Source organism: Silurus aristotelis (genome assembly GCF_946808225.1).
Source record: "Silurus aristotelis genome assembly, chromosome: 28".
Classification (NCBI taxonomy): domain Eukaryota; kingdom Metazoa; phylum Chordata; class Actinopteri; order Siluriformes; family Siluridae; genus Silurus; species Silurus aristotelis.
Window position 1 is genome coordinate 8478712 of NC_139601.1, and position 136712 is coordinate 8615423.

The 136712-nt window shown below is 38.7% G+C and overlaps 4 protein-coding genes and 2 long non-coding RNA genes across 13 annotated transcripts; 3 read left to right on the forward strand and 3 right to left on the reverse strand.

The window, feature by feature from the left end:
• The first annotated feature begins 17817 nt into the window (after positions 1-17817).
• rabif (RAB interacting factor) lies at positions 17818-19127 on the forward strand. Its single transcript, XM_083534785.1, has 3 exons — positions 17818-17975; positions 18186-18363; positions 18577-19127. Exons 2-3 carry the CDS (start codon positions 18211-18213, stop codon positions 18823-18825), a joined length of 402 nt encoding a protein of 133 aa, XP_083390911.1. The 5' UTR covers positions 17818-17975; positions 18186-18210; the 3' UTR covers positions 18826-19127.
• A 117-nt stretch (positions 19128-19244) lies between these two features.
• Positions 19245-48394, forward strand: kdm5ba (lysine demethylase 5Ba). 7 transcript variants are annotated; one of them, XM_083534780.1, is made up of 28 exons: positions 19245-19266; positions 20616-20814; positions 22062-22139; positions 23270-23392; positions 23492-23662; positions 27416-27556; positions 27763-27856; positions 27946-28022; positions 28337-28495; positions 32782-32901; positions 32996-33154; positions 33886-34067; positions 34358-34520; positions 37625-37744; positions 38341-38535; positions 39328-39509; positions 39661-39785; positions 39880-40030; positions 41744-41858; positions 41940-42295; positions 43430-43568; positions 43668-43847; positions 43982-44134; positions 44319-44729; positions 44808-44895; positions 44988-45190; positions 45287-45553; positions 47656-48394. In XM_083534780.1, the coding sequence occupies exons 2-28, from the start codon at positions 20647-20649 to the stop codon at positions 47788-47790; spliced, it is 4455 nt and encodes a 1484-aa protein (XP_083390906.1). In that variant the 5' UTR covers positions 19245-19266; positions 20616-20646; the 3' UTR covers positions 47791-48394. The 7 variants fall into 7 exon arrangements, with proteins under 7 accessions (XP_083390906.1, XP_083390910.1, XP_083390905.1 ...); XM_083534784.1 differs by lacking the exon at positions 19245-19266 and adding an exon at positions 19274-19580 and having other exon boundaries at positions 20642-20814; positions 44319-44696; XM_083534779.1 differs by lacking the exon at positions 19245-19266 and adding an exon at positions 19309-19580.
• A 739-nt stretch (positions 48395-49133) lies between these two features.
• Positions 49134-90495, forward strand: ipo9 (importin 9). 2 transcript variants are annotated; one of them, XM_083534074.1, is made up of 24 exons: positions 49134-49390; positions 56926-56987; positions 62205-62291; positions 62387-62588; positions 62839-62927; positions 63021-63107; positions 63196-63315; positions 63394-63494; positions 63709-63767; positions 63864-64015; positions 64130-64228; positions 65333-65439; positions 70257-70396; positions 70570-70732; positions 70883-71109; positions 72306-72454; positions 72537-72665; positions 78501-78776; positions 81541-81707; positions 81971-82104; positions 82186-82305; positions 84270-84374; positions 88788-88864; positions 89750-90495. In XM_083534074.1, the coding sequence occupies exons 1-24, from the start codon at positions 49189-49191 to the stop codon at positions 89858-89860; spliced, it is 3165 nt and encodes a 1054-aa protein (XP_083390200.1). In that variant the 5' UTR covers positions 49134-49188; the 3' UTR covers positions 89861-90495. The 2 variants fall into 2 exon arrangements, with proteins under 2 accessions (XP_083390200.1, XP_083390199.1); XM_083534073.1 differs by having other exon boundaries at positions 49135-49390; positions 70573-70732.
• On the reverse strand, positions 90013-92768 carry LOC310722031. The gene is made up of 2 exons (XR_014532255.1): positions 92455-92768; positions 90013-90807 (listed from the first exon to the last, which is right to left on the reverse strand). It is a non-coding gene; the product is annotated as an uncharacterized lncRNA (long non-coding RNA).
• Positions 92769-96743: 3975 nt separating this feature from the next.
• Positions 96744-98955, reverse strand: LOC310722054. Its single transcript, XR_014532282.1, has 2 exons — positions 98288-98955; positions 96744-98250 (listed from the first exon to the last, which is right to left on the reverse strand). It is a non-coding gene; the product is annotated as an uncharacterized lncRNA (long non-coding RNA).
• Positions 98956-99564: 609 nt separating this feature from the next.
• cyb5r1 (cytochrome b5 reductase 1) lies at positions 99565-114060 on the reverse strand. The gene is made up of 9 exons (XM_083534272.1): positions 113713-114060; positions 110651-110797; positions 110314-110386; positions 108356-108462; positions 108114-108243; positions 107929-108012; positions 107729-107814; positions 100398-100497; positions 99565-100243 (listed from the first exon to the last, which is right to left on the reverse strand). The coding sequence occupies exons 1-9, from the start codon at positions 113725-113727 to the stop codon at positions 100071-100073; spliced, it is 915 nt and encodes a 304-aa protein (XP_083390398.1). The 5' UTR covers positions 113728-114060; the 3' UTR covers positions 99565-100070.
• Positions 114061-136712: the final 22652 nt, after the last annotated feature.

Here is a 136712-nt window from a genome sequence, read left to right on the forward strand (position 1 = left end):
TAGAGAAATGATTTTATAAACAATAAAATTATCAATAAACAATCTGTAATTAAAATTTCTATAAAAATCTTGATCATTGAACAGATGATATTGGTCCGAATAACATTCTATACTGAACTTCTTAGAGAAATAATAACAATAAAAAGAGTTTTAGTAGTCCTTTCTGAGTCAATCCACCTCTTAATAGAATCACGATAAAACCTGATTGATCGTATATAGACACACCATCAAATGAAATGCTATGAAATGAAGAAAATAGACTATTGGGAATAATTTAATAAATATTCATGCACAAAAATAAATTAAAAACATAAGTCAGTGATTCTGATAGTTTACCACCACTGGGTTAGATTAGGTTAGTTTTGGATTAGAAAGAAATCTAATAGTGAAGAATCTTAATATTTAGTAGAATATAATTTGCAATTAATTAATATAATTAATATAACCTAATAAAGACTAATATTAGTTGAATTATCTTATTTTCTAATAATTTTTTTCTTAATATGCATTTTTTGCATTGTACATTGTGTAGGAATGTAAATATAAAATTTATATTAAACAAACAAGCGAACAATTACAGCGATAGCAAAAAGATTTTCTTATAGCACCTTAATAATGACCACTCCACTTTTAGGCTGGTGAGCATGGTGAAAGTTTTGAAATAATTTCTTCATTGGTTGTGACTGTCTGAGTTTGCTTTTAGTTCTGAAAAAAAAAAATATATATATATATGTGATTGATGTATCGACCTTCTGAGCATTATTTGAATAAGAAGAAAACAATTTGATGTGATTGTTTAAAATCTAGATGCAAATATCACCATGCTAATTATGTAATTCTGATCAATTGCAAATTCTTATTTTGTTTGCAAACCCAAATGTATTCAGTGTAAAGAAAAAACATAAGAAGTGGCCTAGCTGTTCCAATACTTTTGGAGAACACTATAATTGTAGCATGCTTGGTTGTTGTATATGGACAAGCTTGTTTTTGAAGGGTTTTTTTTGTGTGTGTGGCTTTTAGATCTTCAATTCAATTTCAATTCATTTTTATTTGTATAGCGCTTTCAACAATGAACATTGTCTCAAAGGAGCTTTACACAGATAATGTGGTGATTAAGAGTGAATATGTTCTTTATGAGTAAGTTTGTCCCTGATGAGCAAGCTGGTGGCGACTGTGGCAAAGAAAAACTCCCCGAGATGGCATAAGGAAGAAACCTTGAGAGGAACCAGACTCAAGAGGGGACCCATCCTCATCTGGGTTGCACCGAATGTCCATTTATAGCAGATATACATAGTCAGTGTAGGAGACTGTTGGCATTAACTACGGTCCAATCCATCCTCAAAGCGCCCGTTCTTACTCCGGATTTTCATGGAACCACCCAAGGCGTTGATGAGAAACCGTTCCAAGCTGCACAGATGGCCTTTTTTTGATCTGTATTGTTTCTTTAATATTAATACTTAATACTTAATAGCTTTTATTATTGTTTGAGCACAAAAAACAGAAATCCTTCCATATTTTTTTGATTAAACAGCCTAAGACTGTCATTTTCATTGGTCTAAATAATGCACTGTGCACAAGCTGTGAGAAGGCTATTAGGTTAACCACATATTCTTATTTTATTTTATAATATAACATTTTTGAAACAATTATACAAAAAGTATTATACATTTACTAACAGATGGAAATATCATGTCTACCTGAATGTCTGTTTTAGATCATTTTTAATGAATGCATGTGTGGTTCTGTGAAAATTATTTTTGAAGTTGCCTTTCAATCTATATAATGGAGTGATGGTTCTTTCTTGATATTTTAGCTTTAGCTTTTCTTGGAGTGTATCTGGAACATTCTATATGTTTAATCATGATGCCTTTTCTTGTTTCCAACACCATCCATATTATCTTCCTAAGATGATTATTTTGTCACCAGTCAAAAGCTTGCTTGTACTTGTCATCATGATGTGGTGCTTCCTAGATGTGTCTCCATAAGCCATTATTGCTCAGCTGCAGTTTCATGATAATTTCCTTGACTGTTTTAAGAGTGAAACACTTACTACACAGTTGTTCTTAAGATATTCCTATTAATACTATTTTACTATCAGCATAGTTTAGATTATTCGGTTTAATTCATTGTTATTATTTATCATTTTGAGAGTTATATCAAGCATGAAGAGTGGCACCTTGCAACACCCACATATTCCCTGGGACAACACCCAATAACTAAAAATATTTTTTTAGCATGGAAGGATTATGACATTATAAAGTTTAAACTGTAAATTGTGTTTATATGTCTTATAATTATTATAAATGTCTTAAAATATTAAAGTATAATTTCCATGACTAAATGGCACCCAATGTGAGGGCTGGACATGGGATCTGGACATTAGCAGAGGCCATTATAGATAAAGAATCCCTTTGGGTGAGAATATGACATGAGGAGGATCCGATCACAGATCCAAAGCTCACCAATCCAGTCCTGGAGCAATCAATACCGCCAATAAGCACAGTGAGAATAAAAATTTACACAAGATGTTGCAGAGTAGAAATAGAATGTTATAAAGTTCAGGATATGTGAATTGCAATTAAATCTCCCTAGAAAGTGACTCCCTATGTAGCAGAAGTGCCTTGATTTAATCTGTAGTGTTTATAGACTTTAGCTGTGTCCACCTATGATGTGTATCTGTTTGCCTGCTTAAGCACAAGGTGACAGAATAATTGGATTATTCTTTATTAAACTAGTTCCAAAAGTGGATCTTAAATCTTTTTAAAAAAAGGGAAGCGTTTGGAACAATTAAAGCTTAAAAATGCTTAGGAGACGAGGAAAGACAAAGTGCAGAAGGGCATGCATCTTTGTTAAAATACAGATAAAAGCAGCACAAACCATTTATTGCTGACTGTGATAGGTTAGAAAAGAAGCAAAAGTAAAAAAAAAAATTAATAAATAAATAAATAAATGAAGTTGTGTAAATATGGCAGAATATGCTAAAGAAAATAAATCATAAATAAGATAGACCAAGACACAGTAAGTGTTACGCCGGTGTAAGCATAGGCGGAAGCCGTGAATGCATGCACGAGTGAAAAGGGAGAGTAAAGGGAGGGATAAGTAAATATAGTTCTGAGAAACTGGCAGCCAATGACAGGGAAAGAATATCCGTGGTACACCCAAGGAAGGCAAGGCCCACACAGTCAGAAAGGGAAGCAGAGGCCCAAAGGGAATATCCGTGGTACGCCAGGGAGAGGCGAGGTCCACTAAGTCCGAGTGAGTCCTGTAGCATATAACCTGTTTAGAAGTGACGATGGGTATGAGGGAGTGAGAGCCTTGAGTAGGCCCGTTGCTAATGAGCATCAGGTGTCGGTAGTTAGTATGACGGAGATTGGCTCCGTGCGGGTGGGGTGTGCAGGAGAGGCAAAGCCAGTGTTTCCCTGACAGTAAGTGAGTGAGAATGAACAAACAAACTCTCATTTGCCTATTATGAAGGCCCCAGGAATAAAGAGTACTGTGCTGGTTTTTAGACAAACGACAGATCAAGATGTCACTTATACTATGAGTCACGTGAGTAACACTGTGGCCAATCTGACTTTGTTTAAGACACAGTTTGCTTGAAAATATACACAATGACTGAACTAAGATCCATCATAAGAAAAATGCTGAAGCACAATTTTCAAGGTCTGTGAACCATGGTCTGCCCGGTCCCCTTAAGGCCACCAGGAGTAGACAGACTCCATCCTGGCAAACTCTCTCCAGAACTCCTGGAAGCAGCACAACGGAGGAAAGGCATACTCGGCCATAGGGGACAGTGCGACATCTCGAGACAGGTCCACCTGGGCTTCGCCAAATTTCTCCCAGATTTGCTCCACCACATGAGGTGGACCATTCCCTGGGTCTCAACCCGTTTCGACAGGATATCTGCCGCTTCGTTTTACTGGCCCGGGATATATGCTGCTCTCAAGCAGAGGAGCTTCCCTTGGGCCCACAGGAGGATTTGGCGTGCCAGCCTGTACGGCTTGAACGCAGACCCCCCTGGTGGTTGATGTACAAGATCACTGAGGTGTTTAAACGGATCAGCAGATAGTGACCTCTGAGGTCCAGGAGAAAATGCATGGCCAGCATCTCGCTGAGGCAGAGCGGCACTCCAGTTCCTTAAATAGAACACACACTTTTACAGATATTGTGAAATTGACAAATATACATTTTAGGAAGATCCAATTTCCAGGGCCGCAGTCTTACAAAGATCATATTAAGAATCTTGATGACGGTTTGACCCAGTATGGAGGCATCAAGTTTTACTCCTTGTTTAATTAGTCAAGTCAAGTTTATTTCTATTGCACTTTCCACAACGGACATTGTCTTAAAGCAACTTTACAGAATTTAATAGTTGTGATGAGCAAGCCATGGCAACTGTGGCAAGGAAAATTCCCTTAGTTGTTATGAGGAAGAAACCTTGAGAGAAACCAGACTCAAAAGGGAACCCATCCTCATTTGGGTGATATCAAGAGTGTGATTATAAATCTTAAAAACAATACAAAACACTAGAGAGTAAGAACTAACATGAGCACCAGAATGTAAGATTATGAGTAATGTTCTTTCTACAGTCTTATACAGTCATTTCAGGTTTTGGAGCTACTAAGCAACTCATAAAATAGCTCAACATTTGATATAATCATAGATTCAACACCAGCTTCTCCAGAGCCTTTAAACATTTAAAGAGGTCCAATGTTAAAAATCTACATGAAGTGAAAACCAAATGTCACTGGTATGTCGCTAGTTGGTTAGGGATGTTTGTGAGGTCGGCATCTACTTCCTTAAAGGTACACAATCTTCATGACAATCTTCATTCTTGGGACACGACTGGAGAAATGACTCGGGATGGGTAGTAAAAGAGTAGCAGTGGAGAGGAATTAGCGTAGCTGCTGTTCATAATATTAACAAGGACAAGTTGATAGGTAAGTAACAAAAGTTTGTAGATGATTTGAAACTTAACAGGTAGCCAGTGTAGGGATGATAAGATTGGGGTTTTATGGTCATATTTTCTTATGAGACCTTATAAGAACTCTGGCTGCTGCATTCTGGACTAACTGTAGCTTGTTTATTAATGATGCAGGACATCCACCTAGTAATGCATTACAATAATCCAGTCTGGAGGTCATGAATGCATGGACGAGCTTCTCTGCATCAGATATAGAAAACATGTTTCTTAGCTTAGCAATATTTTTAAGGTGGAAGAAGGCGGTTTTTGTAATATGGTTGATATGATTTTAAAAGACAAGTTGCTGTCTAAAATAAATCCAATGTATTTTACTGTTGAACTAGTAGTTACAGTACATCCTTTTAAATGCAGGTTGAAATGCTGGAGCTTCTGTTTACTCGTTTTTGGGCCGATGAGCGAAATCTCTGTCTTATTAAATCAAGTCAAGAAGCTTTTATTGTCTCTTCAACCATATATAGTTGACGCAGTACACAGCGAAATGAGACAACGTTCCTCCAGAACCCTGGTGCTACATTTAACAAGATAATGCTACATAACAGAAAACACAGAGCTAAGGACTAGTAATTGTCCTCACCACATAAAGTGCATCATGTGCAAACGGTACAAGACAGACAGTGTAAGACAAATACACAAAATAGCACCACTTGTAAACCTACTATAGAAGAAAAATAAAAAATAAAAAATAGTAACTAGTTACAGTTACTCGTTACTTCATTCAAAAAGTAACTCCGTTACTTTGTTGATTACTTACACCAAAAAGTAATGCGTTACTGTTAAAAGTAACTTTTTAGTTACTTTTTTAAAGAACCTTCTTTAATGTTCCCATTAATGCCCTTTTATGCGTTATGGTCTATACAAACCCAAAACTGACTTAAACACAAAGTAATTTTTAAACACTATTTTATTTAAGTCAGACCAGCACAAGCTGAATATATCACAAGGATTTCTGAAATAAATAACAAAACAAGCTGAATTATATATTCACAATCAAAAACTGAACTGGCTTCTTGCATCATAAAAGCTGTTGTGTTGAGCTCTTAAAAATGTTCCTTTCACAGCTTAAGTATGAAAACTATCAACAATGTACAACATAACACCAGGTTAGCTTCTAGCTTCGTCGAGGCATGGAGGTCCTGGAGGTGTTTAAACAGATTGGAGTTGCTGTTTATCGCAGTAGATACGAGCTTCGAACCAGAAAGACACAACTTACATTTAGCTAAAAAGTTTTTGTCTTTATGCTCAACTAAAGTAAAATAATGAGCATATTTCCACTTCGAGAAACTCTTCTTGCTCTCGCCTCGACTCGCCATTACTGCCGCACAGACCTGAATAAACGGAGACACGCCCACAATGCGTCTTCTTCGTGTTAACAGTGGTTCATCCACCAATCCCACAGTGCGTCGTCTTCGTGTTTACAGTGGTTCATCCTCCAATCCTACAATGCGTCTTCTTCGTGTTTACAGTGGTTCATCCACCAATCCTATAATGCGACGCTGCTGTAAGCAAGTTAGGCTGTAGTCTACACTTCAGCCGAAATTAATTCATTTAAAAAAGTAACGGGTAACGGAGTTACTTTATTTTTTAAAAGTAACGCGTTACAGTATTAATTACTGTAAAAAGTAACGCGTTACTGCCCAACACTGCCGTATATTATACAGTGGCTGCAGCTGGTGAATGAGGAAAATGAGAGAGAGAAAAGGTTGGATGGTGTGGAGATTGTGAAGCAGGAAGTGGATAGGATTAGTAAGGAGGAAGTGAGAGCAGCGATTAAGAGGATGAAGAGTGGAAAGTCGGTAGGAACCAATGACATACCGGTAGAAGCATGGAAATGTTTAGGAGAGATTGCAGTGAAGTTTTTAACAAAATTGTTTAACAGGATTTTGGAAGGTGAGAGGATGCCTGAGGAATGGAGTGTGCTGGTACGGATCTATAAGAATAAGGGAGATTGTGCAGACCTGCAGTAACTACAGGGGAATAAAGTTGATCAGTCACACCATGAAGTTATGGGAAAGAGTAGGGGAAGCCAGGCTGAGAGAAGAGGTGACAATCTGTGAGCAGCAGTATGGTTTCATACCGAGGAAGAGCACCACAGATGCATTATTTGCTTTGAGAATGTTGATGGAAAAATATAGAGAAGGTCAGAAGGAGTTGCATTGTTTGTTTGTGGATTTAGAGAAAGCGTGCAACAGCAGGAACGACAGACTGGTTTAAGGTGGAGGTTGGATTGCATCAAGGATCGCCTCTGAGCCCTTTCCTGTTTGCAGTGGTGATGGACAGGTTGACGGACGAGGTCAGACAGGAGTCTCTGTGGACCATGATGTTTGCGGATGATATTGTTATTTGTGGTGAGAGTAGGGAGCATTGAGAAGAGCATAGGGAGGTGGAGGTACGTGCTGGAGAGAAAGGGGAATGAAAGTCAGTAGGAGTAAGACAGAGTACATGTGTGTGAATGAGAGGGAGGGCAGTGAAGTGGTGCGGTTGCAGGGAGAAGAGGTGTAGAAGGTGGAGGAGTTCAGGTACCTGGGGTCAACAGTGCAAAGTAATGGAAAGTTTGTTACAGAAGTGTAGAAAAGAGTGCAGACAGGGTGGGGATGGTTTCTCATCAACGCCTTGGGTGGTTCCATGAAATTCCAGAGTAAGCACAGGAGTTTTGAGGATGGATCTGGACTGTAGTCAATGTCATCTCAGGGAGTTTTTTTTTACCACAGTCACCACCGGCTTGCTCATCAGGGATAAACATACAGTTATAAAGAACATCTTATTCATTCTTATCAACACATTATCTGTGTAAAGCTGCTTTTTGAGACAATGTTCATTGTTAGAAGTGGTATACAAATAAAAATGAATTGAATTAAATGAATTGAATCAACCTGGGCCTCGATCGATCCGGTATGCATTTCTGATTCATGATCCCTATATTTGATTTGGCACATGTTTTATGCTAGATGCCTTTCCTAACGCAACCCTCCCCATTTATCTGAGGTTGGGACCGGCACTAAGAGTGCACAGGTTTGTGCAACCCTGATAGCAACTTATGACATACCCAAACAAAAAACAGAAACACTTTTCTTTTTTTTAAGTGAGCCAACATTTTTTCGGGGGGCCAGGGGTAGCTGGCTAGCATCACCTGTCGCAGACAGACGAAGATACGCGCGACCAATAATACGTCATGGTTTTTCAAAATAAAAGCAACACAGTTGTATTGCATGCACAGCATAAATACTAGTTCATTTGTGTTTATGACTGACATACCCAGGCCGGACAGGGATGTACAAAGGGCCGTATGTAAAATAAAATGCCCAGGTCTGGTGTACAGGGATGCACCAGGCTGAAATATAACAACATGCTTTAGGACATACACATTTGTGCACATACACAGAATCATGATGAGTCACTAAACTATGATAACATTTAATAATTCCTTGAGAAAAGTGGCAGAAAAGGAAAAAATAAAACAAATACTTATACATGGTCAGAAGGAATGTGTGTGTGGGATCGCCTGATGTTCAATAAACATGGCAAGAAAGCTAAAGTAATAAGATGGTTCTTAATTTTTTTAAGTCCAACCCTACATAGGCTAAAGTGGGAATGAGAATTAGAATGATCAAACAACCCCCTAAATTTAATGTTAATCAAGGGATGTTCAATGTGTGTACATGAAGATTTTGCCACTGAATGTCAGACCATGTCTCAAATATGCTCTTGGTTCTGATTGTGGTTTTACTGCAATAAACACTAAATTGCTTATTCGTTTTTATTCTTATACGTTTTTGAAGTCTTTTTTGAGAAGGATAATTTTTAAGATATTATTGGTACCAGAAGGCCGAGCTGAACCTGATTAAATGAAGAACGGAAATAGATGAATAGCATTGTGACATATGTGTTGCTTTTATCTAGGTGATTCAGGGCAATATAAAGAGCTGAAGCAACGGCGTCCTCAGTTGACCTGTTTGGTTTTTAGCAGTGTTACTAGTAACGCGTTACTGTAACGCAGTTACTTTTGACAGTAACTAATACTGTAACGCATTACTTTTTAACTAAAATAACTCTGTTACCATTACCGTATGGTGCGTTGTCCGTTACTTTTATAAAATGAATGAATTTTGGCTGAAGTGTAGCCTACAGTCTAACCTGTTTACAGCAGCGACGCATTGTAGGATTGGTGGATGAACCACTGTAAACACGCACTGTGGGCGTGTTTCTGTTTATTTAAGTATGTGCGGTAGTAATGGCGAGTCGAGGCGAGAGCAAGACGAGTTTCTCAAAGTGGAAATATGCTCATTATTTCACTTTAGTTGAGCATAAAGACAAAAACTTTTTAGTCAAATGTAAGTTGTGTCTTTCTGGTTCGAAGGTCGTATCTACTGCGATAGCAGCAACTTCAATCGGTCGAAGCTTCTCCAGAAACTCCATGCCTCGATTATGCTAGAAGCTAACCTGGTGTTATGTTGTACATTGTTGATAGTTTTCATACTTAAGCTGTGAAAGGAACATTTTTAAGAGCTCAACACAACAGCTTTTATGATGCAAGAAGCCAGTTCAGTTTCTGACAGTAACGCATTACTTTTTGGTGTAAGTAATCAACAAAGTAATTTAGTTACTTTTTGAATGAAGTAACTAGTAACTGTAATTAGTTACTATTTCTTAGTAACTAGCACAACACTGGTTTTTAGATTACCTAAAATGGGTGTAGTGTTGGGGACAGGTACATTTTTAGATGGGAGAGGACCAGTATTTCAAAACACTTGATTGACAATGATTGACATGGGATCAACAGGGAAGAAGTCATTAAGGGCCATTGTGATTCAATTCAATTCAATTAATTTTTATTCGTATATCATTTTTAAAATAGGAGATTGTCTCAAAGTAGATTTACACAGATAATGTGGTAATAAAGAATGAAAAAAATTGTTATTCATAAGTGCAGTTTGTCCCTAATGAGCAAGCTGGTGATGACTGTGGCAAGAAAAAACTGCCTGAGAAGGCATAAGGAAGAAACCTTGTGAGGAACCAGGCTTTAGAGGGAACCCATCCTCATCAAAATCATCAACCTGCATTCTCGATCCCTTGCCTACAAGTTTCTTTAAACAGATAATTCCAGAGGTAATTGTTTTAAAAATAATAAACTCTTCCATTAGCACTGGTTTTGTACCAAAATCCTTCAAACTGGCAGTTATCCACCCCCTAATTAAGAAACCTGACCTTGACTCATGTCAGCTGTCCAACTACAGACCAATATCAAATCTTCCCCTTATATCCAAAATTTTTGAAAAGGTTGTAGCACAGCAGTTATGCTCACACCTACTTATGAATAACATTTTTGAAATGTATCAGTCAGGATTTCAGCCTCATCATAGCACAGAGACGGCGCTAGTTAAGGTGGTAAATGACCTGTTATTGGCCTCTGATCAGGGTTTTGTCTCCTTACTTGTTTTGCTCGACCTTAGTGCAGCTTTTGACACCATTGATCACTCTATACTACTTGCTAGACTTGAGAACGTTGTTGGAATAAAGGGAACAGCTCTCTCTTGGCTCAGGTCTTATTTGACTGATCGCTATCAGTTTGTTGATGTAAATGGTGAGTTCTCCACACTCTCTGAGGTAAAGTTTGGTGTTCCTCAAGGATCTGTCTTAGGCCCTCTGCTTTTCTCTTTATATATGCTGCCTCTTGGAGAAATTATTCATAAACATGGTATTAGATTCCATTGCTATGCTGATGATACACAGCTGTATATTTCAGCAAAGCCAGATGAGAGAGATCAGCTTAACAATGTTGAAAAATGTGTAAAGGACATCAGACAGTGGATGCTCGATAACTTTCTTCTGCTAAACTCAGATAAGACGGAAGTACTTTTACTAGGACCACATGCAGCTAGAAGCAAACTTTCCAATTACGTAGCATCTCTGGATGGTGTTTCTGTTTCAGGGTGTATGGCTGTCAAAGACCTTGGTGTGATTATTGACCCGAGTCTTTCCTTTGAGGCTCACGTGAATAATATTACCAGGATCGCCTTCTTTCACCTTAGAAATATTGCTAAAATTAGAAATATGCTGTCGTTACAGGATGCAGAAAAACTAGTTCATGCTTTTGTTACTTCTAGATTAGACTACTGCAACGCTTTACTGTCTGGGTGTGCGAGTAAGTGCATAAATAAGCTTCAGTTAGTTCAGAATGCAGCAGCAAGAGTCCTCACTAGATCTAGGAAATATGACCACATTACCCCAGTCTACACTGGCTCCCAATCAAATCTCACATTGATTATAAAATACTACTACTGACGTATAAAGCACTTAACGGTCTCGCACCGCAGTATCTGAGTGAACTTCTGTACCAGTATGATCCTCCACGGCTACTTAGATCAAAAGGTGCTGGCTATCTGTTGGTTCCTTCAATAATTAAGATTACAGCAGGGGGCAGATCTTTCTCTTATAAAGCCCCGCAGTTATGGAACAGCCTTCCTATCAGTGTTCGGGACTCAGACACAGTCTCAGTGTTCAAGTCGAGGTTGAAAACATATTTATTCAGTCAAGCCTTTAATCAGTAGATTTTTTCTCAGGTAAAGGCTCAGATCTGGAGGGAACATTGATATAGAGTGTTTGGTGAACTGGGATATTTGTATGCTGTCGTCCCCTTACATTCACTCGTTCACTCAGGTTTGTTGATGGTGGTGTGGTGGGTCGTCTCTTATCCCAGAGATCCCTCATGTCTGTGTTGCCTTCTGGTTCTCCCTTTTAGTTATGCTGCCATAGCGAGTCTTGCCGGAGTCCAAACTGCACAGTGACTTTACTCTCATGCAACAATAGGTACACTTAATAATCCATATCCTTCTCTTTCTGTCACCCTCTTCTCTCTCTCTCTCTCTCTCTCTCTCTCTCTCTCTCTCTCTCTCTCTCTCTCTCTCTCTTTCTCGGTCGAGTTAAACCTGAGGCTCCAGTGACCACTGATCTTCCCACTTCGTCCAGGCCTGCCTCTGGATAGTGTTCTCTTTGACTGGAGGCCACTCTGTGCAGCTGGGGAAGGTTTGTCATCAACGCCTTGGGTGGTTCCATGAAATTCCGTAGTAAGAAGGGGAGCTTTGAGGATGGATTGGACTGTAGTTGATGTCAACAGTCTCCTACTCTGACTCAGGAATACAGTTCGCTTTTGATCATCATCACTGTACCCCGCAACATTGTATACCTGCCACAAATGGACATTCGGTGTAACCCAGATGAGGATGGGTTCCCTCTTGAGTCTGGTTCCTCTCAAGGTTTCTTCCTTATGCCATCTCGGGGAGTTTTTCCTTGCCACAGTCGCCACCGGCTTGCTTATCAGGGACAAACTTACTCATAAAGAACATATTCATTTTTAATCACCGCATTATCTGTGTAAAGCTGCTTTGAGACAATGTTTATTGTTAAAAGCGCTATACAATTAAAAATGAATTGAATTGAATTAAATCTGGGTGGCACTAAATGTCAGTTTATTACAGCTAAACATTGAGGAGTGCAGTGATAGGTGATCAAATGCAATCGGTAGTCCTGAGTCATTGTAGCAGACTGTTGACATTAAGTACAGTCCAAATCCATCTTTAAAGCTCCTGTGAAGAACAGGAGAACATGAAGAACACCAACCAGAGGCAGATCGGAGAAGAGGGGCAGAAACACTTGAAACTGGTACCTCAGGAGCATGTTTAATTCAACTGAGAGAGAGAGAGAGAGAGAGAGAGAGAGAGAGAGAGAGAGAGAGAGGAGGGGTGACAAGGAGAGAAGGATATGGATTATTAAGTATTCTTATTGTTGTATAAAAGTTAAAGACACTGTGCAGCTGAAGACTCTGGCAAGACTCGCTATGGCAGCATAATTAAAAGGGAGATCAACAAGTTAACACAGACTTAAGGGATCTCTGGGATAGAAAAACAACCTACCACGCACGGGCTTTGCATTTGGTACATGGGCCTTCAGTGAGGATTTACCCAACTTAATCCAACTCTCAATACCACCACTATCACTTCACAATTATAGAAAACATCAGTACTATACAAAAACGCAATATAACGCATGGCATTCCAGAGAGAGAGGCATTTCGCATATGGAGGGTGAATGCTCCAAGTTCCAAACCTCTACACCTACATCATCTGGAGCAGTTCAGACCCAATATTTGTCTAATAACATGACAAAAACATAAAAATGTAAATAAAATACACCCTACTCACCAGAGATGAGCCACTGGGCCAGCTAGGCGATTTTGAAATCTGATTGGTTAAAGAAACGGAGCTTATTCTTATAGAGACTATGGTAAAAACGCCAGCAGTATTGACTTTGAAGGCCCTGGGCAGATTAGATTGACATGGCAGCACATAGAGGCTGAAATCTGATTGGATAAAAAATCCAACATCTACATACACGTACTAGAAGCAGTGCAGCCAAGAGAAACGCTACGAGAGAATAAACTGTTGGGAATAAATTAATACAATTTCATGGAACAAATAATAGATTGTAGGATGTAAATGTAGGTCAGTGCTTCTGATATTGGTTAGGCCAGCAGACTGCCATCACACCATCATCAACAAACCTGAGTGAAGGTGTGAAAGCAAGGGGACAACAGCATACAATTATCCCAGTTCACCCAACACTTTATATCCAAGCTCCTTACAGAACTGCTCCTTTACCTAACAAAAACATACTGATAAAAGGCTTGACTAAATAAATACACTTTTAGCCTCGACTTGAACACTAAAACTGTGTCTGTGTCCCAAACACTTATTGGAAGGCTGTTCCATACCTGTGGGGCACTGTAACGGAAAGCTCTGCCCCCAGATGTAGTCTTCTTTATTTGAGGTACCAACACTGCTTTTACATCAGTAGTATTATTTAATAATCAATGCAAGAATTAATGGGGAGCCAGTGTAGACAGATTAAAAAATAGGGTAATGTGGTTATATTTTCTAGCTCTGCTATGGACTCTTGCTGCTGCATTCTGGACTAACTGCAGCTTATTTATCCACCTACTCGAACATCCAGACAGTAAGGCATTAAAGGAGTCTAATCCCGATATTAAAAAAACATGAACTAGTTGTTCTGCATACTGTAACATTATCATATGTCTAATTCTAGCAATATTTTTAAGGTGAAAGAAGGCGATCCACTATCTAATGTCCTTTACACACTACATTGGTCTCTCTCATCTGGTTTTGCTGAAACATACTGTACAACTGTGAATCATCAGCATAGCAACGGGGGCTAATACCATGCTTACATATAATTTCACCCAGGGGTAACATATATAAGCAAAAAAGCAGTGGGCCTAAGACAGAACCTTGAGAAACACCAAACTTTACCTCAAAGAGTGTGGAGAACTCACCATTTGCATCAACAAACTGATAATGATCAGTCAAATAAGACTGAGCCAGGAGAGAGCTGTTCCCACCAACATTTTCTAGCCTAGCAAGGAGGATATTATGATCAGTGGTGTCAAAAGCTGCACAAAGATTAAGTAACACAAGTAAGGAGACACAGTTCTGATCAGAGGCCAGTCACAGGTCATTTACCACTTTAACCAGCACTGTTTTTGCTATGATGAGGCCTAAATCCTGACTGACAATTTTCAAAAATTTTGTTTTGAAGTAGGTCTGAGCATAACTGCTGTGCTATATCCTTTTCTAGCATCTTAGAGTTAAAGGGCAGGTTTGATATTGACCTATAGTTGACAGGGGTGAAGGTCAAGTTTCGTATTTGGGGGTTTGATAACTGCCAGTTTGAAAGATTTTGATACATAAACAGTACTAATGGAAGAGTTTATTATTTTTATAACAGGTAAAGTATTTCTGGAATTATCTGTTTAAAGAAATTGAGAATACAAGTTGATGATTTTGATCAGGAAATAAATAAAATAAAAGTCATTTTCCTCAATACTTTGAATTTATATTAATAGTCTGTATTTTTGCCTGATATGTTTAATTTTATTGTTGAAAATGTTAATGAAATCATCACAACCTATTGATTTTGTGCATGTTAGTGCGTCGCTTTTGTTCCCTGTAATTTTGCTGCAGTTCTTTATTAAAATTTAGGTTTATGCTTGTTATTTTCTATAAATGTAGAGAAATATGCTAAACTAGCAGCACTAAAAGCTTTTGTATAATTTAGGAGGCTCTTCTTCCATGCTATTGAAATAGTGTAAATTTAGTTTGACGCCATTTACATTCTAATTTCCTAGTGGTCTGTTTTAAGGTGCACGTGTGATTATTCATCATCAACACCACGGTACTAATTTTTTTTTCCAGCTCATTTGAGTTTTAAGGGGAGCTACATCCAGGGCCGCTGGAAGTAATTTTGAACAGGAGGTGCTGTGAATTTTTTATTTTTTATTTTTTTTGACAAAAAAACCTATGAGCCTATGGGCCTATTTAGAATATATTTTAAAAAATAACATAGGGCTGTGACGATGGCACTTTTTTTTTTTTTTACCACTGCGGTGGTAGTGGACCAAATACCGGCGGTGTTGCGGTGGTTGGGGGTTGTTTTGAAATAAAAAAAAAACAAAAAAACAAAGAAATAACACACTAAAGCCTGTAAAGCATTGAAATAAATATCAGTAAATACTGGTAACTTACATAATATAATAAAGTTGAATCCATTTAAAAAAAAAAAAAAAACAGTTTTATATTTCCACACAAAGACGCGTTAAAGCCTACCGCTCTGCGCTTTGAGAGGGATGTGGAACACGAGCAGGAAAGAGACCACCGATCTCTTTTTCTGATATCTTCATGTTGTTGTAAAAGGAACGAAGAGCTAATTTTATCTTCCACAAGGGCAAGGCATTTAGGCTATGTTGCCAGAGAAAGCCAAACTAAAATCACCCGCGTGTGTGAAACGCGCTTTACAAATGAACTTGAAAAATCAATATAATTAAAATAATCAAAATAATTTTATTAAAATCCAAAATACACTTAATAGCCTACGTGTGTCAAAATCATTTCCTAAAATATTCATAAGGAATTTATAAATTGTGCAAAATATTTTTAATAGGCCTACATTTTTTTAAAATCTCTCTCTCGCCAATAGGGGGTGCTGCAGCACTCCCAGCACCCCCACTTCCTGCGGCCATGGCTACATCATCTAGATTTTAAAGGAGATTAAGGTAATGATCAGAAATAGCTTTATACTGTGGAATTATGACTATAATTTTTATAGAATTAAAATGTTAGTATTAAATCTTGTGGGTCTTGACTGGGTCCTGTAACATTCTGAAAATTAATATTAAAGTCACCAACAATTAATTATTTGTCTAAAAAGTAGCTAGGTTTAAGATGAAATCTGCAAATTCACGAGAAAATCAGAATAGGGCCCTGGGAGTCTGTAAATAATAATTAATGGAATTGACTGACTAGACATGTTTTTTGAAGGCTAAATATTTTATTTTGGTGTAAAGAACTTTGAATGTGTTACATTTGTGTTTAGTTTTTTGTGTGATGCTCAGGGTATTATTATAAATACCTCCTCATCTGTTATTTAGATGCTGGTGTATATAACTGAGGAGGACTAGCTCCATTTAATGCTAGATATGCGCTCGGTTTAATCCACGTTTCTGTGAAACACAGTACTCCTGATCGGTAATAATTTCATTTATGGTCAGCACTTTTAACATGAGAGATCTAATACTTAACAATCCTATCTTTAGATCAGAGGTGCTGGCTGTGCATTCAGTCTTATTTAATTTAATGTTAATCAAGTTACTTAAACAGACTTTCGGAGAATTTCTACATTTTGGTTTTGCTCAGGAGACAGACACAGTCTCATTTTGGTGAACCCTGACGACAGCTAGCAGAAGGTTGGTTTAGCCTGTTTGTCTACTTCCTGGCCTTGGCTCTGTAGTCACTGGTAAACTATTTCGTTTCTGAGACTATGACCTATACTACAAGAAATGAGAGCAGCCCCTTCCCAAGTGGCAAAAATTGCTCCAATTATCTATGTAGCCCACATTGTTTTTGGAGCACCACTCAGACATGCAGCAGTTCAGTGACCATAACCTGCTGCTACATCACCACACCACAGTGGGATGGGGCCAGAGCATATTACGACATCGGACATTGCCTTCGCTAATTTACACACATTTATAATTTTACTCTTAGAAATCTCTGACTGTCCACAGCGTATATCATTAGCTCCTGTGTGAAAAACTAGCTTAGAGAACCTATGCTTTCCTAAAAACCTAAGCTGATCTGCTATGTCCAGTATACACCTAACCTGCTGGTGCCCCTAAAGGCCTAGCTAATGTCATGTTGCAGCACCATGTTTTGCTACTGGCACAATCTTGGTTGTTTTGAAACAGTTAGAAAATGTTGGTAAAGACATCAGCCAGTTGTTCTGCAAAGGCCCTGAGCACTTAGCCAGGTATGCCATCAGGGCCATCAGCTAAAGGTACTTGAATAAGTTTTCATACAGAGGAAAAAATTATTATTTGATCCCCAGCTGATTTTGTAAGTTATAAAATCAGTAACAACAAAGAAATGAACAGTCTAGAATTTTTATGGTAGGTTTGTTTTAACAGAGAGAGACTATTTTCACCAAGAGTCTGGTGTTTTCCCTAATGCACATCAACATGTACAACGCATTGATTACCATATTAATATGGGGCTGTGCTTAATTTTCTTGTTGCTTTGCAGTAGCAGTCCATGCATTAACAAGTCCAGGCAAAGCCTGATTTTTTTTGGCAGGTAAATCACAAAACGGGCTCCGTACGACCACTGTAAGGAGTCAGGGATGTTTTACTTGCTGCTTCTAACTCCAGCAGTTAGTGGCGATATTGCACCGTCATGATGGATTTACAAACACTCCGAGGCTACAGAAGAAGCAAGCAGGACCCTTGCATTCATGTTATATTTTCTACCCGGTATGATTTACCGACGGACTGTTACTAGCGGGCGGTTGTAGCAAAGAAAACTAAAGAGAAAATAGCTATGAAGTTTTCGTCCTGGTTTTAGGAATTTACCAAATTTCAGTCTTCTTTATGGTGCGTCTTATGTGATCCGTTTCCTTTTCATTGTATATAAGAAGCCGGACTTTGCACTACCTGACTATATGTTATATATTGATGATAGCTCTACCACAAGAGCTTTGATGAAAATATCGCTGCTTACCTCAACTCTAGATAATTAAAGTACCACGTGTTTAGTTATATTGTAAATATTGCTGTACTAATGAAATGCTTATTTTCTTGTAGCCTGGTTGCAGGAGTTGGTTTAAAAATGGAGAAGAGTAATCCAAGCTTTTGCAGTGAAGGATGTGTTGATCCATGCAACCTTGTTGCAGAAGATGGAAAAAATACGAAATCGGTAGTGTGTCAGCGTTGCGGATCAAAAGTGCTCTGCCCGGGCATGGCTATATTCACGGAAAAGCAGGTAATGTTATATTTGACCAACACATGTTCCGAATATTTAAATATGGACCGAATGCATTGTTTATCTGCATGTAAGATGTAAGAATTAATAGTTTGTTTATTCGGATTATACTTTTTAGTTATCTTTAAAGCTCTCTATACAACTAATTTAATACACGTGTGCTTTCTTTTTTTTTTTTTTTTTTGCTTAATACCTGTCCCACACGACGACCAGCTCTTTCTACCTTCAATGAAAAAGAAAAACAGCATTGATCAGTCTGACGGAAGTTTAGACGGAGACACATTAACAGCTCACTGGCTGGTGGATGACATGTACACCTTTGAGAATGTAGGTTTCACCAAAGATGTAGGCAGAATAAAATATCTTGTGTGTGCCGATTGTGAGATTGGACCCATTGGCTGGCACAGCCTTGATGAAAAGAAATGTTTCTACATATCACTGGATCGAGTAAAACATGTATAGAGTGCTTAAGTTTGTAAGGCACAAGGTGATGTTACATAGTTTGCTTTCACTTGTTACCTATTTTTATTTTAAGCATGCCTTCCTAATCACTACATTGTGAGTAGTGTGTGAAATTGTAACACGTTTCGTCACATTTTTGGATGTATTTCTTTTTTCAATCTTCCTATTCTGCTCACTTACTTTCTTTTTAATATGCTTGAATAATTCGTTGTTTGTCAATGACTCTTGAATGCTAATGTACAATAATTCAGTAAAGTACTTTTAACGATTGTTATTAAAGGAAGTCAAGCATGGCGTTTCAAGCGGAAGTGGTGTTTTAATATTTCCAAGCGGGAAGTATTTTTTGTGCTTGTTTTGTGGTGCTGGGACCAGATCTTACACGAGCACGCAGTATGAACATTGCGAAAAGAAAGTGTTTGTGTTCTTGAAAGTTTCTTGAAGGTGGGTGGAGGAGCATTTCTTTCGACTTTTAAGTCCACGGATTTACAAAATATACCGCACGAAACAGGAATATAAAATAAATTTTAATCGTTATTAATGACAACAGACAGTCTTGTTTAATTGCGATGTTTGCACGGGAGTGTTTCCTCCTGTAGGCTGGGTGTGCAGCTGGGCGGCACCGTTTCCGTGTTGACGTGCGCTACGTGCAAACAGATGCGGTGTGAATGGAAAGACGCGGCGATGGCCATTTCATCGCTAGAAATACGTTCAAACAACCTATTTCTAGTTTAGATCAGAACTGATGCAACACTTTGGTAAGCTTTTATCCATACCGCGTTCCTGGGTAATTTTCTTTTTCCAGTAGTTCTTAATCTTGTTCTCAAAATCCCGTATAACTGACGTTGCAAATCCTGGCTGTATTCAGACCAGGCCTAAATTCTCGAGATCAAATCTAATCATTTATTTTAAAATTCACATTGACCTGATCTGTCATGTCGGTGTACAATTGTCAATTGTGGGTATTTTATATATTTATTTTTAATTGTATGGATTGGATCCGTCCTGGGGATGACGTTAAACAACAACATCCGTGGGGAACTTCACATAGTCCATTTAAAGTAGTAGTTCCGGTCGACATGCACTTCTCAGCTGTTGTACATTAATCCGCGCTACTTGCTTCTTGTTTTAGTTCTGTAATAGACTTCACGTGGTGTTTAGTGAAGCCGTTCATTTACACCTTTTACTTTTAAACGGTAACCAGGTAAAGACTAAATTTACTTAGCTTTTAAATACTCAAGGATTTAGAAATGTTAGCGTAAGTCCAGGTCTTATTTAACAGGAGAATCATGACGCTAATTTAAAAGGATAAAATGCGTGCTTGCGTATGTTTATGTTGCGTATTAAAAGTTTCAGTTAAATGGCACTCTTATTATCGGTAATGCATCGTGAATTATTTAAAATTTCCAAAACTCATTCGTCATGTAATACACTCTGAATGTTATGCTAGATATGTAACTTTTGAAGACCGAGCTCGTAGGTTTTAATCCCTTACTCAGTATTAGTGTTAGTATTTGTGTGCTGATCTTTGCAGTTATTGAAATATTAGCAAATTATTTAAACATTTGAAATCTGTAAACGTACCTATATTTGATATTTAATTAACACTAAAGAATTGGTTAGTGGCGATGGGGGTTCTACTTTTTTAAGCGGAACACGATACGGTACTCAAACATCAACCCTTGGTTAGTCCGTTCTAAAGTGGACGAGGATGTAAATTGTCAGATTTTGTGTAATCATTCTTTATATTGCAATAGTTACGTAAATACATAATATAGTATTATTTCGAACAGTTCCTTACAGTTATCACATGCCAAAGGTTGGATGCAGTTGCCCAGAATGACCCAACCTCGACCCAACGAGTTTATACCACCGCCGGAATGTCCTGTGTTTGAGCCTAGTTGGGAAGAATTCGACGACCCGTTTGCGTTCATCAACAAAATACGTCCAATTGCAGAAAAGACTGGTATTTGTAAGATCAGACCACCGCAGGTAAGTTTTCCGCTACTGAAACGTAAAATAAAGACACCGTTTTGTTGCTCTTAACCATTGATGTTTTCGGTCAAAACAGCAAGATCACTTTTTTCGGATAGGCTTTCAATATGGCGGATTGCGGCTTTGGTATAAAGGAACAGTTAGCTGTGGGGAAGGATTATAATAATATTTTCTACGTTGTTGGTTTAAGAAGGGTAAAAAGCTCGCATTTTGTAAAGAAATCGTGTTTGGATGATGATTTCTGTGGGTGAATGTGTGGCCTACTGACTACTGTAAAACTGTACTGTATTGTTTAGCGATACCATTGACTACGTAAGGCATCCACCCAAACTGGGTTGAGCAAATCAGTCAAAGCATACACACACACACACACGCGCGCGCGTATATATATATATATATATATATATATATATATATATATATATATATATATATCTCAATAGATTGGATCACTACATTTGTCAGTAGATTAGATGACATTGAATAAGCTACAATATTATACTATTAATACAATATTATACTATTAATACAATATTATACGAATATCAACCTTAAACCCATTATATATTCAAACCATTTATTAAAATATTTAACTATGAATCTGTGTTTAAAGGCTGCATTATGTACTGTATATTTAATACGTATAAAGATAGATAGATAACTTTATAGTGTGTTCTTTTTGGCTACATGGTTAACCATAAACATCTCAAGCGCGTCCTGTGTATGTTGCTTTGTAAGCAAAACGAATGCTTTTTTACGTTTGTATTACACACACACACATATATATTTTATAAAACAGAACTATTGTAGCTGTTTAAGAGCACAGATGAGGAGCAATTTTAAAACTGGATGTTATAAAATGTGTTAATGTTTTGTATCTTTGCATAAGGCTAATTCGTTACCAGTAAATGAAACTGAAATGGGGAAAAAATAAAAAATGCAAATTTGAGATTTTCATTTTGTGGCACAGCACTAGCAATAAGTGACACAATTTAGTGCATTTCTTCAAGTTTACTTACATAGGCTTTATATGTGGTGGATTAATAAGAATGTAAATAGCATTTTAGATCATCTTAAAAAACCTTATATGATGTGGCAAAAGTGTTTTTATAAAAATAAAAAAAAAAAGTCAAATAAAACCTGTAGTATAAAATTTGGAGGCCTGAAGTGTTGATGGCAAATTCAGGCTGTTTGTGGCAAATTGCATGTTATTAGGCTCAGCATGGCTTGATATGATTCCCTAGGGGTGGCAACCACCATTTGCCTGTGATGTGGACCGATTGCATTTCACCCCACGTGTACAGAGGCTCAATGAATTGGAGGTAAGTGTCAGGCCCCTGCTTTAAAGTTTTTTTTTGTTTTTTCTATTGGGGCTGTAGAAAATTATAAAATCTAATGTTTACATCTTTATAGACATAAATTTCCATCAAGCTTCACCATTAGGCTTCTAGCTTCTAGTTAGTCTTGGTAGCAAAAAATGGTTCATGTTAGGCCATCACATTAATATGAAAATACTTTCATTTCAGGGTTTCACAAAAGTTCTCCATAATTGAACAAAAATTAACACATTCCTGTTTTATAAAACAATTACACAGATATGTGCCATATTTTGTAAATATCCCATTTAAGCTTCTAAGAAATGTTTCTCCCCAGATTCCGACCAATTTATTAGACATCGATTTAGATTTGTGTCATGATAGAGCTCTCGTCCAAATAATAAAAAAAAAACAAATACACTTACTGTCTACTTTACTGAGGTAACACCTGTACACCACTTCATTCTTGCAGTTCTCCAGTCCACCAATTATGTGGCAGCAGCACAATGCATATGCTGATTCTGAAATCAAGCTGCTGCTGGTGTAATAATGTGGGTCAATATATTCTGAGCATTGTTTTTGGCATGTATCCATTTATGGCAACAATTTACCCATTTATAGTGGATAAATCCAGCACAATAATGCACCAGGTCACAAAGCACAAATCATTAGTTCAGGTCTCTTTGTTAACTGATCAGAATACAAAATGGCACTTTAGCACTTTGGGGATGTGGTAAAACGGGGAATTCACAGCATGAATGTGCAGTTGATAATGCTATGACCATTGTTTAATCTTTAGATACCAGAATAGACCAGATTATAAATAGTGACTCAGAAACCCCTTTGAAATAATAGTAGAAAAATTGAGGCTGTTCAGGGAGCCCAAAAGAGCATCTTACTTACTATTTGTATGATGTTTCTAATAATGTTGCCAGTGAGAGTATAACAACTATTACAGCTGAAAAGGTTTTCGATTGGGACTAACTACCATGTTAGTAACTACCATTTAAAGCTCACTGGCTAGAGGAAAGGGAAAACTTAAAAAATAAAAAAAATCACGGTGGCATGTATGGGAATGTAATTGAATTTAACTGAAATAATTTTGATTATTCTGATGTGTCTCTCATGTTTGTCAGGCTCAAACTAGAGTCAAACTAAATTTTCTGGACCAGATAGCCAAGTTTTGGGAGTTACAAGGCTGCACTTTGAAAATCCCTCATGTGGAGCGCAAATCTCTTGACTTGTATCAGCTCTACACGGTACAGTATCGCAATATAACCTGTGCTTTACTTTTGTATGGCCTTGGCTCAGCTTGCTGAACAATAGTCTGAATATGGTTGTCTTTGTGCTTTTTGCAGTTAGTGATTGAGGAGGGATGTTTTGACACAGTCTGCAGGGAGCGGAAATGGACCCAGATTGCTCTGAAGATGGGTTTTGCCCCTGGCAAGGCTGTTGGATCTCACTTGCGTTCCCACTATGAGAGGATTCTCTACCCTTACTACCTTTTCCAGACAGGGGCCAACCTTGTGGTGAAGCATTTTAGCCTTCTTTCTCACATACGGTTTTCTTTTTCTTTTCCGATTTCTGTGTTCCGCCTATATTCACAGAGACATATTGTGCATAGTTTTTTTTATTTTTTTATTTTTATTTTTTTAATCATACAGTATATTCTCTTATGCACCATTTGATTAGAAACATCTTTACACATGGTCATTTGTTTAATATTTGAAATTATTTATCAGCACAGTGAAAAAAATCAGGCATATATGATCTTTTAAAGACATCTAGTAAGGGGAAGTTCTTTTGGTAGAAATACCTTGTTGATGAGAGGGCAGAAAAAAATGGCCAGACTTGTTTGAGATGATAGGAAGGTAGATTTGACTCTAATAACCATTTTTGCAACCACACTGATGTGCATTCTGTAATTCTTTTCATAAATATTGTGGCAGTTAACATAAAACGGCTAAAAGAATCTGACACTACAGTTTACTAAAACTGGACAGTTGGAAGGGTGGAAAATAAACAGCTGTGTTGGAACTAGTGGTTTCCACTGGCTGTGAGTTGACTTGCCCCTGTTGAACATTTCTAGCCTCAACTCAATGCTGTTGCTAATTAATCAGTGTTCATCACATCTCACTTCTGGCATGGATTGTTATTTGTTTAGTTGTTCTGAAGATTTCACATGCCCCAACATCTTTAGCCACTACAAATCAGTCAGTGGTTATTTTTTACTATAATGATTAAACAATTTTCCCCTTACTGAACTGTGTGCTAGTTTGTTGGACTGGTTAACTTGGTGTGCATTTAGCATTTCTAGCATTTGCCACATGCCCTTATACAGAGCGACCAAAAAAGATCTTATTTACACTAGGGCTGAAACGAACGATTATTTCGATATTAGATTGATCGGACAATTTGTTTTCTCGATTAATCGGATAAAAACAAGTTATATTCAGCTTATTATAACTATATAAAACCCTAATTCATGCTATTTATGTATAAACGTATACTTAAAAAAAAAATGCAAAAGCCACATAGTTAAACTCTATCTTTAATTTGTCATTTTAAAACTTAGTTTTAGTGACACTTAGGGCAGGGCGATAAATCGATTAACTCGAATGTGTAGTTCACATCGATCTGTTTTAATAAAATTCGGTTTTCTCTTTAATGTCTGCCGACGCTCCCCTCTGGGTTTCCATAGTTTCGAACGAACTCAGCCCTCCCCCCGCGTGTTTGCCATAGAGATACACAAACAACATGGCAGCGAGCAGAGAAGAGCTCGTTCCCAAGAAAGGCACAGTCATCTGTATTATGGAATTGGTCCGGTTTTGCTGCATCAAACGCAGCACAAACAACACCCCGCTGCAAAGTGTGTTTGAAGGCTGTTGCAAGCAAAGTTAGCAGTACCACCAATTTACTGCAGCACCTCAAACAGAGGCATGCTGTCGAGTGGGAGAGATGTAGAGCCCTACGAAATGAACAAGACAGCGGCAGCACAAGACTGAGGTTAAGCCAGCCGCATCTTGAAAATACACCGTTAAGCAGCCGCACTTTAGTGCACTTAGTGTTGCGCGTCTAATCCTACACTTACGGTATGGGTGGTGGGAGCGGTCAAAATACATGTAAAGACGCTTTAGAACGGCGTTTCTGTTAAGAAACAAAAATCAGAGCATTTGAATCACCATATTCAAACAGTCATAAAACATTTTTTGAGGTTTACTCAATCTTTCAAATAATTCTTATTTAGAATCTCCCTGTCTGTTTTATTTTTATTTACAATTTCAACTAATTTTACTGTGGAGTTTTTAAGAAAAGTAAAGGCAAAATTACTCCAAGCATCACTGCATTTTTAACCATGTTCCACATTCAAACACATTTATAAAACATTTTCCTTTGTAGGTTTGCTCAATCTTTCAAATACTTCTTATAAACTGTGTCCCTGTCTATTACTCTGTTAAATTTTTATCTTATTTTACTGTGGAGTTTTGGAGAAAAGTAAAATCACTCAAAACCTCAGGTGCATTTTCAATCATGTTCGACATTTAAACACTCATAAAACATTTTTCTTTGTAGGTTTGCTTATTTTAATGTTATGTTACGTTCTTTTTTTACAATTTACAATTTTTGGCTTGTTGTTTCTGATTGCACTTTAACCCAAAGTGGGTTATAATCCCAGAAGGGTAAATAAACTTTATTTAATAAAGTTAAAACTTTTTTTGAACATTTTCTTTGTCATATTCAGATTGATTTTAAGCAGGGGGGAAAAAAATCGATTTAAATCGGATTTTTTGTGAAAAAAATTTTTTGCCCATATCGCCCAGCCCTAGTGACACTATAACTTTAGTTATAGTAGCTGCTTGTCGAGGAGTGCATAGGGCATTTCTCCTTTGAACAAATTCACTCGTGCTGGGTTGTTTCTTTCGTTAAAAAAAAATAATAATTTAATTAATTTCAGTATAAAAGATGATGCAATTAGTGTTAATCAACATTTGTATTCTATTTTGCAAAAGGCAAGTTGACAACCATTCTAAAAATACATTGTTTTCACAATTTGTTTTAAAAATATACACAGATATTTTGTTAATTTGTTAAGATATAAGCATCTAGATATATAATTAATACATTTTTGTATAATAATTAAATAAACTTTGCATACATTAAATATACAAACATTGAAAACAAGCATTTGAACTTAGTAAAGCCACAGTAAATCACACCTAAAAACAGATAAGTTACTGTTGTAGAAAACAAATGCTATAAAAAGAGAAATAAATGGAGAAACGCAGCAAGCTAAAAGGCCTGATTAATAAAAACAGAAAAGTATATGCATTGGAGTACAATTACATAAGAATTCACTGAAAATCACAACATTGACAAAAATTTTTATAATTTACTGCTGCTGTTATTTGCCGTTTTTAGATTTAATGTTTGTTTGCACCGGTTTAAACGAATCCATCACTCTGTTGTGAGCGAGGTGATTGCTCAAGTTGATGCTTGCGAGTCTCGACAGAACAAATCAAGTGAGACTGTTCAGAAGTTAGCAAACAGTTTACACAATAGCACTTCATTAAACTACCATTTTCACATGATGAGGATTATACAGTTTCTGCATACTGTGCTCATGTTTCACGTTTATCCATGACTCCAGTGTGTTTTCTTTTCACGTGCATCACTGTGGTACTTCCATTTCACACAAGCTCATCTTTGCATAACTTCCAGGTACTGTTTCCTTTGTTGCATTTAATATAAAATTAGCAGATACTACAACACACCTGTAGAGGGTTTGTGTAGTCCATGCATCTATGGGTCAGATTTTTGCAGTCATTTGAGATCCATATTAGAACAGTCATGCCAATGGCAGAATGATTTAAAGAGAAACAAAACTTTTAACATTTAGTTTTTATATGCCTAAATTCACACATGTTTACACTTGATTGCTTTTAATCTTCTAAATATAAATAATAAATAAAAGGCTATGTGAATAGTGCAGCTTGCATTTGACATAGTTGTTTTTTGCTGACCAGATGTGTCCTGTTAGATTATGTAAATGGATGGTTTCAGTTTGAACCCAAATGTCTTCATCCTAAATAGAAAAAAGTTATTTTACAAAAGAAACTTTTACATCCTGTCACTTGTATTGTCATTATAAAGTTGGGAAAATGTATTTGATTTAAAAAATATGGGTTTGTTTGGTTTCTGTTTGTTGTTGGAATGACGATTTGTCTTTTTGTCAAATATATGAATATTTGTCTGTTTTGTTTATTTTTCTTTTTCTTTACCAGAACTCACAGAAACCCACTCTTACAAATGATACCAAAGATAAGATATATAAATCTCATGACTTGCCTCAGCGACAGTCTGTGCAGCCTGTGGAAACCTCTACCATTGCTCGTAGAGCCAAGCGGTCTAAAATCTCTTTAAAGGTATTTTTAATCTTCTGTTGTTTTGTTTTGCTAAATGGTCTTTATATGATTAGTTCTTCAACTACCCTACAAATTTATGTTACCTAATGGCTAAAATTGAATCTGAGTTTAAAAAAGAACAATACAAATTAGTAACATTAGGTATTTTTAGGAATTTCAGTAAAATTAACAACATTTTAAACAGAAAATAATTTCCTTTTTTTTAGGGTCGCTGTTTCAAAAATGAGCAAGAGGAAGAGTGCAAGAACAGACCCAACCTGAGAAGGAGAATGGGCTCTTATGTGGCAAAACCAGATGAAGGTGATTTACCTAAAAATGTACAGTTGATCTTCAAATAAGTTGCTGAAAAAAGATTAATTAAAGTGGATGTTATGGATGATTTGTTTTAGTGAAAAGCTTTCCAGTCCAGGTAAAACAGGAACCTATGGAACAAGTTGAATCGATGCCTAATGGAGAAAAATCAAAGGTAAAGAACGACGTTAAAGTTCTTAAGTTTAAATGGTGAGTTGCAGACTCTAAAAATTGAAAAGACCACACTACACGTCTTCATCAAGCAGATTATTATTGCATAAAAGATTCTTCCAATCGATATCCAGATGTTTTTTCCATTATCCATTAGCACTTTCCAAGTTTGCTTTGTAGAATTCAAGAGTTATATTTATATTAAGTTTGTAATCTCGCGTACCAGTGTAGATTTATTCATTGCTAGAGACTCAAAGCACTTTTGTACGTCGCTCTGGATAAATGTAAATGTTCCTTGTTTTGTGTGTGCCTTCGAAGGTGGAACAATACATGTGTTTGGTTTGTGGAGGAGGCGGCGATGAGGACAAGCTGTTGCTGTGTGATGGCTGTGATGATAGCTACCACACATTCTGTCTTATCCCACCACTCCATGATGTCCCCAAAGGAGACTGGAGATGTCCCAAGTGCCTGGCACAGGTAGCCATAGATCTCACAGCAATTCAGTGAAGCAAATATATTTTTCTCTGATTAAAAAAAAAATTCTTATAACATAAATAGCTTACAGTTATATAAAATGTAAATAAGAAAATTCACATTTTTTAAATTTATTAGGGAATAAATAATAATTGTGGTCCTCACTAACTTCTGGGGAAAAAAAAAAAAAGTATAAGCCTAAGATGACCGCATAGTGTAACAGATATTAATATGTAGTAAGTTTTCTCAAAAAAAAAGTAAATCAACCTTCTAAAACTAGGTGAGAAAAGATACAGTAATTATATTTACTTTATATTTCCACAAACCTTCAAAGAGGCCCTAGTATCCAAACCTTAATTAAATTGTCCTTATTTTTGTTCAGTCATCAATTGTATCAGTTGTGACTACTTCTGTAAAAGCCTTTGGTAGTTTGGTGTTATGTTGGGGGCACAGTTGTTTACGTCTACATCATGCCAAGAAGAAAGGACACCAACATTGACCTTAGAGATGAAATATTGCTGCTCATCTATCTAGGAAGGTTAAACTATCAGTTCCATGTACAGTGGTACCTCGACATACGAGTTTAATTTGTTCTGTAACCTTGCTCGTATGTCAATTTGCTTGTATTTTAAAGCAAATTTCCCCATTGAAATTAATTGAAATGCCATTAATCCGTTCCAGCCCCCAAAATGCCACCCCAGTTGGTTTTGTGTTTTTGAATAAGAATTTTTTTTTTTATAAATGACAAATATTGTATAAAAACATAATAAAAGAGAATGTAAAGATATAATAAGGTTTAATTCAGTGTATTTTGCTCGGAGATGAGACGACTTGAGCTAACGAAAACTCTGGTTGTTTTTTACTATCACTACTGTACACTACGTATCCCTAAACTTTAAAATTTTTACTTTTTCTTCTTTGCTTATCTTAATTTTTGTCACAGTCTTCGCTTTCTGGCTTTGATTCGCCATCTACCAGCGGCGTCTCGAGCTCGTAACTCAAGTTTTTGCTCGCGTATTAAAGCAAAAAATCGACCGAGTGACCGCTCGTATCTCGGAAAACTCTTAGGTCAAGGCACTGTATTTGAAATTTTTCAGAAATGAGAAGTGTGTGTCTCAGCAAACTAAGTTCAGGATTAGTCTTGCTAATGTTCAGAGAGAAAGAAAAATCTCCACAAACTGTTCAATTTATTTTATTTTTTACAATGGTCCCTTACGAGGGAAATATCAAGGTCCGTGACGTGGGGCCGCCTTCCCGTGGGCTCACCACCCCGGTGCTGTAAGGATTGGGCAGCAGTCGAAGGCGGGGGCCTGCTTAGACTGCTGCCCCCGCGACCCGAATTACGGATAAGCAGGAGAAAATTAATGGATGAATGAACAATGAATATTTTTTCAATGTAGCTTTACAGAGAGTTTTATAAGACAGAGGTTGAAAAGTTGTGTAAAAGAATGTATAGGTATAGTGTCTAATAGTTTGTTCCTTAGAATTGAAAGTGTATTTTTTTTATTAGCAAGCCAGTCATGACTGTTTCAAGGAAAAACTTCCTGAGATCACATAAGGAAGAAATGTTCACTTACTGCAGTTCCATCACTGCTTTATGATAGATGTAGAACTGCTCTTGCAAACCACTGCAGCAGAATATTGACACTAATCACAGTCCAGATCTATCCCCAAAGCTCTTGAGTTGCTCAGTAAACCCACAGATCCCAAGGTTGCTGATGTGAAACCATCCTCAGCCTCACAGAATGGTCCCCAACCAATGAAAACCCCATCCAGAGGCAGGGCGTTGGGATGAATTGGGCAGATACAAAGAGAAGAAAGACAGAAACACGGGTCACTGGTACTGCAGGAGAATGTTTACCTTGACAGAAAGGGAGACAGAAATAAGGATCAAGTATTATTGTTTCATAACTGTTTAAGGACACTAGAGTGTGATCTAAATGCGGGTAAAGATTTCTAGTTATGGCAGTGTAACTAAAATGGAGAGCCAAAAGGTACAGTGTACCCGTAAAGCATATTCACAGCGTTTCACTTTTTCCACATTTTGTTGTTGCAGCCTTATTCCAAAATCGAGTTAGATTAATTTTTTTCCCCTCAAAATCCTACAAACAATACCCCATAATGACAACATGAAGGAAGATTGTTTAAAATCTTTGCTAATTTATTTCAAATAAAAAACGAGAAAAAAGACATGTAGATAAGTATTTACAGTCTTTGCCATGACATTCAAAATTTAGCTCAGTTGCATCCTGTTTCCACTGATCATCCTTGAGATGTTTCTACAACTTAATTGGAGTCATTCAGTCCAATCAGTCAATTCAGTTGATTAGACGTCATTTGGAAAGGCACACACCTGTCTTTTATAAAGTCCCACAGTAACAGTGCATGTCAGAGCACAAACCATGAGCCATGGATTCCAAGAAATTGTCTGAAGACCTCAGAGACAGGATTGTATCGAGGCACAGATCTGGTGAAGGGTACAGAAAAGTTCTGCAGCATATAAACACAGTGGCCTTCATCATCCATAAATAGAAGATGTTTGGAAGCAACGGGACTCTTCCTAGAGCAGTCCGCCCGGCCAAACTGAGTGATCAGGGAGAAGGCCCTCAGTCAGGGAGGTGACCAGGAACATGATTGTCACTCTAATAGAGCTACAACATTTCTCTGTAGAGAGAGAAGAAGCTCCAGACCAACAACCATGTTCTGCAGCACTCTTCCAATCAGGCCTGTATGGTAGAGTGGCCAGAAGGAAGCCACTCCTCACTAAAAGGCACATTACAGTCTGGAGTTTGCCGAAAGGCACCTGAAGGACTCTCAGACCATAAGAAAAAAAATATTGAACTCTTTGGTTTGTTTGGCAAGCCTCATGTCTGGAGGAAACCAGGCACCGCTCATCACCTGGCCAATACCATCCCTACATTGGGGCATGGTGGTGGCAAAATCATGCTGTGGGGATGTTTTTCAGCAGCAGGAACTGGAAGACTAGTCAGAATCGGGGGAAAGATTAATGCAGCAATGTACAGAGACATCTTCGATGGAAACCTGTTCCAGAGCACTCTGGACCTCAGACTGGGGAGACGAGTCATCATTGAACAGGATAACCACCCTAAGCACACAGCCAAGGAATGGATATTGGACGGCTCTGTGAATGTCCAGCCCAGTGTGGCCCAGCCAGGGACCCGACTAAACATCTCTGGAGAGATCTGAAAATTGCTGTGCATCGATGCTCCCCATCCAACCTGATTGAGCTTGAGAGGTTCTGCAAAGAAAAATGGGAGAAACTGCCCAAAAATAGGTGTGCCCAGCTTGTAGCATCAACTTAAAAAGAATCAAGGCCGTAATTGGTGGCTTAACTAAGTACTGAGCAAAGGTGGTCAATAATTATGAATACTTTTTACTTATGAATATTTTTTTTTTTAAATACATTTGCAGAGATTTCAAACACTTCTTTCTTGTTGTTCTTATGGGTTATTGTTTGTAGAATTTTGAGGAAAATAATGAATTTAATTAATTTTGTGCTTTGTGAATTATTTCTGGATGCACTATAACACAGACATGAGGACTCTCTGTGATAATAGACAGCTCACCACACTTTTGTCAACAAACCTGACAAGTGAATGTGTGATGTGATGACAGCATCCAAATATCCCAGTTCACAAAAACACTATATCCATGATCCCTTCTTTACCTAAGAAAGACCTACTGACAAAAGACCTGACTAAATAAATGTGTTTTTAGCCTAGACTTGAACACCGTGACTGTGTCTAAGTCCTGTACACTAATTAGAAGGCTGTTCCATAACTGTGGGGTTTTGTAACAGAAAGCTCTACTCCCTGCTGTGGACATTCATTATTTGAGTTACCAATAAATAACCTGCACCTTTTAATCGAAGTAGGCGTGGAATAAAATGTCTCAAACGTTTCAATCAATACTTTCATGAAATGCATCAGTCAGGATAGCCTTCTTTTTTCTTAAATGTTATTTCCAAGCAGTATGAGCATAAGTAAATTAAAGCATAAAGCGCATATTAAAGCGTTTGCTTGATATTGGCCTATAGTTAGACAGCTGATGGGTTAAGATTTTTTAACTTGATCAGCTGGGAGTCATCTTAGAGGATTTAGAAAAGAATGTATTATTTTTAGTAGTGTAGTAGCAGTAGTAGTAGTTATTTTAAATAGTTTTGAGTTTTGTTCCCAAAACTTCATAAGAATTTACCAGCGTAGTTTGTAATTATTGTAACTATTTGTAATTATTTGTATATTCTTACATCTTGTTCTTTTTTTCCACAGGAGTGTGGTAAGCCTCAGGTAGCGTTTGGTTTCGAGCAGGCATCCAGAGACTACACACTCCGCTCCTTTGGAGATATGGCAGACTCTTTCAAGTCAGACTACTTCAACATGCCTGTGCATGTATGTATTATTTAAAGATTCTACATATTAGATGTATAAGTGATCTCTGTGGTTAGTAACCAGACACTCACATGCTTTGATGTTTTCTTTCCAGATGGTCCCCACTGAGCTGGTTGAGAAGGAATTTTGGCGTTTGGTTAACACAATCGAGGAAGATGTCACAGTGGAGTATGGGGCAGATATTGCCTCAAAGGACTATGGCAGTGGCTTTCCTGTCAGGAATGGCTCTTTTAAAGTCACGTCTGATGATGAGGCATGTTGTACTCCCTCCAATAATACTGCACAATTTCATATTTATTTATGGATGTCCAAAAAGACAATGTTTGTTTTTTTCTTAGTGTTAGAAGATAAAAGAAGATACACATTTTTTTTAAGATCAGACACTTTTTTGTTTGTTTTAAGGCAAAATACATTTGTGTCCATGCATACTATACAACAGGGAGCACCCTAACAGAAAAAAGCTGGTGTAGTACCTCCTTATGTTGGTCAGTTTTATACTGTTTCCAATTTAGCTATGCCACTTGAAATGTCAACTTGGAGATCTGTAGCTATACTGTATGTTTATTGTAGTAAACCTGAGTGAGTGGTGCGTTTCATTGGCAGTCAGTTTGAGAAACTTCTATCTTAATGGATGGCTGGATATACCTTAATGGTTGATAAGTTAAAAATTCCAGGAAAAAGCACAGGAATAAAACTTATTGCCTTAGACCTGTATGGTCAGAACTATACCACCTTTTGCTAGGGCACTACCTGATGTGCAGTATGTATTCCTAATAATGAATTTATCATGACACTTTAAGAAACAAGTTGTGATCTTATTACAAAAAAAAACATTTGTGATATTTAGACTGTCATGCTTATCTTATCATGGTATGCAACTGGATTGTTGTCTTCTCTGCATTCTTTCTTAAATAAAATGTAAATAATCTAATCTATGATTTGTATTAATGTTTTTCATACTTGCACTCCTTTCTGTCTATGCAGCATTACCTCAACTGTGGCTGGAACCTAAACAACATGCCAGTGCTGGATGCATCTGTGCTTACTCACATCACTGCTGATATATGTGGAATGAAGCTGCCCTGGCTCTATGTGGGCATGTGTTTCTCATCTTTCTGTTGGCATATTGAGGATCATTGGAGCTATTCTGTAAACTATTTGCACTGGTATGCCCTTTTAGACTATTCAACATGAATGATTAAAGAAATACACAAAAAATTCAATGCTATAAGGTGATGGTGACTGAGCTTAATGTGACAATATTTGCTTTCCTATATTCAATAAAAGCAAAAATGCCTATTCAAACGTTATTAGTTAAACTTAATCACCACCCAGAAAAAATGGTGTTAAATTAAGTGTTTTAACATACTCTGCTGTACTTAATAGACATATTGCCAAAAAACCACCCTCGATCACTTTCCACTCTTATTGAGGTTGATCTCTGTTTGTTTGGTAGGGGAGAACCAAAGACATGGTATGGTGCTCCTGGATTTGCTGCAGAGCAGTTGGAAGCAGTGATGAAGAAGCTTGCCCCTGAGCTCTTTGAGTCCCAGCCAGATTTGCTCCATCAGTTGGTCACAATCATGAACCCCAATTTACTAATGGAGCATAGAGTCCCGGTAAGTACACACAAGTGTACAGGTAATATAATGTGGTGTACATTTGAGTACACTGTTTTTGATTACATTATAGAGTAAAAACATGGTTCCACTGCACATGATTTGGTTTTTGCAAACTTCTTCACACAGTAGAGACGAGAACTTGTATTAACTTAATGCCCGGTGTTAGCGCCAGAGAATACAGAATGAGGGGGCCTCATGTTTAACTGGGGGGGCCTATCTCGTTCACATACTATTACTATTATTATAATCATTATACTTCAATAAACATAAAATATTAAACGAGTCAGTCACTGTAAACCATAATTAATCATAACTCTAAAGTGCAAGACTCACGAAAACACACAGGCATCTTACCTTTAGAAGAGCTGCAGACGATGAGGGGAGGAGGAATTAAAATTTTGAACAACAAGACGAACCATTTTCTTATATCCATTGTTAAAGATTTTTTAATTAAAACAGTGTTTTGGTAAATGTTCGAGACGAACTTAGAAAAAACGATTTCACTGACCATTTAGCCTACTGATTTACGTTACTGACGTAGTGGCAGTGTGTATGTAATTGGCTGACTGTTAGCACTGCATTATGGGGTAATTTAAATTTTTTTATTTACTTATATTCTTATTTTGAGAAGTAAGGTCACTGTCTGTGACCTGGCCACGCCCCCCCCAGGGCCCACTCGTGGTGCCGACACTGTTAATGCCTATATATTTGATGGACAGACTCCCCATCAATATGATTTTAACTTGCGTATGAGAGCATGATCAAGCCAGTTGAACTAGAAACCATAGTGCAGGTTGTTCAGAACGATTTCCCTTCACATGTATATGTATATGTATGTAATTGGCTGACTATGTTAGCACTGCATTATGGGGTAATTTGAATTTTTTTATTTACTTATACTCTTCATTCTTTAACCAGTATTCATGGTATGATTAAATCAATTTGTAAAACAATTTTAAAAAATTAAGTTCATTATTATTTTGAGAAGTAAGGTCACTGTCTGTATTTCTGCCTCTTTGTGGTCAGAGCATGCTTGCTATTTTTTGTTAAAGTAGCTACAGTTGTGTTATAAGTGTTCCTTTTTACTAGTAGGCATATTTGTAGATTCAAGTCAGTGGTATATGTATAGAATTCTGTAAATTTTCAAAGTCAGCTGCCTCTAAAACCTTAAGTCTGACTGTGGTTTTTGGGCTATATCTAGACTTAGTCTTGCTTTCATTTTGACTCACATTGTGCAAGACATTGTAGTATGCCCTTTTCTAAAATGAAACCAAGACCACAATAGTGATGCTTCAGTAAATTGTAAAAAAAAAAAAAAAAAAAAAAAAAAGATACATGTAGATAAACAGACATACAGTGAGGAAAATAAGTATTTGAACACCCTGGTATTTTGCAAGTTCTCCCACTTAGAAATCATGGAGGGGTCTGAAATTGTCATCGTATGTGCATGTCCACTGTGAGAGACATCTAAAAAAAAAAAAAAATCCAGACATCACAATGTATGATTTAAAAAAAAAAAACTATTTATTTGTATGATACAGCTGCAAATAATTATTTGAACACCTGAGAAAGTCAATGTTAATATTTGGTACAGTAGCCTTTGTTTGCAATTACAGAGGTCAAATGTTTCCTGTCGTTTTTCACCAGGTTTGCACACACTGCAGGAGGGATTTTGGCCCACTCCTCCACACAGATCTTCTCTAGATCAGTCAGGTTTCTGGCCTGTCGCTGAGAAACACGGAGATTGAGCTCTCTCCAAAAATTCTCTATTGGGTTTAGGTCTGGAGACTGGCTAGACCACGCCAGAACCTTGATATGCTTCTTACAGAGCCACTCCTTGGTTATCTGGAAGCTGTGTGCTTCAGGTCATTGTCATGTTGGAAGACCCAGCCTCGACCCATCTTCAGTGCTCTAACTGAGGGAAGGAGGTTGTTCCACAAAATCTCGCAATACATGGCCCCGGTCATCCTCTGGTTAATACAGTGCAGTCGCCCTGTCCCACGTGCAGAAAAACACCCCCATGCTTCACAGTAGGGATGGTGTTCTTGGGATGGTACTCATCATTCTTCTTCCTCAGAACACATTTAGTGAAATTATGACCCAAAAGTTCTATTTTGGTCTCATCTGACCACATGACTTTCTCCCATGACTCCTCTGGATCATCCAAATGGTCGTTGGCAAACTTAAGACTTGCCTGAACATGTGCTGGTTTAAGCAGGGGAACCTTCCGTGCCATGCATGATTTCAAACCATGACGTCTTGGTGTATTACCAACAGTAACCTTGGAAACGGTGGTCCCAGCTCTTTTCAGGTCATTGACCAGCTCCTCCCGTGTAGTTCTGGGCTAATTTCTCACCTTCCTTAGGATCATTGAGACCCCACGAGGTGAGATCTTGCATGGAGCCCCAGTCCGAGGGAGATTGACAGTCATGTTTAGCTTCTTCCATTTTCTAATGATTGCTCCAACAGTGGACCTTTTTTCACCAAGCTGCTTGGCAATTTCCCCGTAGCTCTTTCCAGCCTTGTGGAGGTGTACAATTTTGTCTCTAGTGTCTTTGGACAGCTCTTTGGTCTTGGCCATGTTAGTAGTTGGATTCTTACTGATTGTATGGGGTGGACAGGTGTCTTTATGCAGCTAACGACCTCAAACAGGTGCATCTAATTTAGGATAATAAATGTAGTGGAGGTGGACATTTTAAAGGCAGACTAACAGGTCTTTGAGGGTCAGAATTCTAGCTGATAGACAGGTGTTCAAATACTTATTTGCAGCTGTATCATACAAATAAATAGTTTAAAAATCATATATTGTGATTTCTGGATTTTTTTTGTAGATTATGTCTTTCACAGTGGACATGCACCTACGATGACAGTTTCAGACCCCTCCATGATTTCTAAGTGGGAGAACTTGCAAAATAGCAGGGTGTTCAAATACTTATTTTCCTCACTGTATATGTTACAAACTTATTTCATTTCACTTTGATGTTGTTGTTCAACACTGTCTAACTATGCTGTCTAATATGTATATAGTGAATTTGAGACTTTGTTGCTTAATAAATTTGTAATGTAGTGATTTCTGTTTTGATTTTCTTTTCTTATTTTAGATTTACCGCACAAACCAGTGTGCTGGTGAATTTGTTATAACCTTCCCCAGAGCGTATCACAGTGGATTTAATCAGGGCTTTAACTTTGCTGAGGCTGTTAACTTCTGCACGGTGGACTGGGTAAAAATACCACTCAGTAAACATTGTTTTTTATTATTATTATTTGAGGTCGCCTGATAGTGGCTTTTACCGATAGTTTGGTTGGATCGTACTTGCCAATTATTCAACCGATAGTTTTTAAAATGGATACTGGAAAAAACAAACATGACACTCTGTAAAATAGTATTAAACTTTTATTACAAAAATAATAATACGGTACTGAATCACGAAAATGTGCTAAATGAGATAAAAATGAATATATTCATTATATAAATAAATATTTAGGAAAATAAGACATGCATTAAACTGAAACAAAAAGTGACACTTCCAATAAATAAAAACGGCTACATCCAAAATTAACTAAGACACTTCAAATAAACAGCGCGTGGCAGTGATTCACTTCTGGAGGCCGCTCGCATACTATATAATGCAACCTGGAAAAAGTATAGGTATGGATTTATGCCAATAGTTCCATCAATCAACTATCGGTGCTGATTAATTGGCAAAATGGATAAATTGGTCGACCTCTAATTATTATTAAATACAAGTAACATTGCTGCCTGTCGATGCATTTTATATATATATATATAGCCTGATGTTGAAATTTTTTTTTGCAGATGCCACTTGGTCGACAGTGTGTAGAGCATTATCGCTCATTAAACAGATACTGTGTTTTCTCCCATGATGAGATGGTTTGTAATATTGCAGCCAAGGCAGACAGCCTGGACCTGGAACTGGCCTCTGCTATACAAAAGGACATGCGTGTTATGATTCAAGAAGAGAAAAAACTGCGAGAAAAAGCCTACAAGCTGGTGAGCCCAAAGTTATACTCTTTTGGTTGAATTTTATTAGCTATTTTGCCACATCTTTAAAAATGTTAAATGATACAGTTTGTTTGTAGTGCATGATAACATGAACATTTAGCTATATGTGTTTTGTTATGCTGGTTTATCAGTTACCTTTTATGTAACACACAGAATATGCAATGGCAGATGCAAGCGTGGAGCAAGAATGTTTATTATAATTTAAACAGACAAACAAATCCAAACTGACAAGCAGGATCATGAATGTAATCTTTAGGTCGGTCGGGTGATTGTCAAACAACAAAATGTGGTCAAAACATGTCGGACACATAAATGTGCGTCGTGGAAAAAAAGAACGGAATAGAAATTGAAGAACACAGTGACAGAAAAGGGATAGTTAAACACAATCAAATCGAAGGGTAAACTAAAATTAGCTGTAAACACTTAAGAAACATGAGGGGAAATAACCAATAACAAGAGATGGTGGCTAAAACATAACATGAAACACATGGCACATGTCAAGTCAAGTCAAGTTTATTTATATAGCGCTTTTCACAACAGACATTGTCTCAAAGCAGCTTTACAGAAATCAACAGTCAAGGTGAATGGTGTGCATTTATCCCTGATGAGCAAGCCATGGCGACTCATGTAAACAAAGAAATGCAGAAGTATTTAGTGATTCAAGCCTGCATACACTGTGCTATTCTGTGTATGGCCTGAATGGGGAATTTTTTTCCTCTAATTACATTCTCTTGTTACATAGATTATTTTTTTTTTTACTAAGGCTATTCGTGTTCTTAGGGTTTGTGGCATTCCCAGCAAGTGGATTATGATGAGCAGCCAGATGAAGAGAGGCAGTGTTCTAAATGCAGGACCACCTGTTACCTATCTGCAATCACCTGTCCCTGCAGTCCTGGCCAGCTGGTGTGTCTACACCACATTGAGGACTTCTGCTCCTGTACCCCCAACCATTATACACTGAAGTAGGTCTTTATATGTTTAAATGTAGTACTTTGATTTATTGCCATGTAATTATGTATATTTTGATTTAACGAAAGCTACTTTGGCTTGTTTCAATAAACAGAATTGTGCCACTAAAATGTGATGTTTATTTTTTTTTCCATGGTCATGCAGTTATAAGTATACCTTGGGCACATTGAACCAAATGTTCAAGGCTTTGGCAACACATGCTGAGTCATACAGTGACTGGGCTTCTAAAGTTAACAAAATTTTAAAGGCTGGCCAAGACAATAAAAGTGGTAAGGGTTCTAATTAATAAATTACAGCAAGCGTACAGCCCTTCCTCTTTGTATGATATTATGTTAAAGTTTTTATCATTTGTTATCCCACCAGACTTGGAGGAACTTCGTGCATTGATTGTAGAGGCAGAGAAGATGATTTATCCTGAGCTGGATTTGCTATTCCATCTAAAACAGACTGTCAATGAAGCAGAAAAGAGTGCCTTAATGGCCCAGCAGCTACTCAACGGGAAGAGACAGACCAGGTAGGTCCTCTGTATGTGCGTATAGTATTTCAAAGAGTAAAAAGAGATCATCGTTCTCACTAATCACGTAATTATATGTCGCTTATTTTGCTGCTGATATTAAAGAAAATTCGTTTAATTCTAGGTAGTAGTTTAATATTAGGTAGGTAGCTAACTAGAGTTTAGACATGAACAAGTTCAATCCATGGGGGATAAATGTAATTTTTGCATGGAAGGGACTTTTTAAGAAAACACCAAGCAGCATGATGCACCTAAAACATCAATCATAAAATTTTACAGTATTTTATGCAGAAAAGTATTTTTCTTTTTATAGAATAAATTTTAATTTAAGATAAACTTTTTTTTTATCCATAGACAACCAATAAAGGAAATGAGAAATCCTGTTTTTGCTTATACAGTAAGCATTCTGGTGTACTTTGTGGTCTAGGGCTGCTGATATTTAATATATACTTTAAATTACCTAAAATAAAATGTAAAAAAGAGAAATTACACGAATACCTTCTGAAGCAAGTGTATCTTAATTATTTATTAAAATGATTTATGCTTCTTATTCTATCACTGTATAGTACTTACAATTATATACTTGTTTACATTTTATTATTTTACATTCTATAGCTTACTTTTACAGAATTGTGGAGATTAAATATCATCTGACTTTTTATTGTCATAGCACAGTGAATACAGTATTTGTACATACATAGTACAACTGATAAAGTACATTCAGAAAATATTCAGACCCTCTTCACTTTTAAAAATTTTATATAAATTTTTTTTTGCCTGGTACTACATTTTACAATTGATTATTTTTCCCAATGATCTAAAAATAATGACAATTAAATTCTAGAAATTCTAGAATTTTTTTCACTTAGTTGAAGCACCTTTGGCAGCAGTTACAGCCTTGAGTCTTTCTGCATATGACGCAACAAGCTTTGTACACCTGGGGAATTTTCTGCCATTCTTCACTTCCAGATTGATGGAGGGCTGCAATGATGGTTGTCTATCTAGAACTTTGTCCATCAAGACACAGGATCTTCAGAGCTTAGTCCGAGTGACTAGTGGGTTCTTGGTCACCCTACTACCCCGATTACACAGTTTGACCAGGCGGCCACCTCTGGGAAAAGTCCTGATTACGCCACACTTTTTTCCATTTGAGAATTATGGAGGCCACTGTGCTTTTGGGAATCCTTCGTACAGTAGCAGTTTTTTGTAGCCAGATCTGTGCCATTCAACAATTCTCTCTCCGAGTTCTACAGGCAGTTCCTTTGACATCATGCTTTTATTTATTTATTTATTTTTGCTTTGATATGCACTGTGAGCTATAAAGCCTTCTATAGAGGGCTCATTTTCATGTATTGTTGCAAAGGGTCTGAATATTTATGTGCGTGTGATATTTCAGTGTTTATTTTAAAACATTTAAACGTTGACTTTTCTGGAATTCTGTTTTCACTTTGTCTATACTAAGTGTAGATTAATAAGGACAAAAATCGAAATTGAAACGATTGTAGTATAGGCTGCATGACCTTACTTGACCAAATTTTTTTTTATTTAAACGATTGTAGTATCAGGCTGCATGACATGACGACAAAATTGAAAAAAGTGAGGGGAACCTGAATACTTTCTGAACTCAAGGGATTCTTTTTCATATCTCTTTCAGGCTGCATTCATAAATTTATCATTGCTCGTTTTTTTTACATTTGAACTTTGTTTACGTAGGTATCGCTCGGGTGGTGGGAAATCTCAGAAACATCTCACTGTAGAGGAGTTGAGGTTATTTGTACAGCAGCTATATGACCTGCCCTGCACCATTAGACAGGCGCCTTTTCTCAAGGTACTGAACAAGGAACCCCATCTTCCGATACTCCTAAATTACTTAAGAAAAAAAAACAAAGAATGTTAATGATATCCACAGGCTCTGCTCAGCCGAGTCAGGCAGTTCCAAGAAGAGAGTTCAGATCTCCTGGCTATAGAGATGCCCAGCTCTTCAGCCCTGCAAGCTGCCCTGGATGAAGGCTCAGGCTTAGAGGTAGACTTGCCAGAGCTTGATGTGCTCAGGCAGCGACTGGAGCAAGCACGCTGGGTTGAAGCAGTACAACAGGCCAGCACCGAGCCTACCAGCCTCACCCTGGAACTTATGAGAAAATTGATAGACCAGGGAGTGGGTTTGGAGCCTCATGCCTGTGTGGAGAGGACCATGGCCCACCTACAAGAGCTGCTCACTGTGTGTGAGCAGTGCGAGGAGAAGTCACACAGAATGCTTGTGTCCAGGTTAGGTTCTATATACACCTTCTTTTAGCACAAACAAGTAGTATGAAGTTAAGCTAAAGTAAGCTTAAATTAACTAATGAAGTAGAAAAACAGACTCAACTGTGTGTGTGTGTGTGTGTGTGTGTGTGTGTGTGTGTGTGTGTGTGTGTGTGTGTGTGTGTGTGTGTGTGTGTGCTTTTTTTTGCAGTACAGAGACATCATAGAAATGCCATAAATATGTAAATGTTGAATAATGCATGAATAAAATAGTTCAAAATTATAATACTGTGTGCCATTTGTGTGCTAGGCTAAATTTATTTTATATTTCTGTATTTACTTTCTCATGTGAATGCTGTTTTTTTTTCTGTGTCTCCTCTGTTTCAATATTTACTATAGATGAGTTGTTCTTTCTTGATTCCAAAATTGGGTGTTTAATAGATAGCAGATTAATAGCAGCATACAAACTTGAGCTGCCAGGTCTGAAATGACTTGTTCCTATAATTTACTTCCTTATGTGGAGGTTCTGAATGATATTTGACCCAGTCTGTAAGTAACCCTTTGTAGCCTTGCAGTGAGAAGTGTTAGTGGTCAAATGGAATAGGCATATATGCAGACTGACTTGAGTCTGCCAGGATTGCATGTGTTAAGAGCAGAATTTCACCTACAAACCAAATGAATTGTGCATTGGCCCACCAGAGAAAATGTGCTGAGCTTGTATTTAAAAATTAAAGTTGCTTCCTGGGTAGATTCAAAGTATTAGTGCATTGTACTGGTGGGCAGTGCAGTAACTTTCCTATATTTATATTTGGAAACTGATGGTGCTTTTAGTGAAGATTTATTTTATAAATGTAAACTTATTTGTCATTTCATTTATTTTTTATATGTGTACAATACTATTTTTTATTATATTTTATATAATAAATAGTTTTGTTAGTCTGTTGTGGCTTCCATCATTTAGCCTTTTTTCTGTCTATGCCTCAGGGGGTTTCCAACCCTATTTTGAAACCCACAAATATATAGCAACTTTGCCCATATCAGAACAAGGAGAAATGCAATTTGTGAATATAAAAAGCATGTATATTATTGCACAATAGTAGATACTGCATTTTGCTGTTTATTTAGAATTTTTTTCCTTTTCTAATTTGTTTGAAATAGACCTTGCCAGAATATAGAGACATTGGAGAAAATGCTGCTGGAAGTAAGTAGTATCCAGGCTTACCTGCCAAACTGTCTCCAACTGCAAGACTCAGTCCTCAGGGCCAGAGAGTGGATCCAGGAGGCAGAAGCTTTACAGGTTAATCTCATGCCAACCCCCTTCACTATTTGTGTTGTAAAGCTTGACATTTTTTTTATAATTTATTTTTGACAATTTATGTTGTCAAATATTTTGCAGCTTGGAGGGCGTGTTCCTGGTTTTTCCTCCTTAAATGAGCTGATCTTAAAAGCTAAAGGCATCCCTGTCCTCCTGGAGCCTTTGGCACGGCTAGAAAGCCTTGTGTTTGAGGTGCAGGCCTGGAAGGAGAGTGCAGCAAAAATGTTTTTGTTGAAGTACTCCTCTCTTTCCCTTCTGGAGGTAGGCAAAACATCTTTAATATGAGCACATGCTATGTTTTTACATTAGTTCCAAAAGTATAGATGCCAATCTTTGAAAATGCAAAAGAGCATGAAAAGTATGTAAATGGTAATTACACTGTTTGTTTCCTTAAGGTACTGTGCCCCAGATGTGATTCAGGATGTCAGAAATCAAAGTCAAAAAGAGTGAAAGATGTTCATCCAGCTGTTAAAAAAACTGGCATGAAACTGAACAGTCTTGGTGATGTGGAAAGAGTGCTCTCTGAAAGCAAAGACACATCTTTAGCAGTGCGTCTTTATATATACTTTTCTCCTTTGTATCCTAAAAAGAGTGTACGGTTCCAAATAATATTATGTGCCACATGCAGCAAAAGCTTACTAAATTATTTTAATGCTTAACAAATTGTATTGTTTTAGTTTATAAAGGTTCATTTACTCAGCCTTATATAATAATTTAATTGTTATCCAACAGATGGCTACTCTTTGTGAGGTACGCTTAAAGGAAATGGAGAACCTGAATACCTTAAGGACCGTAAACAATGCAAAGTTTTTGCCCACAAACAGCTTGGCTCCTACAGTCTGCCTATGTCATACAGTGCCAGCAGGCCCCATGCTCCAGTGTGAACTCTGTCTTGATGCTTACCATAGTGGTTGTGTGCCAGGGTACCAGGATACACAGGCTGGGCATCCTTGGCTGTGCCCACTGTGCATCCGAACTGAAAAACCACCTTTGGACAAGGTGCTGCCCCTGCTTGCTTCTCTCCAACGTATTCGAGTACGACTCCCAGAGGGTGACGCGCTTCGTTTTATGATTGAGAGGACAGTGCGCTGGCAGCACAGAGTACAACAGGTCTCACCATTTAAACAGCACTTTAATGAAAAAGTGTCTTTTAGTCATGATGATTTTTGTGCTAGTTTTTTAGCATTTAATGCTTAAAATATACTGCATTTTATTTTAAAGATAAGACCTTTCTCTGGAAAACCTTCTCAATCCCTGGATGGGACAAGCGGGTATTTCTACATGCAGCATTCATGCATTCCTCTCAGTGGTGCGTAGATCTTATTTATTCATAGAAATGATTAGCAGATGAGAACAGTTCTAGTATATTTGAGTGCATGTTGTGCGTGCTGTGTGTTTCAGTTCTTAGTCCTGAAATAGAAGAGCTGCTTGTGGAAGGACTTCTTCTACAGGTAACCTTGCCTGAGCTGCAGCATTTCTACCAGGGGTTGCTCAGCAGATTGTGTCCCTCACATGCCATACAGAGCAGTGATCATGATCACCAGTACCACATTGCACAGGACAGTAGCCTGAATTACAAAAGCTCACCGCAAGGAAAGGTCCAGGTTAGACACCAATGTCTTCTCATTTATGCGTTACTATAAGGGGAAAAACATAAACCATTAAAGAGTCTTTTATATATTCTGATTATATTTTTTTAGGATTTAGCTTTAGTTGTGCAAAAGGATGATGAGAAGCTAGATAAGAACTCCAAGAGGCACTTGGAGAAAGAGACCTTGGATATGCTGGACAAAGACACTGTTAAGAAGCCCAAGAAAAAGAAGATTAGGACAAACAAGGAGAGGATACATGAGAAAAGAACAATCTCCTCATCTGGTTTAAACTCGGACTCACCTTCTTCAGAAGACTCTGAGGAGGACTGGTCCATATGCTCAGCAAAGCAATGTCAACAGCCAGAGGGAAATGAGGTCCGTTTAAAATGCTTTTTCTGTTATCATATAGCGCAACATTGTATCTTCTGGTGTGAGTGTACAATGGCATATTTGTCTGCTGCTATTTTATTTTCCATTTTCCACAGATTTGGACATTTTCTTTTTAAGTATTTGCCAATTGGATACAATGAATACTGCTTAGCACTGAAAAGATAGACCAGTCAGCCATAACATTAAAACCAATGACAGTTAACATAAATAACATCAGTAATCTTGTTACAACTGCACCTGTCAAGAGCTTAAGGATCTGAATACCTGTAACAAGGGGATAACCAGGTGCATATTCAGCATTCACTTAGGTAAGAGATGGCACAAGTCTGCAGTATGGGAACTTCCGATCCCTTCTTTTTTTGGGAATTTTTGGGACCTTGCATTCATGTGGATGCTATTTTTAAACATACCAGCATCCTGGATTTGCCAGACAAAAAAGTCCAATCTATGCAGGCCTCACTTTACTACTTACAAGATTTGAAGGAGATCCTGCAAACATCTTGGTGCCAGATAACACAGCACACCTTTAGTCCTAATAAAGTGTAAAATAATGCATACGCATACTGACCATGTACGTGTCTGCATGCTGTAGCATTAGATTCTCTTCACTAGAATTAAAGCCCCTGTATGTTTCAGCATGACAACAACCCTATGCACAATGCAAGGTCCACAAACATGTTGTATGCCAAGGTTTAAATGAAATATCTTGACTGGACTTCAAAGAGCAACACCTTTTAGGCTTGTCTAGAATGCCAACTAATGTATTCCAGTGCTCCTCATGCATTATTAGTGTCTAAGATCACTATTGCTCTTGTGGCTAAGATGGCAAAACCCATAGCCACATTACATTTAGTGGAAGGCCTTTCCTGAATTCCTATAAAGTTGGGATGCTGTGTAACATGTAAATAATAACAGAATGCAAATCTCATAAAGCCATATTTTATTCACAACATAACATAGTAAATGTTTGACCCAAGGAGTACCATTTTAAAGAAAAAATAAGGTAGTTTTTAATTTGACGACTGTAACACGTCTTTAAAAAGTTATATCAGGCCATCGTAACTACTTTTAACAACAGTCTGTATACATCTGGGAACCAAGGGTCCAGCTGCTGGAGTTTTGAGAGAGGAATATTGTCCTATTTTTTTTCTCATACAGGATTCTACCTGCTCAGCAATCCTGGGTCTTTTTTTTTTTCTTCTCAGCTTCTACCAAGCAATGCCATTGTATTAGATGCAGAATTTCATTTAGCATTGTCTTGCTAAAATATGCAAGACCTTCTGCAAAATAGATTTTGTCTATATGGTCCCTCTCTTCTTTAGTCTGGAGGATTCAGCAAAATGCAGGATTTTCAAAAACAAAGTCATTTTGATTCATCTGACTACAGAACAGTCCCCTCTGTCAATTTTAAATGAATTTGAGATATTAAAAAACAAAATTTTATGTTGAATAATATTCTGCAATGGTTTCAGAATTTGTAGACTTTTTTTTTTTTTTTTTAGATTGGTGAACCTCTGACCATCTTAACTTTACATTTACATTTGAGGCATTTAGCAGACGCCATTCTCCAGAGTGACGTACAAAAGTGGTTTAAGTCTATCAATGAATAAGTCTACACTGGTAGTTTTTTTTTTTTTTTTAAACAAAGCAATCTTGGAAAGTGTTACTTCTGAGAGAGTCTGCCTCTCTAAGATACACTTTGTATAACCAATCATGTTACTGATCTTTCCAATTAACCTTAGTAATTGCTAAATGTTTCTTAGCCCTTTTTTCATAAGCAACACATTTCCAGGCTTTACTTGCTCCATCCCAACCTTTTGAGATGTGTTGTGGCCATCAAATTTAAAATTGCCTTATTTTTTCCTTAAAATGGTACATTTCCTCAGTTAAAACATTTGATATATTTTCTGTGTTCTATTGTGAATAAAATAGGTTTCAGATTTGCAAATCATTGCATTCTGTTGTATACATTTTACACAGTGTGCCTTTTTTTGGAATTGATGTTAAACAAATTATGCTTTGCATTATTATAAACCCTGTGGATTATGGTATAAAATTGAGAATGGTTTTCATCTATTTCCTTACAGGTAAACTGGGTTCAGTGTGATGGCAACTGTAACCAGTGGTTCCACCAGATTTGTGTGGGTGTGTCTGCTGAGCAGGCAGAGAATGAAGACTATGTGTGCATCAACTGCTTGATAAAAAATCATTTGACAAATTAAGGACCAAATCTCTTTTGGATAAACAAAAGTTAGATCACCGTGTATGTACCAGATCTTTCTCCTGGCCCTCAAAAGTCCCAATCAGTCCTTATTGTTATGTTCTGCACTATAGGACTGAACCAAAACAATTATTCTATTTTTAATGGCCTTTTTCATCTTGCCTAGAGGACAGGATGCAAAGATGTACCTCAGGTGTTTCTGTTCCATAAATATACGCCAGATGGACATCCATTTCCCCAAATGGAAAGTTGGATGAGGATGTTACCTCCTAACATGCTAATAATTCTTTCCACTTGACTCCAGGGCTGTCTTTCACCAAACTAGATTAATTAGGCTAAAACGGAAAGCTATGAATTTATTTTTTAAAACCATATCTGGTAAATGTCTAGTATGCTTATTTATTTATCCCAGCAATAAATAAGCTGGTTAACTGATTTTTTTTTTTCTGCTTTGATCGCTTTTCTTCCATTAGCGATGGTTGTATAGAATCCTGATTTAGCTTGTCTAATTATAGTAGCAGACCGAAGTGTGAAAGTTTTTTGTGACCATTGCTGTTTATTTTCTTTATAAATAAACAATAACAGATGTTCATTGAAGAATAAAATGGGTTGTTCTTGCTTGCAGTTTCTATTACAATAACTGTTTTTTAAATCCTTCATTCCTCTAGTATGTTTAATATGGTTACAAAAAAAAGTTACACAAGCCATTTACCATCTAAAAGCATGTCAGCAACAGCTGCAAAATCATCTTTTCCTGATTCTTTCTTTTACTTAGTTGAGGCTTTAAATGCTGAGAATAGAATAAAAGAGTAACACAACTGCAAATGATGTGCAGCATAGAGCCAACTGCTACCTATATTGCATCATAAGGCTGCGAACGAAAGTGCTATCTACCTGCCAAATAATAAAAAATCTAAATTACACACATTTGGCTGAACTCATTGTGATCACGGTCAATATTACTTCCAGTGTCCAGATCCAGAAGACTTAAAACAACGACTTTACGATGACTAATGCTGAAGCAGTGGAATAAACCAGTTAGTCACGTGCCTATAGACCATAGATGTTGGGAACTCGGGATGTCTAAAGATTCATCAGGGGGATTTCTCAGGGAAAAGAAGCTTTGTAGCTATCTAGTGAAAACGTATCAGTCAACGTATCAATTGCTGCTTCACGTTCAACTACCCGGCCTCGATTAATGTAAATGATAATGACCCAATAACGAAGGTCGAAAGCAAGGGCCGACTCTTGTACGTCGGGTTGAAAACAATGTGTATAATGTATACCAGTAGGTGGCGGTAATGTCCCCCGAAGTCAGCTGCCAGGATCAAGAAGAAGCAGTCAAACGGCGTCATTTACAATCTCCCCCTCCTTTCTGCATGGCGGGCACTGCTCGCGGATGTTTCTCCTTCGCATAGGAGAGGTTGCTAGAAATATGGCGGGTATGGGTGCTACGACTCCCGGCACCGTTTCGGCCGCAGGTCCGGTTCAGCAGGGACTTAAGGAGGCCTTAATAGAAACGCTGACGGCGATCCTGTCACCGGTTCAAGAAGTACGCGCCGCCGCAGAGGAGCAGATTAAAGTTTTGGAGGTGACGGAAGGTAAAACCGTGCTAGTTTTAGCTAAGTTTCCTTTACTTGCCCTTAGCACGGATGCTTTAAACAGAAGGGGGAGCAGAGGCACCGGCCTGCGCCGTGACACGCGGATCGCTGCTGCATTAACCACTTAACTGTTATTATTTCTATCAGTCCATGTGGCTTCATGTTTACACAAGCATGCTTTAAAATATTTGTTTGGCTGAGTTGCTGTCAAGCGCTAGACATATCTCTCTAAGTTAGACCTAGCCTTTGTAAGCCATGTGCAGCGTGCCGGCTGTCCACACACTTTCAATTGAGGTTGAAATAAAAAAAGACACGAATAAAAGCAATGCTGTAAAGTTGATATAAAAAGTCTCTACTATAATAGTTGACAAACTGTAGAAATGGGGTGTAGTTTTTATACATACTTTGGCAGGCTCCTTTTTTTTTAACCTACGATAGCATCCTCATGATAGAGATTATAGTTCTGCCTTTAGCAGCAGATAAATATCTATTCTAGTGTAAGAATGTATTGTAGTATATGTAGCAGCAGATAAATATCTATTCTAGTGTAAGAATGTATTGTAGTATATGTAGTGAATAATGCGTATAGATCAAATCTGTTTATCGAACTCCATAAAAGTAGGTAATGTTTTTGTTTGTTTTTAAAACCTGCAACCCACATTTTTAGTTTGTTATTTAGGCGAAGCACCTTATCAGAATTGCCTGATATGACAAAGTGTAAAACTGCAATTTAAAATAGCCATCCTATAATAATGTATACACGGTACACACTGGCTGAGCATCATATAATACCTACGTATAAGAAAAGCGAGAATTTCACTAATTTGCTTACAAAAAAAAATCTTTGAAATATCTATTTCACCAATATCCTCGTAAATTCATAAAGATTGTTTATGCGTGGATATATGCAAAACACACCAGGGGTCTTATTTATAAAATTTCCTTTGCGTGGAAAATTGGCGTACGCCCGTTTCCAACCCTGTTTTGTGCGTACGCCACTTTCCAGCAAAGGTTGTGATTTCTAAAAATGTAAGAATGTGGGTACGCAGGGCGCAGTTTACTTACAGGTGCGCACATTCTCCCATTAAGATTTTTTTCTGGAGACACAGAAGGCCAGAAGGGGAATTGGCGACACATACGGCGAAGTGGTGAACTGAAGCCAGATTGTAGGAAGTAAATATGAGAAGAACGGTTGTGTTGATGCCTCACACACATTTAACTTCAATCCATATCATATATTAGATCCACGTTATCATGAAGATTAAATCCAGCTGTGCTATTTGGGCTTGTACTGAGTTATATTTCATGAACACCCTGTAAAATCCAACTCTTAAATACAAATTCATTCTAAATATTTATTCAACGCTGTCTCACCATTACAATTGTCCGCTACAGGAGCACAGGAGAAGGAGACGACCATTAGATAACTGCAGAACACAGTATAAATAACTAAATATTTTCCTTAAATACTGTGCATATATCATCAAATGCCAAATTCTGAAAAATACAGTGCTCACACAATCGTTATTATTTGTGTCCTAACTATAATTGTGTTTAACAAATAAAGTTTAACTCCAGGAAACAAAAGCCGATTTTGGAACTGAAAGATGAACTTATTAGAGACAGGATTGTCAAATATCTGGAACTGCATGCAAACTTGACATTAGAAAAAGCCTGATTATTGCCAGTCAGAGCAAAACAGCAGGCTGATCTTAGGCAGGGGGAGGATGAAGACCTAATGTTAGAAGCTGTACAAAAAGAGAAATAGTCAGAATTCATCTAAAAGGGCGAACAAGCCTGAAAAGGGAACTAATTGGACACATTTCCAGAACAGAGGTAAAGATAAATGAAAGAAATCACGCTGTATAAGATGACTCAAAGCACCATACTATGTAAAGCAGTGGTCTTCAACCCCCGATGACCCAATGTTTTATTTTGGAAAATTACCGGATTCTCTCCGCCACATCTGTCTATTAATCACTCTTGCATGTCATGATGCCTCGGTCACATGTCTTACCTAAATCCGCAACCTTCTTAAAGGAGCTGCTTCGGCCGCTAACACATAATACATTACCGCTGAGGGATCTCTGCCCAGCCAAAGATGCTGTGTGTCACCAATGCAATAGGACAGGCCACTACATGTATCAATGCCATTCAAAGACTGTGCTTCAGGAGGTTGAAGAGGACTGTGATTCAGACAAAGGGCAAGCTTTCCTCGGAGCCATAGATTAAAAATACAAGGCGGGTGGGTTCTGATATGTTCAGATCTTAGAGCGACCCGTAAAAATGAAAATGGACACTGGGGCAGACATCACAGCAATACCTGAATCAGTCTTCCCTCAGTTTAACTCAAATAAAAACAATCTCCTGAGGAATACACGGAAAACACTGATTGGACCAGGAAGACACATTCTGGATGTAAAAAGGGTGTTTTCTACCACCAGTTCTAAAAAATGACAAAAAGATACGCAAACACATCTATGCGGTCAAAAATGTCTTCACACCATTCTTGGGCAGACATGCCATTGAAATGATTAACCTCATTATAAGACTGGACAACATCACAGAAGGTTTGTGGCATGAGAAATAGGCAAGAGAAATATCCAGGACTCTTCATAGGCTTAGGTGAGCTGAAAGAGGAATACAGGATCAAGTTACAACTCAGTGCACCACTGTATTCGGTAAATGTAGCAAGACAGATCCCAGTACCTTTAATAAATGAGGTCAAGGAAGCACTTTCCAGGATGGAGAAGATCGAAATTATCAAGAAGTTTGATGGACACTGTGACTGGTGTTCTAGGATGGTTCCAGTTCTTAAGCCTGACAATACAGTGATATTGAGATCTGTGTCGATCTAAGTTTTTTTTATAGTCAGTGGCTCACACATTAGGCTAGTTAGGCAGATCTTCACAAAGCTAGATGCCAATTCGGGATTTTGGCAAATCCGTTTGGCTGAAGGGTCACAACAGTTGACTACCTTCTTTACACCATTTGGGCATTATTCTTTCAAAAGGTTTCCCTTTGGAATCTTCAGCTCTCCAATATGTTCCAGATGAGAGTGTCAGATTTTGGAGGAAGTCGTATGTTACATGGATGACATTCTTATATATTGAAGCTCTCTTGAGGAACATGACATAAGACTAGACTGCATTGAGGAAGATCCAGAGTGCTGGGTTGACACTTAACAAACAGAAATATGAATTTGCAAAGAGAAAAGTTAAGTTTTTAAGCCTCGAGCTGTCTTTGGCTGGATTACAGCCAGACCCAGACAAACTGAAGGAAGTTGAAAATATGCGTGAACCTACTAATGTGTCTGAGGTACGCAGCTTTCTGGGAATGATGAACCAACTCTGGACGTTCATTCCAGACCTAGCTGAGAAACAAAGCCGAGGGATGCTGAGGAATGAGCTTTTCACACCACCATCTTTATCACTTTTTGACTCAAGCTAGGACACTTCGGACTGGGAGGAGTGATCTTACAAAAGATTAGTGATGCATGGAAACCCCTAGTATACACATCTAGAGCGTTAACTGAGCAGAGATATGCTCAGATAGAGAAGGGGACCCTAGCTCTGGTGTGGGCATGTGAACGTTTCAGTTGTTAACTAATAGGAAAGCATTTCCTCTCGAGACAGACCGTAAACCACTCCTAAGTTTAATAAGCACAAAACATCTGGATGACTTACCGTCACAGTTACAAAGATTCAGAATGAGAAGAGATATTTCTGAGATTGAAAATGTTCCAGGTAAACAATTCGTAACACCCAATACGCTATTCAGATTGCCGTGTACAAATAATGGAACGGGTGTTGAATCAACTCTAATGGAAGACACAAATATTTACCTTATTTGCCCAAATAAGAGAAAGCTTTCGAACTTAAGTGCTGATTGGATGAAATTTGACGAGTTAAAGAAAGACCCCATATGCAGCCAAATATTGAGGTTCTAAGAACACAAATGGCCGAGAACAGTACAAGCCAACGACAAACTTAAACCTTTCTGGTTAGAAAGAAAAATCCTTGATGGACTGCTTTTACATGGAACAAGATTGATAATCCCTGATTATCAATTCTGAAAAACGATCATCCTGCACACCAAAAGGACTCAAGAAATGTCGCCAAAGAGCAAGACAGTCCGTTTGGTTGCCTGGCCTGAGTACACAATTGTGAGCATTGGTGCAGCAATGTGATGAATGTAGAAAGGCATCTACTAGCTGTAGAACCACTATAACCAACAGATTTTCCTTCTTACCCATGGCAGATAGTCGACTACTATTCAAGACACATTGATGTAGCAAAATTGTCATCAACTTCCTCAGCAGCCATAACAGTACAACCAAAAGCTGTGTTTTAAAAAAACGGTGTGCAGATACTAATATCAGATAATGGACTACAGTACATTATCTGATATTAGTATCAGATAATGGACTACAGTACAGCAGTGCTGACTTCTGTGTGTTCTCGAAGGAGTATGACTTTTAACTACATAACCAGCCCGCGACACCGTCAAGGGAACAGTGAAGCTAAAAGTGCAGGCCTACCAATGTTGCTGTTACTTCTCACACCACAACTCCCAGGCCTTAAGGTAATTCTTCGTGCAAACCCCACATGAACAAGCTTGACGCAATAGACAGGCACTTAGTAAGAATGCACAAACCTGGGAAGGAAAATGAGCAAGAAATTAACTGGGCAGATATATTACATCAGTGGTCCCCAAACTTTTTTGCGCCACGGACCGGTTTAATGTCAGACAATATTTTCGCGGATAAATACAACAAAATAAAATAATACGACCGGCATAAAAACTGTTATTTTCGAAATATAATAATAATCATGAATACTCTGTGTTGTTTTTTGTTAATTTTGCTAGATTGGTGGTTTCAATTTAGCGGTAATGTATTGTGTTACTGGCTGGAGCAGCCCCTTTAAAATGGTAGCGGATGTAGGTACGACATGTGACCGAGGGAAGCATCTTGACATACATCAAGAGTGAGCCATAGACAGTGGAGGAGAGAATCCGGTAATTTTCCAAAATAAAACATCGTTCAGAATCAGATGATAAATAAAACATATATATAATATAATTTAATATAAAATAAATATAAAGATGATAAAAAGAGAAAATGTTCTTACTCGAAGGGAAAATGTGACAGTGTTTATTTAAATATATTTAAATGTTAAGGTGAAAGGAATATTCATGAAAATAAAAAGAAAGTCGAGTATGGATACAATATCTTTTTTTTTTCCAGAAACATGAAATACTGGGGTTTTCCTAATTTTCATTTGAAAAAGGGGAGATAGTTGATTTGGGGGGTTGACAATAGGAATCTTGCCCAGGGTTCCAAAACACGAAAAACGGCCCTGTTTATGCAGAATGTCAGGTCAAGAGGATTTTGTCATTTCAACCATATATAGCTGACACAGTACACATTGAAATGAAACAATGTTTCTCCTGAATCCTGGGGCTACATAAAACAACATAGACCTACATAACAGAAAACACAGCGCTAAGGACTAGTAAGTGTCCTCCCCACATAAAGTGCATTGTGTGCAACCTGGTGCAAACAGTGCAAGACAACACGACAGTGTAAGACATACACAAAATAGCGCTGCCAGTAAATATGTTTATACCACACTGCGGTATGTAAAAGAGTACTGAGTAGAGGAGTGAACATTGTAATTAAACAAAAATGTGAACAAAATGTTGTGCTAAACAGCAGTATCAGCAGTCAAAAAAGATGTGCAAAAACAGTTTGTAGTAATGAAGTGATATTTTATGGGCCTGGATGTGTGGAGTGAGTCCAATTTGTACAGATAAGTCACACAGTTAAGTGTGTGTCTGTAAGTTTAAGTTCTGTGTTGAAAAGCCGAATGGCTTGAGGGAAGAAACTGTTATACCGTTTGGATGTGACGGCCCAAATGCTTCGGAACCGCTTCCCTGATGGCAAAAGGGTGAAGGGTGTGTGTGGGGTCGTCCACAATGCTCTTGTCTTTGCGGATGCAGCGTGTGGTGTAAATGTCCATGATAGAGGGGAGAGAGACTCCGAGGATCTTCTCAGCTGTCCTCTCTAACTTCTGTAGGGTCTTGCGATCCGAGACGGTGCAGTTCCCAAACCAGGCAGTGATGCAGCTGCTCAAGATGCTCTCAATGGTCCCTTTGTAGAATGTGGTCAGGATCGGGGGAGGGAGATGAGCTTTTCTCAGCCTTCTCAGGAAGTAGAGACGCTGCTGGGCTTTCTTGGCGATGGAGCTAGTGAGATCCACCACAATCGTGTCATCGGTTGAACTTGATGTGATTTGAGCTGTGCATTGCTACACAGTCATAAGTCAGCAGAGTGAACAGCAGTGGACTGAGCACACAGCCCTGAGGTGCTCCAGTGTTTAGTGTGGTGGTGCTGAAGATGCTGTTCCCGATCTGGACTGACTGAGGTCTCCCAGTCAGAAAGTCCAGGATCCAGTTACAGAGGGAGGTGTTTAGGCCCAGTAGGCTCAGCTTCTCAATCAGGTGCTGAGGAATGATTGTGTTGAATGCTGAGCTGAAGTCAATGAACAGCATTCGTACATATGAGTCCTTGTTGTCCAGATGGGTGACGGCCAGATGAAGGGTCATGGAGATGGCATTATCCATGGAACGGTTTGGACGAAACACGAACTGCATGGGGTCCAGTGAGGGTGGTAGCTGGGTCTTGATGTGCCTCATGAAGAGCCTCTCGAAGCACTTCATCACAATGGGTGTGAGCGCGACGGGACGATAGTCATTAAGCCAGAAGACTGTAGACTTCTTCGGTACTGGAACGATGGTTGTCGTCTTGAGGCACGTAGGAACAATGGCCCTGCTCAGGGAGATGTTGAAGATGTCGGTGAAGACATTCGCTAGCTGTTCTGCACATTTCCTAAACACTTTCCCAGGAATGTTGTCTGGTCCAGCAGACTTTCATGGGGTAACTTTGCATAGAGTTTTCCCTCACTTCAGCTGTGGTTGGACAGACACTGGGGAGGGAGGGAGGGAGGGAGTGGGAGGGAGGGAGGGAGAGAGAGAGAGAGAGAGAGAGAGAGAGAGCGAGCAGGCAGAGCTGACTGCATGTATAGGGATATGTGTGTGTGTGAAAAGCAGAGGATGTCAGGTGAAGTTGTGCCAATCCAGGTTGTGTGCGCGGGTACCACACACTGCACTGTTTTTTCAGGGCTTCCACCTTGCCTACAAATGTGTGCAGCTTAGTTTCTGAGAAGTTACATTTCTTTGCTCGTTTCTCATCTGTCACCATTATTCACCACAATGAAAAAACAATTGCATGCCAAGCTCATTAATGTGGATCAGCACATTAATGAGCTTGAAGCTCAAAACTTTAATATTAACCAGTAATATATTTGCTCTTATTCTAAATAACCTTGAAGCTTTAAATGAGTGGATTGTGACTGGGAACGCCATTAGGCTAGAGCAGAGCTTTGTTTTTTCACCAACTCATGGGAACTGTACCTGAGAGCGACATATATTTAATGAGTGGATACAAAACTTTTATCTTCTTTTGAATGTAGAGTTTGGAGTTCACCTTGCAGAGCTCACTGTCGATCCCCAGGGGGCGCTTGCGATTCGCCAGGTGAGTGATTTCTATTATTGTATGTTATACAATGATGTATATTAGACATATTGTAATATATATATATATATATATATATATATATATATATATATATATATATATATATATATATATATATACATACAATATATATTACAATATGTGTAATATATATTGTATATATATGTGTGTGTGTGTGTGTGTGTGTGTGTGTGTGTGTGTGTTTGTGTATGTATGTGTGTATAAATATATATGTATGTATGAGCTGCAAATTAGCTGAGCGTGTGTGTGTGTGTGTGTGTATGTATGTATGTGTGTATATATATATATATATATATATATATATATATACAGTGAGGAAAATAAGTATTTGAACACCCTGCTATTTTGCAAGTTCTCCCACTTAGAAATCATGGAGGGGTCTGAAATTGTCATCGTAGGTGCATGTCCACTGTGAGAGACATAATCTAAAAAAAAAAATCCAGAAATCACAATGTATGATTTTTAAACTATTTATTTGTATGATACAGCTGCAAATAAGTATTTGAACACCTGAGAAAGTCAATGTTAATATTTGGTACAGGAGCCTTTGTTTGCAATTACAGAGGTCAAACGTTTCCTGTAGTTTTTCACCAGGTTTGCACACACTGCAGGAGGGATTTTGGCCCACTCCTCCACACAGATCTTCTCTAGATCAGTCAGGTTTCTGGCCTGTCGCTGAGAAACACGGAGTTTGAGCTCCCTCCAAAGATTCTCTATTGGGTTTAGGTCTGGAGACTGGCTAGGCCACGGCAGAACCTTGATATGCTTCTTACAGAGCCACTCCTTGGTTATCCTGGCTGTGTGCTTCGGGTCATTGTCATGTTGGAAGACCCAGCCTCGACCCATCTTCAATGCTCTAACTGAGGGAAGGAGGTTGTTCCTCAAAATCTCCCAATACATGGCCCCGGTCATCCTCTCCTTAATACAGTGCAGTCGCCCTGTCCCATGTGCAGAAAAACACCCCCAAAGCATGATGCCACCACCCCCATGCTTCACAGTAGGGATGGTGTTCTTGGGATGGTACTCATCAATCTTCTTCCTCCAAACACGTTTAGTGGAATTATGACCCAAAAGTTCTATTTTGGTCTCATCTGACCACATGACTTTCTCCCATGTCTCCTCTGGATCATCCAAATGGTCATTGGCAAACTTAAGACGTGCCTGGACATGTGCTGGTTTAAGCAGGGGAACCTTCCATGCCATGCATGATTTCAGACCATGACGTCTTAGTGTATTACCAACAGTAACCTTGGAAACGGTGGTCCCAGCTCTTTTCAGGTCATTGACCAGCTCCTCCCGTGTAGTTCTGGGCTGATTTCTCACCTTCCTTAGGATCATTGAGACCCCACGAGGTAAGATCTTGCATGGAGCCCCAGTCTGAGGGCAATTGACAGTCATGTTTAGCTTCTTCCATTTTCTAATGATTGCTCCAACAGTGGACCTTTTTTTCACCAAGCTGCTTGGCAATTTCCCCGTAGCCTTTCCAGCCTTGTGGAGGTGTACAATTTTGTCTCTAGTGTCTTTGGACAGCTCTTTGGTCTTGGCCATGTTAGTAGTTGGATTCTTACTGATTGTATGGGGGGGACAGGTGTCTTTATGCAGCTAATGACCTCAAACAGGTGCATCTAATTTAGGATAATAAATGTAGTGGAGGTGGACATTTTAAAGGCAGACTAACAGGTCTTTGAGGGTCAGAATTCTAGCTGATAGACAGGTGTTCAAATACTTATTTGCAGCTGTATCATACAAATAAATAGTTTAAAAATCATACATAGTGATTTCTGGATTTATTTTTTTAGATTATGTCTCTCACAGTGGACATGCACCTACGATGACAATTTCAGACCCTCCATGATTTCTAAGTGGGAGAACTTGCAAAATAGCAGAGTGTTCAAATACTTATTTTCCTCACTGTATATATACACACACACACACACACACTAGCAAAAAGTATATATGTATGAATTACATGAATTAACAGAAGGGATAGATGGATATGTATGACAGAAGTAAGGATTAAAGGGTCTCAGTGTGAGGTAATTGTCATTAAAGTGTCCATGTGCTTGTATTGAAAAAATGGAAGTGAAAGTGACACTGTGCTGGTCCAGTGCAGTTAGAGTTCCACTAGTTCAAGTAATGCAAATTATAAATATATGTAAATATTGTAAATAGTAGTGTGTAACGAGGGAAGTGAGACGGAGAGCAAAGTCCAGGTGCTAGTTGCTGGACGTCTCCTAGTTTAAACTTGAATGGCCTGTGGGAAGAAGCTCCTTCTCATTCTCTCTGTGTTTGCTTTCAAGGAGCAAAAACGCTTCCCTGAACGCCACAAAGAAAAGAGTCTATTGTTGGAATGTATTGTTACATCATTTTTACACTGTTGAATGTAGGAAAGCCGCAGAAAATCACATTTGAAATCAAAGTTAACTGTTGAGGTAGACAAATGCTATAAAAAGAGAATAGAACAAAGAAACGCAGCAAGCTAACAGACTTTATTTAAGAAATAAAATTAAATCTTAAAAAAAGGAAAAATATACATTTGTGTACAAATGCAAGTTCAGCTTTGAATAAGTTCCAGGTGTTTTGTTTAATATAAAATGCTCCCATGCCTTGAATTTCTTGGGACGCACACTTTTTCCTGCTGCTGGTTGACAATGTGCTAGAGACCTGCATTCCAGCGGGACTCGACACACCAATCACTGCGGTGCGGGACAACATTTGATGGGTGAAAATGGGTTAAATACTCTTGTGTGTATGCGGGTTAAAATCATTCAGGGTAAAAAAAAAAAAGGTCTTGAAAATATACAAAAAATAAATTACTAAAACCAAATAAACTATGTATCTACTAAACAAAAGCAATCATAGCAACTAAAATAAAATACAACAATTTACAGGCACAAGGTCGAAAGCGAACTCTCGCATGGTTCTTGCACAATGAATCACTGAGTGCTATTGCTTCATTATTGCAACAAAACCTTGGCCTTATATCTACAGTGAGGAAAATAAGTATTTGAACACTCTGCTATTTTGCAAGTTCTCCCACTTAAAAATCATGCAGGGGTCTGAAATTGTCATCGTAGGTGCATGTCCACTGTGAGAGACATAATCTAAAAAAAAAATCCAGAAATCACAATGTATGATTTTTTTTACTATTTATTTGTATGATACAGCTGCAAATAAGTATTTGAACACCTGAGAAAGTCATTGTTAATATTTGTTTGTTTGCAATTACAGAGGTCAAACGTTTCCTGTAGTTTTTCACCAGGTTTGCACACACTGCAGGAGGGATTTTGGCCCACTCCTCCACACAGATCTTCTCCAGATCAGTCAGGTTTCTGGCCTGTCACTGAGAAACACGGAGTTTGAGCTCCCTTCAAAGATTCTCTATTGGGTTTAGGTCTGGAGACTGGCTAGGCCACACCAGAACCTTGATATGCTTCTTACAGAGCCACTCCCTGGTTATCCTGGATGTGTGCTTCGGGTCATTGTCATGTTGGAAGACCCAGCCTCGACCCATCTTCAATGCTTTAAATGAGGGAAGGAGGTTGTTCCCCAAAATCTCGCAATACATGGCCCTGGTCATCCTCTCCTTAATACAGTGCAGTCGCCCTGCCCCATGTGCAGAAAAACACCCCCAAAGCATGATGCTACCACCCCCATGCTTCACAGTAGGGATGGTGTTCTTGGAAAGGTACTCATCAGTCTTCTTACTTCAAACACGTTTAGTGGAATTATGACCCAAAAGTTCTATTTTGGTCTCATCTGACCACATGACTTTCTCCCATGACTTCTCTGGATCATCCAAATGGTCATTGGCAAACTTAAGACGTGCCTGGACATGTGCTGGTTTTAACAGGGAACCTTCCGTGCCATGCATGATTTCAAACCATGACGTCTTAGTGTATTACCAACAGTAACCTTGAAACGGTGGTCCCAGCTCTTTTCAGGTCATTGACCAGCTCCTCCCGTGTAGTTCTGGGCTGATTTCTCACTTTCCTTAGAATCATTGAGACCCCACGAGGTGAGATCTTGCATGGAGCCCCAGTCCGAGGGAGATTGACAGTCATGTTTAGCTTCTTCCATTTTCTAATGATTGCTCCAACAGTGGACCTTTTTTCACCAAGCTGCTTGGCAATTTCCCCGTAGCCCTTTCCAGCCTTGTGGAGGTGTACAATTTTGTCTCTAGTGTCTTTGGACAGCTCTTTGGTCTTGGCCATATTAGTAGTTGGATTCTTACTGATTGTATGGGGTGGACAGGTGTCTTTATGCAGCTAACAACCTCAAACAGGTGCATCTAATTTAGGATAATAAATGTAGTGGAGGTGGACATTTTAAAGGCAGACTAACAGGTCTTTGAGGGTCAGAATTCTAGCTGATAGACAGGTGTTCAAATACTTATTTGCAGCTGTATCATACAAATAAATTGTTAAAAAATCATACATTGTGATTTCTGGATTTTTTTTTTTAGATTATGTCTCTCACAGTGGACATGCACCTACGATGACAATTTCAGACCCCTCCATGATTTCTAAGTGGGAGAACTTGCAAAATAGCAGAGTGTTCAAATACTTATTTTCCTCACTGTATAAGATATCGTTTCAGTTGATGTTTTATGTCCTTAAAAGTTCCTTGTTCATGTCCATGTTCATCATTTACACAAAAAGTCAAACTCAAATAAAACGAACATGCTTGTTCCGTTTTTTTTTTTTATTCATATTCAAAAGGGAAGCAAGTGAAATAAAAAAATAAAAAAAGAGCAGAGTAGCGGGAAGAAGCAGTCTTCTGAAAATCAAACTTCTTGTACATTTTAAAAGCTTGACTAAAATTTTTTTTATCTTGCCGCCACGCTAACCATTAACTTGAGCAGCCCAACTGATTAATAACGGCATTCGTTGACAACGAATGTAATCATCGACTATTATCAATTTTAACGGTTAGCTGTATATCATCCTTCTCCATACCCCTGTGTACCCTGTGTGTGTGTGTGTGTGTGTGTGTGTGTGTGTGTGTGTGTGTGTGTGTATGTATATATATATATATATATATATATATATATATATATATATATATATATATATATATATATATATATAATTTTTATTTATAATTTTTTTTTATTTGGGTTGTCTCTGTATGGTCCTCTGTAATGCATGGGATTTCTTTTTTTTACTAATTTAGCATTCCTTTTTGGTACAGCTTGCCTCTGTCATTCTGAAGCAGTATGTTGAGACACATTGGTGTGCCCAGTCAGAGAAGTTCAGGGTGCCCGAAACAACTGAAAGGGTGAGGTGTTGTGCTATGTATTCTTAGTGTACATGTAATTTTAATTGTTTAATAGCTGTCCAGCATCTTTGCTCGTTTTGTTTCTTGTGGTCTAGGCCAAGGCAGTAATCCGTGAGTTGCTGCCAGGCGGTTTGCGAGAGTCCATCAGTAAAGTGCGCTCCAGCGTGGCCTATGCTGTGTCAGCTATTGCTCACTGGGACTGGCCAGAGGCCTGGCCACAGCTCTTCTCCCTACTAATGGAAATGTTAGTCAGTGGTGATGTCAATGCTGTGCATGGTGCCATGAGAGTTCTCACAGGTACCGAAGTTACTACTAGCTTTGTTTTAACTACAACTTGGAAAATACTTTACCAAAAATTAGCCTATTAATAATGTTATAAATGGCTATTAAATTAAATTAAAAACTTCATATTTAGCCAACATTTTATAACCAAATTGGCCTCAACTGTTTTTTATTAATATTCTCTTTTATTAAGAAAAAGAGAATGTACCACACACATACCCATGTCAAGAAAATAAATTTTTTTTACCTTTAATTCTTTCTGTAGAGTTTACCAGAGAAGTCACAGACACACAGATGCCACTGGTAGCACCTGTCATTTTGCCAGAGATGTATAAAATCTTCACAATGGCAGAGGTATTGGATTAATTTTCTGTATTAATCTCTGTAATAAGTAACTCATTTAGAGAACAAATTATAGATTAAAGATATTTGTTTATTTTTATGCAGGTTTACAGCATTCGCACACGTTCCAGAGCAGTTGAAATATTTACAACTTGTGCCAACTTAATCTCTGCTATTGAAGTATTTGAAAAGGTATGAATAAATTAAAAAATGTATTCGATTATTGGCTTCATTCTAATAATTAGGATTCTTATAAAAGTATCATCATTCTTACTTTCAGGGTTCTGCCAAAGCCTTCTTTTTTCCTGTGGTAGAACAGTTCACTGAGGCACTTGTGCAGGCTGTACAGATGCCAGATGGACCTACTTCAGACAGTGGCCTTAAAATGGAAGTCTTAAAGGTGAAAGAACTGTTCTGCAAGAAAACATGTAGAATTCAGTGTTGTATTTGTTTTCATCTTTTTTGTTGTTGTTAATAGGCAGTCACTTCTCTTGTGAAGAACTTTCCTAAACGCATGGTATCTTCCATGCAACAGATTCTTCCCATTGTATGGAACACATTGACAGAAAGCGCTTCTTTATATCCTTTTACACTTTTCTAATATTAATTTGAACTAATATTCTAGCATTACTAATTTATTCACTTTATCTGTTAGATTTTATACCATATTACTTCTCATTGTAACTTCCTTGTTTTCAGAGCAATTGTGTTAAATATTAATGCAAAATAATGTGTACAGAGACAAACACATTTACATTATTATTAATGTAGTTTTTCTTAACCAAGTACTTACTTATGTGAGAACAGAAGTCAACTACACTGAAGAAGTGGATGATCCTGTTGACTCTGATGGTATGTGACTCGAGCATAAGTTCATAACTGTAGTAATGATTATTGTTAAATATAGACTGTCATGGCAGATTCTTCATGGCAGGAATCTCTGTGCAGGAGAAGTACTTGGCTTTGAGAACCTGGTCTTCAGCATCTTTGAATTTGTACACACTTTGCTGGATAACAATAAGTTTAAAAGCACAGTAAGGAAAGCTCTCCCCGAACTCATCTATTACATTATCCTCTATATGCAGATCACAGAGGATCAGGTATGCTTGTTTTTTTTGTTGTTGTTTTTTATGTCTATGTATTTTTGTTTTTGCATAAATGATTGTTGCACTGGATTGTTGGGCTATTAGTAATCATGTTGATTTACAATACAGATTAAAGTGTGGACTGCCAATCCACAGCAGTTTGTTGAGGATGAAGATGATGACACCTTTTCATACTCTGTTCGAATATCTGCTCAAGATTTATTGCTGGTAATAATAAAAAAAAGAAGTTTGAATGGTGATTGGATGAATGCTAACAGCCTTCATTCAGCAAATGTCTCATAAAACAGAAATTTGTTAAATCATATTACATTAATAGTTAGTTATAAAAAAATGTGCTAATTGTAGAAATTTGCTTTGTGTTATACAACCATGTTTCAAAAATGTAGGGGCATTGGGTGAAATGTAAATTAAAACTGAATGCAATGATTTGCATATCTCATAAACCAATATTTTATTCACAATAGAACACAGAAAATTTATTAAATGTTTTAACAGAGGTAACATTAAAAAAAAAAAAAAAAAAAAAAAGATTTGGATGGGGCAAAAAAGGCTGGAAAAGTGATTTTTTTCACTTAAAAGAAACAGCTGGAGAAACATTTTGCAAATAATTAGGTTAATTATCATTGCCTCTGAACACAATTTGCTGTGACATCCACAAATGCAAGTTAAAGCTCTAAAAGCCATAGATACCGCATTCTTCAGACTAAAGAAAAGAGAGCCTATCTAGCTTGTTGTCAGCTCTCTGTTTAAAAGCCTTCATCTCAGATGGTATGGGGGTGCATTAGTGCCAATGGAATGGGCAGCTTGCACATCTGGAAAGGCATGAACAATGCTGAAAAGTGTATACAGATTTATAGCAGCATATGCATATCCTTTTCAGGGAAGGCCTCGCATATTTCAGCAAGACTATGATGAATCACATTCAGCATCTTTTATTAAAGCATTATCTATTACTAAAGCATTGCTTCATAGTAGATGGTCAACTGGTCCCCTCAGTTCCCAGACATACACAGACTGTTGTTTAAAGAAGAGTGACTGCTACACTTTGTTAAACACTACCCTGTCCCAATTTTTTTGAGATGTGGCGTGGCAATCAAATTCAAAATTACCAATTTATTTCTTAAAATGGTACATTTTCTCAGTTTAACCATTCAATATTTTTTCTATATTGTAAATAAAAAATGATTTTATGAGGATTGCTAATCATTGCAAATCCTAACGTTTTGTGGTTGTATTTAAATTATACACTAAGCCTGTACTTAAAATTGTCTCCTTATTAACTTTTTGCTGGTGTTGTGTTCTGTGTGTCAGGTTGTAGCAGCAGAGTTTCAAAATGAGAGTGCTGCAGCTTTAGCTGCAGCTGCAACAAGACACCTCCAGGAGGCTGAGCAGGCCAAAAATGCTGGTAATGAGCACTGGTAGGTTGAAGATCAAATTCTACTGATGTTATTTATTTATAATAGTGTTGTTCAAGATGGTGTAGCTGCAGACTTTCATTAAAGTCAAACTTTTTTGTTGACTCGAAGATAATATCAACGGAATAAGATCTAAACTGATCTCAACTGGAGGTTGAAATTAACTGAACCTCAAGCTGCACATTGACTACTTTAAAATATATTTTAAATATTTGACAAATATTTTTATTTTAAACATAAATAAGCCGCACCTGTCTACACTGAAAGTAATGAACTTTACACAGGCTTTAACGAAAGACAGTGTCTGTTACACGGTGAAAATTGTTGTGGCTCCTTTAAGAGCAGAGCGGCATTTTGGGAATAGCCTGCCGCCGCATTTTTCCGCTATTACTGCATGTGTGCAAGGCCGAGGAAAATGCCCTTAATATTTTCTGATGCTCATTTCTAAGTTTCTTTTACTAACCCGTTAAGCTGTTGCCAAGAAAAAAAAAAAAAAACACGAGTTTTGGAAACCTGTCTTTGCTTATATGATTTCTGTTGCAACTGGAGTTAGCGAGCTCTCCCATGACCCAGACTCAATGCGTTACAACGGCTTGTATCTAAACAGTAGCCTACCAAGAAAGTCATTGTTCACTGTCTTCCTCCTTCTGTGGAAGTTTTTTCTCCCGATGCTGTGTAGCTCAGAACACAGGTGAGGTGCGTTTTTTTCGTTTCCGTTCGGAAATTTCATTGGTCAAATGTTATGTCTCTCAGTTTTTTAGCTTGAAGTTTGTGAAACCGGGAAAAACCCAAGAAAAAACCATAAATTAGCCGCTTCATTGTTTAAGCCGCGGGGTTCAAAACGTGGGAAAAAAAGTAGCGGCTTGTAGTCCGAAAAATACGGTACTAAAATGGTCCCTGAAATGTGAGGGGTGTACTCACTTTTGTTAGATACTGTATGTTAGAATTTGTTGGTTTTTTTTTTCATTTTTCTATTTTTTTTTTTACTTTGCATCAAGACTTTACTGTGTGTGATTTTTCTTTTAATATACAGTTTCAAATTTACTGAAATCTTTCCATCACTGCTGATTACCATTCACATACTTTTATCCAAAGCACAATTATACTTTTACATTGGGCTCGTCTTTTCCTGACAAATCATTTGTACACTAGTGCTACTCTGTATAATTTGCTGTAGAACCAAGGAGCTTTAAAACATGTTATTCTGCTGTCAACTGCTCATTTATGATTCTGCAACATTGATGGATCTGCTCCATTCCATCATTGTTTTCAAGTCAGACCAACTGACATTTAAAAAAACAAAAAAGTATGTTTTATTCTCAGAAATGTAATCTTGTTTTGCAGGTAGGAATTATAGTTGCAGTTTAGTTTATCGGTTTTTTTGCAGTTTATAATTTAGCTTATTTGAAAAGATAGATACATAGAAACTTGCATACCTTGTGAAATCTTGGACTACATCTTATGTCTGTAACATATTTGTAAATTAAAACCAAAGTTTGGAGGAGTTAATATTTAGCAATAGATTAAATAAAAAGGGAGAAGTGTAACCATGACTAACTATACATCATTCTAAAGCTCTTAGCCTCAAGCAGCGATTTTAGATCACTGTTTTCAAATGAAAAACATATAACAAATGTATTTGCTGAATGTGTATAAGCATTGCACAACTTTCGGCTTCTCCCATTAGGGGTCGCCACAGCGGATCGTCTGTATTCATGAGCCGCATGTTCGATTTAGCACGTTTAACGCTGGATGCCCTTCCTAACGCAACCCCCATTTATCCGGGCTTGGGACCGGCACTAAGAGTGCACTGGCTTGTGCAACCCTAATAGCTGGGGTTGGTTCCCTGACCGGGAATCGAACCAGGGCCACAGCGGTGAGAGCGCTGCATCCTAACCGCCAGACCACCGGAGAATAAGCAGTACACAACAACATGCATAAAAAAATGCGCTACTTACACAATTATTGTAATAACGAGTCACAAACCTATTCACTGCTCCAAATTTCAGTTTATTAGAAAAGATAAGGGTCCACTGAACAACATGCCGTAAAGCATTTTTGCGCCGACCAAACAATATTGTTGTAATTTAGATGGTTATTCTTTTGCTTACATTACAGTACTTCGATTGGTGTATTGTTTGTTTATGTTTCAGAATAACTTTCGCATAAAAAAAAAAACGACATCTTGCTGGTAAAACACCTAATCTGGCTGGTAAAATATAGTGCTACAAAACAAATGAGCCTATGCACCAAAAAAAAAAAAAAGAAAAAGAAAAAAAATCGAAGAGGCGGACTCTCGTGCTTGATCCTTTACTCTACAGGCAGGTGCCGTGACGTTCTGCTCTGCATTACCTATCATTTCAAACCTTTTATTTCCAGCCAGTATCATTATGGAAACAAAATGATTGATAGAAATTGTAGCCAATGAGTGCAGGATTCTAACAATATATGGGAGTATTTTATTCACCATATGGGTGAGTCTTACTTTTATTACACTTTGGAAACTCTTAGTGGTCAAAGACTGCAGCACGTGCATAGTGATGCAGCAGGAAGTGGATGCAGCTCTGGGTTCTGCACAAACAGCTGTTTCCAGCTAGTGCTAACTGGGCTTTGTTTACAAAAAAGAAAAAAACAGTAAAATGTTTTATCTGAGATTTGCTCAAAGCAGTGAAATATTTTTGGGGGGTGAGGTAACAACAGGGACTTGGAGATCTGCATGGGGATAGGAAATCTGAGCCTATTTTCATAAAATTTGAAATATAAACTCATGAGACATATGGCTTTCAACCCAGTACTTTTCTGGATTGCTCCAGGACCTATTTCATGAGTTTATATATATATATATATATATATATATATATATATATATATATATATATATATATATATATATATATATATATATATATATATATATATAAATAAATGAAGAAATACAATTTTAAATTCAGGAAATGTATTTATTATAAATATATTATAAATTTAACTTTCTATAACTTATCTTTTTGAGCAATATCAACTTTAAAATGGGCAGTAAAGCTCAAAGTGTCTTCTTTTCAAAATATTTAAATTGTGTATGTAGCCCAATTTTATCAGGAGTGTGATTATAATTCATAAAAACAAAAGAAAACACCAGACATTGATCAGTATCATGAGCACTGGAGTGTGTGATCGAATAATAATGTTTCTACAGTCTTATACAGCCAGTTGAAGTTGTGGAACCAGGAGCTTCTGAATAACTCATAAAATAGCTCAACATCTGAGATAATTATAGATCCAACACCAACTCCTACATGCAACAGCCCTTAAATGTTGAAGTTGTTTATCCTCAAAGTCCAATGTCCAAACTGTACATGAAGTGGGATACAAATGGCGCTGGTACGTCTCTGGACGGTTCTGGATGTTTGCGGGGTCGGCATCTACTCTTTGTGAGCTGGAGCTAGTGCAACCTCAGAATGCCTCAGAATGGGCAGAGAAAGAGAAGCAGTGGAGAAGAATTAGCATAGCTGCTGTTCACAATATTAACAAGCACAAAACAACAATGTGCGCTTGTACTGGATGTAAAAATGTATATGTGATGTGTTGTGTGTTATGTGTAGGCCTAAATAAATACATCTTTAATCTACGCTTAAACTGGGAGAGTGTGTTTAGCCTTAAACACCGTCAGGAAGGCTTTACCAAAGTTTAGGAGTTAAATGTGAGAATGCTCTACCGCCTTTAGTTGACTTTGCTATTCTAGGATCTACTTGAAGTCTGGATTTTTGAGATCTCAAAGAGCGTGATGGATTGTAGCGTGTTAGAAGACTAGATGGGTACATCTGCTCTAAACCATTAAGGGCCATTCTAGTTTCCAAGTTGAACTAGAACATATTTTGACATTTCATGCACAGCAAATCTGCCAAAGGCATTCCATTCTTGCAAAATAGATTTAATTATTGTCATGATCCTCTTTTTAAATCAGTCTTGTTTCAAAATATCTTTGCTAATTCAGAGTCCTTGTCTGCAAAAGACTATTTTGAATGTTAAATGTCAAATGAGTTTTTCAAAAATAATGCGCTAACCATAATAGGAAAAAAGGTACATTTTGGTAGTCGTTTGTAAATAGTGACAAATGACTAGCTTGTTTAATCAAGATAAATGAACAATGAGTCTGTATATGAAAATCTGGAATCCTGCCTGGTTCCTGTGGAAAAGAAGACAACTTGAAGATAATTAAAGCTTAGTAGCCCTTACTGGGTCCTAAAGATACTAGTGCTGCTCCATCTTAGACTTTAATTAATCTTTTTTATGCACCCCCTGCAATTTGTCTTAGAACCACAGGATAGTTTTGAGGTGGTGGAAAAGTGGGCACTTAGTGAACTCTGTCATTCTGGACAATAATAGAATGACTGTCCCTCCATGCCCTACTGAAAATGAAATCAATCAACTAGGCTGTATAAAGGAGCAGTAAAGGAGGTTATTTGTACAGGAGGTTGTAACAGCTTTCCACTAATTTGGGACACTACTACTCCAAGCTAGTTTTAAGATTATATGATTGAGCCATATCTGAACTTTAGTTCTACCAACATTCACTATTCAGGAACATTTGCACTCATGTTAATTTCATTATTATTATTTTTTGCTGTTACATTGGTTCCAGTGTTTACTTTATAATGTTTGAATTGCACCGCCACTTTAATTCACCTCATGTCTGTTCTTGCATCATAAATGTTTACACTCCAGGGCAGTGTGTGTCGGAATAATGAAAAGCACTGAATATTATGTATGTTCATAATTTAAATGTAGTTGATTAATTCTTTTGTTTCTTTTGTGTTGTGTAGGTGGAAAATCCATGAAGCCTGCATGCTAGCATTGGGCTCAGTCAAGACCATAATCACGGAGAATTATAAGAATGGTCGCATACAGTTTGACATGCATGGCTTTCTTGCCAATGTGATCCTTGCTGACCTCAATCTAACAAGTAAATAGAAATCATTTTGAAACCTTATTCAAGACTCATAGCCAAGTTTAACCTTATTTACTAGTAGAATACTGAGAAATGTCGCAGATACCTGCTTTATTTTACATAAATTTCCACAAAATTCATGTGTAGTCTGTCACCATAGTTATGGTGCTCCATGTGTTTTACCTCAGCAGCCTCTCCGTTTCTGCTGGGCAGAGCTTTATGGGCAGCCAGTCGGTTTACTGCAGCCATGTCCCCAGAGCTCATCCAGCAATTTCTGCAGGCAACAGTAAGTGGCCTGCATGAGAGCCAGCCACCATCTGTTCGTATTTCTGCTGTACGAGCAATTTGGGGGTAAGTACCCCACCCTATCTTTTTTTTTTTTTTTTGCTACTACTATTACCATGTGGTTTCATTTGTTTATTTAGCTGCCATTTGTGCCACTCATACAATTGTTTTTTTATTGAATTATAATCTCTTAAAATGTATGTGTTTTTGCCACAGGTATTGTGATCAGCTAAAGTTGTCAGACAGCACTCATGTTCTGCAGCCTTACCTGCCTAATATTTTGGAGGGATTAGTGCAACTGGCGACCCAGTTTACTTCAGAGGTTCTCACCTTGGTGATGGAAACCCTATGCATTGTATGCACTGTGGACCCAACTTTTACCACCAGTGCTGAGAACAAGATCTGCCCTCTCACCATTGCGATCTTTCTCAAATACAATAATGGTAAAGTCAGCCTGTTTTTTATTGTCCAGTATTTTATATCGATTTTTTTTATATATGCATACTCTACTGGACAAAAAGGTTTTAGAACACTCCCATTTATCTAGTTTATTTAGCAAATCTGAGCAATTCAAGTACCCAAATGTAAGTCTTAAATTGCCAGAGGTAGATAAAAAAAGGTTAGGTTACCAAAAATAGAAAAATTTCAGCATTGCAAAAACAAGACCTTTTTTAAGGAGGAAGTAATGGTTTAAAACTTACACCTGTTCTGCAGCAATCGACGCAAGTTAGGCCTTAAAAGTTGATGCTAACAATTTTTACATGCATCCCAACTTTTGTTGATAACTTTCAAACCCTCTGGACAAGACAAGAGGCTTTTATTGTCATTTCTACTATACACAGTGGTACACAGTAAAAAACTAGACAACGTTCCTCCAGAACTCTAGTGATACACTAAACAACATAGAGCTACAACACAACACAAAAGCTACATAAAGTGCAAACAGTGCAGATGAAAAACAGTACAGACAGACAGTGCAGACAGACAACACAAGACAACACACATAACACAAGATAGCACCGACCAGTAAACCTACTGTATACTCTGAATATACAGTACTGTGTATAAAAGCAGTGTGGAACAGACTGTGTATCTACACCCTCTTAAGCAATATTTGGACAGAATTGTAGTAGTACATTTAAAGTACAGTAATAGTAAAGGCACTTGGAAAATAGAAGAATCTTAGGCAGGTAGAGGTCTAGCAGAACCAAAGCCACAAAAGAATCAAAAGACAAGTGTCTGAGAATCAACATCTTTCTTAAACTTTCTTAAAAGGAAAACAGCTTCAAGCACAGTTTAACATTGATTAAAGTACTCGTCTTAGTTTCACTTCTGAAACTGAGCTGCAGGTTTGAAAGGTTGAGTGGCAGTAAGAGAGCCTTTGCTAAGGTGGCGAAATAAAAGGTGTCTCTTTTGTCAGAAGAAAAAGATAAATTTTTTGTTTGCAAATGATTCCATAATTTTCTTTTTATGTCCAATTGTTTTTATCTATGCTCCATGAAAACTTTGAGACATTAAACGTATATATTTCAATAAAAATAAAAAAACGGAGGTGTTCTTAAACTTTTTGTCTGCTATATATATTAATTTTTGTTTGTTTGTTTATTTAGTTATTTTAATTTCTTTATTACTTTATCAGATCCTGTTGTGGCATCCTTGGCCCAGGATATTTTTAAGGAGCTGGCACAGATTGAGCCCTGCCAGGGCCCTATGCAGATGCGCCTTATCCCCACACTTGTCAGCATCATGCAGGCACCACCTGATAAGATTCCCTCAGGCCTTTGTTCTGTATGGGACTTTTTTGTCTATTTTTTATTTTGCTGATTTGTCACAATGCTGTTTAATTAATGACTTCTTATTGCTTGAACAGACAGCAATTGATATCCTGACCACAGTAGTAAGGAACTCTAAGCCACCACTGTCTGAGATGCTTGTGTGCCAGGCTTTTCCTGCTGTGGCCCAGTGTACCCTTAGTGCTGATGACAACGCTACAATGCAGGTAAATGTCATATTAAGTATTACTATTAATTTCATATATTAACTACTATAATTAACTATATATTAACATATTAACAAAATATTATTTAAAGGATTATTGATAATCACATGGTGTTAACACTTGTAATTTTAAGTTATTAAGTTAGCAATAATTATTATTAAATAGCTCCTGCATCCTATATCCTCATTGTTTGCATTTTATTTAAAAATCAGATTACACTGTCTATTATTCTTATGTTTTTATTTATCAGGACTTAAATAACAATTGTGGGGTGCTTATAAACAGCATTAAACAAACAAAAAAATAAACAAAGAAACAAACCTATTTCAACATCGACCCCCTCTAAAAAAAGATTAATTATCCAGGTAACTAATGAAGCATACAAGTGTGACATGGTGCTTCGGATCCTACATTTTTGTCAAGAGGCAAGGATCAGCCATGACCTTCGAGAATTAATTGTTTATTGTAACTGTTGCAAGGCAGAGAAATGTTACATTTCTTCAGTGAAAAAGATTGTTTACAGAGATCCTTCAAGACATTTTCCAGTCTTCTGAGAGCTGAGTGGCCCAGCAAATAGAGTCCAAGTGTTGACTTTTAAATACCTAGAGATACAAAGAAAAACCTAGGAAGTACCGGTCTACCTATTCACCGTAAATGTTTAACAGCACAGGAACTGAACAAATATGGCTTTCAATTGTGGATGGTTGGAAAAAAAAACCTTTTTCTCCAATATATCAGTATGGTCTCCTGCACTGTACCGTGCTAAATGAAAACCAAATAATATTAATTACAGCAAATACCTCATACCAACTCTTAAGCATGGTGGGTTGACCTGGGAAAGTTGCAGTTGTTGAGATAAAAACTCCACTTTATACCAGCATATTTGTCAGATTTGTCACAAATGTGAGGCCCTAAACTGGGGCTAAATCTTTTCAAACCAAATTAAATAAAATTTTATTTGTCACATACATACAGAGTACGACATGCAGTGAAATGCTTTTTATGACGGTTCAGCATGAAGGGAAAAAGTAAAAAAAAAGTAAAACAATGATAAAGAAGGCAGATAAAATATAAAAATATAAGAATATATAAAGATATATATGAGAAACTTGTACATTATAACACATTTATTGCTGGAGTGGGTCCTGAAAAATTTGCTCCATGCAGGTCTACCCTGTTCTCTCTGCCATTTTCGCAAGCAGCTGTATTATTTTGTAGGAACAGAGTCAGGTGTACAATTAACCAGTTATACTAAGTAGATGATAATGACCATCAATTGTACAGTGGGGGAAATAATTGTTTGATCCCCTGCTGCTTTTGTAGTTTTACCCCCTTACAAAGAAAGTAATGGTCTAGAATTTATATGGTAGGTTTATTTTAACAAAGAGATACAGGTTAGACGTTTCTTGTAGATTGTCATCAGGTTTGTGTACATCCCAGGAAGGATTTTGTTCCATTCCTCTTTAGTCAAGTCAAGTCAAGAGGCTTTTATTGTCATTTGTACTATACACAGTGGTACACAGTACACAGTAAAAACAAAACAACGTTCCTCCGGAACCCTGGTGCTACAGTAAACAACAACAGCATAGAGCTACAACACAAACATAAAGTGCATCGAGTGCAACCTGGTGCAAACAGTGCAAATTAAAAACAGTACAGACAGACGGTGCAGACAGACAACACAAGACAAGACAAAAAAACAAAAAAACAAGTATAGCGCCGACTAGTAAACCTACTGTATACTTGATTATACAGTACTGTGCAGGAGATATGTAAAAACTATACCCAGGAGAGAATACATACAGAACAGAACAGAACAATGTAGTGCAAAAAAACAGCAGCAAGGAGGTGCAAAGACAGCATGTAAACATTATACTGTAATACAAAGGTGCAACGACAGCATATAAACATTATACTGTAATACAAAGGTGCGAGTATAAATAATAATAAATAAATAAATGGTGGTGGAGTGGATCGAGATGAGTGATGATTGTGTTTAGTCCAGGTTGTACAGTTCGGTAACACACATTTGAGGGAGTGTGTGTGTGTGTGTTCTGTTTTCAGTTCTGTTTGTTGAGAAACCTGATGGCTTGGGGAAAGAAACTGTTGCACAGTCTTGTGGCGGCCCGAATGCTTCGGAACCGTTTTCCTGATGGTAGGAGGGTGAAAAGTGTGTGTGAGGGGTGTGTGTGGTCGTCCACAATGCTATGTGCTTTGCGGATGCAGCGTGTGGTTGCTCTGTGCTCTCCTGAAGTCCACAACCATCTCTTTCGGTTTGTCCACGTTCAGAGACAGGTTGTTTGGTCCACACCAGGCAGTTAACCGTTGCACCTCCTCTCTATATGCTGACTCGTCGTTCTTGCTGATTAGACCCACCACGGTTGTGTCATCGGCAAACTTGATGATATGATTCGAGCTGTGCATTGCTACACAGTCGTGAGTCAGCAGAGTAAACAGCAGTGGGCTGAGCACACAGCCCTGAGGTGCCCCGGTGCTCAGTGTGGTGGTGCTGGAGATGCTGTTTCCGATCCAGACTGACTGGGGTCTCCCAGTCAGGAAGTCCAGGATCCAGTTGCAGAGGGAGGTGTTCAGGCCCAGAAGGTTCAACATCTCGATCAGGTGCTGAGGAATGATTGTGTTGAATGCTGAGCTGAAATCAATGAACAGCATTCGTACATATGAGTCCTTGTTATCTAGGTGGGTGATGGCCAGATGGAGGGTTGTGGAGATAGCATCGTCCGTGAAACGGTTCGGACGATACGCAAACTGCATGGGGTCCAGGGAGGGTGGTAGCTGTGTCTTGATGTGCCTCATGACGAGCCTCTCGAAGCACTTCATCACGATGGGAGTGAGCGCGACGGGACGATAGTCATTGAGGCAGGAGACAGTCGATTTCTTCGGTACAGGAACAATGGTCGTTGTCTTGAGGCACGTGGAGATGTTGAAGATGTCAGTGAAGACATCTGCTAGTTGTTCTGCACATTCCCTGAGCACTCTGCCAGGAATGTTGTCAGGTCCAGCAGACTTCCGTCAGCACCTGGTCAGTGGGAGGAGGGATGGTCTTCCTCGCCTTCACGTTGTTCTGTACCTCAAACCAGGCGTAGAAGTCGTTCAGCGCATCTGGAAGGGAGGGGTCACGGTCACAAGCAGGTGATGTGGTCTTGTAATTCGTGATCGCCTGGATGCCCTGCCACATGCGCTGAGTGTCTCCACTGTCCTGGAAGTGGTTGTGGATTTTTTTCGCCTGTGCCCGTTTTGCCTCTCTCATGGCACGAGACAGGTCGGCCCTTGCTGTTTTTAAGGCCGTCTTGTCCCCTGTTCTGAAGGCAGAGTCTCTTCGTTTCAACAGCGCACGCACATTTGCAGTCATCCACGGCTTCTGGTTGGAGCGTGTAGTAATTGTCTTGGAGATGGTCACATCAACGCACTTGCTGATGTAGCTGGTCACTGATGATGTGTACTCCTCCAAGTTGATGGAATCGCCATTGGTTGCAGACTCTCTAAACATGTCCCAGTCAGTGCACTCAAAACAGTCCTGAAGAGCAGAAGTAGCTCCTTCTGGCCAGGTTTTCACCTGTTTCAGAATCGGTTTAGAGCGTCTGATGAGCGGTCCATCGGAACTCTGTCGTTGAGCCACGTCTCCGTGAAAACAAAGATGCAACAGTCTCTAAACTCTCGCCGTGTGCCGTTTACAGATACTCTTCAAATCCTGAAGGCTTTTGTTTGGCAACTCGAAGTTTCAGCTCCTTCCACAGATATTTTATTAGATTAGGGTCCGAATACTAGCTAGGCTTCTCCAGGTGCTTATGGTATTCTTCATGAACCACTCCTTTGTTGGCTTGGCCATATGTTTTGTGTCATTGTAATGCTGGAAGACCCATTCATGACCCATCTTCACTGTTCTGGCTGAGGCCAGGAGGTTCTCATCCAAGATTCTACGGTACATGGGCCCGTTCATTGGCTCCTCAATGCGGTGAAGTCTTCCTGTACCTTTAGCAGAGAAACAGCCTTAAAGTGGAATGTTTCCACTTCCATGTTTGACAGTGGGGATGGTGTTCTTGGGGTCATATTCAGCATTTCTCTGCCACCAAACACGGCGAGTCGAGCTCAATTTTGGTTACATCTGACCACATCACATTCTCCCATGCCTTCTCTCGATCATTCAGGTGTTCATTTGCAAACTTGTACATGTTCAATTCAATTCAATTCAATTCATTTTTATTTGTATAGCGCTTTTAACAATGAACATTGTCTCAAAGCAGCTTTACACAGATAATGCGGTGATTAAAAATGAATATGTTCTTTATGAGTAAGTTTGTCCCTGATGAGCAAGCCGGTGGCGACTGGCGACTGTCTGTACATGTGTGTACATGTGCCTTCTTGAGCCGTGGGACCTTGCAGGATTTCAATCCCTTACGGCAAAGTGGTTACCAGTGATTTTCTTTGTGACTGTGGTACCAGCTTGCTTGAGATCTTTAACAAGCTCCTCCCGTGTAATTCTGGGCTGATCTCTCACCTTTCTCAGAATCATCCTTACCCCATGAGGAATTATTGCACCAACAGTGGTCTTACCAAGTTTCTTGCTGATGGTCTTGTAGCCCAATCCATCTTTGTGCAGGTCTACAATCTTGTGCCTGACAACCTTCAACAGCTGTTTGTCTTGCCCATGGCGGTGTTCTTTTCCAAAGCAACAGGACTACTTTTGGTGGCTTATGGGCACATAACTGGTCTTTGGGGGTCAAAATTCTTGCTGGTTGGTAGGGGATCAAATACTTATTTTACTCGATAAAAAACTAATTAATTTATAACCTTCCTTTGATTATTTTTTTTGTTGATATTCTGTCTCTCTCTGTTAAAATAACCTACCATAAAAATCCTAGACCGTACAATATCAGCAGGGGATTAAATAATTATTTTCCCCACTGTGCATGTTGATTGAAACGTTATTATTATCTGAAATAGAAACAGCTATGTAGGAGACTTAGAACAAGGTAACCCTGTGGAAGACAGTTTCATGTCACAGGTCATACACCAAGGCATTACTGAGCACAGCATCAAGACTCTGCCTCAGCAAGGTCTTCCCCAGGCAAAGATTGCAGACTGGATTGTCAAGATGTGTGCTGTTCAAGCTATTTTGAAAAAACACGAAGTATTGAGAACTCTAGGTTGGCTAAGGATACTTATTGCTGCAGATGAAACACATCGTGCTTACTTCCTTTTGACATCAAAAGATGTCCAGCAGTGCCTTCGGCAAAGAACTGGTGGAAACGATCTTTCTCGAGGATGTTTGAAACAACCTACCTGTCAAGTTCCTTCATAAACTGTGCAAGTGTACCTAAAAGAATTTATACTTGTTGGCAGGTAAAGGGTGTTTACACTAAATATTGATTTCATAAAAAATGAATTTTTTTTCCATTTATCTTATTTTTATTTTGGTAATTGATAAAAACTAAACTATTAAAACTTATTTTTTTTAAAGCATTCTTATTTTTCAGAATTTTTTTCACACCTAAACTTATGCACAGTACTGTTTCCGCATATACCAACTAACGGCAAGTTGATTTTCTTTAAAATGGGACTAGTGTTTACTTAATATGATTTTGTCTGTTTGGCAAAAATGTTAATTATGTTTTGTTTTTGAGATTTTAATTAGATGAGCAAATTGTGAAATGGTTTACCAGTGAAATGTTATTTATTAAACTGACTGCATTTTGTGCAATACAGTGACATCTTGCTTGAAATAAGCTACTCTTTCTTACTTGTATAATAAAGTACAAAAAAAAAAAATAATAATTATCCAAACCCTATTCTTGACATTTTCATTAACTCTTCTAGAATGGTGGTGAGTGTTTGCGGGCTTATGTCTCAGTGGCTCTGGAGCAGGTTGGACAATGGCAGGATGAACAGGGCCACAGTGGCTTGTGGTATGTCATGCAAGTGGTCAGTCAGCTGCTGGACCCACGCACGTCTGAGTTCACTGCCACATTCGTTGGTCGTTTGGTTTCAACATTGATTGCTCGTGCTGGCACACAGCTGGGGGAGCAACTGGACCAAATGTTGCGTGCCATCCTTAGTAAAATGCAGCAAGCTGAGACACTCAGCGTCATGCAGGTAAGTGTAAATAAAATGCTTAAATACACCAATTCTCTTCAGTGACATTATTATTGTCTTATTTTTAACTTAAATGACTTCTAGATTTTAGAAATGCTGATGCTGTTGAATATACACGCACCGGCCACTTTATTAGGTACATATAGTGGTATCCAACCGCTCGTTAACGCAAATTTCTAATCAGCCAATCACATGGCAGCAACTCAATGCATTTAGGCATGTAGACATGGTCAAGACGATCTGCTGCAGTTCAAACCGTGTGTCAGAATGGGGAAGAAAGGTGATTTAAGTGACTTTGAACGTGGCATGGTTGTTGGTGCAAGACGGGCTGGTCTGAGTTTTTCAGAAAATGCTGATCAACTGAGATTTTCACGCCCAACCATCTCTAGGGTTTACAGAGAATGGTCCGAAAAAGAGAATATTCAGTGAGCGGCAGTTCTGTGGGCGCAAATGCCTTGTTGATGCCAGAGGTCAGAGGAGAATAGCCAGACTGATTCGAGCTGATAGAAAGGCAACAGTAACTTAAATAACCACTCGTTACAACCGAGGTATGCAGAAGAGCATCTCTGAACGCTCAACATGTCGAACCTTGAGGCGGATATGCTACAGCAGCAGAATACCACACTGGGTGCCACTCCTGACAGCTAAGAAAAGGAAACTGAGGCTACAATTCGCACAGGCTCACCAAAATTGGACAATATAAGATTGGAAAAACGTTGCCTGGTCTGATAAGTCTCGATTTCTGCTGCGACATTCGGATGGTAGGGTCAGAATTTGGCGTCAACAACATGAAAGCATGGATCCATCCTGCCTTGTGTCAACGGTTCAGGCTGGTGGTGGTGGTGTAATGTGGGGCTGGGCGATATGGGCAAAAAAAATAATCCCCGATTTTTTCACAAAAAATCCGATTTGCCATTTAAATCGATTTTTTCCCCCCTGCTTAAAATCAATCTGCATATGACAAAGAAAATGTTAAAAAAAAAGTTTTAACTTTATTAAATAAAGTTTATTTACCCTTCTGGGATTATAACCCACTTTGGGTTAAAGTGCAATCAGAAACAACAAGCCAAAAAAACAAGATGGCAGGCCCTGCCATTGTAAATTGTAAAAATAGAACGTAACATAACATTAAAATAAGCAAACCTACAAAGAAAAATCTTTTGAGTGTTAAAATGTGGAACATGATTGAAAATGCACCTGAGGTTTTGAGTGATTTTGCCTTTACTTTTAGATAAAAGATAAAAATTTAACAGAGTAATAGACAGGGACACTGTAAATAAGAAGTATTTGAAAGATTGAGCAAACCTAGAAAGGAAAATGTTTTATAAATGTGTTTGAATGTGGAACATGGTTAAAAATGCAGTGATGCTTGAGTGATTTTTCCTTTACTTTTCTTAAAAACTCCACAGTAAAATTAGTTGAAATTGTAAATAAAAATAAAACAGACAGGGAGATTCTAAATAAGAATTATTTGAAAGATTGAGTAAACCTCAAAAAATGTTTTATGACTGTTTGAATATGGTGATTCAAATGCTCTGATTTTTGTTTCTTAACAGAAACGCCGTTCTAAAGCGTCTTTACATGTATTTTGACCGCTCCCACCACCCATACCGTAAGTGTAGGATTAGACGCGCAACACTAAGTGCACTAAAGTGCGGCTGCTTAACGGTGTATTTTCAAGATGCGGCTGGCTTAACCTCAGTCTTGTGCTGCCGCTGTCTTGTTCATTTCGTAGGGCTCTACATCTCTCCCACTCGACAGCATGCCTCTGTTTGAGGTGCTGCAGTAAATTGGTGGTACTGCTACCTTTGCTTGCAACAGCCTTCAAACACACTTTGCAGCGGGGTGTTGTTTGTGCTGCGTCTGATGCAGCAAAACCGAACCAATTCCAAATTACAGATGACACTGTGCCTTTCTTGGGAACGAGCTCTTCTCTGCTCGCTGCCATGTTGTTTGTGTATCTCTATGGCAAACGTGCCGGGGGAGGGCTGAGTTCGTTCGAAACTATGGAAGCCCAGAGGGGAGCGTCGGTGGACATTAAAGAGAAAACCGATTTTTATTTAAACAGATCGATGTGAACGCCCAGCCCTAGTGTAATGGTGTGGGGGATATTTTATTTGGCACACTTTGGGCCCATTAGTACCAATTGAACGTCTTGTCAAAGCCACAGCCTAACTGAGTATTGTTGCTGACCATGTCCATCCCTTTATGACCACAGTGTTCCCATCTTCTGATCGCTACTTCCAGCAGGATAACGCACCATGTTATAAAGCGCGAATCATCTCAGACTGGTTTCTTGACCATGACAATGAGTTCACTGTACTTAAATGGCCTCCACAGTCACCAGATCTCAATCCAATAGAGCACCTTTGGGATGTGGTGGAACGAGTGATTCGCATCATGGATGTGCAGCTGACAAATCTGCAGCAACAGCGTGATGCTATCATGTCAATATGGACCAAAATCTCTGTGGAATGTTTCCAGTACCTTGTTGAATCTATGCCACGAAGGATTAAGGCAGTTCTGAAGGCAAAAGGGGGTCCAACCCGGTACTAGTAAGGTGTACCTAATAAAGTGGCCGGTAAATGTAGTTCACTATTCGGTATATCTAAGATAGTTTTCTTTTTTCTCCAGCGAGGCTTTAAAAAGCAAATATTTTTACTTAGCAGACAGTATTTTTTTTTGTTTTTATTTGCCTAAGTAAAGTCTATAAGTAAGTAAAGTCTATAAGCAAGTAAGTCTTTTCATCATATTTCCTCCACAGTCCCTGATCATGGTGTTTGCCCACCTAGTCCACTCACAGATAGAGCCTCTGTTGGAGTTTTTGTCCAGTCTCCCAGGGCCTACAGGAAAACCTGCTCTAGAGTTTGTTATGATGGAATGGATGAGCCGACAGCATCTGTTCTATGGCCAGTATGAAGGCAAAGTCAGGTTTGGGCTTTCTACTTTCCCAGTCATTTATAAAGCATAAAAGAGATGTAAGGGGAAGTGGGAAGGGGCAGCTCAGTAGTTAAGATATTGGACTTCTGGTAAGAAGGTCATTAATTCAAATCCCAGCACCACTAAGCTACCACTGCTAGGCTTTTGAGCAAGGCAATTAACTTTCAACTGCTTAGTTGTATGAATGCAATTCTAAGTCACTCTGGATAAATGTAGAGGCTGATGTTATGTGACCATATTGTTTCTGTTTTTAGCGCTATAGCTCTGTGCAAACTTCTTCAGCATGGCATTAACTCCAATGACAAGCGATTGCAAGATATAATAGTCAAAGGGGAGGAAATCTTTAATCCAGATGAAGGCATTCGCACTCGATCTAAAGCTGCAAAAAGTAATTATGCATATTTTAGGTACAAATTTGGTTTTAATTTGCATTTGGAAGTCTGATAATGGTCTGTGTACTACATTTTAGACCCAGAGCGGTGGACTAACATTCCTTTGCTGGTGAAGATTTTCAAACTTATTGTCAATGAGCTCTCATCTGTAATAGAGGCGAATGCACATCGAGCAAACCCTGCAGACTGGAGTCAAGGTAACTTTTAACAAAATAGAAATGTTCAAGTTACAGGATGCCTTATGTCTAATGCTATGTCATGCATTCTGAGTTATTTGGACGGTTAAAAAATTGGATTCTCATGCTAAAACAATTTCTGTGCCAAATACACCCCTCTCAGGTGCATATAAGTTTCAAAAAGTTATTTCCGACTATTGGCCCTTCATGACATCAAACAGGGTGAAATTCCTAGAATGGCCACTTCACCAAGAAAAAAAATGCGCACACAGCAACCGGAGCAAGAGCGCGCCCATCAGTGTGCTTCATTTGGTCAAGGAAGTCGTCAGCAGTGCTGCACAGGACTTGTTTGAGAGGAATGTCTATAAACAAAAGTGTGTTTTTGGATGTCAGGGGGAAGGTTAAGCTTGTTCATTACTTACCATATAGACACCTATTCGTTGTTGCTGCTGCTGTTCTTGATGTTCAATTTCAGATTCGGGATCTGATTCTGGATCAGATATGTATGGCTGGATCTGATTGTTAAGCATAGTTAATTTAAAACTATAATTTTTTTTTGTTCCTGTTTTATTTATAGTGATGTCACAGCTTGCAGACTATCACTACGCAAAAGCTCTGCAATGCTTGCGACTTTTTACAAGGAGGAGTGTAAAGCCGTATCTTGCTTTTATAATCTGATAAAACTCAGACTCCGAGAAATATTAAGGTTATACCTAATAGGTACTCGATTAACATGAGATTGGGCAAAACTGTGTTATGTCCTCTTTAATGCCTGTAAAATATTTAAAGTAACAGGAATGAATATTAAAATATTGTAAAATATACAATAAATATAGTATACATGTTGCTAACTTTGTGATGTTCTTCTTGTGCTTATTAAAATGATACAGTATGAAATAAAATGCATATAAATAAAAAAAACAGCTGTATATACTGAGCATCTGTGAGAATGTGTCTCAAGTTTTTATTGTGCAGATCAGTGCTAGTGCCACTCTCAAGCCTCTTAACAAGAGCTTTAACTGTGCTTATTAATTCATTATGTAGGCTTGCTATTGGTATTTTGTATTTCGTCATTTATTGTCTACATAAATATGAGCTATATTTGCAAAATGCAAATATAAAAGCAAAATGGCTTCTACTTTTCTGCTGTGAGACTGGCTATGAGTAAAGTGGGATTTCCCTGAGGCTCTGCATACCTCTGAGGTTGATAGATGCAGTTAGCCCCCTAACTGCATTTATCAATTTTATTAGTATAGCACTTTTAATAATGGACATGCCTTAACAATATTAAATAGATTGAGAGTATTTATTTTTAATTCATAAATATGTTAATATAACTCTCCCTATCTGTACTGAGCAAGCCAGCTGTGACCGTGGCAAAGAAAAACTCCACGAGTAATATGAGGAAAAAATCTTGAGAGGAACCCAAAAGGGAACCATACTTTTTCATTATAGGTTCATTATAAAGTCTGTGTGGATGTTATCAGTTGTTCACTGGTGGAGAATTGAGTGCTGTCCAGAGCCACTATCATGAATACTAAATGGTACTGTCTTTGGAAATCTTATGTACTTATTTAATTTAAGATTTGTATGTAAGCTAAACGTTTACTTCTAGCTTTATACAATCCTAGTGCAAGTAATTCTGTCTTGTAAAAATTAAAGTAGAAGGGAGTTACTAAGCATCCACTGTTTAATGTCCTTTACCCATTCTTCAAATGTATTAATGTGGTGTGTCTCATCGCCACATAACAGTGAAGGCTAATACCTAATTTACTAATTATTTTACCCAGAGGTAACAAATATGAAGTTTAAAAGCAGAAGGCCAAAAACTGAACTAGTTTCAGCAATGACTGAAGACCTTTGTCTCATTACAGGAACAATGTTTTTCCTTCGCTTATTAAATGCACTTTTTAAAACAAAGAAATTACAAGTATTGTAACTTTAAAATGTACTTCTTTTCAAGAATGGCAATGTTTACATTTCAGATTCAGGGGGAATGTGGGAAGAGCAGGAGGACGAGGAGGAAGATAATGATGATGATGAATTAGAAGGGCAATTTCTCTCTGACCTAATATCGTCTAACAAATACGGTGAGCCAAAATGCATATATTATTTCTACATAAATAGAATACAATATTAATATTTTGTACATTTATTCAAACCAGCCATAACATTATTCATGTTACCCGTTAGTGATTTTAATGTTGATTATCTCATTATAGTAACATATGTCAAGGGGGGAAGGGGGATTTTGTGTAGGGGTGATTCTGAAGGAAGAGTACAGTAAGAGTGTAGTGGAGGTGAAGAGGGTGATGAATGTGAAGCTGAAAGTTGAAGGAGTGATGATAAATGCCATCAGTGCTTATGCTCCACAAGTGGGTTGTGAGATGGAGGAAAAAGAAAAATTCTGGAGTGAGTTAGATGAAGTGGTAGAAGGGGTAGGAATGAACGATTAGTTGGGCAGAATTCAAGGGCCATGTTGTTGAAGGGAACAGAGGTGTTGAGGAGGTAATGGGTAGGTGTGGCTTTAAGGAGAGGAATGTCTAAGGACAGATGGTGGTAGACTTTGTTAAAAGAATGGAAATGGCAGTGGTGAACACATTTATTTTAAGAAGAAGGAGGATCATGGGACGACGTATAACAGTGGAGGAAGGTGCACAGAGGTGGACTATGTTCTGTGTAGGAGATGCGACCTGAAGGAGACTGGAGACTGTAAGGTGTTGGCAGGGGACAGTGTCATTAGACAGTATCGGATTGTGGTCTGTAGGATGGTTTTGGAGGTGAAGAAGAATAGGAGGAGGGTGAGGACTGAAAAAATAATAAGTTTCAGTCCAAATAATAATGTTCAAATAATAATGGTGGAAACTGAAGGAGGAAGACTGTAGTGAGAGATTCAGGAAAAAACTCAATTGGGATCGCCAGAGAGATGGGAAAAGTAGGCTGGAGTACATGGAACTGCAGCAGGCAAAGAGGGATGTGGCAAAAGCTAAGGAAAAGGCATATAAGGAGCTGTATGAGAAGTTGGACACTAACTGTGCTGGTACTGGTTTTTAATAAAAATGGAGATGTGCAGACCTGCAGTAACTACAGGGTATTAAAGTTAATTAATCACACCATGAAGTTATGGGAAAAAGTAGTGGAAGCCAGGCTAAGAGAAGAGGTGACCATCTGTGAGCAACAGTATGGTTTCATGCTGAGGAAGAGCATCACAGATGCATTATTTGCCTTGAGAATATTGATGACGTATAGAAAAGGTCAGAAGGAGTTGCATTGTGTGTTTGTGTATTTAGAGAAAGCATACGACAGGGTGCAAAGAGAGGAGTTGTGATATCGTATGAGGAAGTCAGGTGTGTCAGAAGTATGTAAGGGTGGTGCAGGACATGTATGAGGACAGTGTGACAGCAGTGAAGTGTGCTGCATCAAGGATCAGGTCTAAGCCCTTTCCTGTTTGCAGTGGTGATGGACAGGTTGACGGACGTGGTCAGACAGGAGTCTCTGTGGACTATGATGTTTGCGGATGATATTGTGATTTGTTGTGAGAGGGAGCAGGTTGAGATGAGCCTGGAGAGGTGGAGGTATGTGCTGGAGAGAGGGGGAATGAAAGTCAGTAGGAGTAAGACAGAGTACATGAGTGTGAATGAGAGGGAGGGCAGTGGAGTGATGCGGTTGCAGGGAGAAGAGGTGGTCAAGGTGGAGGAGTTCAGGTACCTGGGGTCAACAGTGCAAAGTAATGGGGAGTGTGTTAAAGAAGTGAAGAAAAGAGTGCAGGCTGGGTGGAGAAGAGTGGCAGGAGTAATTTGTGATAGAAGGGTATCTGCAAGAGTGAAAGGAAAAGTTTATAAGGCTGTGGTGAGGCCTGTGGTGATGTATGGTTTAGAGACAGTGGCATTGACTAAAAGACAGGAGGTGGAGCTGAATTTGGCAGAGTTAAAGATGTTGAGATGTTAATTGGGAGTGACGAGGATGGACATGGTTAGAAATAAATTTATTAGAGTGACTGCGCATGTAGGAAGTTTTGGGGACAAAGTGAGAGAGGCCCGATTGAGATGGTTGAACATGTGCAGAGGAGGGACATGGGGTACCAGGAAGAAGGAACAGAGCAAGGCCAAAAAGGAGGTTCATGGTTGTGGTGAAGGAAGACATGCAGGTAGTTGGTTTGAAAGAGGCAGATGTAGAGAACAAAGTAGTATGGAGACAGATGGTCCACTGTGGCCACCCCTAAAGGGAGCAGCCGAAAGATGATGTCAAGGAGTGGGATACTTTGGCCACCATGTAAACAGTCAGTTTATGAAGTTGATCTGTTGAAGGCATAAATAATTGGTGACAGTAAAGATCTGAGTGACTTTGACAAGATAAAAATTGTGATGGCTTGATGTGATGGTCACATCATTTCCAAAATAGCAGGTCTTCAGCAGGGTGTTCCTAGAGTGTGGTGGGAAATATTTACCAAAAGTCATCCAAAGAAGGACAACTGGAGACCGTACAACATGGATGCATTGGGAAATGATGGATAGCCTATCCAATGCAATTCGAATTTCTAGCTAATGAAGAATACATTTTGACAGGTACCAGATCACACAGCTTCTGCATATGGAGTAGCAGAACCGCAGACCGGTCAGACTGCCCAAGCTGACTCCTATCCACCGCTGAAAGCAAAATAAACATAAGAACGTCAAAACTGGACCATTAAGCAGGTGGAAGCATGTTTTCTTGCACCACATAATTTATTTGGGAAGAAACTGAAGAAGGCAAGCATGTGGAGGCAGTGTGATTGGCAATATCTCCAGGAGAAACCCTGAATCCTGGCATTCATGTGGACGTTACTTTGATACCACCTACCATAACATTGTCACAAAACAAATACAAGCCTTATTGGCAACTGTATTCCCTAATGTCTTTAGCTACATTCATCAGGATAATTTACCTTGCCATACTGCAAGAATTGTTTAGGAATGGTTTGAGGAAGATGAAAATGGCCTCCAAATTCCCCAGATCTTGTTGTGCATGTGTGGGATGTGTTGGACAAACAAGTCTGATTAATGGAAGCCACACCTTATAACTTGCAGAACTTCTGCTCAAGTCTTGAACTCCGTAAGAGCTGTGGTATCTGGCACCATGCCTTAATGGTCAAAGCTGCTTTGGTAGCACAAAGGAACCTACACAATAATTGGCTAGTGTTTTTCAATGCTGTGACTTGTGTGCTGTATCTAGGGAATGTGATTTTTTTTTTTCACATTAATTTAAAAAAATAGAGAAATTGTACAAATTGTAAAAAAGAAGAAATTGTATTTTATACTGTGCTATAGGAATGGTGTCAAGCAAAAAGAAATTGTTAATTTTTGGAACTAAAAATGTTGACGAACTTTTTGTTTTTGTTTAGTTTGATTTTATTATAATAACATTATTCCTCTCGAATTATTATATTAATATATTTATAGTGGTGTGAAAGTGTTTGCCCCCTTCCTAATTGCTTATTTTTTTGCATGTTTGTCACACTTTAATGTTTCAGATCATTATCAAACTAATTTAAATATTAGTAAAAGATAACACAAGTGAACACAACATGCAGTTTATAAATAAAGGTTTTTATTATTGAGGGAAAACAAAATTCCAAAGCTACATGGCCCTGTGTGGAAAAAGTGTTAACCCAACTAACCTAATAACAGGTTGGGCCACAGCTTAGCAGCAACAACTGCAATCAAGCGTTTGCGATAACTTGCAGTGAGTCTGTTACAGCGCTGTGGAGGAATTTTGGTCCACTCATATATGCAGAATTGTTGTAATTCAGCCACACTGGAGGGCAAAAGTTTGTCAATGTTTGTCAAACATCATAATAAGGAAAATATACAGATATCACAGTGTGATATCTGTGATCTGTCATGGCGTGAATTGCGCTGGTTTGTGTAGTTCGCAAACTGCTGATCTGGGATTTTCACACACAGCAGTCTCTAGAGTTTAGACAGAATTATGCAAAAATCAATCTGTGAATAGAGGGTCTGCAGTCTGAAAACCCATATGATTTTTATCTGCCCATGATGGCCTCAGAATCTTGTTCTTGAAGTGGAACCCAATACGGTCCTCTTCCTGTAGCCCATCTACCAAACAGCCATTTACCTCATTGAAAGCATACTTATAGCAGTAGAAACACATCACATTTGAAACATTAAATAATTCAATTATATTTCACATATTTAAAGTAACTGCATGTTACAGTTGCAATGGCTGGCTAATGTTAGCATTTTAGCCTTTCACTTTTGCTTAGTCTTTGCTGGTTTTCTCTGTGACATAATACTCTTCTGCTAAGATTTTTCTTCTTTTTTTTTTTTTTTTATCATGTTTTTGCATATTTTTCAGGTTATTTATAAGAAACTTTTAAAAAGCCTTGTTGCATCTTAAAATGGTTGTTATATTGCCAATTTGCTAAATATGAGCATTAATTTGTTTTGTACTAATGAAGAATTTTTCTGTGCATCCCTGTAATGTATTTTTGTACTTTTTTTTAGATGATGATTTTTATGAAGAGGATGATGAAGATGACCCGGATGCGTTAAAAGATCCTATATATCAAATAGACCTTCAGGTAACTTGTTTGCTATTGTCATGGCTAATTGAAAATAAAAGTAACAAATTCAGCAACAAATTCGGTAACAAAGTTAAAGTACCCAGCAAAAATAATAGACTTAGTGTAGTCTCCAGGGTTGTGATCAAAGAGTCAGGCTTTATTTCAGCAGAAACAAAGTGAGACATTTTCATGGAAGTGTCCAAATTCAGAGCAAAAACACACCCTTTTTATACTCTTTTGTAAAATTCTTAAGACTCATTGTGTTATTTGTCAACCTTTATCTCATCTGTCACCACCATCTTCAAATAACTAGAACATTTTCAAGTCCGATGGCACAATGGTGGCTACCATCGTCTCAAATTTTTTATTTAAAAGATAGTGTTTTCCAAGAAAAAGAACGTACATCTCAATCGTCTTCCAGGTCTTGACCTGTCCGTGACCTCTCAGTTAAGTTATCGCACACCTTCTTTCTCAAACATTTAAGGCACTATGACACCTGTGCCAAAAATGGTCCTGGCCTTAGCCCATCTAAAACCTCCTAAAATTAAGTCATCGCAGGTGTCTCAGTCCAGGCCCTCTGCGCTCCCATCCATCTTTATCTTTCAAAAACTAGCAAAAGCATGGTGCAGACCTTGGCCCGGCCATGACCTCCTTACATGAAGCCACCACACTAAAACACCTGCTAAGGCACCTGCTTCAGATAAACTGATGCTTTCATACACAACAGTCACTTGTTTTAGATATACTAATTTATTGCAACAAGATAAAAAAGTACAAAAGATAAAGGTTCAGAGATAAAGGTTAAGCCAGTACAGACAGTATAAAATACCATACTATTTCTCTGTGCTGCACATTGCTGTCTTAACTTTTATAAATGGCTTTTTTTTTTCCCCTCTCCCACAGGCCTATCTTACAGATTTCCTTTGTCAGTTTGCCCAGCAGCCATGTTACAGCATGTTTTTTGGCCATCTAAATGATTCTGAGAGAAGAGTTCTGCAGTCCATTGGTATTTAAACCACACCTGTACTCATCAACTTCATAACCTGTGCCCTTGTTTATCACTTGTTTGTAAGAAGACTTAAATGGAATGTCATTGAAAAGCTTTTTAGCCTGCATTTTGGATTCCTAAAACCAATTGAGGGCCTTTTCCTTTTTTCCTTCAGACACTTCATTTATTCTCATATAATTAAGGAGATACAGAAAAAAATCTATTGAGGATAACCCAAAATGCAACCCATGCTAAAGAGCATTATACAGTTAGGGAAACAAAAAATACAGTTAGAAGGCACAAATGTAAGTCTGATTCAGGGATTACAAAAGTATTTGAAGTGAATCATTTGTATACTAAATGAACTGATGAAGGATTAAAGTCTATACTGTCATCTGTTCTCTCTTATAAAATAATCAATATTTGCCAATCTTTCTGTAAAGGAAGGTACAGATTTTGTTGACCAACTGATGAACAAATTGTGGGTAAATATTAGGGAAAGCCCATGTGTTTTTTTTCATGCAAATATATTGTGATTCTCATTTTTATGGCCATGGAATTGGGTGCATATTAAACTTTTTGCATGTCATATAGAGCTTTTCTTTGGACCCAATGAAATCTGGGACTATGTTTAAAAATAAACCTATGAATTTTCCAACTACCAGCAGTGTGTCTGTTTATATGTATAACATCAATTTGGTGAGCTTAACATATAATTACTGTAGGTTCCCAGAGGTGATCCAAAATACATTTCCTCTCACTACTAGCAATGTATACAGAATGTTCATTTCAGAATAAAATACTACAGCTGACTTCTGGCAGGTCTAAACAACATTCAGCAAGTTGTCTAGAATGCAGTCTTCCTAACTGCTCCTGTTATTGCTATATTACTCCACTCATTCTGTGTCCTCACATCAGATATTAAACACAGACGCATGACTACAAAGCTGAAAACAGACCAGCAGCCACCTACCTCACAGAGGTGGCAAAAGTACACACATCCATTACTTAAGTAGAAGTACAGATACTCATGTTTTAAAATACTCGGGTAAAAGTTGAAGTACTGATTATACCTTTTTACTTAAGTGAAAGTAAAGAAGTCTTGGCTCTGACATGTACTTAAGTAAAAAGTAGTTATTAATTCTACCCGTTTTAGCTGTTAACTCTACCTCACATCATATTAATATCAGATAGATAGATAGATAGATAGATAGATAGATAGATAGATAGATAGATAGATAGATAGATAGATAGATAGATAGATAGATAGATAGATAGATAGATAGATAGATAGAACGATAGAACATTGTCATTGCATAGTACAGGTACACAGCAACAAAATGCAGTTTGGCATCTACCAGAAGTGCAAAAAGTAGCAATAGTGCAGATAAATATGTATCATATTTACAGCATGTGAATATAAAAAGCATATGTACAGTGATTAAATATAAAGGCTATAACAGTGCAGAGATGTGTGGACATCATTAAGAGCCTTTGCTATGTTTCCACACGGACAGTTAATGAGGTGATACCGGAGAAAGTGCACCTCTTCAAGTCAAGAAGCTTTTTATATATATATATATATATATATATAATCATAGACATTTTACAGATTTGAATGATAGATTGTTTTTATCTGCACGATCAATAAAGACAGTAATTTATGTTCGTGTCGCCATTATGAGGGAAAAACCCACAAAACGCCACCCAGAGGGTAAATTGTGTAAAACATGGTGGATTTGGTGTTTCATTTGAGACTTTGTGCAAAAATAAAACAAAAGTTTACTGATTACAATTATTTTTCTGTGGAGTTTATTTATTTATTGTATATCGAAGTAAAGAAGGGACGTCGTGAATAAGTGTATGTTTTGCTGGAGGTTTTAATTTCGCCTCTTTTATATTTAGTTATTTATTTATGTATTTTTATAAAAATGGTAAAAACAGAAATGCTCGCTGAATTGATGGCGTGTTAATAAAATCTAGTGCCGTTTACAATTATTTTAATTTTGACAGCCAAATATATATATATATATATATATATATATATATATATATATATATATATATATATATATATATATATATATATATATATATATATATATTAATACAAAACGAATTAAAAATGTTGTTACCGAATGAATGTATTCAGGCTGAACATCCACATATAGAACACAAGCAGAGAAAAGATGATGATCATGAATGTGTCTGTTCTCAGTCATGTTTACATCACTGACTCCCTCTGTCTCATCCACGTGAACCCCAAACTTCTTACTGCCTTCTGGCCTGCTGATTCTTATCTTCGTAAAGAGTGAGAGCAGAATACAGCAGCGGATTGAAAAAGACGTGCAGTAACAGGAAATCGGTTGTTCGGCTGAAATCGGCGCGCAGTGAAAATAAAAAATATATATTTCACCAAATCAATGGATTAAAACTAAAGTAACGAGCCGGTTTTAAAAATGTAAGAAGTAAAAAGTACAGATATTTGTGTAAAAATGTAATGAGTAAAAGTAAAAAGTTGTCTGAAAAATAAATAGTGGAGTAAAATACTGATACCAGAAAAATCTACTTAAGTACAGTAACGAAGTATTTGTACTCCGTTACTTCCCACCTGTGCTACCTCAAAGCACTTATCACACCCTTATAGGGCTGCAACTAAAGATTATTTTGATAATCAATTAATCTGATGATTTTTTTCCCCACCACCCTTGATTAATCCATTAATCTGCTAATAATAAAATTTCAATTTAATGTTTTGCTTATTATAACTATATAAAACCTTAATTCCGAGTTTTTATGTATTAAGGTTTATTTAAAAAAAAAATGCAAAAGTTTCTATTTTGAATTTAGACATTTTAAAGCTTATAGTGGCTGCTTGTTGAGGAGTGCATGGGGGATTTCTCTCTTGAACAAATTTTCTCATGCTGGTTTTTGTTTCTGTATATAAAAAAAATAAACTGCATTTGACCATGCAAGATTGTGTAAAATTGTGTAAATCAACATTTGCATTGTATTTTGCAGATGGCAAGTTGACAACCATGCTTAAAAAAATCTATATAAAATATAATACAACATTGTTTTGACAATTTAAAAAAGAAATACACAGACATTTTGTTTAGTTGTAAAGATATAAGCATCTAGAATATATAATTTATTTTGTATACTAATTAAATGATATATGCATAAATTAAATTAGCAAACATTGAAAACAAGCATTCGGTCTAATAAAGCCACAGAAAATCACGTTTGAAAACAGGCATGATTAAAAAAATAAATAAATAAATAAAAAATAAAAAAATGCATTGGATTACAAATTCATAAGCATTTGCTGAAAACCACAACAGTAACTAAAAAAATTTAATTGCTTAAACTTTTAGCTGTTATTTGCTGCTTTTTTAAAAGGTGTTCGCACCGTTTTTATTGAATCCATCTCGATGTTGAGAGTGAGGTGATTGTGCAAGCTAAAGCGAGCAACACAGAACAGATCCAGTGCGACTGTTTTGAAGTTAGCAACCAAACAGTTTACACAATAGCACTTCATTAAACTATACTAGTTTCACGATACGGATATACTGATTTTGCTTACAGCGCTGATATTTTGCCTTCATCAATGCTCAGTAAGATATCAAAATCTTGGGAAATCTTTGCACAAGGGTAAAAAAATTTATGAATTTAATTAATTAATATTGGATAACTGTGGTCTTTGGGCCCAGTTCAAAATACTCCATCTGTGATGGTATGGGAGTGCATTATTGCCTGTGGAATGGGCAGCTTACACATTTGCAAAAGCTCCATCAATTCTAAACAGTATATACAGGTTTAAGATTGACAAATGCCTTCATCTAGAAAATGTCTCTTTCAGGGAAGGCCTTGCATATTTGTGCAAGACAATGCTAACTACTTACATTTACATTTGTGGCATTTAGCAGACGCCCTTATCCAGAGTGCCGTACAAAAGTGCTTTGAGTCTCTAGTAATGAATAAATCTACACTGGTATGCAAGATTACAAACTTAATATAAATATAACCCTTGAATTCTACAAGCTTGGAAGTGCTAATTTAAGTATTTCAGGAAGAGGTAGGTCTTCAGTCGTCGCTTGAAGATAGTCAGGGACTCTGCTGTACGGACATCTAGGGAAAGTTCATTCCACCACCTCTGTGCCAGAACAGAGAAGAGCCTTGAAGTGTACTTACCTCTCATTCTGAGAGAAGGAGGTACCAGTCGAGCAGTGCTGGAGGATCTCAGATAGCTTGTGCACATACTTCAACCCTGCCAACAAGCCAGTGCACACTTAGTGCAGGTTCCAGGCCTGGATACATGGGCAGGGTTGTGTTAGGAAGTGCATCCAGTTTAAAACGTGCCAAATCAAATATGCAGAGCATGAACCAGAATTGTCGAGGCCCAGGTTACCAACAACCGCCACAAGTATTGTTGGCCAACAGGGTACCAGTGAAAATTGGGCTGCTGCTGGCCAAAGAAAAAGGAGAGGGGAAAGATGTCTACAAAGACAGTAAAAAGAAATGTAGGAGAGTAAAGGTTCGGGTTGGTACTTTAATGTTGGTACTATGACTGGTAATGGGAGAGAGATATCTGATATGATGGAGCAGAGAAAGGTAGATATGCTGTGTGTTCAGGAGAGCAAGTGGAAAGGGAGTAAGACCAGGAACATTGGAGGTGAGTTTAAACTGTTCTATCATTGTGTGAATAGAACGAGAAATTATGTAGGGGTGAAGTAGTGGAGGTGAAGAAAGTTTCTGATAGGGTGATGAATGTGAAGCTGGACGTTTAAGGGGTGATGATAAATGTCATCAGTGCTTATGCTACACAAGTGGGTTGTGAGATGAAGAAGGAAAAATTCTGGAGTGAGTTTTATAAAGTGATGGTGAGTGTACCTAGGAAAGAAAGATTGGTGATTGGAGCAGATTTCAATGGGCATGTAGGTAAAGGGAACAGAGGTGATGAGGAGGTGATGGGTAGGTATGGCTTTAAGGAGAGTAATGTGGAAAAGCAGATGGTGGTAGATTTTGCTAAAATGATGGAAATGGCAGTGGTGAACATTTATTTTAAGAAGAAGGAGGATCACAGGGCGACGTATAACAGTGGAGGAAGGTGCCCACAGGTGGACTATGTTTTATGTTGGAGATGCAACCTGAAGAGGACTGAAAACTGTAAGGTGTTGTCAGGGGACAGTGTAGCTATACAGCATCAGATGGTGGTCTGTAGGATGGCTTTGGAGGTGAAGAAGAAGAGGAGGAGAGTGAGGACTGAAAAGAGAATAAGATGGTTGAAACTGAAAGAGGAAGACTGTAGTATGAGATTCAGGGAAGAGGTCAGACAGGGGCTCAGTGGTGGTAAAGAGGCACTGGATGATTGGGCAACTACTGCAGAAGTGATAAGGGAGACAGCTAGGAAGATACTTGGAATGACCTCTGGAAATAGAAAGGAAGACAAAGAGACATGATGGTGGAATGTGGTAGTGCAGGAAAGCATAAAGAGATAGGTTGGTGAAACAAAATTGAGATCGGCAGAAAGATGAGAAGGCAGGAGTACAAGGAGATGTGGCAGCAGGTGAAGAGGGATGTGGCGAAAGCTAATGAAAATGCATATGAGTAGCTGTATAAGAAGTTGGACACTAAGGTAGGACAAAAAGGCAGGCAGAAGGACCGAGCTGGAAAGGATGTGTTACAAGTTAATGCAATGAAGGATGCAGATGAAAATGTGTTGACTAGTAAGGAGTCAAGTTTTGTCAAGTCAAGTTTATTTCTATAGCGCTTTTCACAACGGACATTCTCTCAAAGCAGCTTTACAGAATTTAACAGTTTAGGTGAACGATGTGTATTTATCCCTTATGAGCAAGCCATGTCGAATGTGGCAAGGAAAAACTCCCTTAGATGTTATGAGGAAGAAACCTTGAGAGGAACCAGACTCAAAAGGGGAACCCATCCTTATTTGGGTGATATCAAGAGTGTGATTATAAATCTTTAAACAATACAGAATACTGGAGAGTGAGAACTAACATGAGCACCAGGATGTAAGATTATGAGTAATGTGTTTGTGGTCGATTCGAAACTTAACAGGTAGCCAGTGTAGAAATGATAAGATTAGGGTTATATGGTAATGTTTTCTCGAACTTGTGAGAGCTCTGGCTGCTGCATTTTGGACTAACTGTAGCTTGTTTATTAATGATGCAGGACAACCACCATTACTATGCAATTAGAGTCTGGAGGTCATGAATGCATGGACAAGCTTCTCTGCATCCGATATAGACAACATATCTGCTATAAATGGACATTCAGTGCAACCCAGATGAGGATGGGTTCCCTCTTGAGTCTGGTTCCTCTCAAGGTTTCTTCCCTATGCCATCTCAGGGAGTTTTTCCTTGCCACAGTCGCCACCGGCTTGCTCATCAGGGACAAACTTACTTATAAAGAACATATTTACTTTTAATCACCACATTATTTGTGTAAAGCTGCTTTGAGACAATGTTCATTGTTAAAAGCACTATAGAAATAAAGTTGAATTGAATTAAATATTTCTTAGCTTAGAAATATTTCTAAGGTGGAAGAAGGCTGTTTTTTTTAATTCGGTTGATATGATATTTAAAAGACAAGTTGCTGTCCAAAATAAATCCCAGGTCTTTTACTGTTGAACTAGTAGTTACAGTACATCCTTCTAAATGCAGGTTGAAATGCTGGAGCTTCTGTGTACTGGGTTTTGGGCCGATGAGCCAAATATCTGTATTATCAGAATTTATTAATAGAAAGTTATGCATCATCCAATGCATCATTTTAATTCTTTGACACACTCAGTTATCCGAGCCAATTGAGCTGTATCGTCTGGTTTCAATGAGATATACAGTATGTTTCAAAATAATAGCAGTACAATGTGACTAACCAGAAAAATCCAGGTTTTTAGTATATTTTTTATTGCTACATGGCAAACAAGTTACCAGTAGGTGCAGTAGATTCTCAGAAAACAAACAAGACCCAGCATTCATGATATGCACGCTCGTAAGGCTGTGCAATTGGGCAATTAGTTGAAAGGGGTGTGTTAAAAAAAATAGCAGTGTGGCATTCAATCACTGAGGTCATCAATTTTGTGAAAAAAACAGGTGTGAATCAGGTGGCCCCTATTTAAGGATGAAGCCAGCAGTTGTTGAACATGCATTTGAAAGCCTGAGAAAAATGGATCATTCAAGACATTGTTCAGAAGAACAGCGTACTTTGATTAAAAAGTTGATTGGAGAGGGGAAAACCTATAAAGAGGTGCAAAAAATTATAGGCTGTTCAGCTAAAATGATCTCCAATGCCTTAAAATGGAGAGCAAAACCAGAGCGACGTGGAAGAAAACGGAAGACAACCATCAAAATGGATCGAAGAATAACCAGAATGGCAAAGGCTCAGTCAATGATCAGCTCCAGGATGATCAAAGACAGTCTGGAGTTACCTGTAAGTACTGTGACAGTTAAAAGACGTCTGTGTGAAGCTAATCTATTTTCAAGAATCCCCCGCAAAGTCCCTCTGTTAAAAAAAAGGCATGTGCAGAAGAGGTTACAATTTGCCAAAGAACACATCAACTGGCCTAAAGAGAAATGGAGGAACATTTTGTGGACTGATGAGAGTAAAATTTTTCTTTTTGGGTCCAAGGGCCACAGACAGTTTGTGAGACAACCTCCAAACTCTGAATTCAAGCCACAGTACACAGTGAAGACAGTGAAGCATGGTGGTGCAAGCATTATGATATGGGCATGTTTCTCCTACTATGGTGTTGGGCCTATTTATCGCATACCAGGGATTATGGATCAGTTTGCATATGTCAAAATACTTGAAGAGGTCATGTTGCCTTATGCTGAAGAGGACATGCCCTTGAAATGGTTGTTTCAACAAGACAATGACCCCAAACAAACTAGTAAACGAGCAAAGTCTTGGTTCCAAACCAACAAAATTAATGTTATGGAGTGGCCAGCCCAATCCCCGGACCTTAATCCAATCGAGAACTTGTGGGGTAATATCAAAAATGCTGTTTCTGAAGCAAAACCAAGAAATGTAAATGAATTGTGGAATGTTGTTAAAGAATCATGGAGTGGAATAACAGCTGAGAGGTGCCACAAGTTGGTTGATCCATGCCACACAGATGTGAAGCAGTTTTAAAAAACTGTGGTCATACAACTAAATATTAGTTTAGTGATTCACAGGATGGCTAAATCCTAGAAACAAAAATGTTTGTCCAAAATAGTTTTGAGTTTGTACGGTCAACGGCATACACTGCTATTTTTTTGAACACACCCCTTTCAACTAATTGCCCAATTGCACAGCCTTAAGAGCGTGCATATCATGAATGCTGGGTCTTGTTTGTTTTCTGAGAATCCACTGCACCAACTGGTAACTTGTTTGCCACGTAGCAATAAAAAATATACTAAAAACCTGGATTATTCTGGTTAGTCACATTGTACTGCTATTATTTTGAACAATACTGTATAGTTGGTATCATCAGCATAACAGTGGAAGCTAATCCCATACTTTCTAACAATATTTCCCAATGGAAGCATGTATATTGTGAAATGCAGGGGTCCTAGAACTGACTCTTGTCTTCCATAATTTACTTGCATTAACCCGGATAGCTCTCTAAGTCTACAAAATGGTAATGATCAGACAGGTAGGATTTAAACGATCTTAATGCCTGTCCCTGAATAACAATGTAATTTTGTAAGCGATCAAGGAGAGGATTATGATCTATAGTTTCGAATGTAGCACTAAGATCTAGCAAAACTAAGAGATGTAGTCTTGGTCTGAAGCTAAAAACAGGTCATTAGTGATTTTAACTAGAGCAGTTTCTGTGCTATGATGGGGCCTAAAACCTGACTAAAACTCAGACAATGATATTGTTGTCTTGTAAGTAGGAACATAACTGGGCAGACACAATCTTTTCTATCTTATACATAAATGGAAGATTTGAAATGGGTCTGTAATAGTGTGTAATGTCTGTAATAGTGTGTTTGGATCCAAGTTAGGTTTCTTAATGAGGGGCTTAATAACTGCTATCTTGAGGGGTTTAGGGTCTTGACCTAAAGATAGTGAGGAGTTAATAATATTCAGAAGAGGCTCACTAGCTGCATGTAACACTTCTGGTAGCTAAGTCTTGATGTGCCTAATGATAAGCCTCTCAAAGCACTTCATCACGATGGGTGTAAGTGTGACAGGATGATGGTCATTAAGAAGAGACTGTAGACGTCTTTGGCAAGGGGACAGTGGTGGTTGTCTTGAGGCATGTAGGAAAAATTTTGCAGCTAAAGGGAAATCTTGAAGATGTCAGTGAAGACCTCCGCTAGCTGTTTCGACAGAGCACCTGGTCATTGGGAGGAGTGGTCTTCCTTGCCACTGCATTGTTCTGCAAACTGGGTGTAGAAATCATTTAGTACATTTGGGAGGAATGACACACACACAGTAGCTGGTCACTGATGCCGTGTAATCCTCCAAGTTGGTGGAGTTGCCATTGGTGGCAGCGTCCCCAAACATGTACCAGTCAATGCACTTAAAACTTGAAGAGCAGAGGTGGCTCCTGCTGGCCAGGTTTTTACCTGTTTCAGAACCGGTTTAGAGTGGTCTGTATGTATAACTGACTACTAACACAACTGGATTATCCTGAAAAAATAATACTTTCTGTAGAGGATATTAAATAATCATGAATTTATTTGAAAGTATATATTAACCATGCTAATTACTACCAACATGATAATTGTAATAATTTTATTAATAGCTTTTGTTCATTGTTCATATTACAATTTGCAATAGAAAAAAAAAATGCCAGTGTCTGCTTTTTTTATTTGTATATATTATTATGAAATAAATTCAGAGAGACTACAGTCACAATGAGTCTAACTTAACAAAAGTAATTATTAAACAAACAAAACATTTAATGCATATCAGCATTAAGTTTGTGATTATAAATATTGCATGACCATTTATAATATAAATATAGCTCCAAACAATACAAATACAAATTATAATAAAGGCACCAATCATATCAAAGTGGCAGTTTAAAGCAGCTACTATACTATACATTCATTCATGAGCACCAAATGGCTCATTTGGAATAGATGAAATCAGGGCTGAAGCTTGCAAAGCATTTAAGATATGATATAATTGGATGTTATAGTCTAATGTTATAGTGGCGGGTTTCCTTTGTGAGTTTATTCATATTTATAGCAACTTTTGACTGAGCCCTGAGGCTACTGATTAATAGGTAAAGCGTTGATTCTGAGTATAGCCCAACTTATCCAGATTAGGGTTGCAGGCAAACTGGATCATGGGAGGTGGTCCACACATGAGGATCAAACAGTCATCACTAGGGGCTGGAAGATGCTCCTTGATCATGTCAGCATCAACGAAGCCTGTACTGTACTCCCAGTCTACATTTAGGAGACACATATAGGCATACATGCATACAAAAACACGAGCAAATTAAAAAAGTCTATAATAAAAAAAAAATGAAAAGTAATGACAAGAGAAATGCAAAAATTAAGCGATAGGAAAGTGGTAAAAAAGAGATCAGAGAAAGGGTACCTGCAGGAGCCTGGTCCACTGTGAACCACAGCTTAAATTTATCTGGATGTCTAGCTTGGATCTCTTCAAGCTCATCCCTCAGAAGAATATCCTTCTCAGTCTGTTGTATGTACACAGAGAATGAGAAAATGTTATTGAATGCATTCCTCTATTTAATCCCTTTATACTGGATACCAGCTGCTGTGATGAGAAACGTGATTAGCCATTTGGCATGATGTATTTTTCCAATTTGAAAGCTACTAGCCATATAGCTACACTGTATGCAAAGGGGGAGCTGGTGATGTACCCCTAGACACACATGCAGACGCACACGCACACACACACATACACACACACACACACACACACACATTACATTTTATATTCCTAATCTATTTATTACTTTAAAGGTGCTTTGTGGCATTGTTAAAAGCTAAATTGAATTTTTATTACATGGCAAAACTAATAATAAGTAAAATTACAAGCAGCATGTTTGGATAAACAATGAGCCTAATTTTCCAGCTGGATACATTATAAGAATAACAGGTCTATTTGGAAATTACTCATATGAGCATTTACAGAAGAACTCTAGTATTCATCATAAAAATGTTACAGTCTGGATGCAAGGGCCCAAATGCTTCTGTACCTCTTTCCAAATGGAAGGAGAGTGAAAAGTGTTTGTGAGGAGCATGTATGGTTTGCCACAATGCTGGTGGCTACAGACACAGTGTGTGGTGTATATGTGCATAATGAAAGGAAGAGAGACCCCAATGATTTTCTCAGCTGTCCTCACTATCTGCTTTAGTGTCTACCAAGACCAGTCAGTGACACAGCTGCTCAGGATGCTCTTGATAGTACCTCTGCAAAAAGTTGTGAGGATGTGTGGTAGAAGCTGTGCCCTCCTCAGCTTTCTTAGGAAGCAAAGACGCTGCTGGGCTTTCCTTGTTGCAGAGCCGGTATTAAGGGACCAGGTGAGGTTCTCTGCCAGTTAAACACCAAGATATTTAGTGCTCTCCACAATCTCCAACAACTATTTCTTATGTTTTGTCTATGTTCATAGACAGATTGTTGTTTACACCAGTCTGTTAACTTCTGCACCGTCTGACTCGTTGTTCTTGCTAATGAGACCCACCATGGTCATGGCATCAGCATACTTAATGAAGTGGTCCGAGCTGTGCATTGCTACACAGTTGTAAGTCAGCAGGGTGCAATGGGACAGTAGTTATTAATGCAGGACACAAATAGCTTTCTCTCTCTCTCACTCTCTCTCTCTCTCTCTCTCTCTCTCTCATTTTCCTCATTTATCAGCTGCTCAAAAAAGTCCCTCCACCTTCTCAAAACACTCTCATCACTAGTCAACACATTTTCATCTCCATCTTTTATTGCTCTAACTTGCAGCACATCCTTCCCAAATTGTTTTTTTCCTTCCTTAGTCTCCAACTTCACATACAGCTCCTCATACGCCTTTTCAAATAAAATTTTATTCATCACATACACATACATACAGGGTACGACATGCAGTAAAATACTTTATACGACGGTCCGGCATGAGGGAATAGGATGGGGGAAAAAGGAAAAGAAGGCAGATAAATAAGTATGAGGTATAAAAGAACTATATAAAATAATAAAATAAAATAAAATATAGAATATAAAGATATAAAAGATATACAAAGATCTATAAATGTAAATATACAAAAAATAGCAGTAAACAGTGAAACAGTAAACAATGTGTAACAGAGTGTAAACAGTAGACAAATTTAGTGGTGGGTTGTCCATAAAGTGTCCGTGTGCGGTATGGTGTGGTGTAAAGGACCGTAAAGTGTCTGCGTGCGGTATGGTGTGGTGTAAAGGTCCGTAAAGTGTCCGTGTGCGGTATGGTGTGGTGTAAAGGTCCGTAAAGTGTCCGTGTGCAGTATGGTGTGGTATAAAAATGAAATTAAATATAAAGTGCACTGGGCTGTGCAAGTCCAGAGATTAAAGTGTCGTGGTGCGAAAGGTGAGATTTGTACAGAGAGGAAGTGTGATGATGGAGAGGGTGGGCCAGTTTTTAGATCCTGGGTGTTTCCTGATTTAAACTCCTAATGGCCTGCGGGAAGAAGCTCCTCCTCATTCTCTCTGTGTTCGCTTTTAGGGAGCGGAAGCGTTTCCCTGAACGCAACAGAGAAAAGAGTCCATTGTTGGGATGGCTGAGGTCCTTCATAATCTTCCTGGCTTTGGTCCGGCACCGCGTGCTGTAAATGTCCTGCAGGTTAGGGAGCTCAGTGTGGATGGTACGTTCAGCTGAACGCACCACCCTCTGGAGGGCTCGTCTGTCCTGATGGTGCTGTTCCCGAACCAGGAAGTGATGCTACCTGTCAGAACGCTCTCAATGGTGCAGGTGTAGAAAGTCTTAAGCACCTGAGAGGGAAGTTTAAAGTCCCTTAAGCGTCTCAGATGGTACAGACGCTGCCGGGCCTTCTTCACCAGGGTGTTGGTGTGACAGGACCAAGAAAGAGCCTGTGTGATGTGAACACCAAGGTACCGGAAACTGTTCACTCTCTCCACTGGGGTCCCGCTGATGTTTATCGGTTGGTATGGCCGCTCCCGCTTTGTACTGAAGTCCACGATCAACTCCTTAGAAGGTTGTTCTCCTGGCACCATCTCTCCAGGTTTTTAACCTCCTGTAGGTAGGCCGTCTCATCGTTGTTGGAGATCAGGCCCACCACAACAGTGTCGTCAGCAAACTTGATGATGGTGGTGGAGTTGGAAATGGCCACACAGTCGTATGTGTACATCGAGTAAAGCAGGGGGCTCAGAACACAACCCTGGGGGGCGCCAATGCTGAGGGTGAGGGTGGATGAGGTGTGTTTCCCCACCCGTACGGCTTGTGGTCTGTCTATCAGGAAGTTAGAGATCCATTGACACAGCGGCTGGCTGAGTCCCAGGACCTCCAACTTGAGTGTGGAGGGAATTATGGTGTTAAACGCTGAACTGTAGTCCACGAACAACATCTTTGCATAATTCCCGTTTCTTTGGTCCAGGTGTGGAGGAGATGAGCAATGGCGTCCTCAGTAGAACGGTTCTGACGGTACGCAAACTGTAATGGGTCCAGTGTGTCTGGTAGTGATGCAGTGATGAAGTCTCTGACCAGTCTCTCGAAGCACTTCATCACTACTGAGGTCAAGGCTACAGGGCGATAGTCGTTAAGGCAGGCGGGTTGGGGTTTCTTCGGGACAGGAACAATGGTGGACTGTTTAAAACATGAGGGGACAACGACTGTTCCAGTGAGAGGTTGAATATCTCAGTGAACAGCGGTGCTAGCTGGTCAGCGCAGGCTTTCAGAACCCGACCTGTGATGCCATCTGGTCCTGCTGCCTTCCTGGTATTCACTCTCTTGAATGCCCTCCTCACGTCATGCTCCGAGATGGTGAACGTGTTTACCTCTCCGGCTCTCTCGGCGTGCACGCTGGTTGCGCCGCTAGCGTGGTTAGCTGCAGCCTCGAAACGAGCATTAAAGGTGTTTAGCTCGTCTGCCAGAGAAGCGTCCGCATTCACCATTCTAGAAGATGTTTTTTTATAGTCCGTTATTGTCCTTAGTCCCTGCCACAGGCCCCTAGAGCCATGTTGAAACTGTGACTCTAGTTTCCTCCCGTAGCGCCGCTTTGCATCCTTCACCGCTCTGCGAACACTGTAGGACGCAGCCTTGTACTCGTCCATGTCCCCAGTGGCGAGCACCGTGTTGTAGGCAGCGGAGCGGGATCTCAGAGCGTCGCGGATGGTTTTATCCACCCACGGCTTCTGATTGGGAAACGTTCTGATAGTGGTTTTCTGCACCGTATTATCCGCTAGTTTCCCGATGGATCCCACAACCGCTTCCGTAAACATGTTGACGTCATCAGAGCTGTGCCGGAACATGTCCCAGTCTGCGTCATCCAAAGCGTCCTGCAGAGCGCCCACCGATTGGTCAGTCCAGCGCGTGACCTCCCTCTGAACCGGAGCTTCCTGTTTCAGCCTTTGTTTGTAAACAGGCATGAGGAAGATGGCGGAACGGTCCGATTTCCCAAACGGTGGACGTGATTGTGCCTTGTAGCTGTTCTTGAATGGTGTGTAACAGTGGTCCAGTGTTCTTTCGCCCCTGGTGGGGCAGGTGATGTGCTGATGAAAGTTCGGTAGTGCGCGCTTGAGGTTGGCACTGTTGAAATCTCCGACCACAATGAGCGCAGCGTCCCGATGCTGTGTTTGTTGAAGTGTTAATGTCTCATGTAAGTCCCATACTGCAGTGTCCATGTCGGCTTGAGGTGGAATATAAACGGCGCTGACAGCGACCGAACTGAATTCCCGAGGTAGATAAAAGGGCCGACATTTTATGGTCAGTAGTTCCAGATTTGGTGTGCAGGAGCGTGAAAGAGGAACGATGCTCGCGCTGTCGTACCAGTGGTTGTTCACCATCAGACACACTCCACCGCCTCTTGACTTCCCCGACTCCAGTGTTCTGTCCATGCGGTAAACCGAGAAGAACTCGGCCGGCTGGATGGCGTGGTCCGGCACCGCTGGGTTCAGCCATGTCTCGGTGAAGCAGAGAAGGTTGCAGTCCCGAATGTCTCTCTGAAACTTGACCCTTGCCCTGAGGTCGTCGAGCTTGTTCTCCAGTGACTGGACGTTGGCTAACAGGATACTAGGTAAGGGAGCGTGGTGTGCGCGTGCCCTCAGCCTGTTCCTGACGCCGGCTCGTTTCCCTCGCAGACACCGGTACGGGTCGCGTCCTTTGTTCTCCCTCAGGATCTCTCTCGGCCAGCATGGGTCCGGGTTTAAAAACGGCGAAAGGTGAGTGCATTGTACACCAAAAGATATAAGAGTGTCTCTGTCATATCTAATGATGTCCATCTTGTGTAGATGGAAGTGTAACTACTTAAATAAAAGTATAAAATAAACAAAAAAAGTGAATTCGTAGCCGGAGCAGTCGTGACGGCAGCCGATCTCAACGGCGCCATCTTGAACAGGCCACATCTTGAACACCTTGGCCACATCCCTCTTTACTTGCTGCCGCATCTCCTTGTACTCCTGCCTACTTTTCATATCACTCTGTAAATCCCAATTCTCTTTTGCCAACCTCTTTTTCCTTCATTTTGATGGGTGTGAGTGCAATCGGACTATAGTCATTGAGGCAGGAGACTGTAGACTTCTTTGGCACAGGTACAATGGGAGTTTGTCTTGAGGCACATAGGAACAACTCACGGAGTTGCTGCTCAGGGAGATGTTAAAGATGTTGGTGAAGACATCCGCTAGCTGTTCTGCACATTCCCTAAGCACTCTGCATAGAGTTTTCCTCACTTCAGCCTTGGTTAGACAGAGCACTTGGTCACTGGGAGGAGTGGAGGTCTTCTTTGCCTCTTGGGTCTTAGGGAAGACTACAAGACTACATTTCTGTCAGCACAAAACGCGGCTAGCCCATCTAGCTGGATGGCGCTGTCCAGAACTGTTGCTGAAACATGTCTCTGTGAAAACAAAGATGCAGCATACTCCAAACTCCAGACCCCAAACTGCCGTGCTTCTGCGTCCTCTATCATCGCTTCTGATGTCCCCTCTACCGGCCACCGGCATCAGACAACACCAAATTCCATTCCCAGGAAGATCGAGGCAGTGCTAGATAATACTGGTGCTTACACTGGAAACTTTGGACACAGTTTTGACATGTTCACTTAGTTGCAAGTTATTATGACAATAATGGCTGTATGTTGAGTTATTTTTAGAGGACAGTAAATCTGTAGATTTTTTTTTCAATGCCATTGCCTTATAACCTTCTGTGTATACCTTTACAACAGTGTCTGCACATTTTTAACTCACATAGCCTTTATATAATTTCACTGTACATATGTACATATGTTTATACACACACAAACACACACACACACACACACACACACACACACACACACACACACACATTGTATGTATATATATATATATACAGTACAGACCAAAAGTTTGGCACACATCTTCTCATTCAAAGAGTTTTCTTTATTTTCATGACTATGAAAATTGTAGAGTCACACTGAAGGCATCAAGGGCTATTTGACCAAGAAGGAGAGTGATGGGGTGCTGCGCCAGATGACCTGGCCTCCACAGTCCCCGGACCTGAACCCAATCGAGATGGTTTAGGGGTGAGCTGGACCGCAGAGTGAAGGCAAAAGGGCCAACAAGTGCCAAGCATCTCTCGGTGAACTCCTTCAAGAATGTTGGAAGACCATTTCAGGTGACTACCTCTTGAAGCTCATCAAGAGAATGCCAAGAGTGTGCAAAGCAGTAATCAAAGCAAAAGGTGGCTACTTCGAAGAACCTAGACTATGACATTTTTCAATTGTTTCACACTTTTTTGTTATGTACATAATTCCATATATAATTCCACATATGTTAATTCATAGTTTTGATGTCTTCAGTGTGAATCTACAATTTTCATAGTCATGAAAATAAAGAAAACTCTTTGAAAGAGAAGGTGTCTCCAATTTTTTGGTCTGTACTATATATATATATATATATATATATATATATATATATATATATATATATATATATATATATATATATATATATATTATATAATATCAAATATAATAGAATATATAAATATGTAAGTATATATATATATATATGTGTGTGTGTATATATACAGTATATATATATATATATATATATATATATATATATATATATATATATACGTTTGCAGACTGTTATAAAAAGAAGAGGGGATGCCACACAATGGTAAACATGGCCTTGTCCCAACTTTTTAGAGATGTGTTGATGCCATGAAATTTAAAATCAACGTATTTTTCCCTTAAAATGATACTTTTTCTCAGTTTAAATATTTGATATGTCATCTATGTTGTATTCCGAATAAAATATTCAAAATTTTAAATCTGAAACCACATCATTGCATTCCTTTTTTATTCACAATTTGTACAGTGTCCCAACTTTTTTTTAATCGGGTTTGTGTGTATATATATATATATATATATATATATATATATATATATATATATATATATATATATATATATATATTCATTCATTCATTCATTTTCTCCCGCTTATCCGTAATTCGGGTCGCGGGGGCAGCAGTCTAAGCAAGCCCCTGCCTTTGACTGCTGCCCAATCTTTACAGCACCGTCCCTTACGGTCCCTCCTGCAGGTGGTGAGCCCACGGGAAGATATATATATATATATATATATATATATATATATATATATATATATATATATATATATATATATATATATATATAAAAGTTTTTTTTTGTGTGCCTAATGCAAACATTTACAACCAATATTACTAAACAGCAAGTAAGGCCCAGTGGTTTCATCAAGCAACATACTTGGTTTGCAAACAGCATGCTGCACTTAGTTGAATCAGTAGGGTTCTTCATAATGCCACGGATTAGCTGCAGCATAGGAGTGACACCTATATAAATAAATGGAGAACAACAACTCATCATAAATGATTCAGGTCCAGAATCACTCACTCTGTTCTTTTCTACAAAAATGGTACATAGTACAGTTTTTGTGTATATAATACCTGTTCCACCAGCAATGAGACCCAGTGAGCTGGGCTTCTTTATTTCAGGTAGGAAATTCTTATCAGCCTGTATAGAAAACTGCCCTGTTAGTTTAAAGTGAACATGAAAAAAAAAAAGTTAGAGCACAGTAAATTACAGTTATTTTAAAACTTCTATTACCCACACAAACAGTAATAAGGCTTACCATTCCCTTCATACTCAAGTAAGCCTCCTGGTCCTCTAACATCAATCATATCCCCAAGCTTCAAGCTCTCTAGATATTGAGACATCTTTCCTCCTTCAGGAAACTTAGGGTTGACATTCCTGAAGTAGATCTGTAAAGTAATATTAAACTATTTTATTTCTATTTCTATTTGCTAATTATTGTTATCACAATGAACGTAAAAACTAAGTTAAGATTAGCTTGGGGAGATGTGTAAACATTACCTTAACAACCAGATCAACAAAACCCTTGTCATCATCACTGGAGACAGGGGTGTAAGGACGCACAATCAGGCCTCCATTAATCCGGGCAGAAAGGTACACGTGTTTTCCTTGGAATACCAAGTAGCGTTTTGTCACAAAACTACATCAAGGCAAGACATTTTAAAATGTCTTGCCTTGATGTATATGTATATGTATATATATATATATATATATATATATATATATATATATATATATATATATATATATATATATATATATACAGTGAGGAAAATAAGTATTTGAACACCCTGCTATTTTGCAAGTTCTCCCACTTAGAAATCATGGAAGGGTCTGAAATTGTCATCGTAGGTGCATGTCCACTGTGAGAGACATAATCTAAAAAAAAAAATCCAGAAATCACAATGTATGATTTTTTAACTATTTATTTGTATGATACAGCTGCAAATAAGTATTTGAACATCTGTCTATCAGCTAGAATTCTGACCCTCAAAGACATGTTAGTCTGCCTTTAAAATGTCGACCTCCACTACATTTATTATCCTAAATTAGATGCACCTGTTTGAGGTCGTTAGCTGCATAAAGACACCTGTCCACCCCATACAATCAGTAAGACTCCAACTACTAACATGGCCAAGACCAAAGAGCTGTCCAAAGACACTAGAGACAAAATTGTACACCTCCACAAGGCTGGAAAGAGCTACGGGGAAATTGCCAAGCAGCTTGGTGAAAAAAGGTCCACTGTTGCAGCAATCATTAGAAAATTGAAGGAGCTAAACATGACTGTCAATCTCCCTCGGACTGGGGCTCCATGCAAGATCTCACCTCGTAGGGTCTTAATGATCCTAAGGAAGGTGAGAAATCAGCCCAGAACTACACGGGAGGATCTGGTCAATGACCTGAAAAGAGCTGGGACCACCGTTTCCAAGGTTACTGTTGGTAATACACTAAGACATCATGGTTTGAAATCATGCATGGCACGGATGGTTCCCCTGCTTAAACCAGCACATGTCCAGGCACGTGTCCAGGCAAGTTTGCCAATGACCATTTGGATGATCCAGAGGAGTCATAGGAGAAAGTCATGTGGTCAGATGAGACCAAAATAGAACTTTTGGGTCATAATTCCACTAAACGTGTTTGGAGGAAAAAAGATTGATGAGTACCATCCCAAGAACACCATCCCTACTGTCAAGCATGGGGGTGGTAGCATCATGCTTTGGGGGTGTTTTTCTGCACATGGGAGATGGCGACTGCACTGTATTAAGTAGAGGATGACCAGGGCAATGTATTGCAAGATTTTGGGGAACAACCTCCTTCCCTCAGTTAGAGCATTGAAGGTGGGTCGAGGCTGGGTCTTCCAACATGACAATGACCTGAAGCACACAGCCAGGATAACCAAGGAGTGGCTCTGTAAGAAGCATATCAAGGTTCTGGCGTGGCCTAGCCAGTCTCCAGACCTAAACCCAATAGAGAATCTTTGGAGGGAGCTCAAACTCCGTGTTTCTCAGCGACAGGCCAGAAACCTGACTGATCTAGAGAAGATCTGTGTGGAGGAGTGGGCCAAAATCCCTCCTGCAGTGTGTGCAAACCTGGTGAAAAACTACAGGAAACGTTTGACCTCTGTAATTGCAAACAAAGGCTACTGTACCAAATATTAACATTGACTTTCTCAGGTGTTCAAATACTTATTTGCAGCTGTATCATACAAATAAATAGTTAAAAAATCATACATTGTAATTTCTGGATTTTTTTTTTTTAGATTATGTCTCTCACAGTGGACATGCACCTACGATGACAATTTCAGACCCCTCCATGATTTCTAAGTGGGAGAACTTGCAAAATGGCAGGATGTTCAAATACTTATTTTCCTCACTGTATATATATATATATATATATATATATATATATATATATATATATATATATATATATATATATATATATATTATACCACTTACCTACAGGCAGGCCTATTATATGCAGTGGGCTTGGTAGGGCAAAACGAAACCTGCGTGTGTCGTGGCTAATAAACTGAGACATAATAACATTTAACTCAGCACAACAGAATGAAAAAAATGCATGTCTGCCATATATTGCCTAGTAAAGGGAAATTAGAATTGTATAGCATGCAAAGTAATCATATGAAATTGTGAGCTTTCAGCTTTGTGAACAATGTAGAAAAGGCCCGCATATGAATGTTATACTGTGTTATCCATAAACCTTGGGCAATGATATGGCACAAGTTTGCCAATAAAGAACAAACAGTAAATATGAAATGTATAGAAGGTACAATACCTCTTTGTCGATAAGTCTCAGTTTATATTTTTCAGAAGGATCAAGCAAGGTGATAAGTGGTCTCTTTTTTTTGCCAAGGTACAAGTATCCTAGTAGTGCAACAGTTGAGAACACTAGCACTCCAGCTGTGACTGCTACAGTAGTAGTCTGAAAAAAGATATTGTATAAGCACTCCACAAAAACTTCGAAACCATTTGCTTATTTAGAGTTACCACAGGCAAGAAACTTTAAATATAAAAAAACAGGAAAAGTGGTGTGCATATGTATGCTCAAATGTGCTTTTCTATCTACTTGTGTTGTTAGTAGATGTTTGACTCCTCTATGCAAATGAGGCCTTATATGGACTGTATGAACATGTGTAGTGTATTAACTTTTGTATTGTATTTACTTGCTGCTTGCTACCAATAACCTGTTTTACGTGCTGGGCCAAGTCTTGACATCAGTCCTACTTTTTGAGTTGATTGATGCCTGGCTTTGATTTAAGTAAAAACTGGCAATGACTACAATGGTGTTTATGAAATTCAAATTTTTTATCATCAACTGCTAAATAAAAAAGTCAAAGGTCGCACATTTTCTTTTTTCTCCTACACAGCAAATAACCAACAAAATAGCAAACCCCTAAAATAAAAAGCTGTGTCATCACTGTGGGGTTGCTCCCAGAAACAGATTCTTCATTCGGGTCACGGGAGCAGCAGTCTAAGCAGGCCTCCGCCTTCGACTGCTGCCCAATCCATACAGCACCGTCCCTTACAGTCCCTCCGGCAGGTGGTGAGCCCACGGGAAGGGATACCCAATTAGTGAAATATAAATGAACATATGTTTATCTTGTGCTCAAATAATATTTTTTTAAGTAATTCCACCTGGACCACATCAGCATTTTTGTGAAACCCTAAAGGACTATGATCAACAATTAACCTGTTACCGGGTGCCACCCTTTTGGTACTCACCTAAATGTGCCCTACCAAAAATATAATGGTAACAGTTCCTGACAATGTGATACATACACAATTTGGATATCTTAGGAAAGAAGAGATTGGGTTTTACTATCAATCATCCAGAGTTAATATTGCTCAAAAAGAGAATAAGTTATAGACACTGAAGTACCTCGAATAAAAATGTCCTGCATTGAAATTTTTTAAAAATTTTATATTTTAACACATGAAATCAGTTCTGGAGCAATCCAGAAAAGTAATGGGTTGAAAGCCACATGTGTCATGAGTATATTAATGGTTAGTTAAATAGACTAAAAGAACCATTGAAGCAAATAATTTGTAATAATAATATGTAATAAAAATTATTTAATAAAAAAAAATTGTAAATGGAGTTTACTTACAGGCATGGACGTACTCCAATTAAGTTTGTTTTTTATAAATCACAACCTTTGTGTGGAAAGTTGCGTTTGCATCTTTCCATAATTGTCTTGTGCGTATGCCACATTTATAAATGGATTTAAAACTGACAACAAAAGAAATGTTAGTATCAGTCCTACATAGACAATTCTTTTCTTTGGGGATAAAGATCCGATGTGCTACTGTAGTCTTCAAATGTGGCAAGCTAGTCAAAAGTCAAAACATCCAGCTGAATGATCAGCCAATAATAAGGCATGTGGACATAGATGAATCATATAAGTACCTAGGTATCACAAAGATAAATTCTAATTCTTTTATATTACAAAAGTGTGCCAAATACTCAAGAAAGAGGTTTTTTTTTTTTCGCTACAGTTTTCATTTGACCACAATCACTGCAAACCTCAACATAATTTTGCTGTATTAAATTGACATTTGGTGATACCCAGATGAGGATGGGTTCCCTCTTGAGTGTGGTTCCTCTCAAAGTTTTTTCCTTATGCCATCTCAGGAAGTTTTTCCTTGCCACAATCTTGATAACTTATAAAGAACAATCTTAGACATTTTTTTTTACCACATTATCTGTGTAAAACTGCTTTAAAACAAGGTCCATTGCTATAAAACTAAAAATGAATTGAATAGATAAAAAATTTTATAAAAACACAACACAAATTCATTCAAGGACTCCAGTAAAAAATAAGCTCAACACTCAACTGCGCTCAACTGAGACTATGGTTTTCACTCTCGCTATGTAAAACAATGGGAGCTCAGGTCAATTTTTCAGCATATTCTTCCTCATTTGGCGTGTATCCCTTGTACAGGCAGCATTTGTGCAAACGTACTGTTTACTATAGTATTGTGACCACGTATGTTCTCATTGAAGTAGATTCTCCTTCAAAGCAATAACCCTCCTCCTCTCTGCTCTCTCGTCTCCCTCATGCCAGCTATGACTTTTTTCAAATGTAAAGTGCAGGTTAATTTGTAAAAAAAAAATTATTTATATTGTGTACTTATCATTGTTATTAGTTTCAGATACATTAGGGAAAATAATGTGTAAATAAAATACCATTAGAAATTATTTTTATATGAATATTGGTTTGCGTGGAACAGATTTTCTGAGCTAGAGCTCTTAGTTAGAGTTACATTATTTCTTATGGGAAAATTAGCTTTGCCTTGCGAATTTTCCCTATGTTAATGTTACTTTAAAACATTTACAAAAATATTTTGTCTCTATGCTTTATGTTGAGTATGGTTTCACTAATAAAAAACATACATTTACATCAGAGTATTAAAAACGTAAAAAGTATTAATTTAATACATTAATACATACATAATACATAAGGTACATTTTGAACTGATAAAAAAATTTATCACGATTAAATATTTCAATCGATTGACAGCCATAAAAAAAATATATATATTTTTTTATCACCCCTCCTTATATATATATATATATATATATATATATATATATATATATATATATATATATATATATATATATATATATATATAAAATGAAAAATAAGCTCAGAATGTGAAATATTGTTAAAAGTTAACAAATATTTTGTTACGAGTACCAATATACTGGCCAACATGTTCTGGGACAAAAAAAAAAAAAAAAAACGTCACTCTACACTACTTTACAGCCAAAAGATCAAAATTAGCCCTAATCCTCTGCCAGGTCTGCATCTACCCAGAAAGGTTTTTACTTACCATGGAGTACGCCATTACAGATAACCAGGATTGCCAGAAAAAAAAAAAATTTTACACAATGCGCAAAACTAAACGGATGCATTAAACACCTAGGTGTGGCTGGACTAAGACTGTAGCCTGTGACCAAGCTGACGCCTTCCGCCGCAAAGTAGGCGTCGTAGAACATCGTTACTGCGTGTTATTTGCGCAATGTCCACTGTATTTGATATTCTGTTTAATAGCATGGTCGCCATGTATATCTTTATATAGAATGTATATATTTAATCTGTAAAAAGTGTAAAAAGTACCTGAAAATCATACTGAGAAAAACATAGATACTTTACTTCAAAACGTACTCCATTACAAGTTAAGTGACCATATCCAATATGACGAGTAAAAGTTTAATTTTACTTATATTGAATGTACGCTCAAAGATACACTAGTCCTCAACACCAAGACACATGTTAGTGAAAAGCCCACTGTTGATTTGTGAGGTTTTATTTCCCAAAAAATCAATCATTTAATTAAGCAATCGATCGAAAAAGCAGAATAAATAAGGTACGGCTGCTGTGCAAAATGTAATTCATAACGGCCATTGTCAATTAAAATATAGTGGAGTAAAAAGTACATATATTTAATTATAAATGTAACTGAGAAGAGAGCAAAAGTTAATATCTTTAAAACTCAGTAAAACAAGAAAGTAGCCAAAATTACTTAAGTACAGTAAAAAAAAGTACATTTACTCAAATACTTTACCCCACTGTTATCTCCTAGGAAAGGCTAAAATATAAGTGTCCTTGGTGTAGACATTATGATACCTGTTATTTTTGACGATTGTCAAAATGTGGTGCATTTGAGAAAATGCACCTTCATTTGGTGTGTGAATTTGGTAACAGAACTCTAGCCATATACCAAATAGTATGTGTAAATGATTTGATATTTAAATATTAAAGAAATCACGTTATTTTAGAAAAATCTAACGTTTGACAAGTTAATATAATAATATAATATTTTATATAATAATAATAATATATTTGATTGATGTGGGGTGGCCTAATTGTTGTTTATCAAGAATATAAAAATTATTGTTTTACTCTTTTTAATTTACTTGCTGAAAGCTGACTGAATGATTGTAATTAACTAGTAATTATATGACACCTTTAAAAATGTACCTACTATGAAAGCACTTTATTACCAGCAGCAGACCGAAACCTCTAGCTATTGTTCTGTCTGGATGGACAGAAAAAATCATCACACCGTGTTTTTATAAAAGAAAAAAGACCTATACACCTATGCAGCATTAGTCTCCTGTTTCCCTTTGCAAAAATCCTTACAAATTCATCCAGTATTTATGTATTTTTCATGTCCAAGGATCACTTTATTCCTTTTTCTTTCATGCAACATGATATAGGCGGTGAGGATTCTTGACAGTGTGGAGAAGGAACTCTCTCATGCTGCTGAAGACACCAATTCCCAGGTTTTCTGCCAAGGTCATGTGTGCACTGCCAAAAAAGATTGCATGGATGGAATGCACCATATGTGCAGCTATTAGCCAGGAAGGCATCCACCATTTCTTTGCCACCTTTGTTTAACAAAACACCACCCTCCAATCAATTTCCTGGACACTATACATGATATGATTACTTTAACTGAGCAGAGGGGTGGCAGTTCATCCACCACTCTCAATTAATTTTTCTATACCTCCCACAATATTTCCCATTCCAAAACCCAATTGTGTATTTGGTATGGTGAAGAAGGGTACATGATTCATGCATGATTTTCGCATTTTCTGTTTAGAGATTTGGAAGAATGGGCCAAAGACTCTGTAAACGGTTGGGAAAAAAACTGTAAAACTCAGAGTTGGGCCGTTAGGGGCAACAAGGCCATCAGATTCAATCAGAATTACTGACTTATATTTTAAAAGATTTGTGTCTATCCTCTTTATTTCATTTCTCTTCTTTTCTCCTAGATGTGCTGCTTCTAGGAGCAGTGCATCTGGGTGTAAAGTTAAGTTTTAAGCCATCATGTGCCATCATAATTTTTCAGCCATTAAGTTTTCAGCCTTATGTGATCCAAGATGGCGCCACAGATGGCAGCCTCGGCACGACTGTCTCTAGTACTTTCTTTCTTTTTGTTTATTGTCTGTGTGTTTAGTTACCCTACCCTGATAACTTACACTAGAGAAGAACTGCTTAGCATTGGGAAGTTCACTCCAGATACTTTTTCACCAGTTTTTACAAACCTCTAGGAGCTCTTAGTTGGAGAAGCAGCTGCTCTCTATGGTACATGAAGGAGATGCCGGCGCGGGAAGCCGTTTAAACCATTTTATTTGCCATGGGAATTTTCCTCATTCATTCTGACTGGAGTTTACATCCCACCGCAGGCCAACGTGAGTGATGCTCTGAAAAACCTGGCATTCCAAATATCCGGCTTGGAGCAGAAACACCCAGATTCTCTTTTTATTATCCTTGGAGACTTTAACAGAGCAAAACTAATACTTGGACTTTCAAAATACAGGCAGCATATTAATTGTCCCACAAGAGAGAAAAACACACTGGATCATTGCTACACCACTCTTAAGGACGCATATCACTCTGTACCCTGGGGGAGCTTTAGGAAGCTCGGATCACTGCTTGGTTCATCTTTTTCCAACATACAAAACAGTGAAGAGATGACTGACTGACACTGTGACATCTTACATCAGTTTTTGTGACGACGTGTGTGTGCCAACCAAAACCTTCTTTAAATTCAGTAACAACAAGCCATGGTTCACAGCCAAAATAAGAAAAAAAAAACAGAGGGGAGGACAAAGCACTGTACTAGCAGGCCAGAACCCTACTGACAAAAGAGATCAGAATAGCCAAAAGAAGCTACTCCGAAAAGCTGAAACGCAGGTTTTCAGCTATGATCCTGCAGGTGTGGAAAGGCCTGCAAGATATCACAAACTACAGGAGACCACCCCTCCCCACTGAAGCAAACAAAGACCTGGCTGACGACCTCAACACCTTATACTGCAGGTTCGAGAAAAATATATTCACATCTCTCATCCAACCCAGCAGAGGTGGCAAAAGTACACACATCCATTACTTAAGTAGAAGTACAGATACTCATGTTTTAAAATACTCTGGTATTTTAAAGTACTGATTATACCTTTTTACTTAAGTGAAAGTAAAGAAGTCTTGACTCTGACATGTACTTAAGTAAAAAGTAGTTATTAATTCTACCCGTTTTAGCTGTTAACTCTACCTCACATCATATTAATATCAGACAGACAGAGAGACAGAGAGACAGATAGATAGATAGATAGATAGATAGATAGATAGATAGATAGATAGATAGATAGATAGATAGATAGATAGATAGATAGATAGATAGATAGATTGTCATTGCATAGTACAGGTACACAGCAACACAATGCAGTTTGGCATCTACCAGAAGTGCAAAAAGTAGCAATCGTGCAAATAGTGCAGATAAATATGTATCATATTTACAGCATATGTACAGTGATTAAATATAAAGGCTATAACACTGCAGAGATGTGTGAACATCATTAAGAGCCTTTGCTATGTTTCCACACGGACAGTTAACGAGGTGATACCGGAGAAAGTGTACCTCTTCAAGTCAAGAAGCTTTTATATATTTTATATATATATATATATATATATATATATACATATATATATATATATATATATATATATATATATATATATATATATATATATACATACAAATAATCATAGACATTTTACAGATTTGAATGATAGATTGTTTTTATCTGCACGATTAATAAAGACAGTAATTTATGTTCGTGTCGCCATTATGAGGGAAAAACCCACAAAACGCCACCCAGAGGGTAAATTGTGTAAAACAGGATGGATTTGGTGTTTGATTTGATACTTTGTGCAAAAATAAAACAAAAGTTTACTGATTACAATTATTTTTCTGTGGAGTTTATTTATTTATTGTATATCGAAGTAAAGAAGGGACGTCGTGAATAAGTGTATGTTTTGCTGGAGGTTTTAATTTCGCCTCTTTTATATTTAGTTATTTATTTATGTATTTTTATAAAAATGGTAAAAACAGAAATGCGCGCTGAATTGATGGCGTGTTAATAAAATCTAGTGCCGTTTACAATCATTTTAATTTTGACAGCCAAATATATATATATTAATACAAAACGAATAAAAAATGTTGTTACTGAATGAATGTATTTAGGCTGCACATCCACATATAGACCACAAGCAGAGAAAAGATGATGATCATGAATGTGTCTGTTCTCAGTCATTTTTACATCACTGACTCCCTCTGTCTCATCCACGTGAACCCCAAACTTCTTATTGCCTTCTGGCCTGCTGATTCTTATCTTCGTAAAGAGTGAGAGCAGAATAAAGCAGCGAATTGAAAAAGACGTGCAGTAACAGGAAATCGGTTGTTCGGCTGAAATCGGCGCGCAGTGAAAATAAAAAATATATATTTCACCAAATCAATGGATTAAAACTAAAGTAACGAGCCGGTTTTGAAAATGTAAGATGTAAAAAGTACAGATATTTGTGTAAAAATGTAATGAGTAAAAGTAAAAAGTTGTCTGAAAAATAAATAGTGGAGTAAAATACTGATACCAGAAAAATCTACTTAAGTACAGAACGTATGTGTACTCCGTTACTTCCCACCTGTGCAACCCAGCCCACTGTCTGCCCGCATCACACCTCTGGGAACCCCTCTAACAACTCCTCAAACCCAGACAGTGTCTCCCCCTCCTGTCTTCACCTATATCTTCAACAGATCACTGGAGCTGTGTGAGGTCACCTCCTGCTTTAAAGTCTCCACAATCATACCGGCCCCCAAGAAATCCTCCATTACTGGACTGAATGACTACAGGCCTGTCACTCTGACATCTGTCATCATGAAGACCTTTGCCCAACAGTTTGCCTACAGAGCAAACAGATCGGTAGATGGGGCTGCACTACATTCTGCAACACCTTGACTGCCCAGGAACATATGCCTGGATTCTGTTTGCCGACTTCAGTTCGGCTTTCAATACAATAATCACCAGCTTCCTGACAGGCAGAAAACAACAGGTGAGACTTAAAGGTATTACATTTACATTTACGGCATTTAGCAGATGCCCTTATCCAGATCGACGTACAAAAGTGCTTTGAGTCTCTAGCAATGAATAAATCTACAATAGTACGGCAGATTACAAACTTAATATAAATATAACTCTTGAATTCTACAAGGCAAACTTGGGAAGTGCTAATTTAAGTGTTTCAGGAAGAGGTAGGTCTTCAATCGTCGCTTAAAGATAGTCAGGGACTCTGTACGGACATTTAGGGGAAGTTCATTCCACCATCTTGGTGCCAGAACAGAGAAGAGACCTCCGATATTCGGACAGTCAGCACTTATGCTCCTCAGAGATGTGTCCGCTCCCCACTGCTATTCTCCCTCTATACGAACGACTGCACATCAGGTGACCCAACTGTTAAACTCCTGAAATTTGTAGATGACACCACGCTTATCTAACTCTTCCAAGATGGCGACAAGTCTGCATATGAGCAGGAGGTGTAGCAGCTGGTGCTATGGTGCAGTCAGAGCTAAACACACTGACAACTGTGGAGATGAAAATGGACTTTAGGAAACACTTTTCAACACTACTCCCTCTCACAATATCCAACAGCCCTGTGTTATCTGTGGAGAACTTCAAGTTTCTGGGCACTACTATTACCCAAGACCTGAAATGGGAATCCAACATAAACTAAATTCTCAAAAGGCCCAGCAGAGGATGTACTTTCTATGCCAATTAAGGAAGTACGGTCTGCCACAGGGGCTGTTAATGCAGTTCTACACTGCAGTCATTGAATCTGTCCTGTGCTCATCAATCCCCATCTGGTTTGCAGAAGCAACAAAACAGGACAGGGACTGCAAAAAACAGTTAAACAGCAGAAAAAATCATTGGTGCTCCCCTGCCCATTTTCTAGTACTTGTACCCATACAAGAACCAGAAACCGGGCAGGAAAAATCACTACTGACCCTTCGCACCCTGGACACAACATCTTTCAGCTCCTTCCTTCTGGCAGGTGCTACAGAACTTTGCTCACCAAAACTGCCAGACAAAGGAACAGTTCTTACCCCAGGCAATCCGCCTCATTAACCACTCACCATAAATATATTACCTGATTCATATCTTATCTATAAGTACTGGACTTTTAGAACTGTCAGTCATCACATTATCCATATATTTTACACACATTATTGCTGCTGTATATTGTACAAAGTTCTAAAGTAACTCTTCATCGTACCTGACACACAATACTGTCATTTGCACTACCATGTACTCTCACACTTTATGTACATTACTGATCTGTCATATAATCTGTATCCCTGTTTAATACTCATACTGTCTATATTGTCTTACATTGTCTATTTTGTCTTGTATAGTCTGTTTTTGTCTTGTCTTGTCTGTTTTGTCTTGTATAGTCCAAGCTGAATGTATAGTTTTATTTATGTCTGTACTTTAAGAGTCACTAACAGCTGAAACCAAACTCCTTATTGGCCAACACACTTGGCCAATAAAAATGATTCTTATTCCGATTCTGAAGCATATGTAGCAAAAAATGAAAAAAATGAAAAAATGTATTTGGTCACAGGTATCCTTACGGGGACATTAACAAAACAGACTTTTCAAGAAAACCTAGACATTGTGCACAAAGATCAGCCAAAACAGTTCAAAACAGTTGTTAGATTTTAATGAACCATTTATACTTTTGCATTTTCTATCCAGTAGAATTAGCACAAAAACACAAAATCTGCCTTAATTACAATTCCCCAGGAAAACCGTAATGCACAGAAAAAATTTATTTTATGATGTTAATATTGATGCTTCTGCTAAAGATGATACAGTATATGTGGTGTAGCTGTGGCTGCAGTGGGAGGAGACCTGTTTAATTGTGTTTATTAGGGTTCATTGTGTTGGCTTTTTTTTTTATTGCATTCAATCTCGCTTTATGAGGTACTTGTCTGTGATGCAATGCTCTTTTATACTGCATACATGGTGTCATAATGTTGGTATTAAGAAGTGGATTGTTTTAGGTAGGACACAACTGAAGGCCTAGGTGTGAAATGCATGTCCCAATTGGTAAAAGTAATAGTGATCCCATTCGGTCACACTAATGTACTCATTTAGGCTTTCATATAAACTCTATGGAAGGATATTCCTGGCAATTTTTAAAAGGAATTGCAAATTGTATTTGCAATTGCGTTTTCCATATTTAGACGCATAAATAGTGACATAATCCAAACACAATTGCAAATCTTGCAAAATCCATTTGCAACTGTATTTCCTGTGTCTTGCAAAATATGACCATGTCATATATACAAAGAAGGAGAAGGAGAGGAGGAAGACGTCTACAGAGACAGCAGGAAAAGGAGAAGCGTAGGAGAGTGGAGGTTTGGGTTGGTACTTTAAATGTTGGTACTATGACGGGTAAAGGGAGAGAGGTAGCTGATATGATGGAGAGGAGAAAGGTAGATATGTTTTGTGTTCAGGAGACCACGTGGAAAGGGAGTAAGGCCAGGAACATTGGGGGTCGGTTCAAACTGTTCTATCATGGTGTGGATGGAAAGAGAAATGGTGTAGGGGTGATTCTGAAGGAAGAGTACAGAAGAGTGTAGTGGAGGTGAAGAGAGTTTCTGATGAAGCGTGAAGCTGGAAGTTGAAGGGATGATGATAATTGTCATCAGTGCTTATGCTCCACAAGTGGGTTGTGAGATGGAGGAGAAGGAAAGATTCTGGAGTGAGTTAGATGAAGTGGTAGATGGTGTAACTAGGAATGAACGATTGGTGATTGGGGCAGACTTTAATAGGCATGTAGCTGAAGGGAACAAAGGTGATGAGGAGGTGATGGGTAGGTATGGTTTTAAGGAGAGGAATGTGGAAGGGCAGATGGTGGTAGATTTTGCTAAAGGATGGAAATGGCAGTGGTGAATATGTATTTTAAGAAGAAGGAGGATCATAGGGTGACCTATAAGAGTGGAGAAAGGTGCACATGGGATGGTTTTGGAGGTGAAGAAGAAGAGGAGGAGAGCGAGGACTGAAAGAAGAATAAGATGGTGGAAGCTGAAGGAGGAAGATGGTAGTGTGAGGTCAGACAGGGGCTCTGTGGTATTGAAGAGGTGCTGGATGATTGGGTAACTACTGCAGGAGTGATGAGGGAGGCAGCTAGAAAAGTTCTTGGTGTGACATCTGAAAATAGAAAGGTAGACAAAGAGACGAGGTGGTGGAATGAGGAAGTGCAGGAGAGCATAAGGGGAAAGAGGTTGGCAAAACAGAAGTGGGATCGACAGAGTGATGAGAAAAGTAGGCAGGAGTACAAGGAGATGCGGCAGCAGGTAAAGAGGGATGTGGCGAAAGCCAAGGAAAAGGCATATGAGGAGCTGTATAAGAGGTTGGACACTAAGGAAAGAGAAAAGGATTTGTACCGATTGGCCAGGCAGAGAGACCGAGCTGGGAAGGATGTGCTGCAAGTTAGAGCAATGAAGGATGGACATGGAAATGTGTTGAATAGTGAGGAGAGTGTGTTGAGAAGATGGAGGGAGTATTTTGACCAGCTGATGAATGAGGAAGATGAGAGAGAGAGAAGGTTGGGTGGTGTGGAGTTGGTGAAGAAGGAAGTGGATAGGATTAGTAAGGAGGATGTGAGAGGATAAACAGTGGAAAGTCGGTTGGACCAGATGACATACTGGTAGAAGCATGGAGATGTTTAGGAGAGATGGCAGTGGAGTTTTTTGGCCAGATTGTTTAACAAGATTCTGGAAGGTGAGAAGATGCCTGAGGAATGGAGAAGGAGTGTGCTGGTACCGATCTTTAAGAATAAGGGAGATGTGCAAACCTGCAGTAACTACAGGGGAATTAAGTTGATCAGTCACACCATGAAGTTATAGGAAAGAGTAGTGGAAGCCAGGCTGAGAGAAGAGGTGACCATCTGTGAGCAGCAGTATGGTTTCATGCCGAGGAAGAGCACCACAGACGCATTATTTGCTTTGAGAATGTTGATGAAGAAGTATAGAGAAGGACAGAAGGAATTGCATTGCGTATTTGGGGATTTAAAGAAAGCGTACGACAGAGTGCCAAGAGAGGAGTTGTGGTATTGTATGAGGAAGTCAGGTGTGTCAGAGAAGTATGTGAGGGTGGTGCAGGACATGTATGAGGACAGTGTGACAGCAATGAAGTGTGCAGTAGGAACGACAGACTGGTTCAAGGTAAAGGTCGGACTGCATCAAGGATCGGCCCTCAGCCCTTTCCTGTTTGCAGTGATGACCGACGAGGTCAGACAGGAGTCTCCCTGGACTATGATGTTTGCGGATGATATTGTGATTTGTGGTGAGAGTAGTGAGCAGGTTGAGAAGAGCCTGGAGAAGTGGAGGTATGCGCTGGAGAGAAGGGGAATGAAAGTCAGTAGAAGTAAGACAGAGTACATGTGTGTGAATGAGAGGAAGAGCAGTGAAGTGGTACGGTTGCAGGGAGAAGAGGTGGAGAAGGTGAAGGAGTTCAGGTGCAAAATAATGGAGAGTGTGTTAGAGAAGTAAAGAAAAGAGTGCAGGCCGGGTGGAGTGGGTGGAGAAGAGTGACAGGAGTGATTTGTGATAGTAGGGTATCTGCAAGAATGAAAGGAAAAGTTTATAGGACTGTGGTGAGACCTGCGATGTTGTACGGTTTAGAGACAGTGGCATTGAGTAAAAGACTGCAGGCGGAGCTGGAGGTAGCAGAGCTGAAGATGTTGAGGTTTTCTTTGGGAGTAACGAGTATGGACAAGATTAGAAATTAGTTTATTAGAGGGACAGCCCATGTAGGACGTTTTGGTGACAAGGTGAGGGAAGCGAGATTGAGATGGTTTGGACATGTGCAGAGGAGGGACATAAGTTATATTGTGGTATAAGAATGCTGAGGATGGAGCCACCAGGAAGGAGGAAAAGAGGAAGGCCAAGAAGGAGGTTCATGGATGTGGTGAGGGAAGACATGCAGGTAGTTGGTGTGAAAGAGGCAGATGTAGAGGACAGGGTGGTATGGAAACGGATGATCCGCTGTGGCCGAAAGAAGATCCGCTGTGGGAGCAGCCGAAAGAAGAAGAAGAAGAAGAAGAAGTGTATATATATACAGTGAGGAAAATAAGTATTTGAACACCCTGCTATTTTGCAAGTTCTCCCACTTAGAAATCATGGAGGGGTCTGAAATTGTCATTGTAGGTGCATGTCCACTGTGAGAGACATAATCTAAAAAAATAAATCCAGAAATCACAATATATGATTTTTAAACTATTTATTTGTATGATACAGCTGCAAATAAGTATTTGAACACCTGAGAAAGTCAATGTTAATATTTGGTACAGTAGCCTTTGTTTGCAATTACAGAGGTCAAACGTTTCCTGTAGTTTTTCACCAGGTTTGCACACACTGCAGGAGGGATTTTGGCCCACTCCTCCACACAGATCTTCTCTAGATCAGTCAGGTTTCTGGCCTGTCGCTGAGAAACACGGAGTTTGAGCTCCCTCCAAAGATTCTCTATTGGGTTTAGGTCTGGAGACTGGCTAGACCACACCAGAACCTTGATATGCTTCTTACAGAGCCACTCCTTGGTTATCCTGGCTGTGTGCTTCGGGTCATTGTCATGTTGGAAGACCCAGCCTCGACCCATCTTCAATGCTCTAACTGAGGGAAGGAGGTTTTTCCCCAAAAATCTCGCAAAGGTCGCCCCGGTCATCCTCGCCTTAATACAGTGCAGTTGCCCTGTCCCATGTGCAAAAAAACACCCCCAAAGCATGATGCTACCACCCCCATGCTTCACAGTAGGGATGGTGTTCTTGGGAAGGTACTCATCATTCTTCTTCCTCCAAACACGTTTAGTGGAATTATGACCCAAAAGTTCTATTTTGGTCTCATCTGACCACATGACTTTCTCCCATGACTCCTCTGGATCATCCAAATGGTCATTGGCAAACTTAAGACGTGCCTGGACATGTGCTGGTTTAAGCAGGGGAACCTTCCGATCCATGCATGATTTCAAACCATGACGTCTTAGTGTATTACCAACAGTAACCTTGGAAACGGTGGTCCCAGCTCTTTTCAGGTCATTGACCAGCTCCTCCCGTGTAGTTCTGGGCTGATTTCTCACCTTCCTTAGGATCATTGAGACCCCACGAGGTGAGATATTGCATGGAGCCCCAGTCCGAGGGAGATTGACAGTCATGTTTAGCTTCTTCCATTTTCTAATGATTGCTCTAACAGTGGACCTTTTTTTACCAAGCTGCTTGGCAATTTCCCCGTAGCCCTTTCCAGCCTTGTGGAGCTGTACAATTTTGTCTTTAGTGTCTTTGGACAGCTCTTTGGTCTTGGCCATGTTAGTAGTTGGATTCTTACTGATTGTATGGTGTGGACAGGTGTCTTTATGCAGCTAACGACCTCAAACAGGTGCATCTAATTTAGGATAATAAATGTAGTGTATAAATTTTATATATATATATACACACACACAAAATAATATAATCCCACCCCTGACACTTGATTGACAGCTTTCCGTGCAAGACATTAGACACGCAAATGCAAAAGGAATTGCGATTCCTTTTGAGTTTTGGCAGGCTACATAAGCAATGCAGAGAAAGTGAAAAAGCAGACGTGGTAATTAATATTGCTATTTAAATATGACATGGTCATAATTTGTAGGATTTTGCTTTTATATTTGAAATTTGGCACTCACTACTTGTTTGCAACAGCAAAAATGCAAACAGTAATGCAAGATTTGCAATTGCCTTTGGATTACATCACAATTTTACAGCCACATAAATATGCATCCACATACAATTTGCAATTCCTTTTAAAAACTGCCCGGAATATCCTTCAATATAACTTCAAAGAATCTATATACAGGCTTTTAAAGTATATTACCGTATTCTGTATGAGGGCACAGGCTTATACAGTATTGGATTATGCACTACTGCATGTCGAGTCTATGATTTCACTTAATTTGTATTATTAGTACAGATGGTCCCTGAGTTACGATGGTTCGACTCATTTTTTGATCTTGTGGTGAAGATAGCGATACGACAAAATTGTAAAACAATTTTTTTTTTTAAAGCCTCCGCCTGGGAAACAATTACCCTGTACCAATAAAACTAATAACATGCATCATATGGTTTGGAGATCAATATGGAATAAACTAAATTAATTATACACTACATTATACATACATTATATATGTATATACATCCATACATACATTATACACTACTGCATGCCGAGTCTATGATTTCACTTAATTTGTATTATTAGTACAGATGGTCCCTGAGTTACGATGGTTCAACTTACAATTTTTTGATCTTGTGGTGAAGATAGCGATACGACAAAATTGTAAAACATTTTTTTTTTTTTAAAGCCCCCGCCTGGGAAACAATTAACATACATAACATACAGATGGCTATTACTATAAACTGAAGATTCTTCTTCTTCTTTCAGCTGCTCCCATTAGGGGTCGCCACAGCGGATCATCCGTCTCCATACCACCCTGTCCTCTACATCTGCCTCTTTCACACCAACTACCTACATGTCTTCCCTCACCACATCCATGAACCTCCTCCTTGGCCTTCCTCTTTTCCTCCTACTTGGTGGCTCCATCCTCAGCATTCTTCTACCAATATAATTCATGTCCCTCCTCTGCACATGTCCAAACCATCTCAATCTCGCCTCCCTCACCTTGTCACCAAAACATCCTACATGCGCTGTCCCTCTAATAAACTCATTTCTAATCTTGTCCATCCTCGTCACTCCCAACAAAAATCTCAACATCTTCAGCTCTGCTACCTTCAGCTCCACCTCCTGTCTTTTACTCAATGCCACTGTCTCTAATCCATACAACATCGCAGGTCTCACCACAGTCCTATAAACTTTCCCTTTCATTCTTGCAGATACCCTACTATTACAAATCACTCCCGTTACTCTTCTCCACCCACTCCACCCTGCCTGCACTCTTTTCTTTACTTCCCTAACACACTCTCCATTACTTTGCACTGTTGACCCCAGGTACCTGAACTCCTCCACCTTCTCCACCTCTTCTCCCTGCAACCGCATTACTCCACTGCCCTCCCTCTCATTCACACACATGTACTCTGTCTTACTCCTACTGACTTGCATTCCCCTTCTCTTCAGCGCATATCTCCACCTCTCCAGGCTCTTCTCAACCTGCTCACTACTCTCACCACAAATCACAATATCATCCGCAAACATCATAGTCCAGGGAGACTCCTGTCTGACCTCGTCCGTCAACCTGTCCATCACCACTGCAAACAGGAAAGGGCTCAGGGCCGATCCTTGATGCAGTCCAACCTTCACCCTGAACCAGTCTGACTTTCCTACTGCACACTTCACTGCTGTCACACTGTCCTCATACATGTCCTGCACCACCCTCACATACTTCTCTGACACACCTGACTTCCTCATACAATACCACAACTCCTCTCTTGGCACTCTGTCGTACGCTTTCTCTAAATCCACAAATACACAATGCAATTCCTTCTGTCCTTCTCTATACTTCTCCATCAACATCCTCAAAGCAAATAATGCGTCTGTGGTGCTCTTTCTCGGCATGAAACCATATTATTGCTCACAGATGGTCACCTCTTCTCTCAGCCTGGCTTCCACTACTCTTTCCCATAACTTCATGGTGTGACTGATCAACTTAATTCCCCTGTAGTTACTGCAGGTCTGCACATCACCCTTATGCCTAAAAATTGGTACCAGCACACTCCTTCTCCATTCCTTAGGCATCTTCTCACCTTACAAAATCCTGTTTAACAATCTGGATAAAAACTCCACTGCCATCTCTCCTAAACATCCATGCTTCTACCGGTATGTCATCTGGTCCAACCGACTTTCCATTCTTCATCCTCTTAATCGCTGCTCTCACTTCCTCCTTACTAATCCTATCTACATCCTGCTTCACCAACTCCACATCATCCATCTGATTTTCCTCATTCATCAGCTGCTCAAAATACTCCCTCCACCTTCTCAACACACTCTCCTCACTAGTCAACACATTTCCCTCTCCATCCTTTATTGCTCCAACTTGCAGCACATCCTTCCCAGCTCGGTCTCTTTTGCCTGGCCAATCGGTATAAATCCTTTTCTCCTTCCTTAGTGTCCAACCTCTCATACAGCTCCTCATATGCCTTTTCCTTGGCTTTCGCCACATCCCTTTTAACCTGCTGCCGCATCTCCTTGTACTCCTGCCTACTCTTCTCATCACTCTGTCTATCCCACTTCTGTTTTGCCAACCTCTTTCTCCTAATGCTCTCCTGCACTTCCTCATTCCACCACCACGTCTCCTTGTCTTGCTTTCTATTTCCAGATGTCACCCCAAGTACTTTTCTAGCTGCCTCCCTCATCACTCCTGCAGTAGTTGCCCAATCATGCAGCACCTCTTCACCACCACCGAGCCCCTGTCTGACCTCTTCCCTGAACCTCACACTACACTCTTTCTCCTTCAGTTTCCACCATCTTATTCTTCTTTCAGGCCTCACTCTCATCCTCTTCTTCTCCACCTCCAAAACCATCCTACAGACCACCATCCGATGCTGTCTAGCTACACTGTCCCCTGCCAACACCTTACAGTCTCCAATCTCCTTCAGGTTGCATCTCCTGCATAGCACATAGTCCACCTGTGTGCACCTTCCTCCACTCTTATACATCACCCTATGATCCTCCTTCTTAAAATACGTGTTTACCACTGCCATTTCCATACTTTAGCAAAATCTACCACAATCTGCCCTTCCACATTCCTCTCCTTAAAACCATACCTACCCATCACCTCCTCATCCCTTCTGTTCCCTTCACCTACATGTCCATTAAAGTCTGCCCCAATCACCAATCATTCTTTCCTAGGTACACCATCTACCACTTCATCTAATTCACTCCAGAATCTTTCCTTCTCCTCCATCTCACAGCCAACTTGTGGAGCATAGGCACTAATGACATTTATCATCATCCCTTCAACTTCCACCTTCACGATCATCACCCTATCAGAAACTCTCTTCACCTCCACTACACTCTTACTGTACTCTTCCTTTAGAATCACCCCTACACCATTTCTCTTTCCATCCACACCATGATAAAACAGTTTAAACCCACCTCCAATGTTCCTGGCCTTACTCCCTTTCCACTTGGTCTCCTGAACACACAACATATCTACCTTTCTCCTCTCCATCATATCAGCTACCTCTCTCCCTTTACCTGTCATAGTACAAACATTTAAAGTACCAACCCTAACCTTTACTCTCCTACACTTCTTCTTTCCCTGCAGTCTCTGTAGATGTCTTCCACCTCTCCATCTCCTCCTTCGGCCAACAGTAGCCCAATTTCCAACGGTACCCTGTCGGCTAACGATATCTGTGGCGGTCGTTGTTAACCCGGGCCTCGACCGATCTGGTATGAAATTCTCATTTGTGATCCGCATATTTGATTTGGCACATGTTTTACGCTGTATGACCTTCCTAACGCAACCCTCCCCCTTTACCTGGGCTTGGGACCGGCACTAAGAGTGCACACTGGCTTGTGCATCCATAATGGCTGGGTTACTATAAACTGAAGATTACAGAAGGATATGTGCTATGAACATCATATATTGCTATTACTATAAACAGAAAACATGTGTGTATATATATATATATATATATATATATATATATATATATATATATATAAATATATACACAGTAAGGAAAATAAGTATTTGAACACCCTGCTATTTTGCAAGTTCTCCCACTTAGAAATCATGGCGGGGTCTGAAATTGTCATCGCAGGTGCATGTCCACTGTGAGACACATAATCTAAAAAAATAAATCCAGAAATCACAATATATGATTTTTAAACTATTTATTTGTATGATACAGCTGCAAATAAGTATTTGAACACCTGAGAAAGTCAATGTTAATATTTGGTACAGTAGCCTTTGTTTGCAATTACAGAGGTCAAACGTTTCCTGTAGTTTTTCACCAGGTTTGCACACACTGCAGGAGGGATTTTGGCCCACTCCTCCACACAGATCTTCTCTAGATCAGTCAGGTTTTTGGCCTGTCGCTGAGAAACACGGAGTTTGAGCTCCCTCCAAAGATTCTCTATTAGGTTTAGGTCTGGAGACTGGCTAGGCCACGCCAGAACCTTGATATGCTTCTTACAGAGCCAATCCTTGGTTATCCTGGCTGTGTGCTTCGGGTCATTGTCATGTTGGAAGACCCAGCCTCGACCCATCTTCAATGCTCTAACTGAGGGAAGGAGGTTGTTCCCCAAAATCTCGCAATACATGGCCCCGGTCATCCTCTCCTTAATACAGTGCAGTTGCCCTGTCCCATGCTTCACAGTAGGGATGGTACTCTTGGGATGGTACTCATCATTCTTCTTCCTCCAAACACGTTTAGTGGAATTATGACCCAAAAGTTCTATTTTGGTCTCATCTGACCACATGACTTTCTCCCATGACTCCTCTGGATCATCCAAATGGTCAATGGCAAACTTAAGACGTGCCTAGACATGTGCTGGTTTAAGCAGGGGAACCTTCCGTGCCATGCATGATTTCAAACTATGACGTCTTAGTGTATTACCAACAGTAACCTTGGAAACGGTGGTCCCAGCTCTTTTCAGGTCATTGACCAGCTCCTCCTGTGTAGTTCTGAGCTGATTTCTCACCTTCCTTAGGATCATTGAGACCCCACGAGGTGAGATCTTGCATGGAGCCCCAGTCCGAGAGAGATTGACAGTCATGTTTAGCTTCTTCCATTTTCTAATGTTTGCTCCAACAGTGGACCTTTTTTCACCAAGCTGCTTGGCAATTTCCCAATAGCCCTTTCCAGCCTTGTGGAGGTGTACAATTTTGTCTCTAGTGTCTTTGGACAGCTCTTTGGTCTTGGTCATGTTAGTAGTTGGATTCTTACTGATTGTATGGGGTGGACAGGTGTCTTTATGCAGCTAATGACCTCAAACAGGTGCATCTAATTTAGGATAATAAATGTAGTGGAGGTGGACATTTTAAAGGCAGACTAACAGGTCTTTGAGGGTCAAAATTCTAGCTGATAGACAGGTGTTCAAATACTTATTTGCAGCTGTATCATACAAATAAATAGTTTAAAAATCATATATTGTGATTTCTGGATTTTTTTTTTTTAGATTATGTCTCTCACAGTGGACATGCACCTACGATGACAATTTCAGACCCCTCCATGATTTCTAAGTGGGAGAACTTGCAAAATAGCAGGGTGTTCAAATACTTATTTTCCTCACTGTATATATATATATATATATATATATATATATATATATATATATATATATATATATATATATATATATATAATATATATTCATTCATTCATTCATTTTCTCCCGCTTATCCGTAATTCGGGTCGCGGGGGCAGCAATCTAAGCAGGCCCCCGCCTTCGACTGCTGCCCAATCCTCACAGCACCGTCCCTTACGGTCCCTCCTGCAGGTGGTGAGCCCACGGGAAATATATATATATATATATATATATATATATATATATATATATATATATATATATATATATACACAGTGGTAAGTTAGGCAATGGTGAGCAGCAATGCAAAAAAAGAGCAAGTGTGCAAATGCGCATAGTTTTGTGTAGACAGTCCATTAGTTCAATAACGAAGTGTGAGGTGAGAAATAAGCAAATGTGCAAGTGTCAGGCGGAAGAACGTGCCGGAAACCGAAGTGCAACAAAACGAAGGTTTTAATGAAATGCAAAAGGCAAAGGGCAGAAAACGGTGAACCAAACGGAAACTCCAGGTTCGACTAAACCTGGTGAATACTAAGAGCAGAGAGTCCGTAGAACTCGTAAAGTCCAGCAAACAACAGTAATCCAACACGGGACAGGATATCTGTGGCTTGGGTAGTCTGACGTGGTTCTCCAGCCTAAACTGTAGAACGGACGGTGAGCTAGTTGGGGAATGGAGGTTATATAGGGTGGCGGCTGATGAGTGCCAGGTGCAGGTGGTTAGTAGGATGGAGAGCTACTTGGAGTGATAGGTGGGTTTGGTGATGGTGTGACTGGTGGATCCCTGACAACAAGTAAGCATAAGTTTTTGTGTAGACAGTCCATTAGCACAATAACGAAGTGTGAGGTGTGGGGGGGAGATGTAGCAGTGTATAAAGGGCAGTAGGATCAGTGAGGGGCAGAGTTAAATAAAGAGACAGCCCTAGGAAAAAAGCTGTTCTTTAGTCGACTGGTCCTGGTCCAGAAGGCACCTTGCCTTGCGCTCTGCAACAGAGCAGCTCCCTACTAGACTGTGACACAGCTGGTCAGGATGCTTTCTATTGTGCAGCAGTAGAAGTTCACCAGGATATCCGAGGAAAGCTGATTTTTCCTAAGGAAAAAGAGGCGCTGGTGAGCTTTCTTAACCAGGCTGGAGGTGCCCAGCACCTTCTCATTATGGTGTGCCATTATGGGTCAAAGGGGAAATCTAAGTCAGTCAAGTTTATCATCCCAGGAGGTGTGTATACGTCAGGGGGATCCGGGACCAGGGGTTGCAGATTTTGCTCGTCTACACTTTCAACAACAAATCTAGCAATGATTCCTTGTGCGCATGTTTGTCAGTCTCGGAACCTTGTTCTCCGGCTACTGATTCCAATGCAGTTTCTAGCAAGTCAGTGTCTCTGGATTTGTCTGAAACTGTCTGTTTTGCAACAGTACCTTAAGGTCCTGCAATCTCACTTTCAGGTTAAGATGTCAAATGCTATTTAGCTGCCTGATGTGAGGTAAGTCTGAGTCTGATTTGCTATTCGAGTAATGTGGCTGTGCTGTGTCGCTTCCTCTTGGGCTCCCCTCTTTGTCTCTTGTGCTTTGTGTGGCTTTCGTGCCCTACTGCAGTGATTGAGATGGTACCAGTGTTCCTTACCTTCTACCTTTACTGCTGTGGGGTTGTCAATACCATCTTGAACGGGCCATCTCAGCGTGGCTCAGCCCAATGCTTTTTACTAAAGCGTCTAATGTACACCCAGTCCCCTTGTTCAAAGGGACATTCATTTGTAGGCTGTTCTCCATTGGTGGCTTCTGCTGTCTGTGAAAACAAAGTCCTATGGATTTTTGTTAGGTGTTTACCATAGGTTCACCTTCAAGTTGTTTGAGGGAGGGTCCTTTATATAGGCTCCTAGTTAATGGAACAGGCATGGGTCCCTAAAAGCATTTCCTGTTCAGTGTGTTATGCGATTAGTTTGTGACCGCATCTTAAACAGAGCTAGGGGTAAAATATCTACCCAACTTAGAGATGTGTCTGCACAAATCTTTGCTATGTTTGCCTTAATTACACCATTTGCCCTTTCTACCATGCCCTGCGATTAGTGATGATAGACACATCCTAACTTGTGTCCTATACATAAAGCTTGGGTAATGCACTTGATGACCTCATTTACAAAATGTAAACCATTGTCTGAACTGAGGAGGTCTGACATTCCAAATCTGGCGATTGCTTTCCTACACAAAAACTTGGCTGCTGATTTGGCATCTTCCTTTGCAGTGGCAGCCGCTTCTACCCACCCGCTAAACCTGTCTTCTACAACAAGAATGTATTGTTTGCCATGTTTCCTGTCAATCATATCAACATAGTCCATCATTATGTGTATAAATGATCCTATAGGTTCAGGAATGTGTCCCAGCGGGACTGTAAATGTTTTCCTATAATTCCGTACAAGACATTCAGCACATCTTGAAAGCAACTTGTCAATTTATACGCTAAATATGGTGACCACCAGTTTTTTCAAATCTTCCTAACAATCTCTGATTTCCTACAATTGTCTGGCCTATGCGCTTCTTTAATCAAAAGTGGAAAATATGAGGCTGGGGCAACAAATAGGTCTTCCACATTGTGCCAAATGTTAGGTCCTAGGTCCTTAATTGCCCCACATTTCTATCACTGAGTTTGCTCATGAATGCCAGCTGTCTCCTGCATCTCTGCTATGTAAGATAGATCTTCATCTGGTGGTTCCATCTGCTCTTTGAAAACATTTCTGAGCCCATGTTGGGCCTAACATGTGGCAGACACCATGTGGATGAACCGAATCTGTGTATATAGTGCATGTTTTTCCTTGTCCTAACTTGCAGCCACTGCTTTAAATTCTGGTAGCTGAGCGGAGCAAGGCTGAGGCACTGATACAGCAGAAACAGTATAGAAGGTGCCTTCCTGTGGAGTAACTATAGCATACCCTGCATTATTCCCATTTACTTCGTGGAAACATGACCCATCTACAAATAGGATGAGATCTGCGTTAGGCAAGTTTGATTTTGCACATTCACATGTGCTTTCAAGAATTTCTCTGTTTCTTCTGAACAGTCGTGCGGAGTTCCGTCCAACAGGATCACAATTCTTTCAGCAGGATTGACTGTCTTGCAATGTTCTATCGTCAGTTCAGGTGCTGACAAGATAACATCATATCGTATATCCTATACTATATCCATAACAAAGGATGGGCTGGTTAGCAACGCATGCAGTCAGTGTGTGGTATACAACATGACTGGATGCCGCATGGTAATTACAAATGCTTTTTGGAAGACATATGCGGCTGCAGCTAGTGCAGGTAACACGGTGGCATTCCCTTTTCTGTGTTATCTAACACAGTGCTAAAATATGCAATGGGTTGTTTTCCCATTCTATATTGTTGTGTTAACACGGCAGAGGCAAAGCCTTGTTTTTCTGACACATATAAGTGGAACGGTTTCTTGTAGTCAGGACATGCTAGTGTTGGTGCAGATGATAACGTTGCCTTAATTGCATCAAACATGGCTAATGCCTCCAATGTCAAGAAATACAAGTGGAGCTTTGGGTTTAGTCTAGTCTGCTTTTATCATATCTCAATTCAATTCAATTCATTCAACTTACAAGTGTAAGTTTTTCAACTGCGACTTGAACACTAAGACTGTGTCTGAGTCCCGGACACTGATTGGAAGGCTATTTTACAACTGTGGGGCTTTATAAGAGAAAGATCTGCCCCCTGTTCATATTGGTACAGAAGTTCATTTAGATACGGTGGCACGAGACCATTAAGTGCTTCATATGCCAGTAGTATTACTTTATAATAAATGCGAGATTTAATTGGGAGCCATTGTAGACTGACTAAAACAGGGATGATGTGGTCATATTTTCTAGATCTAGCATGGACTCTTGCTGCTTTAAAAAATTTGATTAAAATGAATAATAAAGTCACCAACAATTAATGCTTTAACAATATCTCCAGGGCCTAGACCCTTCCATGCCCAAGAAAGATACCATTTGGCGAACTGTCTGAGGTTGGGGTGCCTTTATATCGCCTCCACATGGGAGGGGGAATTTTTCTTTGTGTTTCCCGCAAGTACTCCCGCAAGTACTCTCAAATATTAAACTTTTCCTAGACAGAATTGTAACTTTTCCTTACTTACTTTGTGACCGATGGCACTGCTCTTTTGAAACCTGTTTAGTAACCTGATTAACATTAAATTAAATAGGACTGAACGCACAGCCAGCACCTTTGATCTAAAGATAGGATTGCTGAATATTAGATCTCTCACTTCAAAAGCGCTGACTATAAACGAAATTATTACCGACCAGGAGTTTAATATAATGTGTTTGATAGAAACGTGGATTAAACCGAATGAATATGTAGCATTAAATGAAGCAAATCCTCCTGGGTATAGTTACATACACCAACCCTGTCTAAATGGCAGAGGAGGTCGCAGCTATTTATAATAATAATCTAAACGTCACACAAAAGACTAAACACAAATGTAAAACATTTGAAGTTCTTTACACCAGCATAAAATATTCAGTGTCCGAAAGCAGGTCCAGTCAGTCAATTCCACTAATTATTATTTATAGACTCCCAGGGCCCTACTCTGATCAATTTCTCATAGAATTTGCAGATTTCATCACACATTTAGCTACTTCTTTAGACAAAGCATTAATTACTGGTGACTTTAATATTCATTTTGATAATCAGGAAGACTCCTTAAGAGCAGCAGTTGTGTCCATTCTAGATTCAGTTGGAATTAATCAGAATGTTATAGGACCCACTCATAGTGGTGGACACACTCTCGATTTGTTGTTAACATTTGGATTAAAAATAAAAAACGTATATTCAACATAAAATAATTCCACAGTCTGAAGCTATTTCAGACCATTATCTCATCTCTTTTAAAATCTGCCTCAGTCACTGCATTACTACCTCACCACGTTATCGTGTTAAGCGTACTTTCACGTCAGCTACAGCAGCACGTTTTATCAATAATCTTCCAGAAATTACAATATTAGATAGATCTCCGTCTGACCCGGCAGAGCTCGACTGGGTCACTGAATACCTAGAATCAACATTACATTATACTCTAGATGATGTAGCTCCCCTTAAGACCAAAATGATTAGGGAGAAAAAACTAGCAGAGTGGTATAATGATCATACACGCACCTTAAAACAGACCACTAGAAAATTAGAACGTAAATGGCGTCAAACAAAATTAACAGTATTTCAAATAGCATGGAAGGAGAGCCTCTTAAATTATAGAAAATCTCTTAGTGCTGCTAGATCAGCATATTTCTCCACCCTCATAAAAAAAAAAATAACAAGCATAATCCTAGATTTTTATTCAGCACGGTAGCAAAATTAACAGGGAATAAAAGCACTGCACACATGCACACCATCATTAGGTAGTAATGATTTCATAAACTTTTTTAATAATAAAATTGAAAACATCAGGCAAGAAATCCAGACGGTTAATATAAATCCAAATTATTTTACAAGTAACCCTGTAGACAGCAGAGTAATTATAGCAGACAATCAACTACAAAGCTTCACTCCTATTCATGAGAATGACTTAATTTCATTAATTTCCTCATCAAAATCATCAACCTGCATTCTCGATCCCTTGCCTACAAGTTTCTTTAAACTCTGTGTTCTCTTCGACTGGAGGCCACTCTGTGCAGCTTGGGACGGTCTCTCATCAACACA

What these genes read in the sequence shown, in the direction of transcription:
- rabif (XM_083534785.1), top strand. Translation starts at nt 18,211, where the DNA reads ATGGAGAAGAGTAATCCAAGCTTTTGCAGTGAAGGATGTGTTGATCCA. An exon ending in CTATATTCACGGAAAAGCAG is followed by an intron (nt 18,364 to 18,576) that starts GTAATGTTATAT and finishes CACGACGACCAG; the next exon opens with CTCTTTCTACCTTCAATGAA.
- kdm5ba (XM_083534778.1), top strand. An exon ending in ACTTCAACATGCCTGTGCAT is followed by an intron (nt 32,902 to 32,995) that starts GTATGTATTATT and finishes TTTTCTTTCCAG; the next exon opens with ATGGTCCCCACTGAGCTGGT. An exon ending in TCTGTAAACTATTTGCACTG is followed by an intron (nt 34,068 to 34,357) that starts GTATGCCCTTTT and finishes TTTGTTTGGTAG; the next exon opens with GGGAGAACCAAAGACATGGT.
- ipo9 (XM_083534074.1), top strand. Translation starts at nt 49,189, where the DNA reads ATGTTTCTCCTTCGCATAGGAGAGGTTGCTAGAAATATGGCGGGTATG. An exon ending in TTAAAATGGAAGTCTTAAAG is followed by an intron (nt 63,316 to 63,393) that starts GTGAAAGAACTG and finishes TGTTGTTAATAG; the next exon opens with GCAGTCACTTCTCTTGTGAA. An exon ending in AGACACTCAGCGTCATGCAG is followed by an intron (nt 78,777 to 81,540) that starts GTAAGTGTAAAT and finishes TTTCCTCCACAG; the next exon opens with TCCCTGATCATGGTGTTTGC.
- cyb5r1 (XM_083534272.1), bottom strand. An exon ending in TTGTTGATCTGGTTGTTAAG is followed by an intron (nt 108,244 to 108,355) that starts GTAATGTTTACA and finishes ATTACTTTACAG; the next exon opens with ATCTACTTCAGGAATGTCAA. An exon ending in TCTCATTGCTGGTGGAACAG is followed by an intron (nt 107,815 to 107,928) that starts GTATTATATACA and finishes TTATTTATATAG; the next exon opens with GTGTCACTCCTATGCTGCAG.